We start from the raw sequence: 139,093 nt of genomic DNA on the forward strand, positions 1-139,093 counted from the left end.
GTTTCTTTAAAATCCCTCAAACAGATCAAGAGTTACAGAGCGGACACAAAACAACGTTATATGACCTTGACAGCTAAGGGTGACCTTGACCTTAAAGTGAGCCACATGATACAGGCGCTCTGCACGTTGTCTTGATGTGGAGAACATTTGTCAAGTTTGTTTAGAATCTTCTAAGGGGTTCACGAATTACAGAGCGGAGTCGACACGAAATTGCTAACGGACAGACGGACACACAGACAGACAGACGGCCAGTTGAACACCTGTGGTATCCCAAAATACGTCCCCTCGGGCGTATAATAACAACAAAGGAATAGAGACGCTAGCTATTACGTTTTCCACAGTTTTCACAATGATTTACCTACTGACCTACATTTTGATCCCAGGTGACCCAGTTTAGATTTTTTCATGTCGGACGACGACGATGGAATACGGAAACATTGCGATCAGACTAGCCAGACCTTACCATCATTATAGGAATGTTTTCCTACCAAACATAAATTAAAATTATCATGTTGTGACGGTCCCCTTGAAAAATCGATCGTCTTAGGTGTTCACAGTCCACGTAGACTTAATTCGCAAATGTCTATTACTGGCATCCCGATTACCGATAAAATTAGGTAAAATATGCAGTACGGATTCAGGTTTTAGTACAGAGTCAGAGGAATCAAGATTCTATTGAATCGATTTATACAATTTTTTGTAATTTACTTAAAGGGGAAATGTTGAATAAACTACCTTTTAAATTCATTAGCAAAAAGTATGGAGTCTCAAATTAACGTACATTTACAGGATTTATGGAATAATTTGTGTCAAGCTGAAAAGTTATGGCGAAATTGTAAGAATGTAAATAAACATGATATTAAGACTGGCTTACCTTGCAGTGCGCCAGTATGTGCATTACGATGCATGTGTTTTATCAGACACGGAAAACTAAAGCAGCAGGAAGGTTAAACACCTGTGACGCCAACGAAAAGGAAGTAGAAATGCAAAAACTCCAATAACACAAAAGAAAACGGCCGACTATATCTCTCCTGAAAAGACAAAAGTCCCATCGTAAAAGAACACCAAACGTGTTTATGTGGAAAAAGAATGTCAGAAAACGTAACAAAGCCACTGGGAAAAGCTATGTATGTTTCGGCATATACCAAGAAAGTAGTTCCAGCAAAACAAATGGGCCTGGGTTGCAGCTGCAATTATAGGTGCACAGAAAAGTTCTCCAAAGACGCACGCCAAGCAATTTTTGATAGATATTATGACTTGTTCTGCTCCACCCGGGGCTAGAGGGTGTGGACGGTTGCATGCTTTTCCACTACTGTACATGAAGAGGCTCAATCAAATCGAGCCTGCAACATTTTCGTTTTTGTCGTGTTGAGCGAACTGTGGAGTTTCTACTTAATCTATTTTATTTCCAAAGACAAAAAGATTTTATCTGTCAATGTATTGAGGTTAAGCCCACTAGCAGAAGGTATAGTGGCACATAAAAACGCCCACTAGCAGAAGGTATAGTGGCACATATAAACATAATCCAAGAAGATTCTATCTGCCATTGAATGTGGAAAGAGTAACAGTTTGTAAAAGGATTTTTATGATGAGTACATTATGTGTCGGGGACAAACTCATTCGATACATTTTACAACGTAAACAACATGGTGTATTTGTTGGCACAGACAACAGAGGTAAACATGCACAAGCCAATACGACAAGTGATGTTCAGAAGGCATATTGAAAGTCAAAAAAAATCCATTTATGTTGCGACATTTGATTTAGAAGCAGTTCTGTTTATGCCATGCTCCACAGTAGGCCAGGTATACTACAAGAGAAAGTTGAATTGCAATAATTAAATATTTTTCTCTCTAGCTGACAAACATGGTACTTGTTACATCTGGGACGAAACACACGGTCAACGGGGTTCCTGTGAAATTGGTACGTGTGGCATAACTAATATTCTAATATACATTCATTGTCTTCCACAACTGAACATGTAATCTTATACTACGACAGTTGTTCTGGACAAAACAGGAATGAATACCTTTCTGGAGGGTTACTTTACACAGTAACCCGGCATCCACATGTGAAAGTCATTGAACAAAAGTTTCTCGAGACGGGTCACACGCAGATGGAATGCGATTCAATGGATTCATCCATCGTTGATGCAAAAAATGCACTTCAATTTTCATACCTGATCAGTGGTATACATTGATCCACATGGCACGCAGAAACAAACCATACACAGTTGTTACAATGCGATATGAATCATTCTGTGACTTGAAGTGTCACACCAAGAACAACTATAAAACTTCAAAACTGACATTGACAACAATCAGGTTAACTGGCTGAAAGTGAACGTATTAAGTGTTCAAAGAGTTTTCTGAAGAAGTTCACATTAAATACGATTTCAGCGAGAAGTTCAGAAGAATCAATGTGTATAGGTCATTGCGGGATCGACCATCAGTGCTCGGTCAAGATCTTCCTCGAAAATACACCGAGAAAATTTTAATTTCTGAAGCAAAGAAAAAAGATCTACTAGATCTGTGTGATGCGTTGGTGATCCCTGCCGTCTACCGTGGGTTATAGAGCTGCTAGGTACTTTTTAAATGTTGGTAGATATACCTCAAATGCAGCCATGTGTGTGAATATCGTATGGAATCCAGTAACAAGTTTATGTTGGAAAACTATTATATTATAAAATATAACTGACAGGTTTTGTGACATTAATGCTTTTGCTAATAAAAGTGATATCTTAAATGTAATCTTACCTAATATTTTCAATGAATTTGTAGAACAATGGCATTGTGATAATCATATCGAGGTGCACTTGCTAAGTTCAGTAGTGGTTCAACTCCAAAACATATATAGAAACTGGTAGATACAGCGGTCTTCCTGTTAGTGAGTTTGTTTTAATTGTTCCACTACGGTTGAGGATAAACTTCATGTTTTATTACATTGTCCATGTTACAATACTATTCGTACAGATTTACTGCTGGAAGTTTGTAGAATCAATATAAATTTCACAACTTCAAATGATACAGAGAAAGTAGCTTTTTTTGCTGACAAATCCAGAAATAGCTTTATTATGTGCCAAAAGCTGTTTAATTTTTTTAAGTAGAAGGAGAAACCTTTTATATTATTGAATAGTAATAAATTAAATACGTATATACGGTGTACTAACTTGGCCGTACAGTTTTTTAATAAAATTTTACTAAAACTTTTTATGCTTTTAAAAGTGAGTATGTAAATAATAGGGAATAATTCTTAAGATATGTTAGCCACTTGTGAATAGCTTATAGTCTCCCATATTTCTGATTAGAAAGGTTTGCATGTTTTAATGTGTGATGTTATTTTAATATGTATTTGTTTGTATATCATGCAAAGTAAACATATCTTATCTTATCTACATAAATGAATTCGCTGAAAAACAAAATCCTTTTTCAAACAAAAACGATATTCTCTATCATAAAATAATAGTAGATGTGTTATTTTCTGTGCCGTATCCAAGTAAAGATTTCATTCAAATGTCAGTAACGTAAAATCTTCTATTTTCAAAGCTAGAATTTGACAATATTTGAAGATTTGTTGCAAGTTTGCGACAGTGTTACTCGTATTGCGTTTTTCAACTTCATTAAGGTAATGTTCATCTCCCTTATAATTGTATTAAGGATATCTCACAACAGTGGAGCCTGTATTATATTTGAGCTCTTTACTTTTATAAAATACATGCCTTCTTATATTGTCTTATTATATTTTGGATGAGTATAGCCCAACAATCAGGTGAAACTTTATTTGTAAAGTAAAAGTTATCATACTTAAAGGGACTGACCTCCAGATCGTACTTCAATAATGAATAAATAAACATTTTAAGACAGAAGGTAAACTGCCATAATTATACAGCAATAAACGGTCGTTTAGTACGAATTCCTCCGCGTTGTATTGGTCGTGATGGTAGGAAAGTTTTAAAGGCATATTGCTACAAGTCATTAAACACATCCTGGCCTGATATATGTAACTGTCAGTGTGTAACTAGGTACCTGTATTTCTCAAAGTTTCCGTGCAAATCATGAATAATTACCATAATTGAAATACAAAAGAATACAGTTATTTTGTGGCGCGTCTTTAAATAGTATTCATTGACGTTATTAACAGAGATGTAAACGGCTCGAAGTTATACTTGCATATGAAAAAATTAAAATTGTATGTTAACCAGTTGCTTTTAGAGTTAATGCACCTGTCACACTGACAGAATCAAACAATACATATTTATTCCAACAACACCAGCATTGACAGTCTATTTAACATGTATAAAGTACATGCAATAACGTTTTTCAATAATGATTATGTATACATCTTTTAGACCATTGTGTGTTAGAACACAGTAACATGAAGTAAACGGATCCCTTGGACTGAAATGTTGATACTGTATCGTCATCCAGTGAGTATATTCTGGATTACTGAGGTAGTTCAGCTCGGTGACTAAAATATCTTGCTCTTGTGGACTCGAAACCATGCTTTTAATATTGGATTATTTATGCGTGGAAGTCATTTATTTAGCATGCTGCAGATCGACGGATCTTCCCTTGTCACATGTTGCCATTATCTATCATTAAAGCTAGTTCTCCCTATGCATGTTCATAAAAAAACGGAAACAAATGTGCTACAGGAAAAGCCATATTCAAAGAACGCAGCCCTCAATATTGCACACCATATTGCAATATAGTTACGTGTTAATGTATACATGTGTTCACCGAATAAACACATGTATACGTAAATACAAATGCTTATAGAAGGAACAAAACAGACACAAGACTAGGATATTTGGTTGTTTATTAAAACGGTTTACATGTAGGTACTGAAAGAGCTTTTTTGAAGAAAAGTAATGTTACGCAGATTAAAATCCTTAGTATGACATATCTTAAAAGCTATGAAACATAAACCCCATTAGAGGTTGCAAGGCGGACTTATCTACCAAGATCCCGCATATATTTTAAGTAAAATTCCATTATCAATGGAGAAATGTAAGTCTGAGGAACAAGCAGTGATATTCCAATTATTGGCCTTATAAACTCTAGAATATATATTAGCAACCATAGAGAACAATGTTTGACACGCGGTTCCGTTAAACTGCCTCTCATAACTTTAAGATATAATAATAAGATTGTAAAATTAATTCAGATATAAATAAAACAGCAATTTTCAAGGTAGCGTGTATGTTACTGTCGCGGGTAAGATGCTCAGTTACCGTTCTGTAAAGAACATAAAAATACAATGAGCTGCAACAAATAATATTAATATTTGTTTCTGTGGGGATATTTAATCAACCATGTATGTAAATCTATGTAAAAGGTTAGTTTACTTTAAATGACTAATATATCGCTAATGTTGAGACAAGTGTTTCTGATCTTTTGATTTAGCATTGTAAGATACAAGCTTTCGGGAAATTTTAGCTTATAAATTGCTGCCACTTCTGCTTCTTCTGCTACTATTACTGATACAACAAATGTAACCACTGCTTATAATATTGACAATTGTAATACAAAATGACAAGAAATCTTACTAGGAGAAACTGATTAAAATAGTGATGCTTCTAATATTTAATAGTATCATTACAATAGATAGTTCAGAATTTGATGTTACTGATTGTAATGCTGATATCAATAATGACAGATATGGTTTCGAAATATAATAAAATGTTTTTACTAGACTATCTTTATTAAAGATGCACCAGGTATATAAGACAGTTACCTGGATTGCAAATAATGTTAAAACTGTTACATCACTTTCACATTTATCTTTCCATAGCACTTTTATACAAAATTAAAATGCTTACTGATAATCTTTGAGTAATAAAGAATATGTCACAAAATTAAAAACACATGTGATTTTTTTATGTTATAGTGACAAATGTCAGCCTAATTTACAGAAATGATTCTAATATTGTCATATTATATTGGACCTAGGATATAGATTGGCTATATTAACAATTTTAAAATTAAAAAATATATATCATAGTCTAGGAGCTAGTCTAGCTAACGTGATACTGTTGACACGCATTTCTTGTGATAATGTAATGATAAATCTATATTAATACATCTATACGGCACTATATATTCAAGTAGCAAATTGGAGAACTAAATAAACTTACAGTTTCTTCAAATTTGTCAAAAAACTGATAAAACGGCATTCGCGTCAAATTCTGACCAAGACACACATTACTGACCTCAGAAAAAGACTATAATCTTCTCAATGTTTGCCAAATGTGCACGGATCTTTCATGCAATACAAATGTCATTATCTTAATAAGCGACAAATATATTTATAGGTGCGTAGCAAGTTGGGCATTTTTTTTAATGATATCCGATAAACTGTAGCACACACGGTCTTGTTCCTTCTTTTAATTATTTGTTTTTAATTATTTACACATATTACAAACGTTTCACAAATCTGAAACTGATCTAGACTATGTAAAACGAGGGAGCATGTAGGTAAGTCAGTTATCATTCTCGGAATAGATCTGTATGATGTTTATAGACCTACGCTCGCTCGGTTTACAAATCTCTTACAAGGCTATGAACACGATGCAGACCTATTCCTCGAACAATAACTGTTACCTAAATAGTTTTGATGTAATCGAAATTATATGAGTGATTATAACTGATTTTGACTGGCTGTCTTGGTGAAGAAGGTTAATTATTTGTGAATAATGATAAGTAATGTTCAAATTGTGGACCTATTAATTACGGAATGGAATAATGAAGTCGTCTCATTCGCTGGCAGAAAAATAAGGAAAGCTCATGCTTTGATGAAGCTGGAGCCTAACGATTTAGTTCTCATTATACGTTTTCTTCTTTTTCTCAGATCGGAAATTCACAACTAAGTGAAGTGTTTGATATGATTCAATTCCTTTATCTATGAAGAAAAATGCATAAATATTGGCAGTTTGTTCCTTTGAAGGGTGTTCTATATCAGTGTATTACAGTATTTTAATAAATGAATCCATTCTTGAATTTTATCACTTTTTATTCACTGAGAAACGAAACGTAGCCCAGAATGACTGATTTGTTTGTAACTCTTTTGTTCTGGCAATTTATGGACAATTTGTGATACACTTTGGTAGTTTATGGGCCTCACATACTGCCCACAACATTTGGCCCAACTGGAGTACTGATGAGAGAGTTGAGTCTGTGTGAAGATAACAATATACCTTTACATATTTTGGTATCTTAAAAGAATCATGATGCATAAAATGTTATTAAAATAGTACAAATAGTTCAATCTTTCACCTTCCTTTTGATATACTACACATCAAAATCATGTTAAAGCAGTGTCATTAAATACATCGACTTTGTGATATCACTAAATCAAATATACGAGAGAAGATATTGTAAGATATCATTTAAAGAACTTTAGAAATCTGAAAAAGTGGTTCCGTTTTTACGATCAGAAAAATAGGGATTACTTTTGAATAACTTAAAATAGATTAAATTATGTAATTAAATAATAAAAACTCTTCTATAACATATATACACCATTTAATATATATCCGATTTCAAAACACGGATATAGGATATCATTGAAAAATAGGATATGAAAAAATGTTCGTATTTTGAGATATTCAATTCCCTTTTGGGATACTTTTAATTAATTTTATGATTTATTTAAATCAATTATAGAAAACAAATTTAATTAAAGTCTAAATATATAATTATTGACATAAGGTTCACTTCATTTTTAAGATATCATTACATTGTAGTTATATATTTTATAGTCATTTTCACTTGTCTAACAGGGTAATTAAAACATTTCCTTGATCTGCAATGACGCATTCGGTTCCCGCGGATGTTGCCAGACCGGATCGGACACGGCATTGTGTAATCCTATAAGAATCTTTCACTGGTTGAAGGTATGGATTGCTCCAGGGTAACTGTTTAGGCGGTAACGATGCTCTACCGAGTAACCGCAAAACAGTTACCCGAGAGCCAGATATTTACATTCGCACCTTCAACTAGTGGCATATTCTTTTTTTCTTGCATGCTGTATTAAATTAATAGAGGAATTGACGTACAACGGAAGCTTTTCCTTTTAGCACTTTTTTATTACAGTAGTGTATGAATTTACGCATTCACTCATAAATTGCAGCACCTAGTCATCTCACACCACGAGGTGTAAGACGAGTTGTTCTAGCATCGGCAAAAACAGGGGAAATCCTGTCTGGCATGCAAGAAAGATTGTGCAAAATCCACACGGGCCGAATATGACATTGCAGATCAGAATGCGGTTATAATAATTCTATTAGACTGAACACATATTTTCTTTTCTTTAAACATGATGTCATAACGTTGTGGTGTCATGTGATAACACGTCCTCCACAATCATAACCTATCTGCAGCTATGTAGGAGATGTCACAATTTATTATAAGTTTCCCGAGTTTTGCTTGCGTTGTCTCTCTTTGACACTCAGCTATAGCATTAGCATATCAAAACATAGGCATGTTTAACATTTGCAATAAAGTTTTGTAGGCGTATATTGACTATAGTTAAAAAACAAAACAAAACCAAACAAAACAAAAAAAAATGAGCATTGAACATTTCCACTTGCTTTTAGAAGAGTTCTCGGTTGCAACTTGACAACAATGTCGTTCATCACATGCAGACGACATGTTCAACACTTACTAACGGTACTCTGATGGAGTTTTTCCTCTTTGAAAGTTATCATGGCTATAAAGCAAGGATGAATTTACATTCTCGTCCCTTTTGTGGTTCATATCATTTGCGAATTGCGATATAGGCTTTTTTTTAAATAGAAAATATCATAAAGTTAATTTTTTATCGACAGTCCCCGGCCTCTCGAAAAATGTGAATTCCTAAATCCATATATCAAATATAATGACGGGGCGTACCTGGATGGTTTTGAACTGTACGCGGATAGACGAGCAGCGATACTGCGAGTATGGGGTAGGTGAGAGAGAGAGAAAGAGAGAGAGAGAGAGAGAGAGAGAGACGGAGAGAGAGAGAGAGAGAGAGAGAGAGAGAGAGAGAGTCTCGATTTGATTGTGTAAGGGGATTCTATTTTTGTTGTTATCGTTTTTGAGATCATCGTAATGTTTAAATTTCATGCATGACTTCTACATCTGCATTTTGACTGGTTTTTGTTAAATGCATCTATCCATACATTGCGAATGTGTCAAGTTTTATCAAATAATTAGTGAGATATCTTTCTCACACGAAAGTAAATGTAAGCAACATCATTTTTTGCAAACGAAAATTCAAACTGCATAAATTGCTTACATATTTCGGTATCCTGACCTGGATTAAATTGTACATCGATATTGACGTTAAATGTTGTATTAAGCGCAAGCTTGTTTTACTTGAGACCGCGGATGACTGAAGTATTTTTGTTTTCTGTTTGCATGCTCGAATACCAATGTTTCACTTGCAACGTCTATGGCCGAATGGTTAAGGTCGCTAACTTTGAATAACTTGCACCTGAATGATGTGGGTTCGAGCCTCACTCGGGTCGTTGAATTTTTCATATGAAGAAACCATCCATCTGGCTTAAGGAAGGTCGTTGGTTCTACCCGGGTGTAATAATGCAAGGAGGAGCACCTGGGGAAAAACTAAATGAAATGTTGTAAATAGGACCTGTTCAGCTTTTATCAATAAAATTGTTTCTTTGTAAACAATATATGATTTTAGAATGAAGAAAAGTATCAAACGTGTTACCATTGCCCGTTCCTGGGCGGTGCTGACTGTGTTCCTTTTGTCATCGCAGTCTGTGTGCGTGCATGCATGTGTGCATCTGTATTTAAGGCGGACCTATTGGCGATGTGAGGATTTGCTTGCAAGAAATCTATCCTTACCATTTACATGATAATTGCAGGAAAAAATAAATCTATTTCAAAAACTAATTTGATAAATCTCATGCAGATGATATCGTTAAACGAAGAACTTAAAATGTCCGCCTAACCCCCTTTAGGCTTTATATCTTATTGCATTTTTTACACTTTAAGCTTTTTCGGTTTCCGGGTGTCGAATTTAATTGTACGCACAGGCGTATCGGCGTATGCCAAGGTAAGCCTCTGAATGAGTAAAAGCAAAAAGCTATTATTTTTTCGATAAAAACCAATGTTACTTACGTGTCCCGTTAATATTAACGTATCGGATTCAGAGAAGACTGTGCATCTGAGCAACTTTGAATCCATTCTTTCAAAAAGTGTATGAGGAGTTGGACACACCAAATTTCCTCAATATTTTTGTGAAATGAAGAAGGGCTGTTATTCTAGAAAAATAATCCGTAACTAACTACCGTTTATATAAAGCTTTATAATTAAGCCAGCTTACCTTCGTTACCCTGTGCCCAACGTTTTTCAGTTTTGAATGGAAACATTGATAGTAACTTATTCTTATATGTTTCTATAACATATAATATGTCAGTAAAGAAGTATCAAAGCCTTCTTAAGAAATACAGCAATAATTCCTGATGTCTTAAAATATTCCTTTTTCCATTGTCGTTGTAAGATCATGAGGTCAGTCCCTTTAAATATGATAAAGATTTTTCCTAAAAATAAAATTCAACCGGGTAATATCCGCTCAATTTAAGATGGCTCACGTATTTTATACAAATAAAGAGCTCAAATTTAATACAGAAGACTCCACTGTTGTACTTAATACAATTATAAAGGGGATGAACATACCTTAATAAAGTTGAAACTTGCAGTAAAAGTATTACTGTCGTAAAGTTGCAACACATTAGGAGCGTACCTGTATGATTTTGAAATGTACGCTAGATATGAGCAGCATAGCTAGTACCAAGCAGAGATACTGAGAGTGTGGGGTAGGTGAAGAAGTGGTCTCCATTTCCCGGCCGATTGGGTTTTTGGGGTCTCCCCTTGAAAATGTTAAAAATATTTCGGTAATGCGTTCTCCTGCGTACTGTGAAACTTTACCCTGAAAAGTGTGTGCTGCAGTATCTCGATCGCTGTGGCACGATACTTAGTCCTAACTAGTATTCATTAATAATGGTTTCTAAGATTTTAAAATGTTTAATATTTATTTCGCAGAATTTTCCTTGATATACTTCGATACAACGATAACTAACAAAATGAATTATGCCAGACTTAGAATGTTGAAAAATCGGAGAATTGCTCTATACAATACACCTCAGGACACAACAACTTTAAATCAGCAGTAACAGTAGATATATATTTGCGTCACTCAAACACTGTGTCATTCTACGATATATATTTTTGTGCAACTGCTAAGACCTGCGCAGGCATATTGTGTATCGCCAAAGGGACCTATACTAGCAATGTGTCTGTTAGGGTAACTGCATCTTATCTAATCACATCTGCTTCTCATGTGAACAAATCTCATATTCAAACCGTGTTCAAAGCTGTCATTATCATTGTTTATTTATTAATAAAAAAAAAACTCTGTAATGTGAAGATTGCATAAGCCATACTCACACATTAAGTATATACTAGATTTTTGTCGTTATCGTTTTTGCAATCTTCGTCAATTCAATGTATGTCCTCTTCGTCTGCAATTTGACAGGTTATTAAAATGATAAATGTATATACCCACTAAAAGCAATTATTTCAAGTTTCTCACGCGAAACATTATACTTTTTCTAGTTAACGTAAACGACATCTAATATTGGCAAACGCATAAACTGATGGCTAAATGGTATTTCAGTTTCCAGATTTGAATATAGCTTGAATATATAGATATATTTAATTGCAACCATTAAAAGAATCTTCATTGCGACGCCAAGAGTGTTATATTTAGCGTAACTGTTTTTTCTTACTCATTATTTTTGTTCTCATGCTGCACTCTTGATTTACAATAAAACGCATGTCATTTGAAACTTGAACATCAGAGTGAGACGGATGTCCTGTTTTTGTTCAAACAAATATTCCGACATTTTTTGTGCTCCTGCATCTTTCCAAGCTTTGGAAATGTTTGCTGTTCTTACGAAGATTTTACGTCATTGACATTCACTTTCATGCCGCATAGAAATAGCACACAACTGATATTATTTTAAGATGGGGAGGATCGTTTTATTTTAATCTGAAGGCAAATTTAGTTTATTTAAACTATATAATTTCACGTCATTTCAGATGCCAGTTATATGACATAATTATGGATGGAAACAGATAAAATATGCTTCATACAGCTTTTATCAGGAAAAACTGAGATGTGAGAAATAATTAAGGATCCATGTAACACCCCCGTGTTCGACATTTTGGACATAAAAAATGGGTAAACAAGACCAAAAATATTGACAAGAGAACGGAAAAATCACTTAGAGAGAAAAAAAAAATATCATGTAGTTAGAAGGAACGTTAACTTTGCAGTACTTTATACAGTTACATAGCTAGATTTTCAATTTACAATTCAATTACACTTTTTTAATTGTCAATAACATTTCATGGATACTAGATTTCGCTTTTCCAATAACTTAAAGGTTTGTGCTCATTTCATGAATACCGTCCTCTGCATAACCTTCGTTACGTTTTCCGTTCCACTTTACATTTTCCCTTCTATATTTCGGAAATATTGGTATAAACCTCAAACATTTTTGACGCTTTAAACATTCTGGAATAAGTGGTTCATAAACCTCCTTTCCTTCTATGTAATGTATCGAGTTGTCTAGGGATTCAGTGTTTTTCCAAGCGGCTATACCCCTTTCTTTGTCTGTCCCTTAAATGTAGCAAAAATATTGCTAGAACGTGTGTAATTGTAGTCAGGCGTTAGATAGTTTAAATCTTGGAGAGCAAAACACCTTATAATATTCTCCTATATAATTAGCTATTTAAAAGTTGATTTTATTCCGGTATAGTGTATGGATAATTAATGTGCGTGTATGAATCACTAGATATTTCGTCCTCTGCATGGAACTATTTCAATGAACATGTGTTTACGTTCACAAGCTTATTATCTGAATTTGAATCTTCAGAAAATTTACACGAACAACTTATTAAGAATAAAACCTATTCTATTTTATTATCACAGCAACGTTGTTTGTGCCTTGTGGGGGCCGTAAAAAGTCGTCTCCCCGTACATTCAATCAGGGCTGTTATATTTCGATCTTCTCAGATCGTTCAGCACGACTTTTTTGTTGTGTTATTGGTACTGTTTAGTTTCTCAGCATGACCATTTTGGCCTGGGTGGTTCCAATACTCCCGCTTTAATAGCCTTAGGTATTGTATAATCACCCCTAGGATATGGTGCCTGCTTTTTAATTTTGTCTTTTTTGACAGTTTCTGTGATATGCAGGCTCCATAACCTCAGATCCCCTTTCTAAATTCCAGTTTGTTTAATTCTGCTCATTGTTTTCTCTTTTGGGGCAAACCCATTACTTTATATGCGGACCAAACGCCGCTTTTCATGGAATTACACGCCATAACACGCCATAACACGTGTATCATTGAAAGTTTCATGTGCACCGCCGTTTGAAAACATCTGCGGATGTCTCTTAATTGTTTTTTATACTTTTAGCATATGTAAATGTCGAGTTCTGCTCAACCCGGGGCTAGAGGGCGTGGACGGTAGCAGGCATTTCCACTACCGTCCATGAAAAGGCTCTATTAAACCGAACCTGCAACATTTTCGTTTTTGTCGTGTTGAGCGACCTGTGAAGTTTCCACTTTTTCTATAATTGTAATTTAAGATCTTAATTTATTACCTGGAATAGTATTATCCATAAAACAGGCTATGAACCCGCCTAGGAAGTTTGGATTTCCAAGAAACATCGTAATCACTTGATCTAAATCACGAATCCCTGTAAAACAACAAGATCTAGAGTTATCAAATCAAATTTTGATCTATCTGAATAAATTGATTTGAAGAAACGAACACAATATACGTCGTTGAAATGATTAAAATGATTATACTAATGACTTAACTTTATTATATGGAAGAACAAAAGAATGTTGGAAATTGTAAAAGAAATGGAACAGCATTTGCTAATTATAAATTGGCAGATGATTTTTAAGTTACGATACATTGATAAAACAGGGTGACTTCTATGCCTCAAAAGAGCTATACTCCCTGTGTATAAACAAAACATTGCAATAGAAGGCTTCTGTTCTGATACAGAAACCAAATTGTGACAACCACACAAATTGCAGTAACCACGTGATCTTAGCAAATGGCTTTTGTGGTACATGTTGATAAGGATAATGCTTTTGCTGTTACACCTGTATCAATTGCACTTCCATTTTCCTCCATCCAGCTTGGTACAAGAAGACCAACAAACACTGCTGTCCCAATGATTGACAGATTTCTTGTAGATGACAAATCTATCACTTTTAAATTAGATAAATTCACGCCAACAAACACACCTAAAACAAAAAAAATAACTAAAATATTATAACATAAATCATAACATCTATTAAACACATTAACTGGAAGAATGCTGGTATATTCAACGATATTAAATTAAACAAACGGTTATTTTATCCTCTTAAGGATAAACACAATCTTTTATCCAACATAAAACAGTAACCTTCCGGAAATCCCGTACTCATGAGAATACTAGACATAACTATTAGGCTAACTTTTAAAGGCAGAGACACTAGCTAAGTTGAAACTATTAGAATTATTTCAACTCATATTCACTATTTGAATCAAATTGATCAATGCATTTTGTGAGTATATTGCTATATGACAGGTAAATATGTGATAGCACAGCGATTGTCTAAGAGATTGATATAGGGCTTGAGGAGTGTAAAACATTGTATTACTTCTCATTACCAGACACAATCAATCACACTGAAGCTGCTACTGTTTTGCGTGGTATGTTTTCTATGCTTCAAAAGTAGTCTCTTTACGGACATGGTTATCCTAGTTTCACATGACATGTTTAAAATATGTTAGTTTTGCAATGTTACCACTGCCATAATATTGCATTATTTGGTGAAAATTAAGTTAAAAGTATCGCAATTAATTTTATTCAGAGCGGACGTCACGTAAGTTTTACTTTTGAATAAACCATAAATATATTTTATAAGCGGAAAAGATTACATACTCGTATTAGAACAAAATAACCAAATGAGAAATACTGTAAAATTTCCTTTGAAATATTTACTTTATTTTGAGCAATGTAACTATTAAAATAATACGAAAGAATGTTATTATAATCTTAGCAGTTTTATCATACAGTAAGTGATATCATCCATACAATAAATGCAAAATAAAATCAAATATTTACAAAGAACTAAAAGCGCCATGTTGGATTTCTTCATTTGAAGCAAAGGAATGTTATAATTAGTGTAGTATTTGAAAACGTGGTAAGTATACCAGCAATTGTGATGATACTGCCTCCGAGTACGGGGTACGGTATACTGATAAATACTGCAGACACCTTGGCAAGTACTCCCAGCACAACATAGATACAAGACATTGTAATAAATACATGACGGCTAGCCACCTGAAAACATATTGTAAATTATATCGTCGAAGAACCTCTTAAAATGAACAAACATAAGTAGAAGAATAAAGGCGGTGAACATTGGCAAAATGGAAAATTTTTATATATACTGTATACATATTGCGATCTCGTTCTAAATATGTCTCGCACATCTAAAGATTCTTTCAATATTCCTAAGGCGTTGCTTTGAAGCCGTTATGCAGTATTCAATGAGATGGCTTAATTCTTTAACAAAGCTATGTAAAGTAGGAAGAACCACGTTCTGTGAATAGAACGGTAGCCTGCAGAAGAATTATCATTGATACCAACACAAGAATATGTGGACAAAGCAATAGATATAGACACAAAACCCACTCAACGCTAGTATCCTGTTTTAAAGGCACAGAACAAAGTAACTAAATGTTATCCCCGACAGGTGTATACTAAACACACTATCTGTACAAAAAAGCACAATATGTATACTACAAACATACTCTTGCCATTACAAAAATATTCATATAATAATTTTACTTTAAAAGTTAGCCTAAGGAGGTCCAAAAAAAAAAACCTTATGAAGTTTATCAAAGTCTACGGTATCTTTATGTATTCATTAAAAGTTCCGCGTGATATAAAACATGTCTTACTCTGGACATCCCTATAGCCCCGATAGTAGGGCCGAAAGTTGTAGTTGCGTGTCCTACACCAAAGAAACCAGAAATCATGCTACAAAATCCCTCTACTGCTATTCCTCTATTAATCCCGTGACTAGGTGGCGGGGGGACCCTGCATATAGCTGCTGTTGCGTAGTAATCTCCAATAGAATCAAGTATTGAGGTAATGGTTGCGATAAGGAATCCAACAATTGCACTAACACTGAACAAGGGAAGTCCAAATTGTCCTAAATTATTGAACAATATAGTATATTTTGTATTAGTAAACATGCAATTGTGAGCAAAAGGAATGTATTGTTATACATCGAAATAAAATGTTTCTTTAAAAAATATAAATCAATAAGAACTGGCTTACAACGGTGCTATTGTGTTAATGTGTATCTTTTCCGAACTAAATATGTATATTACTTTCATTTATTTAGCTCAAAATTCAAAACATAAGACGATCAGAAAACGTTCGTTTCAAACAGGACAGAACAGACACTTTATTGACTGGTACATCATTCACCATCATAATACATCATCATATATTCATTCAAAAATAAACAAAAATAATTACAAGGTAGTCACGTTAGTAAGTAGCTAATTTTACACGCTGCTATACATACAACAGACAGGTTTCCAAGAGATGGTTGTATTTAAGTTACATGTGAAACAGACATTACGAGTTTTATATATCTAGATGGATTAATAATATCACTTCTATTATCTGATTGCAGAAATTGTAAAAGTTTCAGCATGCTCCGCCTACAGCAACAATATTTTTAGCATACTTCTTTCTTAACTCTTCTACTTCCTATTAAAGATAATGTATCAATAGATATTAACATATGTCTAAAAAGCACCGTTATTTTTAATGATGTCTTGAACTATCGTAACAATAAAAAGTCTCTTCATTTTATACCTGGATGGGGTAAGTAGAACCATTCAGATTCATATATGACATCCGCACGAGCGTCCGTGCGAGCCTTGTATTGTATATTGGTTTTATCCGTTGGGAATGCACCAGCTGCCGTCATTATACCACAAACTGCCCAGCCAATTAAAATTGAAATCAAAATCTGAAAATCAGTTTTAACTTTATAATTTTGAATTCATTTGCATAACAAATGTGAATTTCTAAAATCAAACGCTCAAATTGATGTTTACATTTTTCATTGATTATTTACTTAAGAAAGCAATAATTGCGCAGGTTGCTTCTGAGCGTTATTTGAAGATACGTTCATTATATCTATCACCATTACACTAAAATAGAATATTGCTGTACGTTACTTCAAGTCCGTAGTATTTGTATTTAATCATGTAATATTATAATGGTACTTGTTCAATATTTCATGTGGACATTGGAAAAAACATATTTATGACAAAAATTGCATATAGATTATAATTATGTTTTGATCATTTTAGAAACTATTGTTACAGTAACTTACAGCAAATACTTGATGAAGAGGATATCGTATGGTATGGAACCCTTTCCTTCTTGTCCATACAGGTATAATCATTGGTCTATGTCCTAGATACAGGGATAAAGTCACGGCTATTGCCCATGTCCTACAGTAATGAAGGTCAAAATTTTACACTTTTTCTATCTGTTTAATGTCTAAATTGTTTCAAATTTATTCGATATTATGGCGTGTACATAAAAGATTTGCAAAGACTTAATACTATTTACAAGTTTTACATTATAATTAAAAATATACTTTTTTTGCGTAAATCAATTGAGGTATTTATAAAATAGAACAATAACAATGACATCTGAGACATTTTATATAATTATTACCAAATATACTGAAGTCTATTTTTCTATTACAAACAGGCATAAACTTTAATATCTCACATAAAGGATATGCCCCAGTGAACCTCTGTATACCGCATTGCAGGTTTAGTAATGTATAGGCCTATCAGAAGAATAGTCGGTACGATGGTTATTGGGCCCACAAACCGTAGCAACATGCCAACTAGACCAGTAGCACCGATTAGACAATGGAGAAATCCAGCCAGAATCAAAGGTCCCATCATCTTAAATGAATTACAAAAGAAATTGAAATGTTTGTTTAGGTCTAATGTCGTTAAGCCGTTTATCTTCAGGCTAGTTCAAGTTTCAAAATTGAAACAAAAAGGAAAGGGGAGGTCCCAGTTAGGTGAATGTGCGAAATGTTTTTGGTTTTCTTTTTTAGATGACAATATTCCTACATGTATTAAGTTTCATTAACAAGTGTTACTGTTACCAGTTTCGACTTACTTTTATAGATATTCACATTTAAAAGGGGTGGGGTAATTTGACATGTGACCAACCAGTTTCCGGTATCCCGATCTACCCTAAAGTTTTGGCCCGACCCTTTATATATTTTGATGGCCTTGGAGAATATCTTTTTCAACACTTTAACAAAAAGTTGCAAAACTGCACTTTTTATGCTTTAAACATTGTCAGTTATGTTATAAATCAACTTACCGATGCTCTAAAGGCATAACCCCCTTATTTGTATTTATTTTTGACACATAAGTAATTTCCGAAAAGTCTCACTTAATGAAAACACTTCCAAACAAATAATTCCTTCCTATCTACCCTAATTTGTTTTAGCATGTTACCGGAAACAAAGAATTCTTTAGACCTAAAGAGGCAAAGGAGATGGAATATAGGTGTGTAGTTGACATTCTCACCACCAGTTCAAACAGAAGGTAAAGCACATGACCAAAGGCTTCGGGGGAATGAAAAAAACGAGACGTTCTTGCTTCAGCTTCAAAGTGTTTACAGTTTGAATAATTATCTTTACAATGTAGGAATCGCTGTATCACCAGTATGTACAATTTGAAGACCCCAGACAGCTACACATTTCATAGAGATGGTACCTACCCAAGAAAATCTAAGGGGAAGAACTCTGAATTGACCAATAAACTGAAGCCAACATAAAACATTGGTCAAAAGTGAAAGAAAAATCAAATAGTTCCTTTTACCAACAACTGATCAGGCAGACAAAATTTGACCTACATTTGTTTAATTCTCGTTGTTTTCAATATACAACATGCACACTTTTCTCATGGCTTACACTGACAGTTATTTTATAAGTTGTAGTAAGGCCCTGATAGAAAATTTAGTAGTGCATGAAAATAAAGTAAAAACAATGCATAAATTCCATTAAAGAAAATTTACGACATTAAGAAATGTTATTAAGTTTTGATCTTTTAGCCAAAGTTATTTATTGTTCTCAATGATGATACATTGGCTTACACAAAATTTATATACTATAAATATAAAATGTATATATACAACAATGAAAAATACAAAAAAAAAAGTTAAATTGGTATCACGTTTGTGTAACAACGTAGCCAGACTGGTTATATTCGTCATTTCAATCGATCATTTTGGAATTGTTTCTTATGCTTTAGTCATATTGAAGGGTTTCTCATACTGTTCAGGTGTACTTTGCTGCACTTGAAGTAACACAAAAAAAATCATTTTCATCAAATGAAATCACAACATTTTAAGGTAGTGGATGGTTGTAAGTACATCATTTTAAGGTAACTGATAGGTAATGAATGCAGTGTATTTTAAGAAATTCAACATTTTCTGGATGGAACTCTCACGATCATTGTTTTCCATGAAAAAATGAATAAATGCTGAAAATGCATTATATTATGGAGATAACTTTATTTGATGATTTTCGTTACAGGTCAACTACCCTAAAAAAACTACAAGGTGTTTATTTATTGTTGTAAACAGGGTAAGAGGGTAACTTTAGATATCAACATTAATTTACAACTTAAACTGCTTACACAACCTGAAAAAAGATGTTTGTTGGGGCCTCTCATTTATAATATATCAACATTTATCACCTGAATTTAGTGCATTCATGAATGAAAATTATTGATGGTAAAATGGTGTAGGGGTTTGTTTACATTATAAAATCTTTTATAATTTCTTTCAGGTACATGTGTGGTATGGTTTTGGTAAGTTTATAATAAAGAGCATGCCATTCTCTTTCACTCAGATTTTTTTCATTAGTTTTAGACTCTTGGCTATTCTTGGATTTTGACTTTATTAAAAGACAAAAGGAAGTTCAGTATAGGCTCTTTCAAAGTGTTGAAAGTTGACATAACTTACACTATTTTCTGTTGAATTTATGTAACTGTGGAGACTTTTGATACAGTCTATAACTGGGGAAATCCAAAAGTCATTGAAAAAAAGGTTATTACAAGAGTTGTCCATTTTGGTTCAGATGTTTTGAGAAAGTCATTTTTTAAATATCAAATAATTCTATTTTTACATGGAGAGGAGGAAAACCGTAAATATATTTTGTAAATTGGTGCACTTAGCTATCATTTCACTTTGAAAAAAAATATGTAAAGATGAATTTGATTTTTAGGTACCATCTCTACATTTCATTGTAGTGTGCAAATTGCATGATGAGGTCGGAGATCCAACCAACAGTTCTAAAACTTGGAGCATGATACTTCAACATACAAATGTTGAGCCCTGGGCAGAACACAACAAAGAACTTTCAGCAATATAAGATAACTTGACAAATTCCAGTATACTTCATTGAAGCATGAAAATGATTTCCTTAACTTTTAACTTGCTTATATATTACTAAACACAACCTTTCTCGAACAATCAACAACAACAACAGCAACAACAACATTTTATTCAGCATTAAACACCTGAAAGGTGTATATAGCCAATAATGTACATACATATACAATTGTGAACTTGAAATAATGCATTAACATTATTAGATATATGAGACAAATTGTCAGAGAAGTATAAATCATACGATCCATCCTTTAAATTCTTAAATTATTTTCAAAGTATATAAATTTTGCTAAATTATTAACAGTACTTTTATTAAGTTCGGACATAAGATTTTCAAATTTAAACATATTCGACCAATGGCAATAGTACCTTTTGAAATATTTCTGTCTTAAATTTCTAAACTTGGGACAAACTAATTAAATATGATATTCATTTTCTAATACGTTCATGGTACAATTGTTACATAATCTCTTTATTCTATCTATGTTATTATATCTACCAGTTTCGATATTTAGACAATCATTATATGTGCAAGTTACAAACTGCCTTAACCATAGATTTGCTTTTCCTAGAGTGTTGAAAAGAATGATTCAACCGCACAACAAAACAAGAGCACCGCCTTGCGGGTGCTGACGCTCATCTGATTTTTTTGTATTATAGAAATATTGTCCTACCCATGATTTTCTAAGTCTAAAAAGGGCCATCATTCTTGCAAAAAGCAGGATAGAGTTATGTTTCTTGATGTACAGTGTCCACTTATGATTGTGAAAAACTGTTGCAAGTTTTAAAGCAATAGCTTTGATAGTTTATGAGAAAAGTTGCCTTAAACATAATACTCAACCAAGAAAATGATTTTCTAAGTCCAAAAGGGGCAATAATTATTGCAAAAAGCAGGATGGAGTTATGTTGCTTGCTGTACAGGGTCAGCTTATGATGGTGAACAAGTGTTGCAAGTTTCAAAGCAATAGCTTTGATAGTTTAAGAGAAAAAGTTGACCTAAACATAAAACTTAACCAAGAAATCTGATATTTTCTAAGTCCAAAAGGGGCCATAAATCTTGCAAAAAGCAGGATGGAGTTATGTTTCTTGCTGTACAGGGTCAGCTTATGATGGTGAACAAGTGTTGCAAGTTTTAAAGCAATAGCTTGGATAGTTTAGGATAAAAGCTGATCTAAACATAAAACTTAACCAAGAAAACTGATTTTCTAAGTCCAAAAGGGGCAATAATTCTTGCAAAAAGCAAGATGGAGTTATGTTTCTTGATGTACAGGGTCTGCTAATGATGGTGAACAAGTATTCCAAGTTTCAAAGCAATACCTTTGATAGTTTAGGAGAAAATGTGACCTAAACATAAAACTTAACCAAGAAATCTGATATTTTCTAAGTACAAAAGGGGCCATAAATCTTGCAAAAAGCAAGATGGAGTTATGTTTCTTGCTATACAGGGTCAGCTTATGATGGTGAACAAGTCTTCCAAGTTTCATAGCAATAGTTTTGATAGTTTAGGAGAAAAGCTGACCTAAACATAAAACATAACCAGCCGACGCCGACACCGACGCCGACGCCGACGCCGACAACCGCTCAAGTGATGACAATAACTCATCATTTTTTTCTCAAAAAATCAGATGAGCTAAAAATGAATAAAGATTTATTTTGATTGAATTATCAACTCTCATCAACTGAAACATGATATAAATGGCAAGAAAAAACTACAAAATGTGTTTAAACAACGAGATATTTGTCAGGTTAGATCACAAAACAGTGAATAAACCGAAAATAATGTGCTGATATTTATTTGTCTTTGGTGTGTTTTAAACTGACGAAATCTATTTGATTTCTGTCATCAACATTTCCTTTTTAGCTCGACTATTCGAAGAATAGGGGAGCTATCCTACTCGCCCCGGCGTCGACGTAAGCGTGAGCGTCACACAAATGTTAAAGTTTGCGTACCAGCCCAAATATTTTCAAAGTCCATTGAGATATTGCTCACATATTTTGCATACTAGTTTACCATCATGATCCCAGTCTGTAAAAAGGAGGAGGCCCCTTTTCGACTTAGAATATGCTTATAGTAATGTTAAAGGTCCATTACTAAAACCCGAACGAGTATTATATGAAAACCAGAGTTTGTAGATGAGACTTCCAATTTACTGAAAATATGGCCCACTGCATCGGATCTAACCAAATAGTCACGAATATGTTCAAGAATAACTAACAAATAAACAAAAAATGTTGCCTATGTCAAACTGAAAGTATGTTTTCTGACTGCTTACGAACCAGTCGAGCATCTTCAGATTTTTTCGGAAGAATCCTCCGAAACGAGGCTATAATTTATAAATAGGTGCAAAATATATTATATGCCCAAACGATAACGTGATTTTTACAAAATTTAGCACATGGAATTCAGCAATTTTGTAACTCACAAAACCTTCATGAAAATCATTCTTATAATACAGGTAATAAACAGCTATACTACAAGTTTGCGGGAGGATAATTCAGACCCTTCCCGAATTAAAGTGTTTTTACAACTTCGTCTGCAAACTTTTTCAGTTAATCTCTTTTCAGTATAGTTTTAAGAATATAATGAATAACTGTCTTACACTGCCGAAACAAAATGTGATTGAAATTTACCTAAATACACTGATTTATGTACATATGGCTATATTAATTTAATAAGAGTTTAGACATTAAACGCATTGTCTTGGCCTAATAAATGTCGCTGTCAATTTTAAACATACATTTTGTACATTTCATATTTTTCGTGCAAGTCGTGTATAATTACCATCATGGAAGTACAGTTATTTTGTCGCGCGTCTTTAAACGGATATTCGTTTGAAACAATTTTAAAATCACGTGTTCCCGAAGAATTTCCGACCGATTACGGAAAAACGATAAACATGAAAGTAGGACAAAATGACACCCCATGTCAGTCTAAGAAAATACAGAAACAATCATTTGTTTCTCTGTTCTTGTGTTGATTTCAAGGGAATATTGCACGGCTATCATAATGTTTAGTACCATTTTACAAAGTGTGTAGTGTTTTTTTAAGATTTATATCTATTCATTTGTCTTTATTTTGCACCTTTAAAGTTTGCGTACCACCCCAAATATTTTCAAAGTCCATTGAGATATTGCTTTCATATTTTGCATACTTGTTTACCATCATGACCCCAGTCTGTAGAAAGGAGGAGGCAACTCTATCAAGAATTTTGACTGAATTATGGCCCCTTCTCGACTTAGAATATGCTTATTGTAATGTTAAAGTTTGCGTACCACCCCAAATGTTTTCAAAGTCCATTGAGATATTGCTTTCATATTTTGCATACTTGTTTACCATCATGACCCCAGTCTGTAAAAAGGAGGAGGCAATTCTATCAAGCAGTTTGACTGAATTATGGCCCCTTTTCGACTTAGAATATGCCTATTGTAATGTTAAAGTTTGCGTATCACCCCAAATATTTTCAAAGTTCATTGAGATATTGCTTTCATATTTTGCATACTTGTTTACCATCATGACCCCAGTCTTTAAAGAGGAGGAGGCAACTCTATCAAGCATTTTGACTAAATTATGGCCCCTTTTCGACTTAGAATATGCTTATTGTAATGTTAAAGTTTTACTCATAGCTTATATTATACTATCAAGCACTGAGAATAGTCGAGCGCACTGTCAACTGACAGCTCTTGTTATTGATACACCAAACATCTCAACATTCAGTTCTTCTTTTCAGGCATACAAATTAATATTGGTTTGGTTAAAATTTCTTATTGAAATATTTAGGTTATATAATATATCACATTCCTAAAAGTTAAATTCATATAAATGCATTTACAAAAGTTGCAACAGTGTTTTAAAGATATGAGAGATATATATGTAAGCCTATAGTAAAAACGATTGCACATAAAATATATAAATTACTGATGCATACATTTACCAGGTTACTATCTTCTTTAATCTTTAGCGGTATGAAGGTGTTTTCAAAATAGTGCATAAATACCCTAAATAGAATATAAGTTATTATGAATATAATATTGAATGAAAGAAAAAACAAGATTGTTGCATATTCAAATGAAAAATAACCAATAAACTAACTCTGGAATTTTGTTTTCTTTTTTGACAACATCTATGCTATTCCAACTGCCTATAAGGAACCAAATAATTCCCTCATTTGATACATATAAGCTCATTTATTGTTTGATGCATTACTAGCGTGTATTAATGACTCTCAAGACAAACCCAAAAATGAGATCAAAAGATAAAAATATAGTTCAAATACTTTACGAGTAGTCTTTCGCCATGCACGTGAGACATACGTTGATGATATATAAAGTGAAACATATATTAAGTTATTTTGTGGATTACCTCTCTGATGCGTATGTCAATCAACTCTGCTTGTAGATCAGCTTCAGTTGCATTGCTTGCTGTTGAGTTCAACAGGCCCGGAACTGTAAGATCATTTGTAAAGTTTAATATAACTTTTTATTACCAATAGTGAAAACATACAAGTTCGACTGTCTGTTTATTCATTATAATAACCTTTTCTTTGAAAACACATATTAAGTCGAAAATACTGGTCACACTGCTAGTTTTTTTTTTTTTAAAAAAAGGATACATGTTATCCTTCATTGAAATAGTTTTCGAAGTCATTTCGTGACAATGTGTTTAAAATACAGTGTACAGATATAAAATGTATATTCATATCCCACGTAGCAATTAGATGTTACATTGTATTTCGATACTGTTCAGGCAAAGTAAACATCCCGTTTATTATTCAAAAGTCAGTCTCTAAAACGTACATCGGTTCTAATGAGACCCGACAACCAACGTGTTATAATCTGTGATGATAAAGACAAAAATACAATATTGTTGCAATTTTGTAAGAATGACATAAATATCACCATAACGGTGATTATTACAGTTACTTTGACACATAAGTGGAGTCTTTGTAAGTCTTACTGTTTCGCGACCAAAGCATAACAATATCCTATAAATTCACTTCATACTGATGCTATCATCTCATTGTGTATGGATATTACTAGAAAAATATATTTAAACACTTACACATAGTGTGTATATCACATCTGCTTGAATCTATTTTATTCAGCGCAATGATCGATACAGTATAAGATCCAGATGGTCCCTGGTAAACTGGAAGCCGAATTCCAAAATTCACTTGAAGAAATGTTGTTATACCAGACAACAATAAGGTTGAACCGACAAGTTTTCTCATGAACATGCCGTCATCTAAGGCACATGCAGATTCGGCTACCAACAGTGGGGTAATGACTGACGGAGCGATTGAAATAAGACTTTGCTAGAAAGGGAAAGGAAAGGAACATCTATGTATTCATATCAACGTTTCTTTTTCAATTCAAGCATTGTTATTATTTTCATATATCATACCTCTAGTAACACATTATGAAATATCAACGTAGTACAGTTCATACGACAAAAGGGTTATTTCGAAATTCTTTTAATTATATGCAAGATTTATGCAGCACTTTTTAGCAGCAAATTGTAGCAAAAATTGTCATTTTGGCCTTAACTGTAACATTTCTTGCATTAAAATCATTCCACAACCTTGGGCAGAAAGTTACAAAATTTACATTGTAGTATACAGACTGGTCTTTAATTTAATATAATAAAAGTGTTTTTTGAAAGGAAATCTAAGTGTTTATTAGTTGCAATGTACAGACTGTTCTTGTTTTTAAAAAGACAAGCCTTAAGCTCAGTGATCAGTTCCACCTGTCATGATATAGATTCTTTTATTGATAAGGACTCAGACGGCAGCATTTAAAATTTTAAACCTAATGTATTGCACTGTAAATGCACATAAACTTGTTAATTTTATGTTTACATGAACTATATGAAATAATTGCTCATGTTTTGGATCTAAACTAATTTTAAATGAATCTCTAGGATGTATATATCAGCAATCATGAGACCTATTTTCGAATACGCAATTCTGTCAAACTGCCCCTAATGACTTTATGATATAGGCAATTTTCCGGGCAGCATGTTTGTTACTATTACAGGTAATGTGCTCATTTATTGTTTTAAAATACTAAGTTGCAAAACTTATATCAATAGAGATATTCAACCATTTGAGAATATCTATGGAAAAGGTTGGACTATTTTTACTGATATGTTTTAAGTGACTAATATATCAATTTTGGTGAAACAAGTACTTTTAAGATTTGAAGATTTTGGGAAGTCATTCCCACTGGCACCAGATCAGAAAGAAAATGCCTCCGTACGTGTTATACCCAATCTGACTAAAGTACATATCCTATTACGCTACGCATAGGATCTGAGAACGACCTATTCATAGCCTCGTTCTGACAGCCCTTTCGCTAGCCAACCAGGGCTTAGCTTACAACATTTTGCAAATCTGCCTGTAGCCTTGACTTTTGATATTTACAATTCTTATGTCGTAATGAGTCAGATAGCCGGTTAGCTCAGTCGGTAGCCCGTTTGCTTTGTAAGCGAGGGGTCGCGGGTTCGAATCCTGGAATGAACGAACATTTTTTTACTCTTTGACTTTTAGAACAAGTCGTCTGATTGGTTAAAATAAAAATAGATATACTGGAAATCCAAAATATACAGAAGACGTATGTGAATGGGTCGTTCTCAGATCTTCGTTTAGAAGATCAAGTACTTAAGTCAGATTGGTATTATACCCTACCCCTAGGTATTCTATAAGAACCATGGTCATGAACGGGAAAATGCACTAACCCGTTTCAATCGTACATTTCTCAACTTGAGCTCGCAGTTCGGTAAATGGGTACCTAGTATAATGAAAGCGATAATTTATCTTCCATCGTGCACCAGTCACATTGTCTCAATATTCCATATTGCTGAGATTATCAACATATTTTATGCTTTCGTCAACGTTACTGAAAAATATTTGCTTGACCTTCCCTAAAGAACATCCGGTCTAGAGGTCACGGCAGTGTGCACATGTTTGGCGAAACGTAAACAAACAAAAACAGAATTTAAAAAAAAATCACAATTTTACACTAAAATTCGAAATGATGAATGAAATTCATCTTGTATATGATCTTTAATTTGAAATCGTACATTGGTCTGCACCTGTTCTGTTTATTTTATTCATTTCGCACATTTATGCTGCATTTTCACATTTTAGCGAACACGTGTAGTAAAATGACGACTGACATACATTTTCACAACAGCCGATGGTTTTGTTTAGTTCTGCCCATTGTTTTCTCGTTTGGGGCAAACCCTTTACTTTATCTGGGGACCAAACGCCGCTCTTCATGGAATTACACGCATCAACACGTGTATCATTGAAGGTTCCATGTTCATCGTCTTTTGGATACATCTGTGGATGTCCCTAAATTGCTTTTTGTACTTTTAACATGTGTAAATGTTGAGTTCTGCTCAACCCGGGGCTAGAGGGCGCGGACGGTAGCATGCATTTCCACTATCGTCCATGAACAGGCTCAATGAAACCGAGCCTGCAACATTTTTGTTTTTGTCGTGTTGGTCGACCTGTGAAGTTTCAACTTTTTCCCTATTTTGTAATCTAGAACGGAACTTCACCAGGGAAGTTCAAGCAAGTTTTTTGTGTAACGTTGAAATAACTATAAACTACGCGTTGTTTTTCTAAGATAAGATGTACTGAAAAATTTTGACCGGTACACAATGGAAGATAAATTACCGCTTGTTTGATATCCATAGTACATATTTACCGCACTGCGTGTTTTAGGTATGATTGAAACGGGTTAGTATAATTTCCCGTTCATGAGCATGGTTCTTATAGAATACCTAGGGGTAGGGTATAACACGTACGGAGGCATTTTCTTTCTGATCTGGTGCAGCGGTTATTCCAAGTAACATAGCCGATGCCGCTTCTTCTATTTCTGTTACTTACACAACTACTACTTATAGAAATGATAATTGTAATACAAAACTGCACCTTACTACTAAGGGAAACTTATTAAATTGATGATGTTCCTTATATTGAATACAACAGATAAATCGGAATTTGATATCCAGGCTGGTATTGAAAATATACTGCTGGTATCAATAATGTTTTGACTGACGAGCAGTTTAGAACTATGGCCAATCATATACGAATTGTTTTCACGTTGTATTAAAAAAAAATAACACGCAGCTAAATTAATTATTTATGAAATGATATAATTAAGTATTAACCTGTCTGTATTATAGATGCACAAAATGTATAAGAAAGTTACCTGGATTGCAAAGAAGATAGTAAGATGGAATGGAGGTGAATCATTGATCTTGTAGAGTATAGGGCACTCTTCCTCAAACTCAACATCAGTTTTGTCTGTGTCAAGCTCGTGTTTACCCTCCGAAATAGAACCTCTTGTCGTCTGTAAAACGTTAAAATACTAGGAATAAGAATGAGTAAATTTAATGTTGTTATGTTTATCTGTATATATGTAAGTCTTTTTAATAAGATTCAACTAGTTCTTAATCAAACCGTCGACTGATTTACTAGTATACCAATGTTTATCCTGCAATCATAAACATTTCCTATAAATAACAATTAAGAGTTTGCACATGTGAAAATTTATCTATTTTAATTTATTCAGATGATGTAAAGACAGACTCAATCATAAAACGATTCATTAAAGGTCCATTACTAAAACCAGTACGAGTATTATATGAAAACTAGAGTTTGTAGATGAGACTTCATATTTACTGAAAATATGACCACTCTATCGGATCTAACCAAATAGTCGTGAATATGTTCAAGCATTACCAACAAATAAACAAAACCCTTTTGCCTATTTCAAACCGACTGCTTACGAACCCGTCGAGCATCTTCGTTTTTTTTCGGAAGAATGCTCCGAAACGAGGCTATAATATATAAACAGATCCAGCGATAACGTGATGTTTACAAACATAGCATAAGGAATTCAACAATAACTTATAAAAAACTTCATGAAAATCATTCTTATAATACAGGTAATATACAGCTATACTACAATTTTTCGGGTGAACAATTTAGGCCCTTCCTAAATAAATGTGTTTTCACAACTTGATCTGCAAACTTATTTAGTCAATCTCTTTACAGAATAATTTTAGGAATATTGATTAATAGCTATCTTACACTCTAGAAACAAAATGTGATTGAAATTTACCTGCATACCCTAATTTATGTACATATTGCTACATTAATTCAATAAAATTTTATACTTATTTGGCTTATTGGGATGACTTATTTTAATGTGATCTGTTGTTTTACAGTTGTCACCCCTCCAAGCCTTATCCGTATAGATCTATATTTTACTGTTAGGAAAAGGAAGACGTTGAAAAATCCAAACAAAGTCATAAAATACTAGTCAAACTTACTTGCTCCAATATATTAAACATTTATATTTATATAGAAACTTCAAACGGGTTGAATGTAACTCGTAGTTTTAAAGAAACGACTTTAATCTTTTGAAATATGTGTAAACATGTGCGAGGAGATATCTACCCTGACACCGTTTTCAATGCACAGCGGACTGTCGATGAATCTCAAAAAATGTCAGTATGGCAATGTTATGCTTTAATGTCAAAACAAATTCATTATCAGAGATGTAATTGTTACAAATGTACCAGAAAATGTTCCTCAACGGATAAGATTGGGGATTTCCTAACAGAAATATGTAGAATAAGTTTAGACGTGAAGGAACAGCTTCGGTCAAAAGTTATCACGCTGTTCCAAAACGTCCTATTGTTCGGACTAGTCATAAAACGCCAACCCAAAACTGTCACGTGTCGATATTTTACATATTTTGGACATGTATGCCAACTTTAATGAAACGGACAACGATGCTTCATTTAACGGTAAGCATACTACTTGTGGCTAATTTACTTAGCATGAAATGTGAATACTACATTACTTTCAACAATAAAAATAAATGCAAAAATTCGGTAAAATAAGTTTTAACATTATTACGAAGTGTCAACCGGCCAAGCTTTGTTTTATTATAAGTGTAGATAACTTAAGACTAATGAACTTCAATTAAAACGGCATGATTAATACATTTACATAATATCACATATATATAATGAGTAAAATGTAACAAGGTAGAATATGATAAAAGAGTTACCATTGCTGGTGCCCAGAGTTGTAGAGAAGACACCGAATACCTTCTATAAGTTGCAGTTCCCCACACGCCCTACTGCAGTAAAATTCCTTTTCCTAGAATTATGCGTTTTGTTTTCGTTATCACAGGTACGCAACTGACATTAGTTACCCATATGCCCACTCGTGTTAAGTCAACCCTTACATTTTGTTTTCCTTCGCCGGTTAACGCTTGCATTAGTATTTTGAACGTTTCGACTTTTATTATCTAAACTGAAAGAGGAAAACGTTTAATATAAATGTACAAAAAACTGTTAGTTTATATCAGAACTGTTTTTGTGTTGTTTTGTATTAAAATGTTCATTTTTATGCTCCCCGAAGGACGAGCATATAGTTGCGCTTTGTCCGTCCTTCCGTCCGGAGCATTACTTCAAAAGTATTAATGGCATTTCATTCAAACTTCACAAAATGATGGAGGTCATTGACAGGAAATACAGTGTCAAAGAACCATAACTCTGCTTTACCTAGTGTCTGAACTATCTCCCTTTATTATACAAAATAAGGCTTGTCTGGAGCATTACTTGAAAAGTAATAATGGCAATTAATTCATTGAAACTTCATAAAATGATAGAGGCCATTGGCGGGAAGTGCAGTATCAATGAACCATAACTCTACCATACCTAGTTTTTGAATATACTCCCTTTTTTTCGATTTTCTTCTTTTTATTATCTCCATTCTTTTTTTATTATTTTTTTTTTGTTTGTTATACGCTATTCCCCATATTGGGACAAGCACATGCACATGCACCTAGGAGCATCTTTCGTTTTTGACTATTCCTTTTTTCGTTATTGAAGTACGATCTGGAGGTCAGTCCTAAACTATATTCATCCAATACAATAAGATAATATAAGATGGCTCATGTATTTTATACAAGTAAAGAGCTCAAATATAATACAGACTCAACTGTTGTGAGATATCCTTAATACAATTATAAGGCAGATGAATATTACCTTAATGAAGTTGAAAATCGCAGTACGGGTAACACTGTCGTAAACTTGCAACAAATCTTCAAATATTGTCAAATTCCAGCTTTGAAAGTAGTTGCTGTTCTCACGAAGGTTTTACTTTATTGGCATTTGAATGAAATTTTTACTTGGATACGGCATAGAAAATAACCCCTTTACTATTGTTTTATGATAGAGGGGATCGTTCTGTTTGAAGTCGAATTTTGTTTTTTATCGAATACATTTATACACTGCATATTTCACCTCATTTTATCGGTAATCGGGATGCAAACGACTGTGACATAACAATGAATGGAAACAGATAAAATATGCCTCATACAGTTTTTATGAGTTAACACTGAGGTGTAAGAAATAAGGATCAATTTAACATTTCGGATATAAAGAAAACGGGTAAACAGGGTCGAAAGAATTCTTCAGTTGACAACTATCTTTTCAATAAAAGTCAACTGAAGGGAAATAACACATAGAGACATAGGGCACATATCATGTAGTAGTAAGTACCCTTTACTTGGCATATTTCATATACTGTGAAATCATTAATATTCGTTGGGGACTAATCTTCGTGGATTTCGTGGTTGAGTCAATCCACGAAATTTAATCCCAACGAACAAGTAAAATTCCCATTCATTTTATGTTCAAAAGTTGAAATCCACGAATTCATATCCCCACGAAATTGCCGTTTTGACCAAAACCACGAAATTTCATGCCCACGAAATTTAATGATTTCACAGTAGTTACACTAAACGTTTCATAATTTAAATTTTAAATGTCTATGTACAATTTATTACACTTTATTATCAAAAACATTTCATGGATACTAGAATTCGCTTTTCCAATAATTCAAATATTTGTGCCCATTTCATCAATACGTCATCGGCATAACCTTCGTTACGTTTTCCGTTCGTCTTTACATTTTCCTTACTATATTTCGGAAATGTTGGGGTGCTTTTTGTACTAAATTTATTGCTAGGAATCAGGCGTGTTTAGGTAATAGGTTAAATCTTGGGGAACAAAATACCTTATAACATTCTCCAATATATTCAGCTTTCATACCGGAATAGTGTATGGATAATTATTGTGCGTGTGTTTATCACTAGCTGTTCCGTCCTCTTCATGGAACTCTTTCGATGAATTGTTTTTGTTGGGTTCAACGTCGCACCTACACCATTATAGGTCATATTGCAACTTTCCAGTTTTAATGGTAGAGGAAGACCTCAGGTCCCCCTCCGTGCATTATTTCGGGAACCTGGCTAGAACCACCGATCTTCTGTAAGCCAGTTGGATATCTTTTTCACATGGAGAATTTAACGTCCCGACTGAGGCTCGAACACACATCGAAGAAGGGCAAGTCATTTGAAGTCAGCGACCTTAACAACTCGGCCACGGAGGCCCCACTTTCGATGAAAAAGACGTTACATTCACAAAAATTATTTCATTAATTTTACTTTAAAAGTTAACCTAACGAGTTCCGAAAAAAACTTTTGAAGGGTACCAAAGTCTATGTTATTTTTATGTATTCATTTAAAGTTCCGTGTGTCATAAAACATGTCTTACCCTGGTCATCCTTATAGCCCCGTTATTACCGAAGTACGTTGTAGTTGCATGTTCTACACCAAAAAGAAAAAAGAAATCATGCTACAAAATCCCTCTATTGCTATACCCCTATTAACGCGGGGGAACGCTACATATAGCCGCATTTGCGTGGTATTCTCCAAAAACAGAATCAAGAATTAAGGTGATGGTTACAATAAGCAATCCAACAATTGGGCTTAAACTGAACATGGGAAATCCAAATTGTCCTAGGTTGTTGAATAATATAGTATATTTTGTAAACATGTAAACATGCAATTGTGAACAAAACGAAGGAACTGTAATAATCTGAAATAAATGTTTTTTAAAACTATAAATCACTTAGAGCTGGGTTACAACGGTTCTATTGGGTAAATGTGTATCCTTTCCGAAATAAATCTGTCTATTACTTTCCTTTATTTTAGCCCAGTCCCTGCAGTATGCAAAATTCAAACCATAACACAAAACAGAATACTACATTTTAAACAGAACAGAACAGAACGAACATATATTTTATTGACTTGTACATAATGCATCGTCATATATTTATACAAATACAAAACTATAAATACAATGTAGTCACGGAATTAAGTAGCTAACTTTACATGCTGCTATATATATTCTACATACAGGTTTCCGGGGGTGGGTTGTTTTTAAAGTACATGTGCAACATACATTGCGTGTTTTATGTATCTAGTTTGATTAATAATATCACTTCTATTATCTAATTAAAACAATTTTACAAATTTAAACATACTTGGCCTACAGAAAATAGTTTTCTTAACTCTTCTATATCTTATCAAAGATAATGTATCAAAAAAATAGGATTATTATAACAGTAGGTCGATCTGGGTTGCTGTATTTGGCTCCAGTGGATTTTGCTAGATCGGATCTAACGAGGCACCGTGTGTGATCCGTCCTTGCAAAATCCACGAGAGCCCAATACAATCCCAGATCTAGCTACTGTTGTTATGACCTTTTTATTGCATGCCTCCATCTTTTTGGGTTTTTCTTTTTGTAATCGAACGAAATCTTAGATTTTTGTCGATGTTAAAATGAAATGAGTGATGTTATTGTATGCGCTATTAATGTAACTGTGTCAACTCATGCATATCAATGAAAGTAGTCCGGCAACATACAATACGGAAGATACAATACGGGGTTATGGAAGAAACAATATGGGATGTTTTTCTGCCTGATCGTATTTCCTTGTGAAATGCAAGCTGTATTTTTGATAGAACTTATATAGGTATATAATAAATATTAATACATGTCTAAAAATCATGTCTAAAAATCAACGTCAATAATGTCTTGAATTATCGTAACAATAGAAAGTTGCTCCTTTTTATACCTTGATGGGGTGAACAGAACCATTCAGATTCATATACAACATCTGCACGAGCGTCCGTGCGAGCCTTGTATTGTATATTAGTTTTATCCGTTGGGAATGCACCAGCCGCCGTCATTATACCACAAACTGCCCAACCAATCAAAACTGAAATCAAAATCTGAAAAAAATAGTTTTAACTTTACAAGTTTGAATTTGCACGTACAACAGATGTGAATTTTTCAAATCAAACGCTCAAATTCTATGTAAAGTTCTTGTTTAGTATACATTTTGCCACCGATTCTTTACATGAGAAAGCAATAATTCGCGTTTTGCTTCTGAACGGTATTCATTATATGTCGTTTAAACTAAAATACAAAACTGCTGTACGTTACCTTTAGTCCATCATATTTTTATTAAATCAAGTTATAATGATATTGAACATATGTGAACACTATTTGAAAAAGCAATATTCATGATATTACATAAACTTACAGCAAATATTTGATGAAGAGGATACAATCTCAAGTCCGTTTATCTCTATCCCTTCAAGTACAATTTTTATCTAGGTTTGAAATACATGACCCCTCAAAGGTATTTTATATTGAAAGAAGAAGGAAAATACGGATATTTAACACTGTTCAGTGTACTTCAGTTTCATCGTTAACCGTAGAAATCTGCATAACTGATAATTTTACTAGTATGCGCTTTAGCTTTCAAATATAAGCTTAAAATGTATATGTTGCGGGGCTCGTGTTTCCATGGTTACGCATTTTCTCTCATTTTTAAACAACTATGTATGAAAACTGGGTTTTTTTCGACGGCTTCAGTGCCATTCTGTTAATGACCAACATGAAATATTTGGGTAATATTATTACCAAAATACCAAGCATTTTACATGGTACCCTATTTTCTTAAAATTAGAGGTAACCATCATGGCAACAGAGATGTTTCAAATAGTTATATCTTGCTTTTTATCGTAATTTCTTATAAAAAAACATATTGAATAAAATTATCCGTCTTGTTAATGTAGCTTTAAAACATCTTCTTCTAACGTAAGTAATATTTCATGTTACTTGCATATTTATTTAAACAAATTCACAGCTTAAAGTACTACAGCAGTACCACCCGTCTGGCATTTTTATGAAAAAATCGTTCTGCATGCTGCTATAAGTCTCGTGGATATTGTTGAAATTCAAATAAAAATATGACGAGGCCTTCCTTAAATAGACCAGTGTTAACGCTTTTGAATTTTACATTAAGATATATAGGTCACGGGCTTCGTTTCCATGGTAACATCAATTTAATTCAATTCTACTGAAATTTGAACAATTTTAGGTCTTAGTTTTAGTATATAAGTAACAAATTATCAACGGAAATAATATGTATAACAAAATAAACTGCCCGACTTTTATTTGAAAATGGCCATAATAAGTAACCTTTCATCCAACTATATTACCAATAACATCAGTTACCATCATCAGTCTTCTTACATTCCGCATAACAATTCAATATAACTACATAAAAGAAGCTAAATATTGATCCTTGTTCAGAGCGAAAGACTCATAAATTATAATAATGGCTGTTTAAGATTAGTTTTGCGCGGTAACTGACACGTAACGACATTACGTCAATGACGTCATTTTAAAGTCAAAAATGTTTTGAAGCGTTTCTGCGGCAATTTATTCATTATTTCTGCATTATTAAACCATGAGGAATCAGGTTGGAGACAGGTTCATGATTATCCTTAAGAAGATTGGATATACAAACACATTTAGTTTGTCGCAAACCTCGTCGTATATCGTCACGTTAGCTTCCGGTTGGGCATGCGCACAGACAAATATCAAGGTAACATAAGTCTATTTTTGACTACAAACGGACACAACTTTAATATCTCACATTATTATTATTATTATTATTATAATTATTATTATAATTATTATTATACCACATTTATTTAGCAATCTTTTCACACAAAATATGTGCGTTCAAAAGTATTTTACAAAGACATTGAAGAACACATACATACATATATATACATGTAAATACAGTTGTAAAAGATAAAAAGGAATAGTTATTAAAACAAGATCATCTTTAAATTGTGCTCAACGTTAAATCACATTACATAATATTACACTATTAAAGGAGAGCTATCTCTTTCTCAACACGAAACAAACCTGTCATAAAAGATAGTTGTCTTCGACCTTGTTTACACGTTTTCTTTATGTCCGAAATATAACATTGATCCTTATTTCTTACACCTCAGCTTTACCTCATAAAAACTTATCTGTTTCCATTCATTATTATGTCACAGCCGTTCGCATCCCGATTAACAATAAAATGAGGTATAAATTTCTTCAATGAAAAATAAAATCCGCCTTCAAACAAAACAATCCCCGCTATCATAAAATAATAGTAGATGTGTTATTTTCTATGCCATATTCATTCCAATGTCAATTACGTAAAATCTTCGTGAGAGCAGCAACTATTTTCAAAGATAGAATTTGAAAAGGTGTTTTGCAAATTTACCACAGTGTTACTCGTATTGCGATTTTCAACTTCATTAATGTAATGTTCATTACCGTTATAATAGTAGTAAGGATATCTCACAACAGTTGAATCTGTATTATATCTGAGCTCTTTACTTGTATAAAATACATGCGCCTTCTTATATTATCTTATTATATTGGATGAATATAGCCCAACATCCAGGTGAAACTTTATCATACCTAAAGGGACTGACCTCCAGATCGTACTTCAATAATGAAAAAAGGAATCGGTAAAACCGAATGATGCTTCTCGATGCGTGTGCTTGTCCCAATATGGAGAGTAACGTATAATGAAAAGAAGAAGAACGAACAAAGGGAGATAATTCAAAAACTAGGTAAGGTAGTGTTATGGTTCATTGACACTACACTTTCCGTCAATGGCCTCTATCATTGTGTGAAGTTTCAATCAAAATGGCGTTGCTTTTCAAGTAATGTTCCAGACAATCTTTATTTTGTATAATTAAGGGAGATAATTCAAAAACTGATAAAGTAGAGTTATGGTTTTTTGACACTGCACTTCCCGTCAATGGCCTCTATCATTTTATGAAGTTTCAATGAAATTGCACATTTTAAGACAAAATAAAACAAAAACACTCAGTTTTGATATAAACTAACTATGTATTTAACGTTTTCCTCTTTCAGTTTGATAATAAAAATCGAAACGCTCAAAATGTTAATGCAAGCGTCAACCGATGAAGGTAAACGAAACGTAAGGAATGAAAACACGTCGATCATCTGGAACAGTGAGCATATGGGTAACTACTGTCAGTTGCATACCTGTGATAACGAGGAACAACACGCAAAATTCTACGAAAAGAATTCTACTGCAATAGGACGTGCGGGCGAAGGTATTCGTTGTCATCTCTACAACTCTGGGCACCAGCAATGGTAAGTTATCTTTTATCCTATTCTACCTTGTTACAGTTTACTCATTTTATATATGTGATATAATGTAAATGTTGTAATCATGACTTTTTAATTGAGGCTCACTAGTCTTAAGTTATCGATACTTATAATAAAACAAAACTTGGCAGGTTGACACTTCGTAATGATGTATAAGTTCATTTTACCGAATTTTTGCATTTTTATTGTTGAAAGTAATGTAGTATTCACATTTTGTGTTAAGTAAATTAGGCACAAGTAACATGCTTGCCGTTAGATTAAACAACTGGAATTTAATCTTAAAGTACTATTTAAACTAGCTTTTACAATCTAAAATCCAGCTGAGAACGAAATTTGTTTTGTGATCAAAGGGTCTGGGAAGCGTCCAAGGTCAAAATTAAGATCATATTCCAAAAATGTTTTATGGCCAGTACGTGCATAGAATTGTCAACGAAATTATATTTTTGACTTAATCAACTCTAATGACACAATTTGAGCAAGTAGTCGAGACTAGCCTTTTATCATTATTGAAAAAGCCTTAAAGTTTGTAGCCGACTTCCTTTTCGAACACAGGCATATATGGTATGTGTAGATACTCGGCTTCTAGGAACTTGAACAAAGATTTAAACTCAAGAAAATCAGAAAATGGTTTAAAAATTCATAATGTAGCCATTACGTGTATCGTGATAGGGAGACCGGGAAAAGTGAATGAATTCAGTGCCGTATAAAATTGAATTTGTAAGGTTTGAAATGGTTAAGAATATATAATACCACGTGCGACATTTTTTACCGCGGTGCATTAAATGTCACGCATCATATCGTGCATATTCAAAATTGTACGTCGTAAAGTAGCATTTCAGCGTCGCGACTGCAATATTTTCCATAATATACACTATATACTTTCTTTGATACCAAATATTTGATTAATTAATAACTTGTAACATATGTTGTTGTGATCCCCTACGCATAGGAGTCGCCTGATCTAAAATAGGCGAACCTCTCGCGGCACAGGGGAACAGTGTCTGTCTCTTCACCAGGAGGTAATTGGTTCAAATCCTGGATTATAGGATCTGTTGATCGTTGAATCAACAGCCGTTTTCACTGCTAACGAATATTGGCTAGAACTTCAACAAGTTTGCAATACATATCCTCTAGCTTCTTGTTCATAAAAACAGTAGTTGAAAGATTTGAATAGATACATTAATCAAAAGTCGATGTAAACGGGTAAAAAACATCTAAAAATGCGCCCACGCTGTAAAGAATGCTTGTAAGACAAAATATATCGGTAATTCATATACAGTAAAACGGATATTGATAAATCTTATTACTGTCTTTTTTCAGATATTTTAAATGGAAACAGTATAAAGGCATTAGAACCGGATGCTAAGTATGCCACTATTCAGTTACACATAATTTCCACATATACAGCTTGAGAAAACCCCTATAGTACGTCCACAGTCCGTCGTCCGCAGTACGCGTCAAAGTAAGCTGAAAATCTCTAATTCGCAATGTTTAATAGGACGTTTCGGAACAGCGTGATTACTTTTGACATTCTACATATTTCTGTTAGGAAATCCCCAATCTTATCCGTTGGGAACATTTTTGGTACATTTGTAGCAATTACATATCTGTTAATGAATTTATGTTGACATTAAAGCATAAAATTGCCCCGCTGACATTTTTTGAGATTCATCGGCGGTCCGCTGTGTATTGAAAACGGTATCAGGGTAGATATCTCCTCGCACATGTTTACACATATTTCCGATGATTAAAGTCTCTTCTTTAAAACTACGAGTTATATTCAACTCACATAAATGTAAATGTTTAATTTATTGGAGCAAGTAAGTTTGACCAGTATTTTATGACATTTTATTTTACTTTTTAACGTCTTCGTTTTCCTTACGGTAAAATGCAGATACGGGTAATGCTTGGAGGGGCGACAACTATAAAAAACAAATCATATTAAAACATGTCATCCCAATAAGCCAAATAAGTAAGGCTATGTTATGACGAGACACTTTAAATGCGCTAACAAGTATGTTTAATGAATCGTTTTATGATTGGGACTGTCTTTACTTCATCTGAATAAATTAAAATAGATATATTTTCACATGTGCAAACTCTTAATTGTATTTATAGGACATATTTATAATTGCAGGATCAACATTGTTATAAATCACTCGATGGGTTGATTAATAACTAGTTGAGTCTTATTAAAAAGAATCACACCCATACATATAAACATAATAACATTGATTCTACAAATTCTTATTCCTAGTATTTTAACGCTTTACAGACGACAAGAGATTCTATTTCGGAGGTTAAACGTGAACTTGACACAGACAAAGCTGATGTTGAGATTGAGGAAGAGTGCCCTATACTCTACAAGATCAGTGATTCACCTCCATTCCATCTTACCATCTTCTTTGGAATCCAGGTAACATTCTTATATATTTTATGCATCTATAATACAGACATATTAGAACTTAATTAAATCATTTTATAAATGATTAATTTAGCTACGTGTTTTTTGGTACAACGTGAAGGCAATCCATATATGATTAGCCATAGTTCTAAGCTGCTCTCGTCAGTCAAAACATTTGATTGTACTTCGGAACTCTATCTGTCATTATTGATATCAGCGTTATAAATTCAGTAACAGCTAGGATATTAAATTCTGAACTGTTGTACTCAATGTTAGGAATATCATCAATTTAAACCCACACATCGTGGTGTGAGAATTTATAAAATCAAACTTTTACCTAAATTACCTTTATTTTGCATATTTGATGTTCTAACAATGTATTTTTCATCACATTCATTCCAAAATCGTTGTTTTTCTGATAAAAAAAAAACATTCATCTACTATTTCTGATAAGGTCTTTCCGGCTTATAAAAAAAACGGAATTCCCGGCCTTCAGCGAGCACATTGCAAACATCAGGTGACATTGAGAAAATGATAATCAATAGAGCTCACAAGTATAGATGTCGCGTTGTGTTATTGCGTTTTGAAAAAACCCAAATAAAACAATAATAGACGAAGTCAGTGCATTATTGTCCGTTAGTATTGACCTTGCACTCATGAACATGTATTCTGTAAAATTTTCTCAGATAAAAAAAAACAAAGTACTTATCACTAGCATTTCAACAAATCAATACTACACGAACTAACGGTCAGAATTTGCGAAATATTCTACGTAAATATTGTAAGAATAAAAGCAATATCGATAACATAAAATTGCACTGAATTTTTTCAAGATGAGATGTTTTTGAACTCGCGTGGTAACGTGCATGGAAGTCAGACAACTTACCACCACGTCATCGTGTCACTGGTTTTTTATATAGGTTATTTCAGTAATGTAGGTTTTTTTCAGGATACAAATATTGCGTAAACTAATAAAATTCCCCGAATATTGGCAAAGATTAATGAGTGCCAGGTCAATACTTGCAGACAAAACGTTTACGATGCAGTCAGTGATTTCTAGTTGGCCGAGCGGTTACAGTATTCGTAGTATAATTTTTCGTTGGGAGTTCGATTTCTATACTCGATAAATTTTTGTTTTAAAATTGAATTATTTTTTCAATACGATTCAACGAAAACAAAACGGGTTAGTTAATTTAGTTCTAACTTGTTCAGTAACTTATATATATTACTATTAATGATGATATTTTTTAACCTGTACGGGTTAGTTTTATAAACTTTATAACAATCTTACACTTCACCTTAATAAAAGCATTGCCTGGTCATAATTTCTGTATCGACTGAGTAACAGATAATACTGATTTTATACGAAAACAAGAAACAAAACAATGAATTCGAAAACCAGGGAAAAACAAACTTAAACAAAGTTTGTAATGCAAAAAAAATGTTTGTCAAGTGCAAGGTTCGAACTGTCAAAACTATCACTATCAAATGAATATGTATCCATCCACTCAACCTACTGCGCCATCAAGCCAACTATTGATATCCAGTTTATATCTTTACTTTAAACGAGAGTGAGACAGACATTTTTTTAAATTAAAACGGACACAATACTGTGCGATACCTATAGAAAAGTATCATCTCCATTATAAATGACGGAAGCAAACTATACGCATGCACAGAATATGATTTGCTGCCCACGTGACGAAAGTGTTGTGACGATTTATAAAAATGCGTGAGAAAATCTGCGAAAACTCGAATGTTCCCGTATATCTGGAAACTAGAAACTTGTCAACCATTAAGTGTCATGTAGATATATGAAATAGTGGCGGCATTTTGCCTTTCGGTGATAAATTATTTCAAAAATCACAATTCACAATGTGTGGGTTAGTCGCTTTAATAAGTTTCCCTCAGTAAGATGTCGTTTTGTATTGCAGTTATCATTACTATAAGTAGTAGTTGTATAAGTAACAGAAGTAGAAGAAGCGGCATCGGCTATGTTACTAGGAAGAACTTCCCAAAAGCTTCAAATCTTACAAGTACTTGTTTCATCATAAGCGATATATTAGTCACTTAAAGCATATCAGTAAAAATAGTTCAACCTTTTTCATCGAATTTCACACAATCATGGTTAAATGTCTCTATTGATATTATTTGTTGCAACTTAGTATTTTAGAACAAATGGGCACGTTAGCTGTAATAGTAACAAAGATGTTGCCCGGAAAATTGCCTACATCATAAAGTCATTAGGGGCGGTTTGACAGAATTGCGTATTGGAAAATAGATATAATGATTGCTAATAAATGTATCCTAAAGATTCAGTTCACGGTATATTAGATCCAAATTTGATATTTAAAAACAAGCAATTATTTCATATAGTTTATGTAAACATAAAATTAACAAGTTTATTTGTATATACAGTACAATGCATTAGGTTTACAATAGTACACATTGTATACATGAATAGATTCACACAGTATAAATGTGTACAAATACAGTATAAATGTGTACAACTACTAAACATTTGGCTGTTTCTTTAACAGTGAACTATTACTGCATGACATTTAACTATGAATGCAGCTCTATATTCAAACTAAATATATTTAGTAAAGCTAAATACAACTGATGAGGAATTTATACATTTGAAGTAAGTATCTAAAGATAAAATATTTTAGTAAAATATGCCCATCGGATATCTTTAATAAAGCCAACAAACAATGCAGATACCATTGCTTGTTTCTGAGGTTTACATTCCTCATTGATAATGAATTTATGTCATCAATATATGAGGGATCCTGGTGGATATGTATGCCGTGACACTTCTTATTGGATTTATGCTTTGCAGGTTATAAGATTTGTCAGAAACTTATTCAGGACTTTAATCTTCTTGGTATTACAATTTGAAAAAAACAGCTCATTCAACTAGGCTATCGTTTTCATGAACATCATAAATCTTGTACTTGTTTTGTTCCTGGTACGTGTATATGTCTGCATCAATTTGTATTTACAAATCCATGTGCATCGTCAGTGTACACATGTATACATTAACACGTGCCTTAATTTCAGTATGGTGTGCAGTATAGAAGGATGTTCTTTGAATGTGAATTTTCTTGTAGGACTTTTTTGTTTATGCATATAAAGGCATTTAGCTTAAATGTTGGAGGGAGACAATGGGTGCACAATGGAAGATCCATCGATCTGCGACAGGCTAGATATAAATGGCTTCCTCGAATAAAGAATCAAGAATTTAAATCAGGGTTGCAAGTCCACAAGGGCAAACTATTTAAGCAGAACCATCTCGGGGCAGAGGTCACGAATATACTTAAGGGTTGATGCTACAATAATACACTATGGTCTGAAAAGATGTATACAGAATGATTATTTAAAAACTATTTTGCGTGTACTTTGACATGTACTGTCAGTGCTTGGGTTGTTGCACAGAATGTATTGTTTGGTTGTATCAGTTTGACACATGCATTTTCTCTAAAAGCAACTGGTTAACATATTTTGTTTTCATATGCAAATCTTATAACTTTGCGCCGTGTACATGTCTGTAAATAACGTCAATAAATACTTAAATACTTAAAATTGACTTATGGTAGAGCATCCGGGTTGAGTGTGGTAAGCCGTTGGTTCGCTTCTTGGCCATGTCATACCAAATATATAGAAGTGGTATTAGAAGCTTTCTCGTTTGGCACTCGCTCAGCATAAAGATAGTAATTTAGTAATAGTTCTGGTCGGTCTAGTGTCAGCATAATGTGACTAGGTTGGGTATCTTGTCACGTGTCTACGGTGTGATATTCCAGTTAGACGGCAAGAAAAAATAGGCATTACGATCACTACTACAAGTAAACACCATTGGTAATATAACTGAAAAAAATGTTGGAAAATATGCTAAACTCGAACACGCACGCACGTACGTACCAAAAAGGCATGCACATTAATACTTCTAAATTATCTTCATTTACTGCAAGAACATGTATAGCAGTCTATGGAAGGTTGGTGTATTAACTGCTAAACATTGTGTACTTCTTTTTCTCGCCAGCATCTTGTTATGTTTGTTATTTGTTTAGCTAAAATTTAAATTTCCATTAACTACTGCTCCTCGCACTTCAAATATAAATACTCATACTTCTTTTTGATAAAAGTGTAGGGTTTTGTGCGCTTCCCACCGACTTCCAAAATGACCCTCTTCCAAGTTATCTTAAAAACAAAGAGGATATATGTGTGTCCTTTCCTTTTTTTTATTTATAATATTAAATTAAAACAATAGATTATACACGTAAAGTCAAAGTCAGAAGTGATAAAAACTTTTAAAAAAAGTTACTTCCCGGTTTGATAAATTTGGAATTGTAACAATCAATTAAGCTAAAGAGATAAATACCCAAAGATAGATAACCGCTATGTCGCATTCCTTTATAAAGTTTATCATCCGAACCAAAATTCAGTTCTTTTACAAAATAAAGCTCTCAAAGCCTAGAAATTGATTTATGCATTACATGCATCATTATAATTTAACAGGAGTGTTTCTCTTAAAACAAGACTACAAAATTAAAAACTTGCAACGTAATACCTTATTTTGAAATGGTTACTTATACAATATCAAAGTGTGTAACATAATTTACCTACTACCAGTATCTTTTTCAGAACTAATCTATTTCAGTACCTCAAAACATTAAGCATTATTTCATATAATTAAAAAATTAACAAACTATTCATACCTAAATAAAACCAAGAAGATAGATGTGTCCTTTCCTGTTTTATTTTATCCACAATAATAACTTAAAACAATAGGTTAAACACGTAAAGTCAAAGTAAGAGTAACCTCAGGAAAGACACATCTTTTATAAAAATGCCGAAAGTGGTTTCAACCAATCAAAATTTATGTTGCCAGAATGACAATGTTTTTTACATTTTGCTGCTACACATTGCTGGATAAAACCTGCATATAATTAAAAGAATTTCCAAATAACCCTTTTGTCGTAATGAACTGTACGACGTTTAGATTTTATTATGTTTTACTAGCGGTATGAGATATGACAATAATAACAATACTTGAATTGACAGAAGAAACGGTGATACTGTTCATATACGAATATCCTTTCCCTTTCTAGCAAAGTCTTATATCAATCTCTTCGTTAATCGTCCTACCACTGTTGGTTGCCGAAGCTGCCTGTGCCTTAGAAGACGGCATTCTCATTAGGAAACTTGTCGGTTCTACCTTATTCTTGTGCGGTATAACAACATTTCTTCAAGTGAATTTTGGAATTCGGCTTCCAGTTTACCAGGGGCCAGCTGGATCTTATATTGTACCGATCATTGCTCTGAATAAGATAGATTCAAGCAGATGTGATATCCACGCTATGTGTAAGTGTTTAAATCTCTTTTTTCTACTCTTTTTTCTAGTAATATTCATACATCTTCAAGGTTTACGATGAAATGATAGCATCCTTATAAAGTGAATTTATTGGATATTGTTCTACTTTAGTCGCGAATCAGTCATAATTATAAACACATCACTTATGTATGTAAAGTAACTGTAAAAATAATCATCATTATCATCATTATGATGTTATTTATGTCATTCATTACAAAATTACAACAATATAGTATTTTCTTCTTTATCATCACAGATTATAACACGTTGGTTGCCGATATTATAATATTATTATTGAATAATAAACAGGCTGTTTGCTTTACCTGAACGGTATAGAAATACCATGTAATATCTAATTGCTACGTGGGATACGAATATAGATAAATATATCTGTACATTGTATTTCAAACACACTGTCACGTAATGACTTCGAAAACTATTTCCATTAAGGATAACATGTATCCTTTTTTGAAAAAAAAAAATACATGACATTGTGACCAGTATTTTCGACTTAATATGTGTTCTTAAAGAAGGGGCAATTATAATGAATTAAAATACAGTCGAACTTGTATGTTTTCACTATTGGTAATAAAAAGTGATATAAAATATTACAAATTATCTTACAGTTCCTGGAGTGTTGAACTCAACAGCAAGCAATGTCACTGAAGCTGATCTACAAGCACAGTTGATTGACATACGCGTCAGAGAGGTAATCCACAAAATAATTAGATATATGTTTCACTTTATATATTATCAACTTAATTATGTCACACGTGCATGGAGAAATAGTTATTGATAGTTATTTTAAACTATATTTTTATCTTTTGATCTCATTTTGGGTTTGTCCTGACAATCATTAATACACGCTAGTAATGCATCATTCAATAAATGAGCTTATATGTACCGAAGGGTGGTAGCGTGACTTCGGCAAAGAAAGTCCACTACTAGAGGGTAACCCGGACCCAAGTTTTAAAAAGTCATGTTATATACCAAAATGTTTGTGGAAGTTTGTAGATTCTGAAAGTGCCGGAATATATTGGCTTAAATGGTGGCGAGCTGAAATATCCGAGATGGCGGTCAAGATGGCCTCCATAAAATGAAAGGGCTCTTTTAAAAAATAATAAGGGTTTCTTCATTTACATGTGCTTAAACAAACTGATGGTATTCATTGTTTTGCAGAGGTATTGCATCACATCTTTCATGAATAGCAAAACATATAAATTGCTCCATTTAAAGGTCAGAACAATATGTCAAAAGGTCAAATTCATTATCACAAATTTATAGTTTTGAAAACTAGAACATATAAATCCTTTTAAAAGAATTCATAGAATGGTACAAAAAGATTATCTTGTACAAAGAATGACAATTATTGATGTTTTACAGTAAAACTATTGTTAAAGGTACTCTTACTAATGTGACGTTATATGCGTATTACATATATACTAAATAAAAAAGTACTCGAAGAAGTTGATACATATTGATACATGTGTATAATTTTCTTCCTCAAGTTAAGCAGGTATGAAAAACAAATTTTGTGGTCGGTTTCTATTCTAATTTATGTTCGGAACTCTCCAAGGTTACGTTTTATGAGGTCAGAACATCAGAAAAACTACATATTTGGTTCATTTTCGGTAGTTGAAATAGCATAGATGTTGTCAAAAGAAGGAAATAAAATACCAGAGTTAGTTTGTTGGTTTTTTTTCATTGTATATGCAACAATCTTGTGTTGTTGTTTTGTTGTTTTTTTTTTTGTTGTTGTTTTTTTTCATTTAATATTATATTCTTTTTCTCTATACTGTCTATATTATCTGTCATATAAATCATGAATTAAAGGTGTACTTTACAAGTTATAAAATTTATGCATTATATATTAACTTATATTCCATTTAGAGTATTTATGCACTATTTTGAAAACATCTGCTGCGTATCGCTAAAGATTAAAGAAGATAGTAACCTGTTAAATGTATGCATCAGCAATTTATATATTTTATGTGCGAAAACAAAAAAAAAGAACGTTTTTACTGTAGGCTTACATATATATATCTCATACTTTTTAAACCACTGTAACTTTTGTATTTATGCATTTATATAAATTTGATATTTAGAAATGTGATACATTATATAACCTAAATATTTCAATTTTAATATAATACTATTTTTTATGTCTGAAAAGAAGAACTGGATGTTGAGCTTTCTGATAAACAGAAGGAAATGTTGTTAACAGAAATCAGCTTGATTTTGTCAGCTTAAAACACATCAAAAACAAATAAATCTTAATTCTATTATTTCAACACTATATTTTCGGTATATTCACTGTTTCGTGATCTAATCTGGACAAAACTCTCGTTATTTAAATAAATGTTGTATTTTTTTCTTGTCATTTTATATCATGTTTCAGTTGATGGGAGTTAATAATTCAATCAAATTCTTTATTTAATTTTCTGTTGTTGCGGTTGAATCATACACTTGAACACTCAGGTAAGGGCAAATTTATAGTAAAAGCAGTTAGTAACTCGCGCATATAATGATTGTTCGAGAAAGGTTCTAATATTGCTGACTGTTCTTTGTGGTGTTCTGCTCAGGGCTCAATATTTGTCTGTTGAAGTCTCATGCTCCAAGTTTTAGACTTGTTGGTTGGATTTCCGACAGCATCATGCAATTTGCACACTACAATGAAATGTGTTGCTGTCTCGGGTCTTCCAAATATACATGCTGGTGATACAACGATTCCTACATCGTGGAGATAATTATTCAAAAGTACCCATTTTGAAGCTGAAGCATGAACGTCTCGGTTTTTCATTTCCCAAAGCCTTTGGTCATGTGCTTCACCTGCTGTTTGAACTGGTGAAAATGTCGACTACACCTTATATTCGATCTCATTGGCATCTTTAAGAAAACAGATTCTGTAAGAACTATGTTTTGATCTCTATCTAGCCTGTTATCCATTAATCATTCCATATTTGTATTTGCCTTATAATATTTCACTGCCTGTTATCATTGCATGGCCCGTCGTTCCAGTTGTTGCCAAAGTTGTCAAATCTCTGTTCATACCCAATTAAGGTATATATTTCTATAGGCAAGCTTTACAATATCTATGACAGACTTGCCAGGGGTATAGTTGAATTTCATATACTCTTCAAGCAGGTATCAGCAGAATGGTGATTTTGATTGTTGCTGTCACGCTGACAAGAAAAGATGACAATTTGGAGATGTGTTCAAGCACATTTGGGTTCTGGATAATGTATCTTGTCTAGAGGAACACAATTTGCTGTTAACCAGACTGATGTCGTATACTCTTGTCATATACTCTTTCTGGGCTTTTGGAGAGGTTTATAAGTTTTTGTCCACAGATTTTCTTCATTTGACTACTCTTACTAGTGTAAATAAGGTTTCTTCCAGTGTATCCTCTGTTTATTTTTGAACGTGTTCAAATAGTTTTGTTTTTCTCTTTATCTCTTACTCATCGAAATGTAGGCTTGTTTGGTGAGATGATTTTTCCAGCGTTTAATATGCAGTACTTCGTTCTGTCCGTATTCAGTTTCATTTTCAATTTTTGTGTCAAACCATGTATTAATTCAAGATCTTTGTTGATAATTACTACTCATTGTCTGAAATCGTCTCCATTTTTCCACATAAAAGCATCATCAACACATCTGATACTGCAGCATTCACTTTCTTTAAATGTATGTTAAATACAAAGAGAGAAGTGGAGAGTACTAAGCCTTGGCATCAGCCTTTATCACTGCTGACGATATCAGTTTTTCATTTCCTAATTAAGGGTAGTTAAGGTCGCTGACTTAGAATCACTTTCCCCGTCACCGAAGCATCTGGCTTTTGCCCCGTCACCGAAGCATCTGGCTTTTGCCCCGTCACCGAAGCATCTGGCTTTTTTGCTCTGTCAAGAAGGTCGCTATCCTCTGTCATATCCTACCATTAATTTCAAGTCTGTCTTACACGACTATGAGACCATCTCTCTCCAAACAGTGTCAATGGTTAAATCTATCACATATATTTATGGTCAGACTCAGCAGAGCATGGGCAGTAAACGTGTTTTCCTGATTCCTTGTTAATTGTCAACACTGTTGTTCTCTTGAATACGAGTTAAGCTTAGAATATACTGTTTTATTTAATGGAATTTCAAGAACGCTAGGAAGACTGAAAGGTCTGTAGGAGCCTAGTTTATGGTATAAATCTTTCCAGGTGTTTTTGTCAGGCATTTAGGAGCATACAACTTTCAAAAATAAAGAAAAAGGAAGACTCAACCAAATTTTGCAATTTTTTCAAAGAGGAGCTTCTTACTTATCAAAGGCAATAGGCATATTAACAGAAGCTTCATATTCATCATGGCTGTTTGCTGTCTGGATATTCTCCAGCTCCTTTTCAATTTTCTGTTCGAATTCACTCTCAAGAAAACCTGTTCAAGAATTATATATATATCACTTCAATGATACTGAAAACCACTTCTCCTGTATTGTCTAGCAAGGGGAGAACAAACTTTGAATTATCTACCTGATACACTGTGACGTGTCGTCTGAATAAATTCCACTTTTTATATGCTTCATCTATGTCCTTTTTGCTGAAATATACATTTTCCTCTCTGGTGTTTTCAGTTCTATTTAGCAGTGTTCATGCCTACGATGTTGTATCTTCCAATATGTGTAGCAGTGTGATTCAGCAGCTATTTTATCACAATGAACATTTAAATAGTGGGATATATTACCTTGGCAATAATTAACATAAACACCGGTAAATACAATATTGTCAGTAGCTTATATAAATATGCAATTTTTCAATGCCCCATGTTGTTGCAACAACATATCCATGTTAAATAAAGTGGAGACTTAGTGGAGGTCATTTTTGCTTGTTTACCAGTTACAAAATATGTAGTGATTAACTCAGTTATTACAGGTAAGAGGGGGATATATTGAATTTACTGTTAACAGGATTAAATGAATTTATCTCTCACAAGTTTACTTGAACTTTTGTAATAAATTCTAAAAGAACTTGTTATTTACATTATGTAATATAATTTCAATTTGAATTCGCTCCAACTTACCTTTTGTGTCATGGTAGTTTATACTCATGACATTTTGTCCTACCCTTAATTATTACATAAAAGTAGAAAAGTTGAATATAAGAGTATTCATGTTATGTAGATTAATGAAGACAGAGTGAAAAAAAAATAAATCATCAAAAAATAACTTCCCATTATCCAGATTTTAGAATGGATCTTCCTACAACATTGATAACTGATAACTGAGATTTGCAGCATTTCGTAATAGTCGAGTTCGAATACACTTTATCCGATATATTTTCAAGAAGAGTGTGCCAGTGTGCAAAATGTCTGAACTTAAAGGCATCCGTTTGCATAAATATTTTTTGAAATCTGAACATTGTGTTGGAATCATTAAATTAAATATATACTTTTATCTATACGATATTTGAGTTTTATGATTATTTGACCTTTTATCTGCATAATAATTTCAGGCAATTTATGTTAAAAAGATACTTATACCATCTGACATATCGTAGTGAAACATTGCACAGAAAAATAAATAGAACTGATATGAAAATCTAGACATGGTGGTGTGTTTCAACGTTGTAGTCAACATTGCCTTTGTGGCGGCCATCTTGGACGGCATCTTGAATTTCTCAGATCGCCACCATTTATGCGAATTTATACCGGCAGCTTAAACTTCAGACATTTACGAACATTTTGGTATATATCTTGCTTTGTTAAAAATTCGGTCTAGTTTCAACCTTTTGAATGGCATATTTGTCACCCTACCAGGGTTATGGATATGATGTGAATACAGGCAATCTTATAAACACGTGATGTTATTACCAGACCTGAAGGTATACATAGCGGCGGGTAGACATATGTTTTTGTGACAAAAACACATTCTTGTTTGTAATGATTTTCTTCAAACTTCATTCACTGTCGATGAAGTTATAAAACACAGGTAAATGATCACAAGGCGCTTTCTTATCGGTCATATTTAAATTTCTTTTTTGTTTTAATTTTGAAACGTGAACTAGCCTGAAGATAATCGGCTTTACGCCATTAGACCTAGACAAACATTTTCATTTCTTTTTTAATTCATTTTAGTTGATGGGACCTTTGATTCTGGCTGGATTTCTCCATTGTCTTATCGGTGCCACTGGTCTAGCTGGCAAATTGCTACGGTTTGTGGGCCCAGTAACTATCGTACCGGCCATTCTTCTGATGGGCCTATACATTGTTAAACCTGCAATGCGGTATACAGAGGCTCACTGGGGCATATCTTTTATGTGAGATATTAAAGTTATGCCCGTTTGTAATAGAAAAAATAGACTTCAGTTTATTTGGTAATGTTCAGATGTTCTCAGATGTCATTGTAAGTGTTCTTTTTTAAATACCTCTTCTACGCAGAAAAAAAAATTAAGTCTAACGTAAAGCCTGTAAATAATTGTATTAAGTCCTTGCAAATCTTTGTACGTACACGCCATAATATTACAAAATGTAGAGATTAAACAAATAGAAAAATGTAATATTTTGACCGTCATCACTGTAGGACATGGGCAATAGCTGTGACTTTATCCCTGTATCTAGGACATAGACCAATGACTATACCTGTATGGACAAGAAGGAAGGGGTTCCATACCATACGATATCCGCTTCATCGAGTATTTGCTGTAAGTTACTGTAACATCTAAAATGATCAAAACATAATTATAATGGATATGCAGTTTTTGTCATGTATATATTTTTTTCCAATAGTGTCTACATGAAATATCCAACAAATATCATGATAATATTACTTGATTAAATACAAATACTACGGACTTGAAGTAACGTACAGCAATATTCTATTTTAGTGTAATGGTGATAGATATAATGACGTGTCTTCGAATAACCTTCAGAAGCAAACTGCGCAATTATTGCTTTCTCAAGTAAATAATCAATGAAAAATGGAAACATGAATTTGAGCGTTCGATTTTAGAAATTCACATTTGTTATAAACATAAATTCAAAGTTATAAAGATAACTGATTTTCAGATTTTGATTTCAATTTTGATCGGTTGGGCAGTTTGCGGTATAATGACAGCAGCTGGTGCATTCCCTGCGGATAAAACTAATAAACAATACAATGCTCGCACGGACGCTCGTGCGGATGTCATATATGAATCTGAATGGTTCTACTTACCCCATCCAGGTATAAAAAGGAGCAACTTTCTATCACGATGATTCAAGATATTATTAAAAATATAACGGTGCTTTTTAGACATATATTTATTTAAATTGATATATTTTCTTTAATCAGATGTAGAAGAGTTAAGAAAGAAATATGCAAAAAAATATTTTTGCTGTAAGCCCAGCATGTTTAAAGTTGTACAATTGTTGCAGTCAGATAATAGAAATGATATTATTAATTTATCTAGATATATAAAACACACAGTGTCTGTTTCACACGTAACTTAAATACAACCAGCCTGTGGAAACCTGTCCTTTGTATGTATAACATCATGCAAATTTAGTTACTTATTTTTTGCACATCGAACTGGCGTTTCCGGTGATTTTACCCATGCCGGCAAAACACATCTGGCACCCCACATGCCAGATGACTCTCGTGCTGTTAATGACAACTAGTGGTTCATGCACTGATAATATATTGTTTATGTAAAATACGAAAAAAGCAGGTAACTTGATAGTTGCTTTCGGTTCCTTATAGCACATTTCTCGATTCAAAATACGTTAGTTTACCGTAGAAACATAACGTTACGCTACAAACGATAAAACTAAAGTGGAACTTTGTTATTGTGCATAACGCAAAACATCATGATGTCACGTCTGCTTACGGACGTTAATTTCCCGCGCTTTGTGTTCATTCTCTACCTTATAAGAAAGAATGTTAAAAAGAAAGTATTTCTACCTTTTATAAAATACGGTATGCAAGAAAAATAATCTGCCACAATAAAATGCTTATATGTATACGATATGCAAGAAAAAATATCAGTCATGTGTTTACGAATCGGATGGAAATATCCGTCCCTCGGCCACCTGCGCATGGGCGGTAATTCGGCAATCCTCATTACCGCCCAATGCGCAGGTGCCCTCGGGACGGATATTTCTATCCTATTCGTAAACACATGACAGATATTATTATTACGTGACTGCAATGTACCTTGTAAAAATATGTTTTGTATTAGAATAAATATATGATGATGTATTATGAAGATGCATTATGTGCAAGTCAATACAATGTCTGATACGTACTGTTCTGTTCGTCTTATGTTTTGAATTTTTCATGCTGCAGGAATTAAGCTAAAATAAATGAAAGTAAAAGACATAATTATTTCGGATAAGATACACATTTACACAATAAAACTGTTGTAAGCCAGGTCTAGTGATATATATTTTTAAGAAACATTTATTTCAGGGTATAACAGTACCTTCCATTAACTAACAATTGCATTTTTATTAATACAAGATATACTATATTGTTCAAAAATTTAGGACAATTTGGACTTCCCTTGTTCAGTGTTAATGCAATTGTCGGATTCCTTATCGCAACCATCACCTCAATTCTTGATTCTGTTGGAGATTACTATGCAACTGCGGCTATGTGTAAGGTTCCGCCACCACCTAGTCACGGCATTAATAGAGGGATAGCAGTAGAGGGATTTTGTAGCATGATATCTGGGTTTTTTGGTGTAGGACACGCAACTACAACATACGGCGGTAATATCGGAGCTATAGGGATGACCAGGGTAAGACATGTTTCATAAACACGGAACTTTAAATGAAAACATAATGATACCGTAGACATTGATAAACTTCATAAGCTTTTCTTGGATATTGTTAGGTTAACTTTTAAAATAAAACTATTGTATGAATATTTTTGTAATGACAAGAGTATGTTTGTGGTATACATATTACTTTTTCTTGTACAGTTAGTGTGTTTAGTATACAACCGGCGGGGATAACATTTAGTTACTTTGTCCTGTGCCTTTAAAACGGGTTAGTTAGAGTTGAGTGGGTTTTTTGCAGAATTAAACGTTGTAAATCTCCATTGTGTTTTTTTCACTGATAGTTCTATTGCGGCGAACCACTTTATTTCCCTATTTGTTGGGTTTTTACCAATTGCCTATATCTGTTGCCTTGTTTTATTCTTGTGTTGGGGTTGGTATCAATCATATAATGCATCCATACATATTCTTCTGCAGACTTCCGTTCTTTTCGCAGAACGTAGTGTTTCCTACATAACTCTGCGTTTACCTTTCTTTCTCTGCAAAAAAAACTGTCAAGTGTACTTTGGCAGAAAACACGACCAATCACAGTATCATGCTACAGAAAGAGGTTGCCTTATTCTATCATATAATAAGAGAATAAAAATAGTTTTTGTTTAGCTTAGTTTTCGTGTTTATAAAGCTTTGTAAAAGAATTAGTCCATTTCATCGAATACTGCATACAGGATTCAAAGCAATGCTTTAGGAATGTCAAAAAAGCGTTTTAGATGTGCGAGACATATTTGGAACGAGATCGCGATATGTATACAGTATATGTAAAACTTTTCCATTTTGCCAATGTTCACCGCCTATATTCTTCTACCTTATGTTCATTTATTTTAAGAGGTTCCTCGTCGATATGATTTACAATATGTTTTCAGGTGGCTAGCCGCCATGTGTTTATCACAATGTCTGGTATCTATATTGTGCTGGGAGTACTTGCCAAGGTGTCTGCAGTATTTAGCAGTATACCATACCCTGTACTCGGAGGCGGTATCATCACAAGTGCTGGTATACTTATCACGTTTTCAAATATTACAATAAATATAATATTCCTTTGCTTCAAATGAAGAAATCCAACATTGCGTTTTTAGTTATTTGTAAGTATTGGATTTTATTTTGCATTTATTGTATGGATGATATCACTTACTGTATGATAAAACTTCTTAGATTATCAGTAAGCATTACTTTTGTTTAAAATGCTATTATAAAATAAATTTGAAAGTGATTAACAGTTTTAACATTCTTTCGTATCATTTTATTGTGGCATTGCTCAAAATAAAGTAAATATTTCAGGTAAATTTTTCACAGTATTTCTCGTTTGGCTATTTTGTTCTAATATGAGTATATATTCGTTTCCGCTTATATAAATATATTTATGATTTATTCTAAAGAGAAAAAAAAACCATGACGTCCACTCTGAAAAAAATAATTACGAATACTTATAACTTAATTCTCACCAAATAATGTAATATAATGACAGTGGTAACATTGCAAAACTAACATAATTCAAACATGTCTGAAGAGACTACTTTTGAAGCATAGAAAACATACCACACCAAAAACAGTAGCAGCTTCAGTTTGATTGTGTCTGTTAATGAGAAGAAATACTATGCTCTGCACCCCTCAGGCCCTATAGCAATCTCTTAGACAATCACTGTGCTATCACGTATTTACCTATCATATAGCAATCTCTTAGACAATCACTGTGCTATCACGTATTTACCTATCAGATAGCAATATACTCACTAAATGCATTGATCAAATAGTGAATATAAGTTGAGATCATTCTAATAGTTTCATCTTATCTAGTGTTGCTGCCATTAAACGTTAGCTGAATAGTTATGACTAGTATCCTCATGAGCACGGAATTTCTGGAAGATTACTGTTTTATGTTTGATAAAAGATTGTGTTTATCCTTAAAGGGATAAAATAACCGTTTGTTTAATATGATATCATTCAATATATCAGCATTCCTTCAGTTAATATATTTAATGACTATTTTTTATTTTACTTTTTTTTTGCTTTCGCTTAGGTGTGTTTGTTGGCGTGAATTTATCTAATTTAAAAGTCATAAATTTGTCATCTGCAAGAAATCTGATAATCATTGGGACAGCAGTGTTTGTTGGTCTTCTTGTACCAAGCTGGATGGAGAAAAATCGAAGTCAAATTGATACAGGTGTAACAGCAAAATCATTATGTACCACAAAAGCTATTTGCTAAGATCACGCGGTTACTGCAACTTGTATGGTTCTTACAACCTGATTTCTGTACCAGAACCGGAGCCTCCTATTGCAATGTTTTGTTTATACACAGGGAGTATAACTCTTTTGAGGCCTAAAAGTCATTCTGTTGTATCAATGTATAGTAAATAACAAATCATCTTCTGCAATTTTAATAATTAGCAAATGCTGTTCCATTTCTTTTACAACTTCCGATATTCTTTTGTTCTTCCATACCGAGTTAATCAAGTTAATTCATTAGTATAATCATTTTAATCATTTCAACGACGTGTATTGTTTTTGTGTCCTCTAATCAGTTTAATCAAATAGCTCAAAATATGATTTGATAATTCTGGATCTTTAATTTTGCAGGGATTCTTGAACTAGATCAAGTGATCACGACGTTTCTTGGAAATCCAAACTTCCTGGGCGGGTTCATAGCCTGTTTTATGGATAATACTATTCCAGGTAACAAGTTGGTCGTGTAAATTTTCTGCAGTACAAATTCAGATAATAAGCTTGTGACTGTAAATACTTTTTCGTCGAAATATTTCCATGTATAGAACGGAATAGCTAGTGATCCCTACATGCACATTAATTATCCATACACTAGTCCGGAATAAAATCAACATTTAAATAGCTGATTGTATCGGAGAATATTATAAGGTATTTTGTTCTCCAAAATATAGTCTATTACCTAACCACATCCGTTCTAGCAATAATATTTGTTATATAAAAAACTTTTATCTACATTTAAGGGACAGACAAAGAAAGGGGTATAGCTGCTTGGAAAAACCCTGAATCCCGAGATACCGCGATACATTACATAGAAGGAAAGGAGGTTTATGAACCACTTATTCCAGAATGTTTAAAGCGTCAGAGATGTTTGAGGTTCATACCAATATTTCCAAACTATAGCAAGGAAAATGTAAAGACGAACGGAAAGCGTAACGAAGGTTATGCTGAGGACGGTTTTGATGAAATGAACACGAACATTTGAGTTATTGGAAAAGCGAAATCTAGTATCCATAAAATATTATTGACGATTAAAAAGTGTAACTGAACTGTAAATAGAACTTTTGAATATATAAAATATTTATACAATCTAGCTATGTAGCTGTATGATGTACTGTCAAGTAAAGGGTCCTTACTACTACATGATATGTGTTCTTTTTCTCTGGGTGTTATTTACAATACTTTTGATATTGTGTACCCATTTTCTTTATGTCCGAAATGTAGAATGGGGCTGTTACATTCAAATCATAATAGCTTAGCCTGTGTTCAGACCGTGAGTTTTGTTAACAGGAGTTAACTCCTGAGGCTATTCAAATTTTGTATAATTATGTTTTCTCAAAACACAATCAGAGCCTAGAATGTTTTACAGAATGATTTTTCTTACAAAAAAAAGATTATCTAGTCGGTAGTCTGACTACATAAAAGCTGTATGAAGCATATTGCATCTGTTTCCATACATAATTATGTCACAGTCGTTCGAGTCATATTACGGGCATCAGAAGTGATGTGAAATGTGCATCGTTTAAATAAACCAAATTTGCCTTCAGATTAAAATAAAACGATCCTCCATATCATAAAGTGATAGTAGATGTGTTATTTTCTATGCGGCATCAAAGTAAATATGTCAATGATGTAAAATCTTCGTAAAAACAGCAACCATTTTCAAAGCTTGAAAAGATGCAGGGGCACAAAAAAAATGTTGGAAAATTTGTTTGAACAAAAACAGGACATCCGTCTCACTCTGCTGTTCAAGTTTCAAATGACATGTGTTTTATTGGTATTTAAAGAGGGCAGCAGTAGATCAATAGTGATGAGTAAGAAAAAAAAGTTATGCTAAATATAAGTCTCTTGACGTGATATTGAAGATTCTTTTAATGGTTGCAATTAAATATATCTATATATTCAATCTATATTCAAATCTGGATACTGAAATACCATTTAACCATTAACGCAGTTTTTGCGTTTGCTAATATTAGATGTCGTTTACGTTAACTAGAATAAAAGTTAGGTTTCGCGTGAGAAACTTGAAATAATGTCTATTTTGGGGTAGATACATTAGCAAAACCCTTTCAAAATGCAGGTGCAGAAGTCGTGCATTAAACTGACGAAGATTTCAAAAGCGATAACAAACACAAAACTATTATATCTTTAATGTGTGAGTTTTGCATATGCACACAGTCACGTAAGCCAAACATACATAAAATATCAGTAAATGGTAATATATAAAATATTTTGTTATAAGCTTCACTTTTTGTTCTTTTCTTTTCTTTGACAAAAGTTGCCGGCGTGTACATAATCCACTTTGATACCTATTATGATAGTTGATGCTTGCATCAAGCTTTATATAATTCTTATGTGAATATATTCATGTACATTTATATGTTTAAACTATTTCCATATATGTTCATTTTTCCCACATCTTAGCTAGATTAATGATGAAGATGTATGTTCTTCTTTATACGTTTGAATATTTTCTTTTATGTTTTGGATCTGTTTGTCTGGTACTGGGTTACACATTGGTACGGGGTTCTTACAACTGTCATTTTATTACAACTGTTTACCAGTGGCTGACCTTAATGAAATTGTCTGTGTCGTTTGTTTATGACAACGGGTAATTCCCTAGATGCCTGGAGGTCAGCCATTGTATCTTTTTACAACGGATTACAGAGGTTTAAAAAGTCTATGTATTTTCATTTTTGTCATGAGATAGTATATTTCCTATTGTTATGTCTTACGCTGTTAACATCATTGCAGTATTTTAGTTAATAAGATTAAAGGGAAACAACTGTTGCCGATTGTTTTTACAATTTGTTTCAAGATGCAGTCCCTTGCTCTTTACTGCTCTTTTGTGAAACTACTTTAAATTTAGAAGTCATTTCGGTAATGTTGAATTAAATCCAGGCCCGGGTAACGAATCTGATTGGAACTGTCTGTCGATTTATAGTCAAAACATAAGGAGCATAAGACATAAATTAAGCTACATAAAAAGAAACTGGCTCGATGTCGATGTTTTATGATGTACTGAAAGTCATCTAGATGAAAACGTTAGCAATGATAATATCAGACTAGATTTATATTCAACAATAGAAAGTAAAGATGTCACATACCACTCTGGATGTTTACTTATGTATATATCAGACAATCTTATCTCAAAACGTAAGCATGAAACTTGAAAACATACTGCAAAATCGCTGTGTGTAGAGTTAAAAATTAAACACACGAAATATATTACTTGTAATTTGTACAGACAACCTCAAGCAACTGTAGATTTCTGGATAAAACTAAACAATTGTTTAGAAAAAGCTCTTGATATGTGTGATAGATTAATGGTAGTAGGAGATATGAATGAGGACCAGCTGAACATCAACGACAACAAATTTAAAGATATTCTTCTAATTAATGATTTACAGAACATAATTTAAGAACCAACACGAATTTCAAACCATTCATCGATCCTAATTGATCCTATTGCTATCTCTAATACTGTTGAAGTTTACAACTCTGGTGTTTTTTAACTCCGGCAGAAATTAGTGCCCATTTTGGAATTATTCATACATAAAATACTCTTAACAATATACCTAAAGCGTATAAACGGGAGGAATTTTGATGAACTTAATAATTCAATTCAAAATACTGACTGGTGTTTTTTAGATTCACATTCGATAGATGTAGCATGTGAATCTTTTACAGACGTTTATATCAAATTAGTTAAACAATCTATTCCGACCTTTTTTGTTACAATAAAACCATATGATAGACCATGGTATGACTCCGAAATTCGCCGAGCTTCAAGAAAACGCAATCGTCTAAAGAAAGAAAGTTTTAAAGACTGAAGAATTCTTTTAAGCGTATTAAAATCAAGGTAAACAATTCAAAGCATCATGCTAAGAAACGTTTTTATTACAACTTAGAATTTTCTTTGGAAGAAACAAAATCGACCAGTCTGAAATTTTATTGGAAAACAGTAAAAATGCTGATTAAAAACAATAGTAGTGCTAATACGAATAATATAACAACGTATAACAATAAAGCTGTAGGTCCTGATAAAATTAGTCTAGGTTGCTTAATGAAACACGTTTAACAGTTGTAAAAACTCTTTGTATCATATTTACCAGATCTGATCATGAAGGTAATTATCCTAGTGCCTGAAAATTTGCTAATGTAATGCCCATTTAAAAAACGGAATAAAAATAATCCATTGAACTACAGATCTATTTCCTTAATAAGTTGTGTTGGAAAAGTAATGGAAAGAGTAATTTTCAAACATATATATAACCATTTACACTCCAATACTTTGATCTATTCCCTACAGTCTGGCTTCTTACCTGGTCATTCATCTGTCTTTGTGACAAGACTGGCCGTACCGGCGACAATAACTATCAGAACAAATCAACACCCTTTACAATATTTACAAATTTATTTACATAAAATGAGTATTAACAATGAATAAATGATATGTAGAAAAGAAACTGATTATAAGAAAGAAAGAAAAAAAATCAAAGTTCAGTATCTCTAGATACAAAGTTCTATCACTGACAGTTCCATTTTAATGTGACGTGGCACAGATCTTTTAGTTAATTGCGAACTTTAAGTAGCACAAAAAATATATAACATATCTTCAAATCAAGTCCCTTTAAACCGTGAATACTTTGACTCCGTTTTGGCTCCCTATGATAGTAGGTGATTGCATGCCTGAGCTGACTTCAGAGGATAACAAAAATCAGCGTCTTTGCGGTTTAGGCACAACCATGGGACGAAAGCTCTGCGCTTGGAAAATCACATCCAGGCGAGTGAAGACAAGTGAACCTCGGGCATTGTACTTCCGGGTTATGACATCATCACCAGGTAAAATCGTCTGGGGAAGAAGCTAAAATATATAACATATGGTAAGCACCATAGCAAAACAAGTAAGTCAGAGCATAAAACTGCTCCTTTGGGTACACCATACCTCCGTAGGCTCCCATAAATAATACGAGCTACTTATACAAAATATATGTGCTACTAAGTTCCTACGTCACGTGATTAAAATACGTCACTAATTACTTCCATTATTACAAAAATTAATTACTTAAAAGACTAAAGTTCAAGTATGACAAAGATATGAAAAATTTATGACGAAAAAATATAGTTATGGAAATGATAAACTGCAGCTATTACTTACAACTACAAATTAACAAAATTAAATGCAATTCACACGTTATACCATAGTTTGTATCAATATGATGTCTAATACAGCAAAACGGACATTATATGTATATGCTATAGACTGGCATAATATGTCAAATTACAATAAAATAAATTACATACATGGTACTAGACTTGCCATATAAATTTATACATTGCAGTGCAAGGCAGTATCGGCGTTCCATAACAACGAAATGTTCGACATATGTTTTTTTGAAAAAAAAGTGCTTTACAATTAACATGTTACAAATTTCAGTACAAATCTTACATCTTATATAAACGAAGCATTTTAGTCTCCTCCTTCGAAAAAAATTACAAAAGCCTGAAAAATTTCATAAATTATCCTGACATACCGAAACTAGCCAAAATCACATGCCGAAAAGTAAATGTTACAGAATTCTGTAGAATGCACAAAAATTTACCCAATAAAAATCGTAATGCAAAAATCATACAAAAATCTAACAAATAAATTTCTTACCTCGATCGAGCATAAATTTCTAGCAAGAAAAATTAGTCTGACATAGATTCGTCTAATGTCGGAATGTGGTGTGCGCAAGGCATATCTAGTCCAGTCTATTTGTAGGGTAATGTCCCGCCAAATACTAAATTTCATGGGACTCACGGCTAAGCCGTGGACTCCGACTATTTTTATTTTCACGGGATTCACGATATAGCCGGGAAATCTGACTACTTTGGCGCGGATTGAAATTGACAAATTGAGGCCCGTTATAGTGGTTTTGGGTATAAAACCATGAATTACTGAAGTTTATAAAATATCAACTTTCTTATTACTGAACCGAATGTAATAATATTTACATTGCAATTTAAGTTATGAAATACAGAAAAACATTAGAGGTATTTTATGCGTGAAATCTGACATTTACCTCAATAACTCAAACATTTACAAAAAGATGATGCAATACATGCATTTACACTACAGATACAATAAGGCCCGTATGTCAATTTGTGACAGTCTTTCAGCTAGTAGATATGTATCACCAAATATGTGAATCTTTTGACGAGAGAAAATCAACTTGTATTGTTTTCTGTGATATATCTAAAGCATTTGTTAGAGTTTGGCAGTGCTGTCTTCTTTTTAAACTTAAGCAATACGACCTAGATGATACACTACTAAGTTGGTTTGAGAGTTGTCGTTTGAATCGCAAACAGTCCGTCTTTGTTGGTAGTGAAACCTCGAGAGTACTCCCACTAGATGCTGGCGTTCCACAAATGACATAGCAGCAGAAAATATTTTAAGCACTACCCGTTTGTTTGTAGATGACAGCTCCTTATCTGTAACTTCTTATGCTGTAAATTATATAGAATCTGTATTAAACAGTGATCTAACCACAATTAGCCAGTGATCCAAACAGTGGTTAGTTGAATTTAATCCTAACAAAACTGATGTAATGTGTTACAACCATCTTCTTATTTCACTGATATTTTCCTAGATTATGTTTATTGTCATAAACATTTAGGTTTAACTTTATCGTCGGATCTTAAATGACACTAAAATTCATGTTAAGAAGATCTACTCTAAATCAAATTTATATTTCATATATGAGTCCTATATTAGAATATGCATCTATTATATGGGATGGATGTAAAGTACAACAAAAACAATCTTTAGAAAAATTACAATATCATGCAGCGCGTATAGTTACAGGATTAACAAAGTCTGTCTCGATACAAAATCTAGTTCAAGAAATAGGATGGGTCTCCTTAGAGGACAGACGAAATATTCAAAAGCTTATTACACTTTATAAAGCTAAAAATAGTCTACTCCCTGAATTCTTGGCAAATATGTTTCCTCCTCTTGTAGCAGAGATATTTAATTACCCTTTGAGGAACAACGATAACTATGTAACAATAGCCCAAAGAACTCAGATTTATAGTAACTAATTCATACCGTCATCTACCGATCAATGGAATTTATTAGATATAAATATAAGAAATTCTGAAACCACTAATATATTTAAATCAAGGTTAAAAGACATTTTCAAAGCACCAAAAATCCCCAAACACTTCTTGATAGGTAAAAGACTGCCCTCAATATTACATGCAAGATTAAGAAACAGATGTAGTAATCTGAATAACGATTTATACAGCGACCATTTAATCCCAGTTGTGATTGTGGGTACCCCATCGAGAATGCTGAACATTATTTCTTTCAGTGTATTAAATTTACAGAACAAAGAATCGAACTATTTTATGACACCAGACCTTTTCATCCTTTAAGTCACACTACAATAAATGATATTCCCTATTCTATATAAAACTGACATTTTTAAAGAGCTACCAAACATAGCAAGACCCATTTCAGAGAACAAATCCTTAACTCATTTTAAAGAGTTATGATAAAATGAAAAGAAAATTAGGGATCATGTATCTTTTAAGAGAGATTTTCTTGTCCCATTTGCTTACTGTAAAATAACATCAAAACCACACTGCTGTGACCTGGAAGTACTACTCATACCAAAATTGAGTTTAACATCATCAAATACAACCTCCTCTCCCATGTTTTCAACCAAAATGTCAAAAATACATCCGCAATGAAATTTTAACAGAAAACAGCTTTAATTTAGACCTCTGTGGCCATGCCAAGTGAAAAAATAGTGTTCAGAAACCTGTCCGCAATTACGCGACCAGATGGCTCCCACGCTGGCTCCTTCACTATAATTAGACCTCAATTTATCTAAAACGGATACTTGCCTAGCTTCTGGGAAACGGATCCATTAGGAAAAAATAGCAATATAAACATCATATTTAACATTAAACTGGCTGTAGTTATCATTCTTTTTTTTTCAGTTTCAGTCACACTTTGGTCTTTTCTTCAATCTTGTTTGTAACACATGTTATAATTATTTATTTCGTAAAAGTAATTAATTTTATGTAATAGTTAACTTTCAAAGGAAGGGCTGTTTACTAATGTTGGCAGGACTTGTGGCCCGACCCTATTGCTATAAGTCAATTGATTGTTATTGTCTATGTATGCTGTAATTATATAAATACATGTATTATATGCAATAAAATATGTTTAAACTAATACAATCTTCACATTGTAGAGAATATTTATTTTGTTAATGTCTATGTGTGCTGTAATTATATAAGTAAATAAACAATGATAATAACAGCTTTGCACACGGTTCGAATAATTATGAGATTTGTTTACATGAGAAGCAGATGGGATTAGATAAGAGTTAAAATGCAGTAACACTAACAGACACATTGTTTGTATAGGTCCCATATGCCTGCGCGGGTTTTGGAAGTTGCACAATAAAATATATCATAGAATGACACAGTGTTTCAGTGACGCAAATATTTTGAAACATAACTATATATCTCCTGTTACTGTTGATTTAAAGTTGTTGTGTCCTGGAGTGTATTGTATAGAGCCATTTACAGAACGCTGACTTTTCAACATTCTAAGTCTGGCATAATTCGTTTTGTTATTTAACGTTGTATCGAAGTAATTCGAGGAAAATTCTGTGAAATAGATATAAACATTTTAAAATCTTAAATACAATTAATAATGAGTACGAGTGTGAGCCAGAACGATCGAGCTATTGAAGCATACACTTTCTGGGATAAAGTTACACAGGACTCTATACGAATAAAGGTTATATTCCTCAAAATATCCGGGGCTTCTCCAGCTGCAATTTTGGACACTGTCACGGTCCCTGTCAGTAAACATGAGCGGTGCGATAAACTATGAATTTAAATGATTATCTTTGTAATATGTGGTACAAATGTGACAAACAAAATCAGGAAATGGAGACCCCCTTCCTCAACTACCCCACACTCGTGGTATCTCTGCTTGCTTCGTATCTATGTTGCTCATATCTGGCGTACAGTTCAAAATCACCCAGGTAGGCCCCTGATGTGTCCTTCATTAAGGTAATGTTCATCTCCCTTATAATTGTATTAAGGATATCTCACAACAGTGGAGTCTTCTGTATTAGAATTGAGCTCTTTATTTGTATAAAATATGTAAGCCTTCTCATATTGAGTAAATATAGCCCGGTTAAACTTTATTTAAAGGATGAACTTTATCATGTTTAAAGGGACTGACCTCATGATCTTACAACAACAATGAAAAAAAAACGAAAAGTTTAAGACATCAGATATTATTACTGTATTTCTTAAGAAGGCTTTGATACTTCTTTACTGACATATTATATGTTATAAAAACATATGAGAATAAGTAACTATTAATAATTTATCATGTTTCCATTCAAAATTGAAAAATGTTTTATGTAAACGGTCGTTAGGCCTAACAAAAATATTGTTTGGTTCCGGTAACATGCTAAAAAATTAGGGTAGGTCGGTAAAAAGAAATTTGGGACTTTTTTTATTAAATGGGACTTTTCAGAACTTATTTTTGTGTCAAAACGTGAATACAAATAAGGGGGTTATGCCATTAGAGCATCAGTAAGTTGATTTCTAACATCATTGACAGTGGTTAAAGCATAAAAGGTGCAGTTTTGAAACTTAGTGAAAAAAAAATTCTCCAAGGCCATAAAGCATTTAGGGTCGGACCAAAAATTTAGGGTAGGTTACAGTTGTTTTAGGCCTTAGGTACAGATTCCTCCGCCTGTTCATGTCTGTCAATGGGTAAAACTTCTAATGAATACGTTTGTTGTGGCTGTGCTTAGAAGTTTTAGGACTCATAGACAGGCAAAATGTAAATTTGATCTATCTATCTATCAGCCGTTGACGTAATTGCGGGAATGTACACGTTTTGCGCGTCAAAATCAAAAAGAGAAAGAATATAGGGATAAAAAATTAGAGTGGAAGAAACTAAAAATAACTTTGGTGATATAAAAAGGTTAAAACTTGAGTTTGCAGGATAACTAGGGCGAGACATGTTCAAGGCTGTAAACTGCAGCACTGAACTGCTCTAGGGTAGGGAGGTGGGCGACACTGGGGGGAAGTTGGTTCCAATGGTACACTGTTATAAGAAAATAAAAAAAAAACTTGTAATAGTCAGTTGTTGCAGTAATTAACCTATAACTTAGGGAATGGCCATAGCGGACACAACAAGTCGTAGGACCCAGGTAATCTACAATTGGGATAGCAACCAGATCATGATGAATTTTATAAGAGTGATAACCTAGAATCTATATGCCTTAAATCCAGTCGACGAAGGTTTAGGGAGTGTAGCTTATCTGTTACACTGGAAGTATGGCCGTAGTCGGTCTTGATCCAACTGGCGGCCGTCCTATGGACGCTTACAATTTGGTCAATTTGAGTGTGGGGCGACCATACCCCGGAGACATATTCGAGCTGGGGTCGGACTAGAGTCTGGTAAGCAATGGTCTTAATGAGTTTGGATTTGACCTTAATGTTTCTTCGTAAGAACCCTAGGGTTTGGTTAGCTTTCTTGGTTGACCTGTTTATGTGATTGTCCCATGATAGGTCATTTGAGATATCCACGCCTAGGTATTTTGCGGAGCTGACCGATTCAAGACTCCATGTAGGTAATACTGGGTATGGATAGGATGTTTCCTTCTAGTGGCGTGGATCACTTGACACTTGAAGGGGTGGAACTCCATATCCCACTCCAACTCCCACTTTTCTAGAAGTTTTAGGTCATTTTGGAGAGTGACAGATTGGTCTGCAGATGACAGAGTTAGATATATTGCCGTGTCATCTGCAAGCAGACGGACTTTGGAACTGACGTTTTGTGGGAGGTCATGTATGTAAGCTAGGAAGAGCAGGGGTCCAAGTACATGCCTCTGTGGGACACCTGATGATACTGGGATGGCGTCAGAGGTAGTGCCATTTAGGACTACTGATTGGATCCTATTATCTAAGAAGTCTTTGACCCACCTTAGTGTGTGACCTCTGACTCCGTATTCGTACATTTTTAGAAGGACTTTCTCATGGCTAACCTTGTCGAAAGCCTTACTAAAATCTAGTAGTATAAGATCTACTTGTTTCTTATTGTAGACTGAACTGACCAGATCATTTACTAACATAACTAACTGAGTAACGCATGATCTTTTTTCCTTAAATCCATGCTGTAGGTCATACAGAACACCATGGTTGGTGAAGTGCTTAACAATAGATGAGGAAACAATGTGTCCAAGAACTTTGCATAAGACACGTGTTAATGAAATTGGCCTATAATTTACTGGATTTGACCTATCACCTTTTTTTAAAATGGGGGCAACATATGCGGATTTCCACTGGGATGGAAGTGATCCTTTCTCCAGGGATTTCTGGAATATGACCTCAAGGATGGGGGATAGTTCTACAGAGTGTTTTAAGTATTATAGGCTTGATTTTGTCAGGACCACTGGCCTTATGGGGGTTCAGGTTGCTGAGAAGATTCTCAGTACCATTTGTGCCTGTCCTAATATCTGGCATAGTAGAGACTGATTTACCATCTGGAGTTAGTGTCATTTTGCAGAGGATGCAAGGTTTAGTGGTGATTTGGGGCTAAAAACAGACTGGAACTGTTTGTTCAGTACTGTTGCCTTAGCTTGATCATCCAGATGGAGTTTATTTTCATACTTAAGGGGAGGGATAGAGGAAGATTCCTGTCTCGAGTGTTTAATGAGCGAGTACAGTTTCTTAGTATACATTATGTCTACACATCCATGTATGAAACTTGTAGGTACTCAGCATGTAGGGTCAAAACGTACCATTGTATCTACATACATTTAACATTTCCGTAACCTACCATAGATCTATGTATATCCTAACCAGGCTTCTAAAACAACTAAATATTTCAAAATGGAGCCAGATTGAACATGAACCTACATGTCCATGTACAGTATGGGCATATGGTCCATGTACAGTATGTGTATATAGTCCATGTACAGTATGGGTATATGGTCCATGTACAGTATGTGTATGTAGTCCATGTACAGTATGGGTATATGGTCCATGTACAGTATGTGTATATAGTCCATGTACAGTATGAGTATATGGTCCATGTATAGTATGGGTATATGGCGCATGTATAGTATGGATATATGGCCCATGTATAGTATGGGCATATGACCCATGTATAGTATGGGCATATGGTCCATGTATAGTATCTATATATGGTCCATGTATAGTATGGGTATATGGTCGAAGGGGTTCGAACTAGGTCGAAAACCATCTGAATGTAGTCAGAATAGTAAAATATTCCATGTTCGAACATGTATATAAAACATTACAATTTCTTAGCCAAAGTATACCATTTTGACTCACTCATTGTCACATCGAATGTGCATAGGCATAATGTAAATTTTTGGATATACATGTAAAGGTTTCTTCCAAGGGCTGATATCTTATGCAAGTACATGTTTAGGTGTATATTGAGAAGAAAATAACGTTTAATTTACTGTATAGTATTTGCGGTATTTCCTCGAAAAGTCGGCAATATCGTATCGAAACTCGGGTAATACATTTTGGCTTGTATCTGCCTGTATCTAAGGCTATTGGTAACTGCCAGATAAGCCTTATTTTCAAGAACTCTGCTGACAATTGACTTATTTTGAACATAAAGCAGGTACTAATTTATTATCGGAAACTTGTCGAAGTCAGTAGAGTCCTAAGGTTTTTGCGATGGTGTACATGAATATAGCTGTATGTTCAAGTCATTGTTGTGAAAAAAATGATGGACTTACCTGATATTCAAGATAAGTTTTTAAAATAAAGTAAACTTGTTTGCTCAATTATCATTAAAGTATACACAGAACTTCGTGTTTTATCGATTGATATAAAATGCGCAGACTATTTCAAATCTCTTTTTAGCCTCATTTTTTTAACTAAGACTAAAAGTCATCCTCTATCCATTCTTGTTCTTTGACCTTTAATCCCTTCATAAACAATGCAGGCTTTTTTCGGAAACACCTACGTACAGTCTCAACAGAATGCACAGAATGTTTCATTAAATTCAAAACTCAGATAGGTTTTACATCATATCAAAAAAGAAAAACCAAAACGTAAACATTAAAAAAGATTTGATATATGTAAGATTCGAACCTACATCCTTAAAGTTGTATTTCCGTGCCAGGTACTGCTCGTTACCACCGTACTGCACGAACTTTATTATTTATTTTATTTTATTTTTTATTTATTTATTTTTTTCTATCTATCCTATCCCAAATTATTAGCTTGATTTCAACAAACTTCCACCATAAAAGAAGTATTTTTTTCTGTGACTATGTTACTGCTTCGAGCTTTCACTACGTGGATTAAGTAATTCACATTTTTCTAGAAAACGAGAATATATCATAATTTTATTGCAAATTTTAAACATGCCTATGTTCAGTTAGTTTTAATATGCTAATACTATTGCTGAGTCTAAGGGAGACAACGCATGCTAAACTTGGAAACTTATAATAATTTGTAACATCCCTTATTCATATCAATGGGCAAGATACAAGGATTTAAGTGACATTTACAGACGGTCTAGCCCGAGTCCATTAGGTCTCGACCGAGCTGTGGAAAAACTTGCAAACATATGCATTGGCTGATCATTTTTTCTAGTGTTAAGATTGTGGAGGACATGTTATTTTATGACGCCACAACGTTATGACGCCAGGTTGAAAGAAAAGAAAATATGTGTTGTGGCTCCGCCCTCCAGACAGTCTAATCATTATAACTCACCCTGATCTGCAATGTTGTATTCGGCCCGTGTGGATTTTGCAAGGTCTTTCTTGCATGTCAGACAGTAGCCTGGCTCCCTGTCTGCATGGTTATTTTTCATATAAATACTGCAAGCAAAATAAGACAATCTTAAGCCTCTAAAATAGCACATTTTATCTGATGGCTGAACCATACATATAGTGGCAGGGGCCAGTTTCGAATTTGGCCCGGTACGTTTTTTTAAATAAAATAGACAGATGCACTTTAAAGGCATTTATATTCAACTGGTTATTTATGATGTTTATAGAACTGAGGATTCCTGCGTACGAGTAGTTATTGTGTAAAGTAAATACGTACTTGAATCGATTTTCCTAGCTCCGTGTAGACGGCCGCGTCTAAACTCTTACCTGAATTAACGGAATTCAGACGAAATGGAAACGGTCATTCATCCATCCAGATTCAGCTCAAAATAGCGGAAAAAGTAAACGGTTATGAGACACTTTTCATCCCACCATTATTTTCGTCTGGCCACATGCTTTAAAAGTATGCATGTGTTTTAGGTCAGACATTTGCAGATAATACGGTACAGGTCGCGCAAGGTGTGCATTTTGGGCCATCTTTGCCTCAAAATTTAGTGTCCTTAAACCTGCGTTTAACCCGTTTTTATCACAGAAGCAACAACATCGGCAGACTGAAAATTCACAAAATGAAGTGCTAAGTCTATGCAATACATTCGCTGAACACTTGCCTTGAATTTGTCAAAATTGGATTTTTCATGATTTTTTTCGCACTGGTATCAGCGCAGATTTGTGGAATTTTCAAATTAATTGTCCCTTGCCCCCATAATATGTTCGGAGACAGGGGCAATAAAAAATGTCAATGTAGAAACAACCTGCTGGAGTTACTTCCCTCTCAATGAATAAACATATATATATATATGTAAATAAGAACGAACAAACATAGGGACGGGAGCCAGTCTAGTCAGACAGGATTTTCCTGTGTTTTTGCCGGTGCTAAAAACAACTCCTCTTACACCCCGGGGGTGTAAAATGACTAGGTGCTGCAATTTATGAATGAATGCGTAAAGTCATACGCTACTATAATAAAACATTGTTCAAAAGAAAAGAATTCGTTTTATGTCAATTCTTCTATCAATTTAAAACACAGCATGGAAAAAAAAGAATCAGTCACTATTTGAAGGTGCGAGTGTAATTATCTGGCTCTCGGGTAACTGTTTTGCGGTAAGTTACCGCCTAAACAGTTACCCCCAAGCAAGATATTTCAGTCCGCACCTTCAACCAGTGAAGATATTTATAGGATTACACAATGCCTTGTCCGATCCGGTCTGGCAACATCCGCGGGAACCGAATGCGTTATTGCAGATCAAGGAAATGTTTTAATGAGTATCCTTCACGATAACTTTAGTTCTACTAAATGATGTCTTTATATCAATGTGAGATATCAAAAGTCATTAATGGATGTAGCGAAACAAAGTTACGATGTCATTAAACTGAACTCACGAGGACGATATGAATCACCTTTAGTTACAGCGCATGCTCCGTGGTGTAATGTCTAGTCGTCGTCTGCGGTTATCAATGTCACGGACACACTCATGTGTCCGGCATTTAGGTCTGAAATGGGCAGTGAAAGTATTATCGGTCAATCAACTATTTATGCACAATAGCTTCTAATCAAGTGACATCAGAAAAAAAAAACTCACAATCCAAACGAGGCTGTTTCATTAGCTTCCAAGATATTTTTATCTTGTCGGAAGGGAAAACTATATTCCCTTACATAATTTTCATAAGGAATAATTCTTTTTTTTTTTTTTTTTTTTTTTTTTTTTTTTTGTTGTTGTTTTTGTTGTTGTTTTTTGTGTGTTTTTTTTTTTTTTTTAGGTTTTTTTTTTGTTCAAGAGCTCTTTCCGTTTATGAGTAATACAAGTAGGCTTGATAATGAATAAAGACTTAAAGATTAATTCATTGTTTAATTCTTTTTACACGGCCGTTTTATCGCTTATAGGCTACACTTCAGCAAATCGCATAGAATAACCAAATAATGGATCATGTTACTTGCTACTAATTAGGTAAAACAATCACTGTAATACATGTCAATAAAAAAACTTTGAAAGGAAATGTACAACAATGTATAACGGAAGTTTTTGTCTGAATTTTATTTCAAAAATAATTTTTGTTTTACTTTGGGTTAAAATTTCGGACTGACGCAATATTTTAAAAACATGTAAGTAGGTATGAAAGATGGACTAGATCAATCTGTTAACTGTTTCATTAAAGACTTTACTCTTCACTATACAGGATTGCCTGTAAATTTAGCCATTTGTAATATACACACTGTCAATTAATTAATTTTGGAAACATCTAACATCAAAAGGACAATAAAATCAACCATCTTGTTCGATTACATTTATATATTTTCTTGTGACTGAGAAAATGCGTTATTTTTTTTTCAGCAGCCTTGTTATCAGATTCATCTTGTGAACATGTTGTCTTCTACAAGGTACAAACTATTGTTGCCTGTTGTGTTTGTCCTGGCTGAGGTCACATTTCTCGCTCTTGACCGTCACTCTAAACGGCACCCAACAAGTAAGTTTTATCTATTGTATTTTCTCGTCTCATTAATGACAAAATCCTAGTGACTTTATCAACCATTTTATTTATAGCTGTACAAATCCTAGAGGAAATAGACTACCAAAGTTATTTGAGATCAAGTAATCTGTAATAAAGTTTATTACCTTCTTTATAATGACATTGTAAATTTTTAAGAAAACCCTTTTCTGTCGAGGCTCATCTCAACGTAAGAGGTAGAGATAACAAATATTGTTGTGTTGTTTTTGTTTTTTTTTTGTTTTTTTTGTTTTTTTTTTCTTTTCTTTCTTTTTTTAGAAAGTGCTGTTTGAAAGGATTTTATGGCAGAGATATTTATTTTAAAGGACTCTAACGATTGATGCCAGTCTAATTCGAATTGCGCCAATTTTGACAACAGGCTATAGACTTTATCAACAGTTTTATTTCGAGTTGTACCATTGATAACAAAATCCTAGAGCATGTTTCAACATTTATATTCTGAGCTGTATCATTAATGACAAAAGCATATAGACATTTTCAACATTTGTGTTTCAAGTTGTACCATAAATGACAAGATCCTAGAGACTTTTTCATCAGTTTTATTTCGAGTTGTACCATTAATGACAAAATCCTAGAGACTATTTCGAGTTTCACCATTAATGGCAAAACCCTAGTGGCTTTATCGACATTTTTATGTCGAGTTGTATCATTAATGACAAAATCCTAGAGACTACATCGTGTTTTACCATTAATGACAAAATCCTAGTGGCTTCATCGACATTTTTTTGTCGTGTTGAAACATTAATGATAAAATCCTAATGGCTTTATCGGCATTTTTATGTCGAGTTGTACCATTAAAATCCTAGAGACTATTTCGAGTTTTACCATTAATGACAAAGCCCTCGAGACTACTTCGTATTGTACCATCAATGACAAAATCCTAGTGGTTTTATCGATATTTTTATGTCGAGTTGTACCATAACTGCTGTATGCTTATTGTTAATATACTGAATGTGTTCTCTGAAATTCTAAAGCTGTCAATAAATAAAACCACTCGTAACATTTACACATAATATTTCATAATTGAAATTCTGATACATGTTTTCATTCATGCTGTAATTGTCGCTGCTGCTGCTGCTGTTGTTGTTGTTTTTGTTGTTATTGTTGTTATCTTCAGCATTTCAAATGCTGCTAACTTGAATATATTTACTGAGTTTTTAAAACTTTTTTTTCTATTTGTGTACAGTATCCAGTATCAAGGAGAGTAAACCTGGAAACTGCAACAGTATGCAACAGGAGAGATTAAACAGAGTAAATTATATATGTTCATATTCTAATTTCACCTTGCTTGAAAAGGGAAATAACTTTTCTTTAGGATTAATATATGCGGAAAAATACAAGTTGGCGTATCTAAGTATTCCTAAAATCGGATCCACTTTCTTGAAGAAGCTGTTCTACGTGCTGAAATTTGGTTTTAGAAATGCGCATAAAATATTTGATAGAATGAGAGCGGAGGTGCATGCCATGAGCGGAGAACTAGTAGCACGAGTAAACAGCAGTGAACTGGACCACGTGATTACCTTGGTCACAGCAAGAAACCCGTACACGAGGCTATATTCGGCTTACATAGACAAAGTCTATCTGCCATTATCACTGGGTCTTGGAAAAAGTATCATTCATGAGAACCATATGATGATGTTAAGCAGAAAGGTCGGCAACTCTTCCTACACCGGTAAACATGGTTTACAACAGAACATGGATGGTCTGAGGCAGCAGCTAGGATGTACCAAAGATATTTCATTTCAGGATTTTCTTGAATTCGCTCTAACTAAGCCGATGAAAGGAAAAGCAATGTTCGACCATTATGCACCTGTCTCTGTTTTACTGTCAAAATATATTTGTAAATTAAAACATCTGCTTGTAATTAAACAAGAAACTTTCGCTGATGATATTGAATATGTTTTAAAACTCATAAATGTTGAGAAAAATGTCTATGAACTGTTCTACAACCACCTATATAAAGATCGCGCTGAATCGTCTATCGCAAGTATTGTCGATACAACGTATAGGCAAGTTCGAATGCAAAGTGACATAACGAGGAGACCTGACTGTTGGAACATGCCTTTAGTTGCAGAGAGGCTCTGGAAGACATTTCAGATACAGGGATATATAAATGATATTTCCGATTTTCCGGACTTTAAATTTTCTGAAAAATCGTACCATGATCCCGGATATTTGATCAAGATAATACAAAACGAAGTACAAAATAGACCTTTATCACATTATCAAATGGAAGAACAGAGAAAAAGAGCTTTTCAGAAGGCATACTTGAATGTCAGTAACTATACACTCGGTAAAATCCGCGAACTATATGCTACTGATTTTGAAATATTTGGGTATGATGCTATTATTCAATAAAGTCGAGTTATTCACTACAGTTTATACTTAAATAATATTAGGTTAGTTGACATTGTTCTGTACAATATATATGGACGAGTATCAATTCGACCAGTGGGTCATAGTGGCTCTAAGTCGCTCATCTGACCTTAACTATTTTACCTTGAATATACAGAAGACGACTGAATCATGAATGGAAATATCTGTGTTTAACATACAAAAACATAAAACAAAGGTCAAGTGAAAGGGACAACAGCCCCCATTTAAAAATGTAGATAGAGAACCTTACGATGTTGCAACAAACCAAGTTTGATGAAGATCCATCATGCGGTTCATACGAAGAAGCCGTTTAAAGGTTTTTCTATTTTTAGCTCTAGTGGCCCCTAAAGGGGGCTCAGTGCCCCTATTTGAAATACCCTTAAATAATTGCTGTTATTCTACAGACTAAATTTGAAGACAATCCTTCAAGCCGTTCGTGAGGAGAGGTCGTATTTCTGTTTAAGCTCTAGCAGCCTCTAAAAGAGGCCATGTGCCATGTTTGACCATAATTTAGAATGGATCTTAAAATGATGCTAATAAACATGATTGATGGAGATTCATCATGAAAAGAAGTCGTGTAAATGTATTTTTATTTTAGGCTCTAATGTCACCTAAAAGGGCCCAAATTTAAACAAAATTGAGAGAGGACCTTATAATATGGATCTTAATCAAACTTGGTTAATAGCGTTATTGTTAAGGTTGCCTTTCAAGTTTATACAAATGTGGACACTTGGCTCCTTTTAGGGGCCGTTAGTGCTAAAAATAGAAATACCTTTTACCGACATCTCCTCATGAAACACTTGATGGGTCTTGGTCTGTAACATCATTGTAAGGTCCTCTCTCGAGTGTTTTCAAAGTGGGGACACTTAACCCGTTTTACTGTCAGCTAGAGATAAGTAAATGATTGCTTCTCATGAACCCCTTGGTGGATCTTCATCAAACTTGACCTGTAGCATCAGTGGGCGAATTGCCCTCATTTGAAATTTGAGAGGGAACTTTGCCTGAATGCTACAGACCAAGTTTGTTGTAATTCTGACCAGTAGTTTCAGAGGAGATGTTTAATTAAAATAATGACAACGGACGCAAGACGACGGACGACAGTAGACGGACGCCGAACCATCCACCTATACTTATAGCCCATTCCGAACCCTTGGTTCAGGCGATCTAATAGTAAAAGCATGTTTGACAAGCCGATAGGAAAGTCCCACATGTTTTAGGGTGGTTAGGAGTCCAAATATATCCCGTATTGTATAGGCCCATGTTAACTAATCTTTATTCTGTTCTTATATATCGTATGTTAAATATATGTATTTTGTAACTCTCAATATTCTAATTTTAATATTAGTATTTAATCTTTAAAATAAGTAGTAATGTATAACGTTTAAGATTAAGAATTATTTTATTCATTCTAAATATGGATTCTAAAGTAAAGCGCCGTAGCCACACTGAGGCAAACCGAGGCAGTTGCCTCGTTTAAAATTTGAGGAGCCAGAAAAAAAAGAGTAAAAAGTAGGCCTATCACACTGATGAAAAATTCAGTTATAAAAGTTCAAAAAAGTATAGTACCGGTAATATCATTAGAAAATATCAGAATATCATTTGCCTTATGGCATCATTGAGGCAAGGTGAGACAGAAATCCTAGCAGTCATATTGATAGCACCCCCCCCCCTCCCCACCCCAAAAAAAAACAAAACACACACACACAACCGCACCAAAGGCTACTATTTCATACCGATATTTCAAAATTTTCCAGGGGGAGACCCCCTCACCCCACTAACATGAGAGGGTTCCCCCTACAGTACCTCAAAATTTAGACCAAACAATGCACAAATGCACCATAGGCCACCATTTCGTATCTGTAATTCAAAATTTCCCAGGAATAGAGCCCTAGGACCCCACTAAATTGTCTCGGTTAAAATTTGTGTCTGGGTACGAGCAGAAACAGTTTCTAAAAGATTACAATTAATCATTTAGTCTAAGAAGGACCTTTTCACTTATTTTCTTTATAATAGCAGTGTTACAACCACATTTGTAATAAAAACCAGATTTGTAATAATTATTACATTTCTCGTTTTTATTACAAAAGTGGTTGCAAAGGTTCAACCACATTTGTAATAACCAGATTTGTAATAAAAATCGCAAACACTTTTTTCGAGGGTTGTGTTTTTCCACGTGATATTCAAGCTAATACATGCGTGTTTAAGCACGTGCAGGTCGAATTGAACTGTCCTGGGTCATTTAAGACTCCAAATGTTTTACCTGAAATCCTTGTTCATGGACATATTTTACTTTAGAAAATTATTACATTTCTCGTTTTTATTACAAAAGTGGTTGCAATGGTTCAACCACATTTGTAATAACCAGATTTGTAATAAAAATCGCAAATTTTTTTTTCGGGAGGTCCGTTTTCCCACGTGATATTCAAGCTTATGCATGCGTTATTAAGCACGTGCTGGTCGAATTAAACTGTCATGGGTCATTTAAGACTCCAAATGTTTTACCTGAAATCCTTGTTCATGGACATATTTTATTTCAGAAAATTATTACATTTCTCGTTTTCATTACAAAAGTGGTTGCAAAGGTTCAACCACATTTGTAATAACCAGATTTGTAATAAAAATCGCAAACTTTACTTTTCCGGAGATGTGTTTTCCCACGTGATATTCAAGCTTATGCATACGTTATTAAGCACGAGCAGGTCGAATTAAACTGTCCTGAGTCAATTAAGACTCCAAATGTTTTACCTGAAATCCCTGTTCATGGACATATTTTAATTTAAAAAAATATTACATTTCTCGTTTTTATTACAAAAGTGGTTGCAAAGGTTCAACCACATTTGTAATAACCAGATTTGTAATAAAAATCGCAAACACTTTTTTTCGAGAGATGTGTTTTCCCACGTGATATTCAAGCTTACGCATGCGTTATTAAGCACGTGCAGGTCGAATTAAACTGTCCTGGGTCATTTAAGACTCCAAATGTTTTACCTGAAATCCTTGTTCATGGACATATTTTACTTTAAAAAATTATTACATTTCTCGTTGTTATTACAAAAGTGGTTGCAAAGGTTCAACCATATTTGTAATAACCAGATTTGTAATAAAAATCGCAAACACTTTTTTTTCGAGAGATATGTATTCCCACGTGATATTCAAGCTTATACATGCGTTATTAAGCACGTGCAGGTCGAATTAAACTGTCCTGGGTTTTTTAAGACTCCAAATGTTTTACCTGAAGTCCTTGTTCATGGACATAATTATGTTACTTTAAAAAATTATTACATTTCTCGTTGTTATTACAAAAGTGGTTGCAAAGGTTCAACCACTTTTGTAATAACCAGATTTGTAATAAAAACGTAAATTTCTTTTCCGGAGATGTGTTTTCCCACGTGATATTCAAGCTTATGCATGCGTTATTAAGCACGTGCTGGTCGAATTAAACTGTCATGGGTCAAATAAGACTCCAAATGTTTTACCTGAAATCCCTGTTCATGGACATATTTTACTTTAAAAAATTATTACATTTCTCGTTTTTATTACAAAAGTGGTTGCAAAGGTTCAACCACATTTGTAATAACCAGATTTGTAATAAAAATCGCAAACACATTTTTTCGAGAGATGTGTTTTCCCACGTGATATTCAAGCTTATGCATGCGTTATTAAGCACGTGCAGGTCGAATTAAACTGTCCTGAGTCATTTAAGACTCCAAATGTTTTACCTGAAATCCTTGTTCATGGACATATTTTACTTTAAAAAATTATTACATTTCTCGTTTTTATTACAAAAGTGGTTGCAAAGGTTCAACCACATTTGTAATAACCAGATTTGTAATAAAAATCGCAAACACTTTTTTTCGAGAGATGTTTTTCCCACGTGTATTCAGCTTATGCATACGTTATTAAGCACCTGCAATCGAACTAAATCTGTCCTGGGTCATTTAAGACTCCAAATGTTTTACCTGAAATCCTTGTTCATGGACATATTTACTTTAGAAAATTATTACATTTCTCGTTTTTATTACAAAAGTGGTTGTAAAGGTTCAACCACATTTGTAATAACCAGATTTGTAATAAAAATCGCAAACTTTACTTTTCCGGAGATGTGTTTTCCCACGTGATATTCAAGCTTATGCATACGTTATTAAGCACGAGCAGGTCGAATTAAACTGTCCTGAGTCATTTAAGACTCCAAATGTTTTACCTGAAATCCCTGTTCATGGACATATTTTACTTTAAAAAAATATTACATTTCTCGTTTTTATTACAAAAGTGGTTGCAAAGGTTCAACCACATTTGTAATAACCAGATTTGTAATAAAAACATAAACTTTTCTTTTCCGGAGATGTGTTTTCCCACGTGATATTCAAGCTTATGCATGCGTTATTAAGCACGTGCAGGTGGAATTGAACTCTCTTGGGTCATTTAAGAAACTCGGAATGTATTACTTGAAATCTCTGTATAAATATTTGTCCGAAGACACTGAACTGGCATTTTTAAAGGTTCTAGCTTGATGGAAGATGTCGGAAAATAGTTATGAATCTAATCCAGAAATTCTTACGTATATTATCTTTGCAAAAAAATTTTACTTGCCAAAAGGCCTGTAAACAAAAGCCATTTCATCTCAGCAGGTTTTAGTGGATTCTTTATGTAAGCTAATTCGTAGCTATACGAGGGGCATTTCAAAAGTAATGCAACTGATTATCGTGCGGCCTCGCCTTGCACGGGATTTTCTTGAAAATTGTACCGATATAGCGAGACATCCATTCTCTACACAGATATACTACATTTACAGGTGTACACGCAGTATTATCGCTAATACAGTGATAAACGCAACATATACTCATTGATACTATAGTAAAATGGTTGGCAAGAGAAGTGTAAAGGCAGCTGAAATTCGAGGTTATATAAAGACTCGATGCCAGCTTAGCGTATCAGCGAAGGAGATTTTTGACGAATTGTGTGTTGTTCATGGACAGAATGAAGTGTCGTATGCCACCGTCACGAGGTGGATTAAGAAGTTTAATAGCGGTTGTGACTCCATTAATGTGCACCAAATTCGGGACGTCCTTGTAGTGCTACTTCTAACACTATGGTTAACAAAGTATGTGATGTGGTTAAGTCTGACGCCAGACTAACTGTTCATCAGATAGCTAGTAGAGTTGGTATTTCAGCCGCAAGCGTATTCCGCATTCTAAAACGTAATTTAAAAATTACAGCTAGATGGATCCCTCATTTGTTGTCAGACAAGCAAAAGCATGTCCGACTTGAAACCGCAAGAAAACTTCTTAAAATGTTTCCAAAATATCAAAGAAAGCAGTTTTCTGACATTATTACTGGAGATGAGACATGGGTTCACTTTTTCGAGCCTACCAGAAAAATAAACAACAAAATATGGGCTACCAAAAACTGTCGCCGCCCCTCAATTGCCAAAAGATTGATAAGTGCTAAGAAAGCAATGTTTGTTATCTTCTTTGATATACGTGGCCCTATTATGCAACCGATTGTACCAAATAGAAAATCTGTGACTGGTATACTTTATAAAGAAAAAGTGTTGAAGAAACTTAAAAAGCAATGTTTCAAACGTCGTCCACACACTGGCTTTAAGCACCTATCCTTGTTGCATGACGACGCCCCTGCGTATGAGTCTGCTATTGTGACCTCGTTTTTGAACAAGGAAAGGGTTCGAGTTCTTCCACATGCACCATATTCCCCAGACCTAGCCCCGTGTGACTATTTCTTGTTCCCTTAATTGAAAAACAAAACATTTAGCTGGTAGACGGTATAGGTCCCGACAGGCCTTGGGGTTCGCTGTTTATCAGTGCATGTTGGGTATACCTAAAATGAGTATGAAGATGCCTTTAAGAACTGGATTAAACGTTTGAAACTTTGTGTACGTAACAAGGAGGATTACTTTGACGGTATGACGCGTACATAATTTAAAATTTATCAAACGTGCGCCTTATATCACCCCAGTTGCATTACATTTGAAACGCCCCTCGTATATCACACATGCGCAAATAATTTCTGTAGGGATTAATTCCTCAAAATTTCATAAATACCATCTACTTTTAATTCTAAATGACCATAATCCCGTTGTAAACAGTTGTCATCTTGGGGTATTCAAGATCATCTTTAGTGAAAGGTCGTTTTTGCATTAAGCCTATACTCTTACAGCTTACCTGACACATGGACATAGACACTAACACCAATGGCAAATATTGGACTTCAGCAGAATCATTTGATATAGGAAATAATCAAAAAACAAGCTTATTAAGATTTAGCTAAATTTATTAGGTCTATATCCTTTAGACCCTTTAAAGACACATGCTCACAAATAACGCAAAATTACACAACAAGTATCGTAGTATCGTAAGCAGGCATGAAATAAGGGACAATGCAACAAAATCAGGGTTCCAACATAGCCTTTAGTATCAGTCAAGTCAGTGTCTTTGACTTTAATGACCCCAACACCTAACGTCTTCCACGATTCACGTGCTGAGTCAAAGCAGGCGACAGATGCAAATAGTTACAGACACACACACACGAACATTTACACACACGCACACGCACACGCACAACCTGGCTGGTAGAAATATACATGAGAGTTTAACAATACTTTAATATGTAACAAAATCTAACTTAAAATGTGGCATAGATATGTAAAAAGAAAAAAAACTCATAACAGAGTTGTTGGGGAAATCATTACTAGTGTAAAGTGTTACAGTAGAGATCCAATTTCAGTTTCCAGTCAATACCTTTGAAAGTTACTGATAAATTGAACTTTATATAAACCTGTACCATAAAGGTTGTCGGTGCAAACGAAGCATAACTCTCTCTTCTATTAGGGGTTATGGAGATTGTTTCTACTAGTGTAATCTTTGATATTAAAGAAATATTTTAAGTTTCAAATCAATAGCTTTCAAAGTAACAGAGATACCATAAACAATAACTTTAATCTAAAAATTCTAAGTATAACACTTTACACTAGTAATGATTTCCCCCACAACTCTGTTATGAATTTTTTTTTCTTTTTATATATTTATTTCTGCCAGGTTGTCCGTGTGCGTGTGCGCGTTCGTGTGCGTGTGTGTAAATGTTCGTGCGTATGTGTGTCTGTAACTATTTGCATCTGTCGCCTGCTTTGACTCAGCACGTGAATCGTGGAAGACGTTAGGTGTTGGGGTCATTAGAGTCAAAGACACTGACTTGACTGATACTAAAAGCTATGTTGTAACCCTGATTTTGTAGCATTGTCCCTTACTTCATGCCTGCTTACGATACTACGATACTTGTTGTGTAATTTTGCGTTATTTGTGAGTATGTGTCTTTAAAAGGTCTTAAGGATATAGACCTAATAAATTTAGCTAAATCTTAATAAGCTTGTTATTTGATTATTTCCTATATCAAATGATTCTGCTGAAGTCCAATATTTGCCATTGGTGTTAGTGTCTATGTCCATGTGTCAGGTAAGCTGTAAGAGTATAGGCTTAATGCAAAAACGACCTTTCACTAAAGATGATCTTGAATACCCCAAGACGACAACTGTTTACAACGGGATTATGGTCATTTAGAATTAAAAGTAGATGGTATTTATGAAATTTTGAGGAATTAGTACCTACAGAAATTATTTTGCGCATGTGTGATATATAGGTACGAATAAGTTTACATAAAGAATCCCCTAAAACCTGCTGATATGAAATGGCTTTTGTTTACAGGCCTTTTGGCATGTAAAATTTGTTTGAAAAGATAAATATACATCAGAATTTCTGGACCAGATTCATAACTATTTTCCGACATCTTCTATCAAGCTAGAACCTTTAAAAATGCCAGTTCAGTGTCTTAGGACAAATATTTATACAGAGATTTCAGGTAATACATTTGGAGTACTTAAATGACCCAAGAGAGTTCAATTCAACCTGCACGCGCTTAATAACGCATGCATAAGCTTGAATATCACGTGGGAAAACATCTCCCGAAAAAAAATGTTTCCGATTTTTATTACAAATCTGGTTATTACAAATGTGGTTGAACCTTTGCAACCCCTTTTGTAATAAAAACGAGAAATGTAATAATTTTCTAAAGTAAAATATGTCCATGAACAAGGATTTCAGGTAAAACATTTGGAGTCTTAAATGACCCAGGACAGTTCAATTCGACCTGCACGTGCTTAATAACGCTTGCATAAGCATGAATATCACGTGGGAAAACACATCTCCCGAAAAAAAAGTTTGCGTTTTTTATTACAAATCTGGTTATTACAAATGTGGTTGAACCTTTGCAACCACTTTTGTAATAACAACGAGAAATGTAATAATTTTTTAAAGTAAAATATGTCCCTGAACAAGGATTTCAGGTAAAACATTTGGAGTCTTAAAAAACCCAGGACAGTTTAATTCGACCAGCACGTGCTTAATAACGCATGCATAAGCTTGAATGTCACGTGGGAAAACACATCTCCCGAAAAAAAAAGTTTGCGATTTTTATTACAAATCTGGTTATTACAAATGTGGTTGAACCTTTGCAACTGCTTTTGTAATAAAAACGAGAAATATAATAATTTTCTGAAATAAAATATGTCCATGAACAAGAATTTCATGTAAAACATTTGGAGTCTTAAATGACCCATGACAGTTTAGTTCGACCTGCAGGTGCTTAATAACGTACGCATAAGCTTGAATATCAATTGGGGAAAACACATCTCTCGAAAAAGGTGTTTGCGATTTTTATTACAAATCTGGTTATTACAAATGTGGTTGAACCTTTGCAACCACGTTTGTAATAAAAACGAGAAATGTAATAATTTTTTAAAGTAAAATATGTCCATGAACAAGGATTTCAGGTAAAACATTTGGAGTCTTAAATGACTCAGGACAGTTTAATTCGACCAGCACGTGCTTAATAACGCATGCATAAGCTTGAATATCCCGTGGGAAAACACATCTCTGGAAAAGAAAAGTTTGCGACTTTTATTACAAACCTGGTTATTACAAATGTGGTTGAATCTTTGCAACCACTTTTGTAATAAAAACGAGAAATGTAATAATTTTCTAAAGTAAAATATGTCTATGAACAAGGATTTCAGGTAAAACATTTGGAGTCTTAAATGACCCATGACAGTTTAATTCGACCAGCACGTGCTTAATAACGCATGCATAAGCTTGAATATCACGTGGGAAAACACATCTCCCGAAAAAAAATGTTTGCGATTTTTATTACAAATCTGGTTATTACAACTGTGGTTGAACCTTTGCAACCACCTTTGTAATAAAAACGAGAAATGTAATAATTTTCTAAAGTAAAATATGTCCATGAACAAGGAATTCAGGTAAAACATTTGGAGTCTTAAATGATCCAGGACAGTTCAATTCGACCTGCACGTGCTTAATAACGCATGCATAAGCATGAATGTCACGTGGGAAAACACATCTCCTGAAAAAAAAAGTTTGCGATTTTTATTACAAATCTGGTTATTACAAATGTGGTTGAACCTTTGCAACTGCTTTTGTAATAAAAACGAGAAATGTAATAATTTTCTGAAATAAAATATGTCCATGAACAAGGATTTCGGGTAAAACATTTGGAGTCTTAAATGACCCATGACAGTTTAGTTCGACCTGCAGGTGCTTAATCACGTATGCATAAGCTTGAATATCAATTGGGGAAAACACATCTCTCGAAAAAGGTGTTTGCGATTTTTATTACAAATCTTGTTATTACAAATGTGGTTGAACCTTTGCAACCACTTTTGTAATAAAAAAAAAAGAAATGTAATAATTTTTTAAAGTAAAATACGTCCATGAACAAGGATTTCAGGTAAAACGTTTGGAGTCTTAAATGACCCATGACAGTTTAATTCGACCTGCACGTGCTTAATAACGCATGCATAGGCTTGAATATCACGTGGGAAAACACATCTCTCGAAAAAAAGTGTTTGCGATTTTTATTACAAATCTGGTTATTACAAATGTGGTTGAACCTTTGCAACCACGTTTGTAATAAAAACGAGGAATGTAATAATTTTTTAAAGTAAAATATGTCCATGAACAAGGATTTCAGGTAAAACATTTGGAGTCTTAAATGACTCAGGACAGTTTAATTCGACCTGCACGTGCTTAATAACGCATGCATAAGCTTGAATATCCCGTGGGAAAACACATCTCTGGAAAAGAAAAGTTTGCGACTTTTATTACAAACCTGGTTATTACAAATGTGGTTGAATCTTTGCAACCACTTTTGTAATAAAAACGAGAAATGTAATAATTTTCTAAAGTAAAATATGTCCATGAACAAGGATTTCAGGTAAAACATTTGGAGTCTTAAATGACCAATGACAGTTTAATTCGACCAGCACGTGCTTAATAACGCATGCATAAGCTTGAATATCACGTGGGAAAACACATCTTCCGAAAAAAAATGTTCCCGATTTTTATTACAAATCTGGTTATTACAAATGTGGTTGAACCTTTGCAACCACCTTTGTAATAAAAACGAGAAATGTAATAATTTTCTAAAGTAAAATATGTCCATGAACAAGGAATTCAGGTAAAACATTTGGAGTCTTAAATGACCCAGGACAGTTCAATTCGACCTGCACGTGCTTAATAACGCTTGCATAAGCTTGAATATCACGTGGGAAAACACATCTCTCGCAAAATGTGTTTGCGATTTTTATTACAAATCTGGTTATTACAAATGTGGTTGAATCTTTGCAACCACTTTTGTAATAAAAACGAGAAATGTAATAATTTTTTAAAGTAAAATATGTCCATGAACAGGGATTTCAGGTAAAACATTTGGAGTCTTAAATGACTCAGGACAGTTTAATTCGACCTGCTCGTGCTTAATAACGCATGCATAAGCTTGAATATCCCGTGGGAAAACACATCTCCGGAAAAGAAAAGTTTGCGACTTTTATTACAAATCTGGTTATTACAAATGTGGTTGAACCTTTGCAACCACTTTTGTAATAAAAACGAGAAATGTAATAATTTTCTAAAATATAATATATGTCCATGAACAAGGATTTCAGGTAAAACATTTGGAGTCTTATTTGACCCATGACAGTTTAATTCGACCTGCACGTGCTTAATAACGCATGCATAAGCTTGAATATCACGTGGGAAAACACATCTCCCGAAAAAAATGTTTGCGATTTTTATAACAAATCTGGTTATTACAAATGTGGTTTAACCTTTGCAACCACTTTTGTAATAAAAACGAGAAATGTAATAATTTTCTAAAGTAAAATATGTCCATGAACAAGGATTTCAGGTAAAACATTTGGAGTCTTAAATGACCCAGGACAGTTCAATTCGACCTGCACGTGCTTAATAACGCTTGCATAAGCATGAATATCACGTGGGAAAACACATCTCTCGAAAAAAGTGTTTGCGATTTTTATTACAATTCTGGTTATTACAAATGTGGTTGAACCTTTGCAACCACTTTTGTAATAAAAACGAGAAATGTTATAATTATTACAAATCTGGTTTTTATTACAAATGTGGTTGTAACATAGCAGGAAGGTCTAATACGTATCAGTTGTTCCAGATAATAGCCAACATCTCAGCCTTAGTGAACGCTGATAAGCATAGAATAAAAAGATTATTAAAGTTGCACAGTACAATATGGAATATAATTTGACTCTTACCCATAAACCAAATATATCGCCGTAGTGTTCAGAACAATAATTTGAAGAATCTATTAATATTTGCCAATTAGGCCAAGAACTGGACAAAAAATTGGTAAATAAGGAAAATAGATATGACACTCTATCACTATTGCTACAAATATGACATCCTGTATCTATATTAACCTGCAAAGTGTTTGTTTTCATCGTGACCTTGGTATGCTTATATGATTAAGTTACTATAAACTATGAAGAGCAAAAGGTTAGGTGGTTGAACTATCGGTCAGTTGCGCAACATCTGGGCCCGAGCCAAACCTGAGACTAATAATAAATAATCAGGTCGAGGTGGTTCATCACGGGTGAAACACAAAAATACATTTGCTTTTTTGCTAAACTGTATAGCGAAACTGTAACTGTCTTATTTAGTCATGGGTACGTCCCTTTCTGAGAAAGCCGGTATTGATTTCTGTAAAAACAAGAAGTACCGTTCGCATCCGGGTTGACAAGCGCTATATACCCATGTGCCTTAATTAAAACATTCGATCGTATTTTTAGCGAACGCTTATTAATGTTCTAGTATATTATACGCTTACAGTGGATAATAAACCTTTTTTTTCGTGTTTTCCATTGCTTTATTGAAATATAACCCTGATTTTATTTGAAACTTTCACTGTTTCAAATATTGTACGTGTTTGTGAACGCGAATGAATATAAATTGTAAATAACTGGAAATTCTTTCGGAAATACACAAATATAAAACTATACCCCATCGTGTCAGATGAAAAGTATTTATTGAACCTGTTATCGCGTAATTACGGAAAAAGATCTTGTAAATACGAGATACTCATCTAGAAATAACGAGAAAGGATTCAGTAATTACGAGAAAACGATCTTGAAATTAAATGACAATTATCTGGTAATAACGAAAAAAAAAGATTTCGTTTTAACGAAAAAATGTCTCGAAAATAACAACAAAATATATATGGGCACAATAAGTCAAAGGTCAAGATCACAGGGGCAGTTAACATTGAAAACGTTGTCTGATCAGTAACTTCAGAACCATTCGGTCTAGACCCTTCAGACTTTATAGAGCCATTGGCCTTGTCAGCAGCTGATCCCTATTGAGTTTAGGATTCAAGGGTTTGAACATTTTTTCGTTATAACGAGATAATTTTCTCAGGATCACGAGATATTTCTCATAATGTCAAGATCTTTTACGAGAAAACTATTATGAGATCTCTTCTCGTTATTTCGAGATCCCTTTTCGTAAGTACGAGAAAACATATTCATATTTTTTCATTTGGCACGACGTAGAAAATTGTAAAAGAATACGTAATTTGGTAATACAATGTGAAAAAATGAAATGAGCAGAATATGCGTCTGTTTTACATGTAAGATCGAAATATCTTTCACTCGTAAACACCAGAATTTTAACATAGTACATCTGCTATTCACTTGATTATTGTAAACCTAAAACAAACAAATATCCTCTCTCTGATTTGTTTTTCAGTGAAATACTGAAATAGATCTACATATATATCAGTGAAGTAAAAATGATATGTTCAATGTTTCAAAGCAGTAAAATATCATTTTTATTTTTCACTTGTCTGGAACTAGAACTACACTAGATCTAAAATGCGAAAGACTATTAATTATAAATAATCGGACATCCTTATAATTCAATAAAGATATAGCTATATATAAATACCTACACGAGCTCCGACGTTATAAGATGTAAAAACATTTGAAACTATAGATATTGTGTCGTCACGACATTGTGAAGTCCTGATGCAATGCACAATGTCTTATTTGACGGGAATAAATACGTGTGAGTAGATTTTGTATTATACATGATGTAAAGTCCAAATTCAGAACATTGCATCTTTAAACATGTATTTCTTGTGGAAAACTTCGGAAATCTGATTTCTAATGTATTGTCTGTTTCCAAATCATTTGCGTGCGTGCGTGCGTGCGTGCGTGCGTGCCACCGATAACCTCCAGAAGTTTTTTAGTAATTCTGTTTGGATGATAGTGTAAGATACTGAGGACGCCCAAATTCCAGAAGCTTCCCTGCTTATTTAGCGATCAAGCGATCAGGGTGAAAAGCATCCACAACTAGCCACTAGACTAGCCACTAGTCTGATAATAAAGAATTTGTCACAAAATTTAAACTTTTGCAATATTTCTTTTAATCTATGTAATAGTGACAAATGCCAGTCTATTATAAAGTTTTTCTCAGAGAACTTATTGTAATATTATCAGTCTATGATATTGGACATAGGATATAGACTGGCTACATTCACAATTTAAAAAAAATCATAAAAAAAACCATAGTCTAGAATCTAGTCAAACGTAACACTTATCTCAGTATTAATAATTATTAGTTGGAGGAACGGGGACTCGAACTCACGACCGTCATTTCGTAGTCAAATAGCATTACCACTTTATGGAAGATATCCCGTGAAAATGCTTCTTGAAAATACAACTTACGATTGGTACTCCAGTTTCCGTCTGACAAACCATAGCCCGCGGCTGTATCAGTAAATCATAAACATACTGTGTAATACCGTGCATTGAATAGGGTCTTGGCTGACAATATATTTTTTATTCTAAACCATTTTTGCACCTGGCTTACAGCTAAAGGAAACTGATCATCTGTCAACAAAACTTCGTGTAAAATATCTTTGGTCATTCTCTATTTAGCTGCCAAAAATAATAAAAAAGATAATAATTCTTGCAAAAAGTTACACAAAAATTTCAAAGAAAAAATTCTATTACTGTAAAATTTTCATCGAAAGACGTACGTGATCGTAATATATTTTGTTGTTTAAACAAAGCAGTACATTTGATTTAAAATCGACACGTTCGCTTATTATTCTGTATAGGTTTACTACACGTGCGCGTACTTGCATTCAACTCTTCACCCCACCCAAAGCCCCCCGCCCCCCCCCCCCCACCCAAAAAAAATACACACACGCACACGCACACATACACACTCAACAGCCCATCCTAATATTCTATTTAAAAAGAAATTTTTTCCTTTCACAGTCCGGAGAGGCATTGACGATAATTCAATCTGTAAGATAACATTCGTCATGTACTGAGTTACCATAAGTGACCCCTGTTTAGTTATTTATTCAATGCATGCGATGTCCCCAACATCCGGTCAGTGTGGTCACAAATGACCCATCCTTTCTTTTCAATCAGTCTCTCACTTAACTGTGGTGAAATGCGCCCATCGATTCAATAATAAGAGATGTCCCCTTTCATAATGACCCCTGACTCATGAACTCAGGTAACCTCGAGGCAAATACCTTCACCTTAACAGGGCATCTGTTAACAATCGCGCCCACCATAATCGGACAAAGGAACGAGCAGGAATGAATCAGATATAATTATGTAATTCTACTGCTTGACCGCAAATATTTGAAGTTATTTAAATTTGTGATTTGAACTAACTTTTGACTTTCTTTCCACCTTTTGCTTTTTAAGGTAAATACAATCATTTACCGGTATAAGAAAAACATATTTAAAAATCACATAATTACCGAAGGCCATGAGACAGTCTTTTACTATAGTGACATGTATTGCACCGATATATACATATAAGATATTACATAATTATAAATACTCGGATACAGACACTAAAAGACTACAATAATAAACTTAAACAGTTTTATTTAAAATGCTTAAATCGTTATTCATAAAAATTTAATGAACTAATGTAATAACATCAGTTAAAATAAACGGGACCTCAATGTTGTTGTTGTTTGTCCATCTTTAGGCTTTAAGCACTGGTATCCGGCAATATGGGTAAGGTAGCTTCAGGAAGGAGGGTGTGCTGTTATGGCTGTTCACTTCCTTACTTCCTGATTTGTGCACTCCATTTCTCTGACCACCACCATCCACAATATCATTCATATGTGTATACTTTTCATTCTACCAACTCCTGATTTCTCAGACATTGAAAGTTTCACGAAAAATCATTCTAATATACATTTATAAAAAAACATTTTCATTATTTTCTACCTATCTTCTTCTGATTTTCTTTTTACTTAGTGTAAATTGTGGCATTGCTTCGTTTTATTCTCATCTTACCTAATTAGTTACGTGTAATTCATATGATAATTCTGTCAGCATTTTTTTCTTCCTTTTTTCTTTCTTATCTGTTTTTTCTCCCTTTATGTTTTATCAAAAAGTGAAATAGCCCTGCACTGTTCACATTTTTATATCATGTGTTTTTTTTCCTTTAGTCTATGTATTTCTGTTTTTACATATGTGACATAATAACAATATTTTTTCTTTAAATGTAATCTAACGCTTTCCCTTACTTTTCTCACACAAGAGTTTTTAGGGTTTTGGTGCGCGGATTACAAATAACATTTATCTTTCACCACTTGTACATAATCTTATCTTATTATAATCTCTGTTCATTGTACTACATACTGTTTATGCCACTAAAAATAATTTGTTCGTAATAGTTTGTTTGGTTTGGGTTTAACGCCGTTTTTCAACAGTATTTCAGTCATGTAACGGCGGGCAGTTAACCTAACCAGTGTTCCTGGGTTGTGTACCAGTACAAACCTGTTCTCCGCAAGTAACTGCCAACTTCCCCACGTGAATCAGAGGTGGAGAACGAATGATGGCAGACACAATGTCTTTTATCAAATCGTCACGGAGAACATAAGCCCCGCCTGGGAATCGAACTCATGACCCCGCGATCCGCAGACCAACGCTCTCCCTACTGAGCTAAGCGGGCGGGCTTTGTTCATAATAGTATTACATTATTTTGATTCATGTCTTTTATTTCACTGTCTATGTTAGGATGATTTTTTACATTATTATGTTAGAGGAGCATATGTCAGACTGGCTATAGCCAAATATGTTATCCTCTCTAAATGAAGTTATTATTATTATTATTATTATTATTATTATTATTATTTACGTATATCGTGAAAACTGCTCTGTATGTTTCGTGAAGAGAAATGATTTTAATTTTTATTGATATATTTTAGCTATTACTATTTAGAAGGTCAAATGAATAACAGAACTTCCAAGAAGTGGTAACCAAGTTACTTTTAGAAATCTAACGGTTTCTCTAATTGCAATAGGCTTTGAAAGTGAACAGCATGGATCCTGACCAGACTGCGAGGATGCGCAGGCTGGTATGGATCCATGCTGGTCGAAAATGCACTGTGTTGGTTTTCTCATGGTGCGGCTCAATTTATATTTCATGAAAAATGATGTTTGTATAAAATAATTTGACAAATTTTATAATTATATGTTTAAATTCTATGACAAAAAAGGTTATTTTTGTAATATAGTCGTAGGCGTATAATAAATGAGAACTGAATATCCTGATTGATATTAAATACTAAAAATTGTTTGTTACTCTCCGCGAGGTCAAGTTCGGGATAGATCGAATTTTGCTAATATCAAACCCATTATGGCATTACATAAGACAAGTGTAGGCTGACCTCAGTCACTCCCGTGAACTGGTCAGGTCAGGCCAAATGAATGAAAACATGTTATGGAATGAGGCCAATTACTATCGGTTTACGTTTACTGGGGCTCCTTGGGGATAATTGCTATTCAAAGTGATAGTAAAAGATCCATATGAAACATTTTTGTAATTTTTTTTCTTTTTTAATTCTATAATAATCTTTTTCACATAAATTTAGTCACTAATTTTTTTTCATTGTAAATACTGAAATTTACTGAAAAAATAGAGATTGTTTTGGGTATTTTACCATGAAACTAAGGGTCTTAGTAAAGTACATTACGGAACTCAATGAATTGAACTGATGGAAACGTTCTAATTTGGAATTATTTAAGTATTAAAAGGGTTTGAAACAATATTTATATGCTAAACAATCAAATAAAATGTCGATTTCACCTACCATTTAAAAATTATCGATGCCAAATGGCCGTACCACAATAAAATGTTTCTGTATTCTTAATTTTTACGTCATGTTATTGCAGAATATTTGTATTTTCTAATCTGTATCTCCACAAATAAAATGCATGTTCTGCTCTGTTTTGTTCTCTGTTCTGTTCTTTTCTATAGACCGTAATAATTGTCAGGCTTTAATAAGAATCTGAAAGTATAGTCAATACTTCCTTACAGTGTTCCATTCATAAAGTTGGATCGTAGACTTCTTCAATTTGTGTAATGAATTAAATTATAAGTCAATATAACAAGCGCGCATGAAATATTTCTCTTTCTAATGTATGCGTATAAATTTCGCGCCAAAATTTTTCGCTCCCTTTTTCGCCCCCAAAGTTAAGGTTACGGGAGGCTAACTGTATCAACGTTACGTACCAAACTTTCAGTGATCTCAGGTCATGGGGTCGTTGAGGTAACATCGATATAAAAAGCGAAAAAAATCGTTCATACAAACAAATCATTTTTGATGTTCCTTTGCGCTGCAACATCTCCATCACACTTCCGAGTTTTTGAAAATTTTAATACATTTCTATATTTCTGTTAAAGAAAAAAATGAAGGAAATTTCAGTGGTTTTTAATTGGCGAAATACGTCGAACAGTATCTTACCGGACATAACAGCAGATGATGATTTATTGTACAACAAGTCGATTTCTGCCGATCAAATTATCAATAGGTAAGCGAGTTTATACCGTTTGTATTAATTAACTATTTAATTAATCTATTTATTTTATTTAATGCTTTTGGTTCTATTTGTTATTCTAAGTCCTTTTCAAATTTATTGATCGCGGAGACTTTATATTTTGTTGTTTCAGCGTCTGGCTACATAGACTGTGTCAGTATTCATAATTTGTACCCGATACAAAGATTTATTTCTTGAATTATTATAATAATAGTAAATAATTATAATGACTTTATTTAAAGAGGGAGAACAGTTACATACATTTACCAAAACTTATTTTACAAAATGCATATTGATCAATTAATAAGAAAGAATTTATCCCAACAGCTGCTAGCTACCGTTGTATATACAAAGATTCAAAATTATTGTTTTAATATAGTCCAACCATTGCCAACTGGAGAAAAAAAAATCTGAAAGATTATCTAATAAATTAAAATTAATTTTTAAAATTTTGGTTTGGAGATGAATGAGTATTAGAAGCAAATATAATGGGATCCTCGCGAATTATGTCATATACTGTTTTACACAAAAGACTGCGTTTTCAAATTTAGTGCATTCAGGAAAGGTACGAAAATAATCGCTAGGCAACGCATAATTATCGCAATTAGAGTGCAAATATTTAATGTTAAATATTAAATTGAAACTATAATAAATTACGTTATGAAACTATTGAATCGGAAGTGTTTTTAATCAATTTACTGACAGAAGTTATTCCGATGCAATGATTTTGATACGTAAATGCTTTTCTCGTTGTGTTTTTGTTTTTAATCTGCTGGTTATATGAGATATACACTTTATACATGGAGTCATCTCATGTCTATAATAAGTTTTATTTCAATACCAAACATGATACGTGAGAAAGAAAAAGTAATTCATATTGAAAAATTCATAAAGAAGTATAATTTTGTTTACGATGGTGATTCATTAAATTCTGTCACTAGTGGCACGTGAGTTTCATGTAATTGATGCTACGGATGTTACTCAAAGCACTTCTGCAGCTGTAAATCTTTGAATAAATTTTAACTAACATACAAAATTTCAATCGTTATCTGTTACTTTAAAGAAAAATGGGGGTCACCGTTTTAGATTTCTCTCTATTTACCTTGGCGCTACCAAATAATGACGTTCTTGTTCTTATACCGTAAATTTCCATTAATTTAAATTTAGTTTCTGTTTCTATTGGTGGATATAATGAAATAATATCACAATAATGATAAAGTGAAGATGTTATTTCATGACATTCTTCGAGCAGATCAATGTGCTCCTTGCCTTTTATCTTTTATTATAGACAACAGTTTTACCAAAGTGTCTATGCAAAGTGTATTAACATTTTTTTTTTAAATGAGTAAAGGATTTTACGTTGTTTTTCGAAATACGTAATGCCAGTTTTGCCTATTTTGCTTATTCGCCGTGTCAATTTGCGAAATGCATGTATTTAAAATTCAATGGAACACCAACCCGTGAATACCAAACTACAATAATAAAATAGAAATGGTAGTTAATGCGATCTGTAGTATTTTGAAGAGTCCGGAATTTGTTCCATAATTGCATGTAAGGTGTTCAGAATGACATGTACTTCCTACACGTTCACACTGCATATTTCACTCAATTAGATATATTGACACGTGACTACTAACGGAAGTGTCAACAGAACAGTCTGCAACACGTTTGAAAATGTATAGATCTATGTGTTATCTTTTGTATGAAGAGTATGATAATAAAACGATTTCAAACAATTGATCAAATCTGAGTACTTTAACAAAATATATTTTATACACAGGCACCAGTATCGGACCTGGGACAAAAAATATGTTTGTTTTCATCCTAAATGAGTTCAAAATGAAAAATATGTAGTGAAATATGAGCCCCCATCAAAATATACATATGTCTACTGAAGGCCGGAATCTCGAGAATCGAGCCTGCGAGCAATGGGTTCACTTCCCGGGCCGTTGTGAAATAAATTCTCTAGACAATCAAACAAACTACCTATCACCATTTCACGTGCACATGTAGCTGCAAAATGAGACCGACCCCAAGTCTCTAGCCCTTCCCATTCATGAAATATCTATCAGAAAACGAGTGCCTTTCTGCTGCAAGTTCCAGGTAGACAGAAATGTGGCACAACGAAACGGTACGAAATCACGGACTAAAAGATGTTTGTCAGCCAAGCAAGGGTCAAATTCAATAAAAAATACTAAATAGTATAAATAAATACATGAACTAGGGCCACTCACAATCTTCAGTAGCATCTCAAATACGCGATTTTGACGTTTCAAATTTTTCCACGGTCTTTCAATTGAATGCTACGCCACTGAACAGAATTCATAAGGTATTTTTAAACGCAATTTATGATTGGCCAATAGCGACACACCTCCGACAGAAGCGCATCGTTTCGCACAAAATTACTCTGATATTATCGTATTGGTTTCAATGGCGGATAATACAATTGAAAGACCGACGGAAAAATAAAAAAGTAACTGAGGAACAAAGCGCGACTAAAGTTTTAGTTTGGTGTCTGTTTTGTGCCAAGTTATACCAACGTCTGTTGATGGGTAGTAGTGTTATGGATCTTGAAGAAATGGACAGACTGACAAACAGACGATGCGCCAACCTAGAGTCCCCGAAGCAGATTCAACTGTAATATACGTCCGCATTACAAATAAAACAACAGTTTGCTGTAATCTTGTGTTACATGGGTCTGTACTTGATAATCTTTAACTCAGATTTATGGAACGTATTAACAGCAATCTGAAAAACATTTTATTCTAAAAACGGGGTATCATTATACGTAAGTTATCTGTGGAGATCGGGGGTATTCTGTCCAGTAGTTGCTGTTAAATCTGCTTATGTGACGCGAAGGCGAGCGTAGTAGTGGACACTGACACCCACAATCTCTTCTATTAGGAAAAAAATCATAAAATCAAGCTAGAAATATGGCTGTCGATACACTTTAACATGAAAGACAGTGATATATATTAGATTTGCTTTTGTATTACACACAAATGTTTTTATTTATTTCAGTGGCATGGTTTACACAGCATACATCGTCTCGTTTATGCTTCGTCACGTGGCAATTCCTTTTGTGTTGTTTGTAACGTGCAAGACTCTCTGGAAGTGGTACGTCACAAGCACGCGTGATAGTACGTGCAGCCTGCCACTGCCACCTGGCGGATACGGTTTGCCATTCATTGGGGAGACTATCCACATGCTGATATTAGTAAGTTTAAGATATTTGCCTAATTCACAATTTAGAAAGTGCGTACGATTTCCTTATTAATATGTATGACCACTAGATGAAAGAGAACTTGGTTTTTCACTGAAACTAATAAAAAATCTCTATTTACAAAATGTCGTTAATTTTTCCTGCAGAAACTAAATAGCTAAAATATCTTTTTACAGGGAAAGGCTTACTTTGAAAATAGACGAAAAGAGTACGGAGATGTCTACAAGACCCATCTACTTGGAAAACCCACAATACGTGTTATTGGAGCTGAAGGTGTAAAACAAATATTGCGAGGTGAAAACACTATCGTGCAGACACAATGGCCGGTTAGCACGTGTATTTTACTTGGTGAAGGTGCTATATCACATGCAGTTGGTGATAGCCATATCACAAAGAAAAGAGCAATAATGAAGGCGTTCACGTTTGACGCACTTTCTCGATATCTTCCGGTTATACAAGAAACAACTCGGAAGTACATACGTAGATGGTGCCAAACGAAGAGGATTCTGGGCTATAAACAATTTAAGACTATGAACTTTGACCTTTCTTGTCGGCTTATGATAGGTTTCCAGGGCAATGAGACAGAATGTCAAAACCTAATGCAGATATTTGAAACGTTCATATCAAATATTTTCTGTATTCCAGTGGATATCAAAGGCTCTGGATTCAGGAAGGTATGTTACATTAACTTAATTTTCCCATGCCATACTTATAAACACGTGTGTTGTATATAACGTTATATGTATAAAAATTAAGTTTAAGGAAACGACATATAAGCCTAAACTCCTTTCAGCCGTCTTACAATATATAGGAAACACTGAGAAATATGACAATGACGTTTAATTGATAGGCAGCATGGAAATATGACAACATGCAGTCAATCGATAGACAGCACTGAAGTGGGACGCACTGACTGTCAATTGGTAGGCAGCGCTGAAGTGTGACACAATGACGGTAAGTCCGGTTGCAGCACTGAAGTGTTACACAATGACGATTAGTCGGTAGACAGCACTGAAGTGTGACACAATGACGGTTAGTCAGTTGGTAGCACTGAAGTGTGACACAGTAACTGTTAACCGGTATGCAGCATTGAAGTATGACACAATGACGGTCAGTCATTTGGCAGCACTGAAGTTTGACACATTGACGGTCAATCGTTAGGCAGCACTGAAGTGTAACATAATGACGGCCAGTTGGTAGGCAGCACTGAAACTGTCAATCGGTAGACAACATCGAAGTATGACACAATAGTTGTCAATCGTTAGACAGAATTTAAGTGTGACACAGTGACGGTCAGTCAGTTGGAAGCACTGAAATGTGACACAATGACGGTCAATCAGTTGGAAGTACTGAAATGTGACACAGTGACGGTCAGTCAGTTGGCAGTACTGAAATGTGACACAGTGACGTCAGTCAGTTGGAAGCACTGAAATGTGACACAATGACGGTCAATCAGTTGGCAGTACTGAAATGTGACACGATGACGGTCAATCAGTTGGCAGCACTGAAATGTGACACAATGACGGTCAATCAGTTGGCAGTAATGAAATGTGACACAATGACGATCAATCAGTTGGCAGCACTGAAATGTGACGCAATGACGATCAATCAGTTGGCAGTACTGAAATGTGACACAGTGGCGGTCAATCAGTTGGCAGCACTGAAATGTGACACAATGACGGTCAATCAGTTGGCAGTACTGAACATGCTTAACTAGCAATCGGTAGGCAGGACTGAAATGTGACATAACGACGGGAATATTTCTTCAGAATTTACTCTTTTTGAGATAAGATTTCTAAGATATGAGCTAATAACTTATTTTTCTTTTGCTATTTTAACTGATATGCATGCAATTATATTTGCTTTACTTCTTTATTTGAATTTTAACACGACTTGTTGCCAGCGCATGTCTATGTTTATATTTTTGTCGTTTAAAGTATTAATAGTAAAATTAAATTTCAGGCACTGCAAGCTAGAGACATTCTACTTCAGAAAATCGATGAAGTCATTCAAGACAGACAAGGTCATGAAGACGCTGATGCCTCTGACGTGCTTACGACTATTCTAAACGCAAGAAGTTCACATGACCTCACAATTAGCGGAGTGAAGAACTTCTGTCTGGAACTCCTTTTTGCTGGGCACGGAACTACCTCTAGTGCGGCAGCATTTCTTGTTTATGTGTTGGCAAAGCACCCAGAAGTCGTAAGAAAATTGAAGGATGAATTTGAAGCGTTTGGTGTTCTTGATGAAACAAATATAGACACTGACCTTAAGAAGCTGAACAAAATGACCTACCTCAATAACGTGGTGAAGGAGTTGTTACGACTGAGTCCTCCAGTTGGCGGTGGATTCAGAAAAGCGATTAAAACCTTTGAAGTAAATGTAAGTAATATCAGTTCTATTGCTGTTTTATTATTGTAACTTTCTTAATAGAATCGTAGCAACATTATGCTTTGCAATACATGTTGCATAATATATAAATTATGCTGCATTACTTGCGTTATGTCGGAAAGGATAATCTGGGAGACCGGTTTTTCAAATAAAACAATAATGTGATTAGTTGCTAAAATTGCATAATTATTTTGATAATGTGTTTTACTACCTACAAAAATATGATGTCTTTTCTGAAACATTTTATTTTCATAGGGTTATCAAGTTCCAAAAGGATGGGCTGTCACGTACGCCATACGAGACACCCATGAGGTGTCAGAACACTTTGAAGATGCGACTGAATTTAAACCTGAGAGATGGGAAAATTTCTTTGTGAAAAACAATCAATTCTTGTACCTGCCATTTGGTGGAGGTCGTCGCGCATGCGCAGGAAAAGATCTTGCAAGGCTTATGCTAAAGATATTTGCTTTGGAGCTTGTGAAAGGATGTGAGTGGTCACTAGAAAACGACATTGCTGAGTTTGAAACGTTTCCTATGCCGCATCCAAAAGATGGCTTACCACTACTGTTTAAATCATCAGCACAATATTCAGAGAGTTAGCTTTCTACTGTACTGAAATGCTTAATCTGACAGCATTTATATACTTATACTAGTACTGTGTCCAAATTTGTAGATTTATGTTTATTTATTATGTAGACGCAATAGCAACCGGTTTGTTATATTTTTATACAATATGTTACATACACGTTTTGCTGTTACTATTTATTAATGTTCACATACCGGTTTTAAGGTTACATAGTAGTTTTAATTTATCAGCCATTCAAGTATCATAAACTTATTCCTTTTAATGTTTTGGCAGCTCTGTGTGTCTCTTTTACTCAAACTCACATCTTGGTATTTTCGAATGTCAAGTATCGGAGTCGTGTTGTGTGCATTTGTCCGGAATTAAAAGTTGCATACTGGCATTTACAAACATACCTGTTTACTATAAGGACATTTCAATCAAGTTCGTCAACTATTTGGTTGAATTTCAGTACCCTTTCAATGCGAAATAGTTAATTCGCTAAGCAAATTCAAATAAATTACACTCGCTATATGGAAGCATGTAAGATCTAAACATATGATAACAGTTTCTTAATATTTTCTTTTAATTCAGTTGAACACGAAACTTTTTATATACTGCTTTATTTTCATATTAGCTTTACAGCTTTTATCTTTCCATTTCATTATAAATCATTTATTCTGAACCGGTTTGGAACGCTAACTACATTTGTTGTAGCAAATTGACAGGAATGGATTTCATTATGTAAAATGTATTTCAACGATCTGGGCGTCCCGTAAAAACGGTATATAGTCGTGAAAATGCCTGTAATTGCGAATAACTTCATGTAATAAGCATTGAAACCGGTGATATATATATTATGCTTTTGATTTACATTTTCTTGTTAACTTTTTCATGTGTTTGTTAATATTAGACCTTTTCGGCGTAAATGTATATGTATGCGTCTACGCACATGTATTTTGTACTTTGGACAAAACTTGGGGGTTGTCTCAAGACAACAACGAATAGCGTATCATCGGTTATTACTAATACCAAGTCTCATAGTCATGTAACAGCTGAGCTTGACCACCCTAAGAAATGGTCTGGCGTATAGCCATTCTGAATACTGAAAAACTTCTAAACAAATAGAGAATTTCCATAATGACAAAATACATTTGTGCTCCATAGTTCTGTCACCCAGTGTGAAATGTTTACACAAATTTGGAATCACAACCATATTTCATAGGAAACTTGGAGCCATCAAATTATTCATATCTATTAAAGTGATGACCATTAGAAAATCAGGGCGGGGCTGTCAGAATAGTAAATAAATACTTACGTATTCCGGTTCCAACATTAAACTAAATATATATTAGCATTCGTTTCTCAGTTATAAAGAAAACAAAATTCAGGAGATATATTCTAAAATCTCATAAGACATTTTACTCGTTTCTCTCTCAATGAATATTACAATATATAAGATATACTACTGCCTCCCAGCCAAGGTCACTTTACAACAAAAATGTTGTAATTTGGCTACAATTGATTAAATGATATCATGGAAGATTAAACCCCACCAGTGTTCCTTGATTCAGTACAAGTACAAACCTGTTTTCCGCAAGTAACTGCCAACTTCCCCACATGAATCAGAGGTGGAGGACGAGTGATCTTTTATGAAATCGTCACTGCGAACATACGCCTCGCCAGGGAATCGAACTCACGACCCCGCGAGCCGTAGATCTGTGCTCTCCCTACTGAGCTAAGCGAGCGAGTGGTCTAGATATTAAACAAAACAATACGCTCGCTTCGCTCGTAACAACTACAAGTATTTCATTTTGTTCCATATCCTACAGAATGAAAGACAGTATTGTTATACTTTTATTCCAGCAAGGATATCCACATATATATTGTTTCTCGTGCAGTACTTATGTTGCCCATTAAAACTAAATGTAAAACTTTTACCTTTGTGCTTAACCGGCTACACCGTAATAAGTTTTTATTGTGTATAATATGCCTGTTGTTTCATACATGCCTTTTATCCATTTATACATGTTTATTTTTTACATGATATTACAGAAGAACTAAAATTATTGTTGGCAAAGGTGCACAAAATTGCTTGCAATTTTATTGTAAAAATATGTAAATGGATGTTTCGCACTAAGTTTATATGTACGCAAATAAAGGGGAAACGAGTCTGAGCAAAATCTGCCAGTCCAAGCTCCTCTTATTTTCTGATGGCCGTCCCCTAATTATTGAATCTGAACAAACTACCGCCATCAGTGGTGCCGAAGACCCGTGAGGCATACGGTATCCGTCGTCCACCGGTCCTTCACCATGAATAACTGTCGTTTCCCGCTCATTTTACAGTTCTAATTAAAATCAAACAAGAAACGCGGCAATGCCACGGAACCAGGTTTTCAACACTTTTTATAAGAATAAAAAAGTATACTGAATCACAGTGCACCACTTTAAAGCACAACCCTAACCCTAACCTTAAACCCTAACCCTAACCCTAACCTAACCCTAACCCTAACCCTATTTTTAGTAACAATGACCTTGACCTTGATCCCAGAAACCCCAAAATCAATCCCAAGCTACAACTTTATATAAGTTTTCTATACACCAAGTTTCATCATGATAGCTCATTTCTAAGTTAAGTTATTGACCGGAAACCCTTTTTCTATTTTAAGTAACAGTGACCTTGACCCCAGAAACCCCAAAATCAATCCCAGCCTTTGTCTTGATATAAGCTACATACATACCAAGTTTTATTCAAATATCTTTACCGAAACAAAAGTTATTGACCGGAAACACCAGTTTGACGCCGCCGCCCACCCGCCCAACGACATACCCCAATCTAATAACTCAGGTTTTCGTTGAAAACCTGGTTAATAAAACTGGACGTAAATCACCAACATGATGTGAGCGTGCCTCTTTTCTCTAGACAACAACGAATAACGTACCATCAGTTAATATTAATACAAAGATTCATACCAAAGATGAACTGATTTTGATTATCACACGGTTCGATTGTGTCAGACTTTTTGTAACGTACATTCCTGTTTTGACTTTGTATGTAAAATGGCTGAATTATTCGTTAAAATTATTGCTATTCAAAATGTGTCAATGTTTTGAGAAAACCCCTCGAAATTGATCGAAGTGCGTGTACATGCACGTAGTCGTGTACATTTCCATTTACGCCGAAAATGTCTATTTATTTATTACATGCTGGGACAATTCGTTGTTTTGATTTGCTTGGAAGTTTAAAGTTCGATCAGATGATGGAATTTGGATTTTATCAGTGGAAATATAGATTTAATCAAATTGAATTTAGCATATTTGATAATATCGTCTCATCTTTGCTAAGAGAGGCGTTCGATTTACTTTGACTAAAATTCAGATTTAGTGCATTGAAGGCATGTGTACATTTCTTTGTAAATACGGCGTTTAATATTTTGTATGTATAAACATTGCATGAATTACATGTATTCTAGTTATTTATAGTCATTAATATATTTCATTGTTGTTTATAGCCTAATAAACTTGAATGATTAATACTTGTATTTCAAACACATATGCAACCTGCTCATATTCATATGTCGCCATTTTCCAAACCCATGTAACAGTGTTGTAATATTTTCTGATCCTTTAGGATCATGGCGAACATTCAGTTTTACTGTAATAGAATTCAGCCTAAGCTGGTGCTAGGGGGGCGCGAGGGATGTTGCACATTTCATTACCTGCCATGAACAGACTCAATCAAAAACGAATCTTCTATTATATTACCTGGTTGCATTCTGTGCTTCCAAAGGATCTTTTCATAGATTTTATATATGCCTACGGCAAGACGGTACAATGAGAGACCACGACGAGATTTCATGATTTAACATTCATATCAAATAATTTACAAATATTAGCGTACTGGAGTAGAATATGTCTAAAGAATTTGTATATGACACTTGACTTCAAATAAGTTACCAACAGTACATTGCTTCGACTCCCGCATAAGTTAATCTAGTTTCCGTTGACAGCTGAGCTTCCATTAAAATAAGTTCATGTCTTTTTGTAATGTACATAAAACTGATTCCGCATTTTCATCAATAAGTTCAAAAATATATTGTAAATATTCAGCAGACCATAACTAATACCAAATACATTAAACAACATTAAATAATGTTGAAGTAAAACAGAAGATGTTTGATTAAATTCAAGAAATTATATGTGTGAAGAACGAATAGAATTTAAGATTAGAAGGTATTAAATGCTTCCGCTACTATTTTCTATGTGTAAAAAAAACAACAACAATTTTATAACACTTTTATAAGCATTTCCATCCTTTCACTTCTTGCGAGACCACAAGGGGCCATCCAAAAGCTCGTGGACAAACTTCATAAAATCAAAACCGAACGCAATTATTATTGACGTGAAAATAACCAATGGCATTATATATATTCAACCATATCTGCATATGCATGAAAAATATCAGAGAGATAGCTTACATAATAACAAAATTATTACATTAACAAAATGGTTCTATACACACCGGTGCCGCAGTTTAAACGCGTATCGTCATTTTCATCAAAACGAAAACGTCATTCTTTTTCAAGTAGACGCCGCCTTAAGCGACACAACAGCGGTGTCGCTCTACTCACTGTTATATAAATATTATGTGGCAACATGTGTGACATTGATAGTGTCAACCCGAGGGCAGAATGTCACCCGAGGCGAAAGCCAAGTGGTGACATTCTGTTTTGAGGACTGACAATATCAATGTCACACACGCTGCCATATGATATTTATTTTGTTATATTGAACAAAATTAAGTACATAAAAACGTTAAAAATGTTTTTAATTCGTTTGTTTTTCTTTCTGGTTACTGTCATCTGAATCGCCTGTGTACATATTGAATAGTGACGTCACTACTATATGTGTACAAGGGAGGCAATCATTTCATGATTTGGCTAAAAGATTGAAGCAGTTATTTGCCCTTATATGACCTCGATCATATGACCTGACAGTCACTTTCGCTTGGTCACGTGTCAAAAGGATTCAAGAAGTTTTTGATAGTAAAAATATCTTTTTCTCGGGTAAAGGGATTTTATCATTGCAGACAAAAGTGATGTATAATAATGAAAAATGTCATGATACCACTACTTAGAGTCTCTGTGCATGCTCTCGAAGGTCTTTCAGTCCATCAAATCGAACGCCCTTTAAGTCATTCAAAGAGTGAAATCGCATGGTGCGAGATCGGGCGAGTAAGGCGCATGCTGCAAAACCTCAGCCTCTAGTTGGATTGACAGTCGTCTGCACTTCGACTGATGCATGTGCGGGGGCGTTGTCTTGATGGAAGATCAGTCCGCCATCATATCCGCCCGGTCGCTTCCGTTTGAGTGCAAGTGTCAGGTATCGTCGGATCATCTGAACATTTAACGATAAAAGAATAAGGAAATCAACCCCTAAAAGACATAATTCATATCTATTGAATTTACATGTTTAAAATGGTTTAAATATTTTAATTTAACAAAAACATCGCTATTTATATTAACTATTTATATTTTATTTTGTACATACCTTTGAATAATATGTGACTGTAACTGTCTGTCCGCTGGGGATTGCATGGCACATGAGTGGGCCGTCAATGTCGAAGAAGATAACAAATATGTGTGTTCCCACTGATCGGCTCTAGCGTTTGTTTGGTATTAGCGCAATTTGCGATGCAAATAGTAATGCGAGCGTGAAATTTTGATTTGAAATGACGTACTTACGCTAATATGACGTCAAATTGTGCAAATGACGTTTTCAAGAAGTAAAACTATGGAAATGACTGTTATTTTGACATGGAAACATAATAATTTTATATTTTTGAACTGCGGCACTTGGCGTTTACTCGTGTTGCTATAGCAACTATATCAGATGAACGTCGTGAGTTACATAAGCAAACTTTACACATAAACTCGAAATAAAGGAATTTATGTTCTCTTGAGAAATAAATTCATGTTATTTTTCAGTAGGCACGCAAGAGCTATAATTTCTGCTTCTGTTATCTCAATCCAGTCCATATTATATAACGTGCCTCGATTAATAAATTTCAGTCACGAGTAGTTCACGGGTGTGGTCATTTTGGTCATTTTATATTTCAAACCGTTTCATTCCTGCAGACAAGTCGACACTTCGTATACAAAAACACCCTGCCTCCTCACCCCAACAATTTTTTTTAAAGAATTTCTGCTGCCGTGTTATACATTTTCAGCGTCAATACACCAGGTCATGCCACATACTGCCATGCCGATATACAGTGCCTTTTATGGATAACTGTGGGTTTAGAACAGTTAAAAAGACACCTGATATTTACAGAATATCAGAAACGCTCAGTTATGTATTAAATACCAACTCTTTACACGTGTTCTACAGTAAGCACGCGGACAGCAGTGGACTTATTTATTTTGCTGCAAAATCTCATTTCTCTTCATGGTTAAAACAACATGCCTTTCAAAGTGCGGGCGAGTCTGTCGCTTCTCATATTCATGTCCTACTGATAAAATAAATAAATATATTATTGCAAACCAAATTTGTGCGATGTAAACTAAAAAAGGTCTTGAAGGTCTGTCTTTGGGCAATCAAAGAATATTAAACAAATATGGGGTTGACCATAATGCAATGAAACAATGGCCACGTGAGTGAGACACGTGATGAAAGCACTGATATTGCGTAGGTAGACATCAGGAAATAAATACTTTCACTTTGATTTCAACAATTAATGAAGCATATAAGGTAGGGCACTCCTCTTTACAATCAAGCATCAATAAAGCTTATATCTGGCCTGAAAATGGCCTTTACTAGGTGGGAAAATTGAGTGCACCATTACTTCAGGCCCGGATTTTTTTCGGACTGGTCCGTAATTACGGCTTTTAGCCTGTCCAGGACGGGTCTCGATATTCGCGATGGTTCGATGAGAAAATGTACGAGGAGGAGGGTTTGGTGTATAGTGCGGGCATAATGGGGACCGCATTCTCCGTGAACGATGCCGCAGTTGATGTATCACAAGTACAGGAAGTTGGCTGTATAATCTACCCAATTGTTGATTTCGTAACAGTACACTTCGAATGCTTTGGATCTGACCCTCAGAAACAGCGCCATAATAGCGAAACTGGACACGAAAATGTAAACAAACATAAAACAATCTAATATTTTCTATGAAACATATCTAAAACAGCACGCAAGGTACTAGTACGTTGATTTTATATTTTATTTTATTATCAAGCTGGTGTTTCTATAAGGTTATAAGGGGAAAACCTCACCCACCCTCATCCATTTTCTTCCTTTTACATTGTGTTTTTTCTAGGGCACTCTTTAGGTATGTTGATTGTCCAGTTCACCCAACAGCAAGTCAGTAGTATAAATGGTAAGTTTGAAATGTTAAATAATATCCATATTTGTTATTTTGATTTAATGTTAAATCATGAATATCATTACATTTCTTAGAAAAAGTAATATTATAATTATACGCAGTTTACAGGTTTGAATGTTATGTCAAATATCATTTTATTTGTATTTATATAAAAGTTAATTGCTTAAACTGAAACTGAAACTGATTAATTTGATTAAACGCCTATTTCTATATAATGACATATTCAATGGCGCTATACATTTTATTTAACAAACCTTAATATATTAATGATGAAATTTAAAAACTCACATAAAATTAAAAACTAACACCTGCTGTTTTCGCATATAAAACAATTACTGGTATCCAAAAATTTAAAACAATGCCACGAAGTCTCTACAGTGTCTGAAGATTTTTTTTTTAATCAAGTGATTTACTTTTTCGTAATACTAACGGCAGTTCATTCCACAGTTTTGGAACGTCTGTCATTAAATGTTTTGCACTGGAACAACATTACGACATTTCAGAATTTTCTGACGATCTCAAACCGTGCTCCGCCATTGTGACAGCTATACATGAAAGAACGTGTCTTAAACTCAGCCCATGCTATCACCGGCAACCAATGTAAAATAGAACAAGTGGAAACTCCACAGGCCGCTACACACGACAAAAACGAAAATGTTGCAGGCTCGGTTTGTTTGAGCCTGTTCATGGACAGTAGTGGAAATGCATGCTACCGTCTACGCCCTCTAGCCCCGGGTTGAGCAGAACTCAACATTTACACACGCTACAAGTTAAAAACAATTAAATGTCATACAATGCTTGTTTGGAACCGTCAAATTTCCTCCTGTTAAGGACAAGCTTTGCACCCATGTTTTGAATACGTTGCATCTTACTCACCTCATCGTCAGCTAAGTGATCCAGATGTGGAATTATTAGAGACAAAACTGAAATTTCTATGGCTGCTTTCGTTAAATATTTTCGATGTAATTCAACATGGCTGTATGACATTTGCAATTTACATGATCTTTAAAGTTCAAGGTTTCATCAAGAAATGCACCAATATATCTAATTGTGCTTTCACGTTTGATGTCATCACCAGCAATGTTTCGTATTTGTAAAACATTTGTTCAATTGAGGTCTGCTACCAAACATAATAAATTCAGATTTTAAAGTTTTCATTTTCAGTTTAATTTATTCATCCAGTCATTGATTGTAACTGCGTACCATTCGAGGTCTCCGACCGCTTGTGGTTCTACGGAAGCAGATGTGGGACGAAAGCTCTTATTTCCTATATGTTCATCAGCAAAACCGTAGACTGGTATGGATTTGGGAATGACATCATAAAGAGTTCCAGCATAGGTAAAATACAGCTACGAACCAAAGCAACTGCCGTGGGGCACACTGTATTCAAATTGGCGGTCTGAGGAATATGCATTGTTGATATTAACCTAACAAATACGAGGCCTTAAGTGGGAGTCTACCAACTGAAGAGCTGTTTCACAGACACCATACTGTGCTTTTAGGACATTTAGCAGAATGTCGCGGTCGAAAGTGTCAAATGCTGCAATAAGGCCGTGACTTCCTGTTTCTCCATATCATTTAGACGATCATTAACCAACTTCGCAGAAGTGATATTTCCAATAAGTTTTGATTTACATGTTTGTAAAAAAACAGCTTTCTCAATAAGTTTTGGCAGAATGATAAGTTAATCACAGGACGATAGTTAGAAAGCTCTAGTTTCAAAACCTGCTTTTAGCAAATGTCTAACAACAGCTTGTTTGTATTTCACAGGAAAAACACCTTATTGCAATGAGAAATTCACCAATTTAATGATACTAGGGAGAAGTTCGTCTATATGTGATTTCAGAATACGTGTTGGCAAATATCCAGCACTGAAGACGTAGTATTCAATTCACTGATGAGTTTTTTCACTTCATCTTGAGCCAGTTCAGTAAATTTATCTACATTTTTACCTTACTGGAGGTTCAAAGTTTTGGTATTGACTTAGGGATTGACGTATTTTTGAGATTTTTGTCATGAAAAAGTCAGCAAATATTTCGACTAATGATTTATTAGACTCTCCTCGAAGCAGTGGGTTTTCAGATTTGGTACCAGTAAGTTTAGATACTAATCCACACAGAGTTTTGGAATCACCTTTAGCATTCTCTATCTTTTCATTGAGTGTTGTTCTGTTCGACGTTTGATTTCAAAATCGTTTTCGTTTCTTACTGCTTTATACGACTCAACTGATCTGTTTTACCGTATCGCCTCCAATGTATGCTCAGACTCTCTAACTTGTTGTTTTAAATGTTGCAAATTTTAATTGCACCATGATTGAGGTGTTTTCTGAATTATAGTTTTCTCTTTTACAGTAACGAGCGTATTCAAGACATCCTCTTTTTTCCGATTCAAACCCATTCACAAACTTGTTGATATTCTGTGAATCAGCATTTATTGCACTTAAGTCACTGGCAAATTTTGATTCGTTCAAATTTTTAAAGTTTCTAAATGATACGCTCCTACTAGTAAAAGTCTCTTTTTTAACATCACAGTGATAAAATACAAATGGTCTAGGCTCACATTTCTTTACATAAACACAATTAAGTGACTCAGTTATAGCTAGATCCAAGCTATGTCCTCCTGTATGAGTACTGAAATCAACATGTTGTTCCAGCTCCATTGCTACTACGGAGTCCTTAAAGTTAGTAATCGCACTGTTGTCACTGTTAATATGCAAACTGAAATCACCTATTATAAGTAAATTTTCATAATGTGGTAAGATTTTTCGGTGAAGTCAAAGAATTCAACAACGAACTGGTTACCGTGCAGTCGATAGAACCGGGGGTCTATACAAACCCAATACGTGTATGATCAAATTTTTGCAAACGATTGTCCAAATACCATATTCAAAGCTTCGAACACTACCGTCAGTTGCCTTTCGCGATCTTTTGTGATCGCAACACCACCATTGTTGTTTTTTTTTAATTTGTTCTATCAGTAACACTTAATTCATATCCATTCTGGTTCAAGTCGGAAGTTTAAAACTGATGTTATTTCTCGTCCGGCTACCAAGCTTCAGTCAAAAGAGCGAAATCTATTTTCCCATCCCTGAGGTATTGCCTACAACTCTTGACTTTATAAAAGTTTTCAGGAACATTCAAAATGATTGTGAACAATTCATGTTTTCAGAGGTTGCTTATAGGTACAATTGCAAGATACAAAGATACATATTAATATAATCAGGAAATACTGCATTTATAGAGAAAGAAGAAACCAATGTACGCCCTGGACACGAAACTGGAGAGAACTACTGCTTCGTGCAAGATGCTGCATGGATTAAGGAAAACGGTCAGAGACACTCTAGTGATAAGGCTGCAGAAGAGAAACTTTTAACTGAACATATATGAGAGTAGGTCAAAGAGCAAAGAAATTGAAGAAGGTTATTTCCATCCTCGTGTCATACTACTGCGAAGAAAGCAAAGAGAAGGTCATTGCTCATTTGGATTCCTTTGATATCATAAAGGCGGACAGTAACAGGTTGTTCAAAGGGATTCAGAATGTTTTCAGCAGGCATAAACTTCTTTGGTCTAAATCATGCTTCGATGTTAATGGACTCAATTTCAACAATGCGAGGACATAAGTTTGGCTTAGAGACAAAAGTACGGGCAGTCAAAACACCACACCTGTTGGACATAAATGAGGATTCAGTTCATCATGTACACAATGCTGCAAAGCCCTTTGATGGATTACTGGAAATGTTTAAACATTTGCAAACAAACATTCACTGGTACACTGATCTGAGAGATCAGCTGAGTGAGATTTGTTTATTTTCTTTTTTGTTTATACTCAACATTAAGTTCACAATGCTCAATATATTTTTTTTCACACAGATTTCTGTCTGCTTACAGTCTTGCTCTTGACACAAAGCGTTTGTTTGATGCATACTTGGTTTTCTGTTCATCATTCCAGCAGAAGGAAGACAAGGACCGCTATATGTATGTAACTCACGAAATTATCCGTAAGAAAGGCCTTTCCAGTGAAAGTCAGAAGGTGTTGTATGCAATCACAACTGTTTTGTCAAAAAAAGTCATGACTGTTGATGGTAGGGAAAGAAAAAGAATGATAGTAGAACAATTATTTCGAGCAAAGCTAAGAACACGTCTTTTGTTAGTGGTTTATGTTGGTGTTTTGCGGCAGTTGAAAGAACACGTAATGCTGTATTAGACAAAGAAACCGATGCAGCATACATTAAACGTCAACCAGATTACACTACTGAGGAATATTTTCGGACTGTTCGTGAAGCCAGTTTGCATTCCCCAAAACTGGTAAATAACTCCAGATAATTGCTTTAGGTAAATCACATTTTCACCTTCCTTGCAAGTCCATGTTTATGGGAGACACAGTTCACGCTTTGAAGTCTCACAAGAGTGATGTTAAGATTGTTCTGAATCAGCTGGAAGCAGGATATGTGGCTTGTGGACAAGTACTACAAACGAAAATGCCCATCAGCAACCCACTTCTCAATGCAGCAAGTGCTGTGGATCCAGGGGCAAGAGAACACAGTTTTGCTCTAGCCCGACTGAAACAATAGCCTCGTCTTGTAATTAAAGTGCACGGTAAAACTCAAGACCGGTTTGAGAGTGAAGTACACAGAAATGTTGTTGACCCAGTATTGACGAGTTACATCCCAGATAAAAGAGTAGATATATTATGGAGGAAAGTATCTGAAGATTAACCACATCTTGGGAAATTTGTCCTTGCTTTGCCGACATGTTTTCATACACCAGTAATGGAGGGGGTGTTTAATTCAATGGCAGATGTATTGGATGTTAGATCTTTATCCATCAAGACACTTTCAGCAATCCAAACAGTAAAATATACATTGAAACCAGTAACTACTGTGAAATTCTTTTCAATACCAAATACATTGTACTCACCAGTTCAAGCCGACCTTGTTCAAAACGTGAAATCTGCATCCAGTATAAGGAAGCAGGAAAAGGCCAGGAAATGAGAAGAAAAAAAAAGAAAAAAGTTTATTCAGTTGAAAATTAGAAAAACAAAGGCTTTTTCAAAAAGAAGTGCAACTGAGCAATTGTCAAACTGTGCTAGCCCACGAAACATGTTCAAGAGAAACTGTTTTATCCAGGAATACACTAGCACCCAAGAAATACTAAGGTCTTTGAAATAAGTGATGAGACATAGCAGTTTATCACGACAACATATCTTATTTTTATGTGTACTGCTGACACAAACTTTGACAGGGACCATAGCAAACTTTGTTGTGTGTGCAGTTTGTAGATAAGTTGCTTTTAATGTCCAACCTAATACTATTTAGCTGGTATCATTCCATATTTAGGAGCGTAAGGTCATTGCTTACTGACATTGAACTGAAAAATATATTCATAAATGTGCAGTGATATACATATATTATTAGCATGCAAACGTCAATGCGTGTCAGAGATGTACGGTGTCATATAAAATCACACCAATCATTGGCATATTGGTACATCTTTAATATTTATCAACTAATATGATGGTTAAAAAGAGAACGGACGAACAAAGGAATGATCTAATCGATACATGAAAAACTAAGAATAATGCAAATACTAATAGTCATCATCTACAAATTCTCCGTTTATCTCGGCTTCTATTTCATGGAATAATTTTTGTTGTCTTTGTTTTTTTTCATTTGCTGCTAATGTGTCTACTGGTGCCGTCAGAAACTTGTATAGGTTCTTTATTTCTGTATCTGTCTGTATTGTGTAATCTTTACAGATTCGTCCAAAAAACTTCCAGTGCTAAAGAAAATAAAAAGGGGAGAAAGAATTATATGACTATTCTAACATTGATATTTTTTATTAAATAACCTCACTTACTATCTGAAATGGGCTTACTAATCGACGTCTTGCTACCGACAGTGCATGTACGGGAGTGAATAACTTTATCGTCTATATCCGCTCGTAATCTGATAAAACGGTATTATTCATCTCATAACGGCAATAACGTTTCATTATTATTTTTGAACGTAATTTGTACTAGAATTTAGTTTTTAATTATTTCTATGTATGGAACAAGAATTTACGTCAAAACTTAAATATTATATACGAACTTATTAGATAAGATTATTTAAAGAAAAAGACGAATAGAAACAAACGATACTAATAAAATGAATGATTTGAGAATTACATGTCACATAATAATTTTGCATAGAGTCACTTTGGATACATGGTTTTTAATTTATGTATCCAAAAAGTTTCTTTACATATACGACCAAACTCGTCATTAACAATGTCAAATGGTACAAACGAAAATCATCAATTGAATGTGATGGGTCATTAAAATGCGCTGCAATGTAAGAAGAGTAACTTGGACCTGAGAAGTTTCTAATATCAAAGAGATGGCTATTCCTACGTTTCGATACATTTTGATTTGTTTGACCAACATATTGTTTCTGACACTTTTGCATGTAATAAGATAAACAATACGATTGTTTAGATTAGAAAGTACAGGAAATAACTTACATTTTCTTCTTTTTCTAGCTGCTTCTTTAGTCTGGCAGCGTACGCAGGATTCTCCATCTTTTTAAGATAGACGTCTCCGACATTTGACTCTTCTCTTATCACTTTAATAACGTTTGCCATGTGTCCCCAGTACCGAATTATCTCGTTAAACAGCCCATCTACTCGGCCCAGATAGATACTTGCCTCCCTCAAACTTTCAGCATCACCTAGTCCAACTGTAAATATTCAGTATTATTTTATCAATTAATTTTCCACTGGTTTTAAGCGTTGTACGCTGTTTTCTTGAATTGGTGTAGTGTAGAACATTCCAAAGAAGAGATTTAAAGGTCCGAATTAAATTTTGGTTATCATAAGTCAGTCAATTTAATTGAAAATGTGTTAATTTGACAAATTATTTTACTAGTAGAGAGAAATTACCTTCCTCTTGGATTATTTGTTTAATTTTTGAAAGTCTTCGCAAGGCCTCCATATGCTTTTGCGTTCTTTTTTCGTGTATTTCTGATCGTTTACCAATTTTGAGGTCTAAGTTTTCTTGACTTTCTTTATAAGCATCCATAAAATGTTCGTACTGAAAAGATGAAACAAATATCGCTTGCAAATTATTGCTGTCAAGATCCGATATAGGATTAAATTATTTATTCTGTTTTCCTTACATATGTAAACCCTGGCCTATTTTGTACACATTCCTGAAAAAACATCTATTCTTATAATTCTATACAAATATGTCATCACACAGATTTCTGAAATAAATTTGTTGTCGGAACTTAGAATTAAAAACCGTTATAATGAGAAAGTAAATGACCTATCTAAGAAAAATATGTTGACATTGACATTTAAAATTTACTTTCAGAAATTAAGACAATTTTCGCTGTTTCTTTTTTTTTCTAATTGAACTTCTGTAGAATTCAGTCATGACATATGGCTTCAATACCCGAATGAGCACAATGTAAATTAATGTTAATAAGGATTGTCAAAGAATGATATCGTCTAAACCAATCATATTCCTCAAATTAATATTTTTTGGACTTAAAGAGTTACACCTCTGAGATGAGTTGAAACTTATTAAGATTATTAAATATATGTACTCGCTACAATTAACGCAAATAATTTGGAAAACGTCTGTAGATTATCGTTATCATTTTCTAAGACTAATAAATTCACAAACAATAGGACAACAGAGAAATCGTAAGCGAAAGACAAACATAATCTGGTCGATGTTGCTACCTTCGTTTCCTGCTTGTATGATCTGTAGAATTTTTTAAAAATGCTACCGCCAGCTTGTAGAATCCCAAATGCAATCCCAGGCCAACCTCCGGATGTAAATGCTTTTGCAGCCCCGAAAGGAATGTCAAACATTGTGAAGTCGTCTTCATCTGTACTGCGCCCAGCATGTGCTGTAAGTTGCGAAGTGAAGGCTTGAGTTATCACTGAGAGTAATATGTTTATGTCAACGGGTTTTGTTATATAACAAGACTATCAGACAGTTGTCTTGTGTTTCATCAATCTAACATTCTAAAATACGAACAAAAATGCTGATATTTTAGGGGTTTTAATGTTGCTGTGGCCATCAAAATAAGTCAACGTTGTGAGGTACATTTGTTTTTTGAATATGTTGTATTGATAGTACTTTAAGCTTCAAACATTAGAGTTAGGATGGATTTACACTTTGCGCGATTCTTAGAAACGGAAGGCAAATTTCTCGCACGCGCACTCTAAGTAAGGCAGAAAGACATGATCGCACAATATAAACTACATTAAAGTTATATCACATTTCAAGCTATTCGACAAAAATTTTCCATCAATTAAAAATGCTTATGTTTCTATGGACATTTCTTAACATGAACTGACAGAGCTAACGACCTCTCACAATTAATTAACATGACAATATCGTTAAGAATCGAACTTGAAAATTAAGTTTAACTATTGGTAGTTAAAGTATGGATAAACTCAACGTTTTGGCGGGATTTTTCCCCATCACCTACACACGCACATCTATAAAGTCCCAACAGTCCCCCATACTAAATTTAACAAAGACAGACACAGTTCCTCCTTTGACTTTGTGTCAAATTATGCCTAAATGGGGATCAATTCATTCGCATCAAATAGATAATTATGATCTTAAAATTGTTAATATTGATTCTTTAAATCTTATAGTTTTTATTTAACAATATCAAAGTGGTGGGAGTGGTGACCGCAGCGGTCAAATTTAAATAACGGATCGCATTCTTTATCTGTTGTTAGACCATGATCTATTTTTTTTCCGGAAGTAAAATCTATAATAATCATTCTATTAATTGAAGGTTAATGATTTCTGCGTACGGTACATTTTCGATAAAAATACCAAGAATATAACACATTAGAGATATATTAGATATTTTCCTTCCGTAAATAAATTCCAGTTGTAATTTACGTCCTTGATTTGATCCAAACCTTACAATTCAATTCAATTTAAAATCTTATTTCCGCCCTAGTAGGTGCGATATACTGAAACGCAGTACAAAATAAAAATATGCATTAAAACTTAGTTACAAAATACAAAAGGAAACTTCTTTACTTTACAAGAAATATACGTATCACGTTTGCTTTTAAAATAATGGTTTAAATTTTGATATACGTATGTATGCTTATACATTGAGCGTTTTATAGTCTCAATTTTACATACAGAAGTGCACATTTAGATGTGATAATGATACCAGCCTGGACGTTCACATAGCGGGAAGGGCAAATCAAGAGACTCATAATCATATCCTACCGTAACGAAAAATAGAACTGTGAAAGGGTCATGCAGCACGATCTAAATGACGTCGCTACATACATGGACAGATCGGAGATCAGAGCTGCGCATTTGCCAATACCCTGTCGTAAAGCGACATACAGCTTTTAACAAAAGGGTATGCGTAGGATAGAAATAACAGATACATTTCTTCTGTAATGGCGGGATAATTAGGCCTCAAGAATAGTTCTAACAAACATTCCATTAGAACCGGTGAGGCGACATTGAAGATTATTATCCACTTCAGTGAAAATAAAGTCAACAAATGTGTCTTTCAGTAGAATTGTAAAGAGACATTCAGTAAGAACGTGTCGAGTTTTATCATGGTTCACCTGTTCGCAAAGAGAGCATACGAAGACTTCTCTGTTTGGAGGACTGACTAGTAAGTCGGCTATGAAATGTGATAATTCTAAATCCCAATTATTCAAGGGCCCCGTCCATATTATCGAAGGAGATATATCAACGTGTATCTAGTTTTTTCAACCTTTCTTTCCCATTTATATTTAGATGGTGGTGACTGATATCTTAAGTAGCTCTGTAGAATATCAGTAATGCGATATTTTGTAACAATACGACATATATCTGGAATGAAGCCCTTTTTTTAACCGTGTTACTAGTGGAATAGAATTTAACGTACCGACGAAAAAAAATATACATTTACTTAACCGGAAAAAGCCTAACATAGACTCACAGATATCTGACCGAGTTAAATATTGGAAAACCTTGAACACATTTTACAATGTAATGTTGTGTTAGATTAATGAAGTCAATATTTTTCATAGTGAGGTCATTCCAAAGTTTTGGGCCGTAAAGTAATGTTGGAAAGGACTATTTTTCTATATAAACTGACAGACGTCACAGGGTATAGTCCATCTGGGTTTCCATAGCATGGAAAGAGTTAGTTACCTTTCTGACAACGCTCTTAAACAGAAAACTCTGATTTAATATTAGAGTTGAGAATGATCCGGAATTGAGCTGCTTCAGGTACTTGGGTTAGGATAGCGTGACCGTATCGGGCTTGAACGGATGGTGTTTTCCTTCTATTTGAGAAGGCCATTGTGCACGACTTTTCTAGATTTAATTCAAATTTAAACCTGCAGGCATAATCGTGAACAACATTAAGCGTCATTTGTAAATTATTTGGTGACGTTTCAACAAATGTGATATCATCGGCTAGTGTGAGATTGCTGCATGATATATTACTCACATCTGCACCTTAACCAGAGGATGAAAGCTTGTTCAGGAGGTCGTTTATGAAGACCAAGTAGGGGAAACTAGAAATGACCCCTCCCTGGCGTACACCCCTTTTTACAGGAACGGTTCCTGAAGTATAACCATTCATTTTAATAATGGTTTTAATGTGGCGGTAAGATTCCTTAAAAATTCGCCATACTTTACCATTTATGCCCAAGAAAGCAAGTTTTACGAACAAGGCATCAAGCCAAACTCTGTCTTTATACGTTTAACCATAAATTTATCAAAAATATTTGATAAACATGGAACCAGAGACACAGGCATATAGCTACTTGGGTCTGTTTTGGGTTTACCCTGTCCTTTATATGTAGTTACAAGTATACTTGTGTTCCAGCTTCCTGGTACAAATTCTTTAGAAAGGATGCCGTTAAAAAGAGTTACCTTGATTAGAGCTGTTCCACCATTGATAATGTGCTCATTTTGAATGTTATCATGAGAGAGAGCTTTTCTCCGTTCAAGAGTTTTGATAACAACCTCGACCTCCTCAATTAGAATGTCATTGTCAAGTTTAGAACAACTGTTTTGCTGTTCCAGTATGTGCAAGAGTGACCGTTTCAACTGAATGTCATTTTGAGATAGATTACCATCACGTGATCAATCATTATTTTTGTCGGTATAAAACTGTAACGCTGTTTCATGGCCGTTTCAGAGGTGTTACCAGCAACAAGGTCTAAGATAGACTTAAATCTTTGAACTTAGGTTGTTATTTCTACATGAACATCGTTTTAAAAGGAAATGTCCATCTAAGTTTCAAGGATATTCTTATAGATTTAATTTAATATTTTAGATATCGAGTGACATGTTTATTTTTGATTTACAAAACGGCTCCGCCACATGATATATTGATCCCAGTGCGTACTAATTATGGCATTGATGACCGAAGGGCATTAAATTAAGTCACACCAAAGACATCTAATATGCGTCAGTAACTTTTATGATTCGGTCTAATTAGTAGCCATCCTCGAAATTACTAACACGTCCAATATTATGGTTTTGATCACTACGGTGACTTATGTTTTATCATGTCAGTTGCAAAATAGCTACGTAGTAATTTCCCGTATATTACTTAAAACAGCAACTTCAGTGACAAAGAGTTGCGTCCCTTTAGCTTTTATTATAGATGCCATTGAAGTCGCAGAAATATGTATACAACAGTTATTTGAAGGAAAACTCCTCTGACAGGTACGATGAAAGAAAATATGAAATTTTCAAATGTAGTTTTATATTCAGTTGTGAGTGGATCTGGACCTGCGGATGCTTGTTCTTTTCTGACAAAAATAAGAATAAAGCCGGTGTAACATTAAATTTTGACCCCGTTGGAAATTGACCCCATGGGTCATTTTTTAACGGATTAATGATTAATTTTCAACATTGAAAATTGACCCTTCCCGTTTTTAATGACCCAACCACGCGTAAAAATGTGACCCTCACTGATCAACTATAGACAGATCATATTTCAACGTTGAATCCCAATAATCTTCGCAATATACCTATTAACATACAGATGAAAGATGAATTGTACCCCCCGACAACAAAATTGTAAGCGGGGTATACTGGTTTCAGGTTGTCTGTCTGTCTGTCTGTCCGTCTGTCCGTAGACGCAATCTTGTGTGCACCATCTCTCCTCATCCCCTTGACACAATTTAATGAAACTTCACACAAGTGATCAGTACCAACAGTAGTTGTGCATGGGGCATGTTAGGTTCTTTTAGAAAAAAAATTTGCAGAGTTATGGGACTTTGTTTTTTTGTTACTATACTATATACATAGACACAATCTTGTGCGCACCATCTCTCCTCATCCCCTTGACACAATTTAATGAAACTTCACACAAGTGATCAGTAACAACAGTAGTTGTGCATGGGGCATTTTAGGTTCTTTCAGAAAAAAAAATTTGCAGAGTTATGGGACTTTGTTTTTTTGTTTTTTTTTTGTTACTATACTATATACATAGACATAATCTTGTGCGCACCATCTCTCCTCATCATTTGACACAATTTAATGAAACTTCACACAAGTGATCAGTAACAACAGTAGTTGTGCATGGGGCATGTAAGGTTCTTTCAGCGACAAAAATTGCAAAGTTATGGGACTTTGTTTCTTGTTAACATACTATGTACATACAGTCTGCATATGCAATCTTGTGCGTGCCTAATCTACCAAACCTTTGCACACAATTTAATGAAACTTCACACAAGTGATCAGTACCAACCCTAGTTGTGCACGGTGCATGTTACATTCTTTTAGATAAATATTCTGCATAGTTATGGGACTTTGTTTTTTGTTACTATACTGTATACATACAGTCTATATACATACAGTCCACATAATTATGCAATCTTGTGTGCGTCAAATTGCAATGCACTGTGTCAATGCATGCGGGGGGTACATTCATCACCTTTAGTGATAGCTCTAGTTTTTCTGTATTTTTTCAAAACTTAAAGACATAAACGTCTACTTATACATTCGAGAGCGCCACGAGCTAATAATACATAATTCATCGGCAATAAGTCTGATTCTGCCAATACTGGTCAGAATAGAAAATAAAACATCTTATGATGATTATTAAGAAACTGATCAACTATAGAAAATAAAACATCTTATGATGATTATTAAGAAACTGATCAACTACAGTCGGTTCTATTTAAATTCAAAAGCTCTCATCGATTTGGGGCCGTTGGTTCGAGTGCCAGTACCGACCTGGTTGTTTCTTACACATAATTGTATCATTTGTGCATCAGACATAAAGAAAGTATTTGTTTTCGTATTTAACAAGAAAAATTGCCTAGTGTAAGATAAGACAATATATCAGTTTTTGGTGAGCAATTTGGCAAAATATTTGGAAAACATTTCTCCAGTTAGGGCAAACGAACATAAAAAGCCTTCTCAGAATTTTTCAGATTTTGAAGAAATTATCCGATCGGGCACCTTAATTTATTTTCATGCTTTCAGCGGAAAGTAGGATACTTTATTATGATGGCTGATTTCTGCCAGTGTCGTTCTGTTGTTCTGGCGCCCCCCCGCCATAACGAAAGAACACGTTTTCCTCTTTTGGCGTTGTCTCGTTCCCTCGTACTGGCGCCCCCACCAAAACGATACAACGAAGAAATCCAACGCGACTTATAACTGGCGCGTTTCGGTAGATCATTCGCAGTGTTGTCATGTTTTAGCAGAGTAACTCGGAGATACTCCCCGTTAATGGAGACCGCCATTTGGTTTGTTCCTAATCCCCATACCGTACCCGTACCGTACATTCATATTCGGTAACTTTCGCTTTACACGGAGTGTGTCTGATTGCCTAATATCGATATCATGCACACAAGCTCACACGAAAACCAATTTGAGCTCCCGTTTTTCATATCTATTACATTCTAAAGTCAATTGAAACTTTGTTACTATATTCAGCAACACATGCATAAAAAATATTTTCAACCACGTTACGTCCATGACAAGCTCAATCGAACCGAGGCGTCAAAATTTTCGTTAATGTCGTGTTTAGCGACCTATGTTTTTAGCTATCCTGAATGCTCAGATGAGTTTTTGTGATCGCTCAATGTCCGGCGTCTGTCGTCTGTCTGTCTGTCAACATTTAGCTTGTGTATGCGATAGAGGCTGTATTTTTCAACTGATCTTCATGAATTTTTGTCAGAATGATAACCTCGATGAAATCTAGGCAAAGTTCGAAAATGGGTCATCTTGTATCAAAAAACTAGGTCACTAGGTCTAATCTAAGAAAAGCCTTGTGTATGCAATAGAGTCTGTATTTTTCAGCTGATCTTCATGAGACTTTGGGAGAATAATGACCTTGATAAAATCTCGGTAAAATTTGACCATGGGTCATCTGGAGTCAAAAACTAGGTCACTAGATAAAATCAAGGAAAGACCTTGTTTATGTAATAGGGGCCGAATTTTATAATGGATTTTCTTATAATTTAGTCAGAATGGTTGCCTTTTTAAAATCTTGGTTAATTTCGAATATGGGCAATTTGGGGGCCAAAACAAGGTCACTAGGTCAAATCAAAGAAAAACATTGTGTATGCAATAGAGGCTGTATTTTTCAACTGATCTTCATGAGATTTTGTCAGAATGATGACCTTGATAAAATCTACGTCAAGTTTGAAAATGGGTCATCTGGGGTAAAATCTAGGACACTAGGTCAAATCAAAGAAAAACATTGTGTATGCAATAGAGGCTGTATTTTTCAATTGATCTTCATGAATATTGGTCAGAATTATCAACTGGTTGTAATTTAGGCCAAGTTCGAAAATGGGTCATCTAGGGTCAAAAACTAGGTCACTAGGTTCAATCAATGAAAAACTTTGTGTATGCATACAGGCTGCATTTTTCAACTGATCTTTGTGAATTTTTGTCAGAATGATTACCGTGATGAAATCTAGGCCGAGATTGAAAATGGGTCATCTTTGGTCTTAAACTAGGTCAAATGAAAGAAAACCTCGTGTATGCAATAGAGGCTGTATTTTTCTGTTAATCTTCTTGAATATTGGTCAGAATTAATACCTTGATGAAATCTAGGCAAAGTTTTAAAATGGGTCATCTGGGGTCAAAATCTAGGTCACTAGGTCAAATCAAAGAAAAACACCTTGTGTATGCGATAAAGGAAGCATTTTTCAATTGATCTTCATGAAATGTTGTCCAAGTTCGAAAATGGATTATCTTGAGTTAAAAACTAGGTCACTAGGTCGAATCAAGGAAATACCTTGTTTATGTAATAGGGGACGAATTTTACACTGGATTTTCTTATAATTTAGTCAGAATGGTTGCTTTGATGAAATCTTGGTTAATTTCGAATATGGATATTTTGGGGTCCAAAACAAGGTCACTAGGTCAAATCAAAGAAAAACATTGTGTATGCAACAGAGGCTGTGTTTTTCAATTGATCTTCATGACTTTTTTTCAGAATGATAGCCTTGATGAAATCTAGACCAAGATTAAATATGGTTCCTTTTGGGTCAAAAACTAAATCACTAGGTCATATCAAAGAAAATACTTGTTTGCTCTTAAAATTTTTGCTGTTATGGTGTGTTTCTCAGGTGAGCGACCTAGGGCGATCTTGGCCTTCTTGTTCCAATATTATTCTGCCAAGAAATGCATCACACAATATCTTTAACCTTAGTGTTATTGAATTTCTTGTGAATTTAAGCCCGCGTCATGACATCATACATGCATGTACTTTTTTAAACTCAAGATGCTCTTGGCTAGAAATGATACTTTACAATTGTATTATGTTGAAACAGTGATATATGCATTATCTACGATCGACATGTGTTCTGAATTTATCGTATAACAAGAGCTAGTTTATATGTATTTTGGCGGGAGAGTTGCACGTGCTTTCCATGATGTGCCTTCGGTAGACTAGACTGAGTATACATACATTATGTTAAATTTAGTTTAAATAGAAATTTTGAATATGATTAGAAACCAACACATAATTTAAGCACACAACTAATTTTTCATTGACCTACAAGAGTAACTTTGATATTTATATTGTGATTTGTTATTGGTTACAACATTAAAAAAATATATCTCTAGGTTTACAGAGATATCACTATAATGCACAGACATATCTCCTTTAAATATCTTGTTCTCTGATCGCAAAAGGTGCTCCCTGTGTGGAAGTTTTGGTTTGCCCACACCCACTCAACTGTCGAAAATCGAAAATCATTGTGTTTAACTTTCGTTAATAGTTCACTGTCCAACATTAGATGATCTCGCTTACGTCGGCAAAGTTGTCAGCCTGAGCCCGAGCTCTGTCTTGTGAAACTGTTTTAAAGAAGCTATCCAGCAAGCCTGCGGTAGTTTTTGGTTCTTTCCAGTGTGTTTCTCTACCACAAACAGACGATCTCTGACGTTTAACCAAAATTTAACTAACCGTTAAAAAATGACCCCATTACTGATCAAAACTTAACGACTGATCAGGTCTAAACGACTTTTTGATCAAAAGTTAATGTTGAGATGTTGGCAGGGTCAATTCTCAACGTTGAAAAATGACCCATGGGATCAATTTTCAACGGGGTCAAAATTTAATGTTACACCGGCTTATGATTAATAACATATCTATCTTTAATCAATGTATTTTATACAATAAATTTTTGATCAAAATCTTCTTTATTCTCAAAACAATTCGTAATATAATGATGATTTTATTTGGGTTTACTTATTGTTATTGAAACGATTTTTCACGCAGGGTACTTTTGCTTTCTTTCAGCTTTTATGGTTTCCAATTTCTAACTGAAAGGTGATATTTGAACTAAAAGAATGACATTAATATTGTAAATACCTGCTTCTTCACGCCACATATTTCTGTTTTCTCTAAGATCTTTTATTTCCTCATCCATCTGTTCTTGCAATTTAACAAGTTCTTTTTCTTCGTGTTTTGCAGCTTGTGCCTCTTGTTCTTCCCTTTCCTTTTCTAACTGCAATTCTTCCCCTCTTTCAACAACATGCCTGTTTCTTTTATTAATAGATGCTAAATTCTCTTGCACTTTCAAATGAATGTCTCTGTATCTGAAAAATACACAGACGCTTACGTATCGCATATTAGCGCTTTTGCATCTGGGAAATACACTTCACGAGTTCAGAAACAGATGCATCAGTGTTTTGAGAATTTTACATGTCTTTCGTCTTGCAATAAACAATGAGTAAACATATAACCAACAATAAACTGGAATGAAATGTTTACCTAGCTTTGGTTTCTTCCGCTTCAGTTTTCATATTGTCTGCGATGATGATTATCTTGTCAAACAAATCTTTGACAATATCTGGGTCCTTTTAAAACAAAATGTATTTTTTTCAAAACATTATACATGTATTTACATTCACTACATGTTTAGTTTAGAAAAAAAACGTTTATTTTCTAATAAACAATATTAAAGTAATACAATAAAAGACGATGGTCCTTTCTCCCCTTTCCCCAATTGTTTTCACGCGAGCTGATGTATTTCGCTGAACATGAACAAAATGGCCTCGTTCCAAAACAAATCCTTCAAAATTGGCAACCAAACTTACAAAAAGATCATTAAATTACAAAAAAAAAAACAATCTGACATTAATAAAAACTTAATCAACGATATGTTTAATTGTAATGAGAATATTATATATTAAAATCAGGAACTGAACTGTAATTTCATCGGAAACCTAATTACAATTTGATGCGGGTGTGTTCTTTTCGCTGTTTTATACAGATCGATAAACTGAGATTTATTTGTTCTCGTACTATGTACCTAAAGAAACAAGAACAATTTATTGGTAAGCAACTGTATATTTCGATGATCTGTTAAATGCTCAAGACAAACAAGTGAATGAAGTATTGCCAACCAATACAAAGTCCCCTACTGGAAGGCACCTAATTTTCTCCACTGCAGTATAACATAATGAGCTGATATCTGTTAATGATGTATAAACAATATTGTACTATATATACAATATAATATAACAAAGCACTTGGATTAAAAATTGCATATATAAAAACGTCATTGTTTTCATTTGGAATTTGTGTTGGCCGATTATACAAAAAGTTATCATAAAAGTTATTTATAGTAACAACAAAGAGAAATTAATCCTAAAAAAATCTATATAATTTAAGTCCACAAGAAACTCTTTACCAGGTAGAGATAGATCAAAATACACCTAAAAATGAATGTAACATGCATGCTGTACCACAGAAACGTGGTCTCGATTTTTCCCTACGGCCAGTAATAAAAAAGTTACAATATAATCTATTTATAGTAACAACAAAGGGACGTAATTCTAAAAAAGTGTGCCTCAGGGTGGTGTACATTTGTGCGAAGTTACATCAAAATCCCACCAAGCATGAAGAAAAAATGCTACGGACAGTCATTCTTGAATTTCACATTTGACCTCTAAGTATGATCTTGACCTTAGACCTTGGGACCTGGTTCTGGCGCACGACAATTTGACTCATGGTGGTGAACATTTGTGCCAAGTTACATTAAAATCCCTCCATGCATAAAGAAGAAATGCTCCAGACAAAGTTATTCTTGAATATGACCTTTGACCTCTAAGTATGACCTTGACCTTAGACATAGGGCCCGACTTTGTGCACAGGGGAATGTTTGTGCTAACTGATATTTAAATCCTGTTTTGCATGACAATAGAGCGGACAGGAAAAATATCCTATTGACCTTTGATCTCAGTGTGACCTTGACCTTTATGCTAGGGTTCTGGGTGTTGTGCATGACACGTGGTCTTATCATGGGGAACATTTATGCAAAGTAATATTGTAATCCCTTGATGGATGACAGAGTTCTGGACCGGACAGGAAAATAACCCTATTGCCCTTTGGCCTCCAATTGTGACCTTGACCTTTGAGCAAGGGGTCTGGATTTTGCACAAGACATGTTGTCTCATCATGGGGAATATTTGTGCCAAGTAATATCAAAATCCCTTCATGGATGGCATAGTTATGGACCGGACAGGAAGGAAGCCCTATTGACCTTTGACCCCCACTTGTAATCTTGACCTTTAAGCTAGGGGTGCGGGTTTTGCGCATGACATGTCGTCATATCATGGAGAACATCTGTGCCAAGTAATATTGAAATCCCTTAATGAATGACAGAGTTATGGACCGGATACGAAACAGACCCTGTTCATACCATGTTAACATTTGACTGCTAAGTGTGACCTTGACCTTTGAGCTAGGGGTCTGAAAGTTGTGCACGACACATCGTCTTATTATGAGGTACAGTTGTGCCAATTGATATTAAAATCCCTTCATGGACCGGAGAGTTACGGACCGGACAGGAAAAAAGCCCTGTTGACCTTTGGTCTCCAACTGTGACACGTTGTCTTACCATGGGGAACATTTGTGCCAAGTAATATTAAAATCACTTTATGGATAAAAGAGTTATGGACCGGACACGAAATTGCGGACGGACGGAATGACAGAATGACGGAAAAGCGCATTCCTATAGTCCCCGAAACTGGTTTTCAACCAGTAGGGGACTAATTACCTGCCGCCTGGAGGCCGCAGTTATATTGTAATGCAACAAATAGTGTTGCACATGGGGACTGGGTGATTTCACGTGACTTTTTACCGATATGCGATTGGCTTATCGCATATACAATATATCTGGCATTCTATATGATATATAGAGAAATATTTGTGACCTGAATTCCTCATTCATTATTTTGTATAATTTATTCAAACTTTCAGCAATGATCAACAATGATACCTAGTTATGCATAAGGGATTTCTTTTGAATTGCTCTTAAATTTCCTGGATAATGGGCCAGGTAAAGGCATGAATCACATTTGTGAAAGCTCAAAAGTCAAGGAATGTGACTAGTTGAGCTAAAAGTAATGCTATACATGAAAGAGAAATATACCAGTAGTTATTTTTGCTCACAACAATAACTAACATAATTAAGAAATACTTATTTCAAAGATCTACTTGTATATCATGTAGAATGGAGTAATATTTCCTACATCAAAGTATAATGGTATAAAAAATCAAGCACGTTATTTATAGGTAATGAAACGTTGTGCATCACTCAGTTCCCTTTGTAAAGTGTTTAAGCCATTAACATACAGAAATAAAACACCAACTTTTCAAATCAACGATTGGTACCTTGAGTTCTATTGCATCGAAAAACATTGGAATGATGGTGTTTACGATATGTGCCGCCGTCACCATAAATGTCTTCATTAAACCTGATGTCATCATGTGTTGTGTTCTTGCCGCGTGCGCAGTCATTCTTACCTAAAATGGAAAAAAATCACAGCGATAAAAGGATGTCATTTCTTACTATCAAAAAATAAAGAATGAATTCAATTAATATGTTTGCTATCTATGTCTAATATATTGAGAAACAAAACATATGTTATGTACCATACACGACTGCCTGATATAATTTAGGTCAAACTTGCGCTTTGTCACAAAATATCATTGTGTTGAGTAGACAGTAAGTTTGGGAAGAATACCGGCGTCATAGTTACTTCACTTAAAAACACATTATATGAATATAGTAAAATTTCACACCACAAGTGGCCTCCATATTAACTGGAATCTATTAATTATCAGCATGAACAAGAGCATAATATGACAAAATCACAGTACACTAAGTTTGAAACATTTAACCTTTTTCATTGGACATTTAAGCAATCATTTTATTCAAGTAGATCCATGGTCAGCTTTTAACGAGAATTTGCAAGAATTCTCTCCCTTACTTGTTGACTGTGTGAAAGCAATTCTCTTCAAACTGGATTGCCTCCCTTACATTAACTGAAGTCGTGTCATTCATGACCTAAGTCAATAATTCTTTGTTATGGATTTTGCATTGATCTAATATTTTGCTTTAGGTAACCGTAATACACGGAAATTAAGGTCGCATGTTACTCCATAGAAAGCAACAAAACATGTAGCCAGTTTTTGATATAGATCATGTTGTTTTATAGATTCATATAGAAGTATTATACATGTAAAGATATGAAACGTTTCTATAAAAAAACATCATTATGTTAGCTTCTGATATTGCGAAATTCGTGTTGTCATGTAAAAGCAAATGAAAACATGTAAATAATTTTCTTTTCTTTTGAAATTTTGAATCCCGCCAAACATTGAAATCTAAAAATTATTTCATAAACGAGCTTTCCCACAAACACATGTATACATAATAGTTTTCCTCGAGAAAAACGAAACTTTTGTGATGATACATGTATTCCCATTTTGACTGATTTTTCTTGTCCATATAACGGTACTTTTGTTTAACATGACTAGAAGTTTACTCTTTAAAACATGATAACATAAAGTAATAAACTAAGCAATACTGTATTTGACAGGCAATGGCAAAGAAAAACCCGAGCAATTTGACAAACTTAAAAAACATACACGTTACTGAAACACGCAAACACATGTTTTATTAACTGGTCTTGATCCAAGGGTTTCCATAGAAATCAAAGACAGAAAGAATGTATTGTATTATGAATCAAGTTTCTGATTTTTTCGGATCAGCATTGGTGTATGTATTTTATAGAGATCCTAACTCATTTTGTTAAACAGTTAGCTCTGATTCATCCTGTCTATATACTTTGTACATACATACTATACAATTTATCATGAAATTAAATTTATCGTGTAAACTAAAGTCTTTAGCTGTAAAGGTGGCTGTTTTTCATGCTTTCCACGAACAAAACCGTGACAAAAAAATGTAGGTCGTACTAAAGAGATAATCCCGCCGTGCGTGCAAACTCATGGAAAGCATGTCAATTTTTTTTTCAAGCTTGGATTTCATTTCTAAAATAGACATGATATTGCGCGTCTGTTAATTTCACCCTTTCTTTGCACATCGTGGAAACTATGCTGCGTCTGTCTTTTGTTTATATAAATGTACACATCCTCCCCCTCCCCCTCTTACCAGCTTTCAGTTAGCGCCTAACTTGCAAATTACACTATTTCATTTTTTGTTGGATTTAACGTCGCACCGACACATGATAGGTCATATGGCGACTTTCCAGCTTTAATGGTGGAGGAAGACCCCAGGTGCCCCTTCGTGCATTATTTCATCACGAGCGGGCACCTGGGTAGAACCACCGGCCTTCCGGAAGCCAGCTGGATGGAGAATTCAACGCCCCGAGTGAGGCTCGAACCCACATCGATGAGGGGCAAGTGATTAGAAGTCAGCGACCTTAACCGCTCGGCTACGGAGGCCACCACTATTTCATTAGAAAATTATTCTTTGAAGTAGTTTTTGTCCTGTCGTCGAATGTTTCAATATTTCAATATTTGAAAGGTATTTAGCTTTTAGTCGGAACTTATGTAATTTATATTGATTCGTATTGTTCTCGTAAACAGTTTTGTGAAAAATCAAAGCTCTGTTCTATTCTGTTCTTTTTTTTTTTCGACTAATTAGACAATTATGAACGTTATTATTTCAAAAGACTATATTGAATCGTACGTCACTTGTTGGTATATGCAGTTCCGTAAATTAACACGGTTTAAGTTACATCAGAACTTTAAGAAATCCATATACTTTGAAGTGAAATGGAAGCAAGAAGCCTTTACCCTATTACACTTAAAGTTATATTATTGTATTGTTTATAAAGTCAAGAATACCTACATATGTGATAATAAATTGTCATGCTTTGGAAAATATGATTAATTTGCCTCTAAGGTAAGAGAAATTGAAAAGTTTACTGTTTTTCACTGTATGTTCAATATAAGCGACGGTGATACTTTTTAAACAAAGTTGGAAGCAAGAAGATGTTTACTTAGAATAAATATTTTCACATCAAATTAAAGAGAAGAAATTGAAGTTTACTGTCATATCTGATAAAATATTCACAAGCCAAGAGACATATTTGAAATTAATCATTAAAAATAAATTTCCTATTTAATCTATTGCTCAAAGTAATATCAATAGGGAAACCAATATTGATTCTCGGATAATTTTCAAGGGGGACAACCTACTATGATAAGCCAGTCAAATATAATAAAAGCTGGGGATGTATGTAAATTAAGATTTGATTCACCTCCGTTGCCTGATCTGGATGGTCACTAAGAGTGATGTAAGCCAATTCCAAATAGTTTGCCACCTCTTTCTGTGCTTTATAAAGCTGCACTGCCGCCACAGCATCCATTATTGCTTTAGTGTCCTCTGGAATTTCCTTGAATAATAGATCATATGGCAACCTTAACATAAGGAAATATCTGAACTACTTTCTTGCTAAAACAAAACTGACTCATGTCTGATTGTTAGCTCACCAGAGCCAAAGGCTCAGGGTGAGCTATTCTGATCAGTCACCGTCCGGCGTCCCGCGTCCGTAAACTTTTACTTTAAATGACATCTCCTCATAAACCGCTAGGCCAATTTCATCCAAACTTCACAGGAATGTTCTTTGGGTGAAGCTCTACAAAAGTGTTCAAAGAATTGAATTCCATGCAGAACTCTGGTTGCCATGGCAACAGAAAGGAAAAATTTTAAAAATCTTCTTCTCAAAAACCAGAAGGCCTAGAGCTTAGATATTTGGTGTGAAGCATTGCCAAGTAGACCTCTACCAAGTTTGTTCAAATCTTAACCCCGGAGTCACGTGATTTTACATAGGAAAATCTTAAAAAATCTTCTTCTCAAAAACCAGAAGCCCTAGAGCTTAGATATTTGACATGTAGCATTGCTTAATAGACCTCTACTAAAGTTGTTCAAATCTTGCACCCCGGGTCAAAATTGACCCCACCCCAGGGGTCACTTGATTTTACATAGGAAAATCTTCAAAAAAATTCTAAAAATAAATCCGAAGGCCTAGAGCTTAGATATTTGACATGTAGCATTGCCTAGTGGACCTCTACAAAATTTGTTCAAATCATGACCCCCGGGTCAAAACTGACCCCGCCCCAGGGGTCACTTGATGTTACATAGGAAAATCTTCAAAAATTTTCTAAAAAAAAACAGAAGGCCTAGATCTTAGATATTTGACATGTAGCATTGCCGAGTAGACTTTTACAAAATTTGTTCAAATCATGACCCCGGGGTCAAACTGACCCCGCCCCATGGGGTTACTTGATTGTACATAGAAAAATCTTCAAAATTTTCTAAAAATAAACCAGAAGGCCTAGATCTTAGATATTCGACATGTAGCATTTCCTAGTGGACCTCTACAAAATTTGTCCAAATTATGACCCACGGGGTCAAAATTGACCCCGCCCCAGGGGTCACTTGATTTTAAATAGGAAAATCTTCAAAAATTTTCTAAAAATAAATCAGAAGGCCTAGAGCTTAGATATTTGTCACGTGGCATTGCCTAGTGGACTTCTACAAAATTTGATCAAATCATGACTCCCGGGGTCAAAATTGACCCCGCCCAAGGGGTCACTTGATTTTACATAGGAAAATCTTCAAAAAATTTCTAAAAACAAACCAGAAGGCCTAGATCTTAGATATTTAACATGTAGCATTGACTAGTAGACTCCTACAAAATTTGTTCAAATCATGACCCCCGAGGTCAAATTGACCCCGCCCCATGGGGTTACTTGATTGTACATGGAAACATCTTCAAAATTTTCTAAAAATAAACCAAAAAGGACTAGATCTTAGATATTCGACCTGTAGCATTGCCTAGTAGACTTCTACAAAATTTATTCAAATCATGACCCCCGGGGTCAAATTGACCCCGCCCCATGGGGTTACTTGATTGTACATAGAAAAATCTTCAAAATTTGCTAAAAATAAACCAGAAGGCCTAGATCTTAGATATTTGACGTGTAGCATTGCCTAGTGGACCTCTACATAATTTGTTCAAATCTTGACCCCCCCCCCCCCCCCCAGGGTCAAATTGACCCCGCCCCAGGGGGTACTTGATTGTACATAGGGAAATCTTCATAAATTTGCTAAAAATAAACCAGAAGGCCTAGATCTTAGATATTTGATATGTAACATTTCCTAGTAGACTTCTACAAACTTTGTTCAAATCATGACCCCCGGTGTAAAATTAGCCCCGCCCCAGGGATTACTTGATTGTACATAGGAAAATCTTCAAAAAAAATTCTAAAAATCATCAGTTTGACATTTGAAGCATGTAGCTCATATTACTCAGGTGAGCGATCTAGGGTCATCATGACTCTCTTGTTTTCTTTTCTGATCTTAAAAGAGTTCCTTAGATCAAACTTTGTCTAATATATAGACTAGCCTCTAGACTGAAAATAAAGAATTTGTCACTAAATTTGAGCTTCTGTCTTTTATTCTGTGTAATAGTGACAAATGCCAGTCTATTTTAGAGATTTTCTAAGGGAGCTGATTGTAATGTTATCACCATATTGGACACAGGATACAGACTGGCTACATTTACAATTTCAAAATCATTTTAAAAATATATCATAGTCTAGGAGATAGTCTATCTGATACAGTATTTATTTAACAATTAAAATTACAAATATGGATGAATTATTACAAGCCAACATAATTTATCAGGAAACAGTGGTGTACACATTGACTTTATAAAGTAAAAAAAAAAAATAGACCGATTTGAGAACGTCGTCCCTCTTTATGCGTTTAGTGACATTTCCGCGTACCTAACAAGCTCTACGTGTAGAATTTTAATAATGAATCTTTTCATAGGTGTAGAATTTACCTACTTGAGAAAATGAATAGGCTCATGTATTTAATTTTTCACGATTCGCCAAATATCAGTCTGTGTCGGTTGACAAAATCAATACTAAGCAAGATTGTAGCGCTGGTCGTTTAAAACTTAATACATAGAATATTCGTTAAACGGCTTGCTGACATTATTCTAGCCCAGAAAGCACTCACTTCCTTAATCAAACATGCAAAACTACCTCAAAGCAGAACAGCAGCGTTGTTTTGTTTATATTTAAATATTTCCTGATAATCTATAAATCTACATTTATGTATATTTTGAAACTTTCAGAAAATTTATTTTACAATTTATTTTTTATTTCACTGTGACAGATACTTTTACAAATGGTAAATATAAAATGTTGTGTTTGAGAAAATACAGTTTACCTGTTTTGTCTGTCTGACATATGTATCTTTACATTTTTCATTGTCTGGTGAACAAAACTCGCTGTCATAAACATCATCAGAGCTTACAGAGCACAAGAGCAGGCTCACTGTTACCGTGGAGATCTGAAACTGTTTCAGTATAAGTTAAATTCATTGCAGTGATAAATATTTTGTTTCACACATGATAGGTGAGTTGAGGGATGTAATTTATTGTGGATGTCAAACCTCCCCTCCCTCCCCCCCCCCCCCCCCCCCCCCCGCCCCACCGTGATTCCGATATATACAAATAAAAATGTATGCCTATCAACTGTTATACTGTTTATCATCAACGTTAGGTATGATAAATATTTTGGTAAACATTTCACAATTACAATACATAACAATTAAATAAACAATAAAAGATTAACATATACTAGACTTACCTGCTTACCGTGTGCCATTTTTAAGACTAACAATAAAAGCGAAAGTAGAACGTTATTGTGTTCAATTCAATACAAGGTAAGATAAACTTTATTTAACGTCTGCAAGACTACTAACTTTATAACAAAAGCTCGATGAACTTTTAAACATGATACTTTACAAACGTGTATCTACTTTTCAATGACTCAAATCGAAAGTAGCATACTTTCAAACCGAAAGTAGACCCTGTGAAAAAGTCATATTTTATACGTTATTAACTTTGCATCGGGAAGTATGCACGAGTTCTGGAACGCAGTATTCTAGGCCCTAACCTTTCTCATGGTTGTGTAACAACAGCTAGAGCATGGAATGTATATGTACTATAGATAACATGGCCTCAACTGTTGTCATGGTTGTTTAACAATATGAGTACTACTGATACCCATCCCATTTCATGATGTTGACGGGTTAGTTATCTAAAAATAGACTTTTATGTGGGATGGCTATTTTTAGATGGCTATTTTTACACGATATTTGCACATGCGTATAACAATACCATGCGCGGCCGGTTGTTATCCCTCTCTTTTGGTTTGAACTAAGATAGGTCCTGAATAAAAACGTGTTTTGATGTATGGAAGGCCGTACAGTCCATAATGTAATTATGAAAGTCTAAGGGAAAACGATCTTGGAGTCAAATTAAACTCTTATTTCCCACATGTTTAAACACAGGTTAAGAATTAATAGCAGTGACGTAATTAATGAAAATAAAATACATTATATTTAGCTTCAGTTTGTCACTATTTTCATCGAAATAATATTTCCACCAACAAAACAATACTCATCACCATCACTAGCAACAACAACAACAGCAGAACATTATCTATTCCAATCCTCATCAATAGTCCATCATAGGGTACACCAAGGATATCATCATTCTGATCATCGTGATTATCAGCAACATCACAAGCACTACCAACAGCAATGATTTTACTATTACCATCAATATTGAATCAGTATTCATTAAAATGTAATAAATATTGCACAAATATCAACCCAGTTATCATTTATGTGATCATTATTAGCATACTAAGCTTTCTTTTTTCCGAACCCTTGTACGCAGTAAAAATTACAACAGTCATTGCCATTATAATAATCATCATTTCTATCAACAAAACAAATCAATAACATAATATATGCAAAACCAACATCAACATATAATGTTGCCATCATAAAATGTTATTATAAATCTCTGATGTGGTTAGCATATTAATTATTACTAAATGATCCCTACAAATAATACTTAATTTCAACACTTTCCGAAACCTAATCACCAAACCGAAAAGCTCAGATATAGTCTTTTATTGAATGCCATGTCTAACGTATAAAAAACTACATTATTTCTACGTCCTAATGTCTAACTTATAGTAATTAAAGACGTACATATATCAATAGTAGTACACTATTATCACCAAAAAAATAAGAGGTAAGGGTAGATTTCCCGGAAGCACCGAGCACTCCAAAAACAAAGTTCTAGCACAAAGCTCAGTTTTAAGTCGCCTAATAACTCTTTTGAACAGAACAAAACATACACTTTGTTCAAGTCCTTTACATAACTCTTTTTACAAACATTCAATATATTCATACAGTTAACATTACATATAGTCGCATGATTTACATGTATTGTATCAGCATAGAAAACAACATACAATATGGTAACCAAATCAAATGACAATACTGAGTTGGTATAGTATTGCATACAGGATTAACCAAACTTAACAATGTGTTATAAAGGTACCTGATATGTATCCTCAGTATCAATTAACTCACAATATACACAATATGTTTCATTCATAACAGTTATATTTACATCTTTTACCAGTATTGAGCGGGTCGCTAATTTTACAAGGAATCTGATTTAAAGGCATTTCATATACTAAAGTATTCTTTTCATTGTTAAACAAATTAAAAACAGAACTAGAATCTTGGTTGGGACTTTGGTCATCATCAGTAGATGACCACTAGTGATTTTAGGATCACTAGGTCAAAGGTCAAGGTCACCGTGACCTTAACTGGTAAAACAGTTTCCGATTAATAACTAGTGAACACTTCGGCATAGGTTCAACAAAAATGGTAGGGAGTTTGGTCAGCACCAGTAGATGACCTTTATTTATGCAACTATGTCAAAGGTCAAAGTAGCAGTGACCTGCAACGCTTTTTTAGCTCACCAAGTTTTACATAGACTTATATAGGAAAAACTTTTAAAAAAAAAATGTCTAAATCTGCAAAGCCTAGGCTTTTGATATTTGGTTGTTTTGATATCTGTCTTCTGCCCTGTTTCGTCGGGCCCTTAAGGGTGTTTCTCTTGTTGCTCTGTCTTCTGAAAAGGCATTGAGTACATGCGTATTTTGGTTCTAAAGGTTTGCTTTTTATATATTTATACACGAGCATTTTTGTGTTTTAAATGCCATGCCTTTTTGTTTCCATTACGTGTGTTAGAGATTCACCTGGAGGGGATTACTTTTATCTACACTGTCCCGTGTCTTAGGAACATGGTGGGGGTAAGAGTGAGGTTGGGTGCGCACCATAAACCGGTTTAAGCTCACCAGAGGTGTTTTTGCCACTGACCGTTCCATGGCGGTGCCCCACTGTGTTCCTTTGTTTGTTCGTTTTGTCCTAATGTGTTGGCTTTGTGTGTGTGCGCGTGTATGTGTATGTGTGTGTGTGTTTCGTTTTGGGGAGGCTGCGGTTTTGGTACGTGGTATTCCCTGTTTGATATTTGTCTTTGTTTTTTTTATTGCATTGCCTAGTGGTCTTCTACCAAGATTGTTCGAAGTATGCCCCTGAGGTGAAGAGAGGCCCCACCTAGGGGGTCCTAAGTTTTACATAGACTGATTTTGGAAAATAGGGAAAAAATCAAAAATATTGCATGAAACTGCAAGGCCTAGGTTTTGATATTTGGTATGTTGCATTACTAAGTGACCAACTACCAAAATTGAAACAGTTAGCTCATATAACTCAAGTGAGCGATCCAGGGTCATCATGGCCCTCTTGTATGTATATTACTTGGGAACGTTTGGGCCTAGGATCTTCAAACTTGGTATTGAGGTTGGTCATCAGGCAGAGACACCTGAATGATTTTAGGTCATTAGGTCAGAGGTCACGGTCACAGTGACTTGGTCATAAGGAGGGCATATTTGTTTTACAAACATCTCTAGTTATGAAGTTATTTACTCAGTGTTTGCCTTTCAAAACAAATTGGTATTGTCATAAAAATGTTTGTTTAAATTTTTTCTAGTATTTAAGCAAAAAAATACAAATGTTTCTCCGAAGTAATAGAATACACTAATAATGGACCATGGAGTACGTCAACTTTGTTGAGTCTTAGAAGATAAGAAATTACTGGTTATTATATCTATTTTCAGAGATGTTACAAGAAATTGTTCGAATCTGACAACAGCCCTGGTACTGTTAACCACTTCAAGACCGTTCTGCACATGACAGATGTAAATGGAAAGGTAAAGAGCCGTTTTCAAGCACACTTTGACCTCTTGATGACAGATGGTCAGGAAGTGGTGTCTGGACAATTTCTTGAATTTCTCAGCATGGATGCCAAAGAAAGTCAGCCACAACATCATTTGGTGGCTGATTTTCAGGATAAATCACCAGATGAACAAACTGATCTCCTGATGAATCTGGTTTAGGAATTCATGCTTTGTTATGGATATGGAACAGTGGATTGTCCAAAAAATAGTGAACAATCAAATACATAAACATCAAAAGTATTGTTTCCTGTTAAGTTTGGCATTCAGCAGATCATAGTCAAACGTTCAGATGAGTCCAAACCAGAGGCTTATGAATTGTACAACTATTCCATGCAGTTATGTCACTGTTACTTGCACCAGAGTGGAATACATGATACAACAAAAGAAGGTGACCTGAACAGGACAATATTGAACTGCCAGTAGTCGTTGCCTTTCTTTTACTCGCCCTCAAAATTAAGCAAGTATCTGGTGCTGAAATGCAAATACGAGTTCTGGAGGGCTCTTATGTGAACACTAATGGTGGTAAAGGTATAATGTTGAAAGTGACCCTCAAGCAAGAACATTCTATGTGTAATCAGAAGGATTTAATTATGTCACTTGTCGCAAACAAAAGTAAAAATCCATCAAGAGGGTCACCTGCGCTGCTGATACTATTGCAAAGATAAGTCAGATCAAATCAAAAAGTGGGACCCTTTCAAAAACCTTTGATTGAAGCACATCAAGACTTCATATCTAAAACACTGAGAAAATCAGATCATTTTACTCCTGGAAGTCAATGCCCTGGCTTTGGGAATATAGGATCTCCACTCCTGTCAGTGAAGATCAGGTCCCTTCAGTGAAAGAGAAAATAAACCAGATAGTAGAAAGACTAACTAGGAGGTTTAATGTAGCAGTTGAAGAAGAAAAAGGTGATGGTGATGATGATGATGATGGTGATGATGATGGTGGTGAAGATGATAATTGTGATGACGTGCAGATCATGTACATTTTTAGTTCACCTGAGCACGAAGTGCTCAAAGGTGAGCTATAGCTATCAACGTTTGTCAGTCGTCTGTAGTCTGAAGTCTGTCGTCAACATTTTACCTTGTTAACACTCTAGATGCCACATTATTCATTATATCTTCATGAAACTTGGTCAAAATACTTGTCTGGGTGATTTCAGGGCCAAGTTTAAATCTGGATCATCTGGGGTTAAAAACTAGGTCACCCTTCATATCAAAGAAAAGCCTTTTGTCACAGCAGCCACTCACTACGAATCAGTTATTAACATTTTTATGGTGACCTTGGTTCTCTGGTGAGCGATGTAGGGACACTTTGGCCCTCTTTTATAATAAATTGCGTTAATTAATTATTGGTGACAAGAGACACTGTTACAAGGTTAGATGTTAGATGTGTAATCATTGTTATATTAAGCTTGTAACAACACCCTGCTTGGTTTAAATACACTGATATGGGAGTTCATGCATTACACATTGTTATGGCAAACTTTAGTAAGTACGTAAATAGCAACTGTAATAACTTCTAGTTCTCACAGTTTGAGACAAACTTGTTATTTACATTTTATTCTAAATTAAAAGTTCAAGGTCACAATTTATTGTTTGGTTGCACAACGCATTCAGTATTAGCCTTTCAGATTAGAGCATACCGGTAGCTACACAAAGCTGTCCATATCAGCTTATACTGCTGTTGTAAATT

The 139,093-nt window shown here is 34.3% G+C and overlaps 6 protein-coding genes across 8 annotated transcripts; 4 read left to right on the forward strand and 2 right to left on the reverse strand.

The window, feature by feature from the left end:
• Window positions 1-9,015: 9,015 nt before the first annotated feature.
• Window positions 9,016-30,914, reverse strand: LOC123546463 (solute carrier family 23 member 2-like). Of its 2 annotated transcripts, none has more exons than XM_053550800.1 (12): window positions 30,695-30,914; window positions 28,823-28,963; window positions 25,665-25,917; window positions 24,966-25,048; window positions 17,912-18,093; window positions 17,505-17,625; window positions 16,979-17,135; window positions 16,048-16,301; window positions 15,295-15,424; window positions 14,193-14,336; window positions 13,679-13,774; window positions 9,016-11,530 (listed from the first exon to the last, which is right to left on the reverse strand). In XM_053550800.1, the coding sequence occupies exons 1-12, from the start codon at window positions 30,695-30,697 to the stop codon at window positions 11,511-11,513; spliced, it is 1,584 nt and encodes a 527-aa protein (XP_053406775.1). In that variant the 5' UTR covers window positions 30,698-30,914; the 3' UTR covers window positions 9,016-11,510. The 2 variants fall into 2 exon arrangements, with proteins under 2 accessions (XP_053406775.1, XP_045188670.2); XM_045332735.2 differs by lacking the exon at window positions 9,016-11,530 and adding an exon at window positions 12,324-12,693 and having other exon boundaries at window positions 30,695-30,906.
• Window positions 30,915-39,930: 9,016 nt separating this feature from the next.
• On the forward strand, window positions 39,931-46,915 carry LOC128559200 (solute carrier family 23 member 2-like). Its single transcript, XM_053550399.1, has 5 exons — window positions 39,931-39,942; window positions 40,318-40,458; window positions 45,558-45,810; window positions 46,447-46,529; window positions 46,835-46,915. Exons 1-5 carry the CDS (start codon window positions 39,931-39,933, stop codon window positions 46,913-46,915), a joined length of 570 nt encoding a protein of 189 aa, XP_053406374.1.
• A 4,780-nt stretch (window positions 46,916-51,695) lies between these two features.
• Window positions 51,696-57,947, forward strand: LOC128559654 (solute carrier family 23 member 2-like). The gene is made up of 8 exons (XM_053551966.1): window positions 51,696-52,111; window positions 52,375-52,495; window positions 52,860-53,016; window positions 54,318-54,571; window positions 55,471-55,600; window positions 56,625-56,768; window positions 57,184-57,279; window positions 57,570-57,947. Exons 1-8 carry the CDS (start codon window positions 51,933-51,935, stop codon window positions 57,809-57,811), a joined length of 1,323 nt encoding a protein of 440 aa, XP_053407941.1. The 5' UTR covers window positions 51,696-51,932; the 3' UTR covers window positions 57,812-57,947.
• A 14,640-nt stretch (window positions 57,948-72,587) lies between these two features.
• LOC123547735 (uncharacterized) lies at window positions 72,588-77,719 on the forward strand. 2 transcript variants are annotated; one of them, XM_045334992.2, is made up of 3 exons: window positions 72,588-72,840; window positions 73,070-73,202; window positions 74,431-77,719. In XM_045334992.2, the coding sequence occupies exons 2-3, from the start codon at window positions 73,100-73,102 to the stop codon at window positions 75,600-75,602; spliced, it is 1,275 nt and encodes a 424-aa protein (XP_045190927.2). In that variant the 5' UTR covers window positions 72,588-72,840; window positions 73,070-73,099; the 3' UTR covers window positions 75,603-77,719. The 2 variants fall into 2 exon arrangements, with proteins under 2 accessions (XP_045190927.2, XP_045190928.2); XM_045334993.2 differs by having other exon boundaries at window positions 73,073-73,202.
• Window positions 77,720-80,479: 2,760 nt separating this feature from the next.
• LOC123547690 (cytochrome P450 26A1-like) lies at window positions 80,480-100,090 on the forward strand. The gene is made up of 5 exons (XM_053550400.1): window positions 80,480-80,721; window positions 96,898-97,093; window positions 97,276-97,773; window positions 99,062-99,481; window positions 99,746-100,090. The coding sequence occupies exons 1-5, from the start codon at window positions 80,480-80,482 to the stop codon at window positions 100,088-100,090; spliced, it is 1,701 nt and encodes a 566-aa protein (XP_053406375.1).
• Window positions 100,091-109,469: 9,379 nt separating this feature from the next.
• Window positions 109,470-134,110, reverse strand: LOC123546464 (uncharacterized). The gene is made up of 10 exons (XM_045332737.2): window positions 133,880-134,110; window positions 133,458-133,586; window positions 130,474-130,608; window positions 127,574-127,705; window positions 124,667-124,752; window positions 124,265-124,491; window positions 115,164-115,333; window positions 114,357-114,507; window positions 113,940-114,154; window positions 109,470-113,216 (listed from the first exon to the last, which is right to left on the reverse strand). The coding sequence occupies exons 1-10, from the start codon at window positions 133,895-133,897 to the stop codon at window positions 113,025-113,027; spliced, it is 1,455 nt and encodes a 484-aa protein (XP_045188672.2). The 5' UTR covers window positions 133,898-134,110; the 3' UTR covers window positions 109,470-113,024.
• Between the last annotated feature and the right edge of the window lie 4,983 nt (window positions 134,111-139,093).

Source organism: Mercenaria mercenaria, chromosome 9 (genome assembly GCF_021730395.1).
Source record: "Mercenaria mercenaria strain notata chromosome 9, MADL_Memer_1, whole genome shotgun sequence".
Lineage (NCBI taxonomy): Eukaryota > Metazoa > Mollusca > Bivalvia > Venerida > Veneridae > Mercenaria > Mercenaria mercenaria.

What these genes read in the sequence shown, in the direction of transcription:
- LOC123547735 (XM_045334992.2), top strand. Translation starts at nt 73,100, where the DNA reads ATGTTGTCTTCTACAAGGTACAAACTATTGTTGCCTGTTGTGTTTGTC. An exon ending in CTCTAAACGGCACCCAACAA is followed by an intron (nt 73,203 to 74,430) that starts GTAAGTTTTATC and finishes ATTTGTGTACAG; the next exon opens with TATCCAGTATCAAGGAGAGT.
- LOC123546463 (XM_045332735.2), bottom strand. An exon ending in CTATCTTCTTTGCAATCCAG is followed by an intron (nt 25,918 to 28,822) that starts GTAACTTTCTTA and finishes TTCCCTTTCTAG; the next exon opens with CAAAGTCTTATTTCAATCGC. An exon ending in TTGACATACGCATCAGAGAG is followed by an intron (nt 18,094 to 24,965) that starts GTAATCCACAAA and finishes AATTCATTTAAG; the next exon opens with ATGATGGGACCTTTGATTCT.
- LOC123546464 (XM_045332737.2), bottom strand. An exon ending in ATCCAGATCAGGCAACGGAG is followed by an intron (nt 127,706 to 130,473) that starts GTGAATCAAATC and finishes TTTCCATTTTAG; the next exon opens with GTAAGAATGACTGCGCACGC. An exon ending in TCGATGCAATAGAACTCAAG is followed by an intron (nt 124,753 to 127,573) that starts GTACCAATCGTT and finishes TTGTTTTAAAAG; the next exon opens with GACCCAGATATTGTCAAAGA.
- LOC128559200 (XM_053550399.1), top strand. An exon ending in ATGTGATATCCACGCTATGT is followed by an intron (nt 45,811 to 46,446) that starts GTAAGTGTTTAA and finishes ATTATCTTACAG; the next exon opens with TTCCTGGAGTGTTGAACTCA. An exon ending in TTGACATACGCGTCAGAGAG is followed by an intron (nt 46,530 to 46,834) that starts GTAATCCACAAA and finishes GGAAGTTTGTAG; the next exon opens with ATTCTGAAAGTGCCGGAATA.
- LOC123547690 (XM_053550400.1), top strand. Translation starts at nt 80,480, where the DNA reads ATGGTTGGCAAGAGAAGTGTAAAGGCAGCTGAAATTCGAGGTTATATA. An exon ending in CTATCCACATGCTGATATTA is followed by an intron (nt 97,094 to 97,275) that starts GTAAGTTTAAGA and finishes ATCTTTTTACAG; the next exon opens with GGAAAGGCTTACTTTGAAAA. An exon ending in TTAAAACCTTTGAAGTAAAT is followed by an intron (nt 99,482 to 99,745) that starts GTAAGTAATATC and finishes TTATTTTCATAG; the next exon opens with GGTTATCAAGTTCCAAAAGG.
- LOC128559654 (XM_053551966.1), top strand. Translation starts at nt 51,933, where the DNA reads ATGGGACCTTTGATTCTGGCTGGATTTCTCCATTGTCTTATCGGTGCC. An exon ending in CACTGGGGCATATCTTTTAT is followed by an intron (nt 52,112 to 52,374) that starts GTGAGATATTAA and finishes TCATCACTGTAG; the next exon opens with GACATGGGCAATAGCTGTGA. An exon ending in TATGGATAATACTATTCCAG is followed by an intron (nt 57,280 to 57,569) that starts GTAACAAGTTGG and finishes TCTACATTTAAG; the next exon opens with GGACAGACAAAGAAAGGGGT.